We start from the raw sequence: 140,894 nt of genomic DNA on the forward strand, positions 1-140,894 counted from the left end.
TTATATCTCTTTCTATTTATTTTTTTCACATTTTATTTCTGTTTTTTACACTTATCTCCCACCCCTGTGCGTGCGAAAAAAATCGTTATTCTTTGCGAATATTATAGCCGCAATTGAATGATTTGGGTAGAAAGGACAAACGACGCGTTTTTGTTGATCAGAAATTTTGAAGCAAAGCGTGAGAGAGATACGGTACAGTACATAAAAGCAATGCGCCCGGAAAGGAGGGAATTTTTTTTTTTTTACTTCATAGTTAGCATCTTGTAGTCTTTTGTTGGAATCTGAAAGTATTCTTAGAAATTTAATTTTTTAAATCAATTATAAGATTAATTAATCTTTGATCTATTATTTAGTTACAGTTAAAGTTTTTAATTCCAAAAATATGTTTAAAAGTAAAATTAACTTGAAATCATATTTAATTACCCTAAAAAATATGTTTCACAGTTTGAAAGTAAATTTTGTATTGAAATCTTAACTTTAAAAAAAAAATAAGACTTTAACATACTTTTGCAAACTGTGATCTAAACATACACCAAATTTTGTTACCAAATTCTTTTGCTAATCTTTTTACTTTTTTTATAATAAATATCTAATAATTTTTATATTTTTAAGATATATATATATATATATATATATATAATTTTTTTTCTTTAATTTTTTTATAAGGTAAAAGAAATATTTGTAAGAAGATATAATATTATTCTTTCTAAAATTGTTTATGGAATTTTTATAGCATATCTAATGTAAGAACTCAATTTATGTTCTTAACTCTCTTTTAGTGAATATTTTCTTACTACATATATAATTTAAGAATATTTACTAATTTTTACTAGACGAACAAAAATAAGATTTTTAACTTTTTTTTAGTGAATTGCATCTTATCTTCATACTTACCCAAAAAACTATTTTGACTTGAAAATTTATTTTTTCAATAGTTAAGTAATATTGCTTAAAGATGCTTATACAAGCAATTTTTTTTAAAAAAAATCTATAAAAAAATTGCTTCATTGGTATTCTCAAGTTGATTAACTTTAAAAATTAACATAAAGAACTAGATTAGAGATGCTCTTGAGAATGCCTAAAAAAGAGAGAGAGAGAGAGAGTTTCTCTTAAGAATAAGTTTTTATGTGGTCTCCCTGTTGGAGCAATTGTTAATAGTACGAAACGGAATTTAATTGTTGTTAACATTTGTGAGACAATTATAAGTTTTATTTTAAGTTCTTAAAGAATATAGAGAGAATATGTAATGTTGTTTTTAAATCTTATTGACATTGTAAACAAGACCTTTTTTTAAAGGATTGTAAGTAAGATCCTTAAGAAATAAGTTAAGCAATATATTTCACAATAATTGTAGCATTCGAGATTATTTTTTTTTAATGTTACATCTTCTTCTAAACTTTCTTGCTTGCTATTTTATAAACAATATATATATATATATATATATATATATATATATATATATATATATATATATATTTAATGTCTTAAAAATATAAAATATATTTTAATTTTACAATAAAAAGTAAGAATTAATAAAAAAAATTATTGTAAGAACGTTTAAATTATTGTTTTCTCGGTTCCTTCTACTTGTGAAATAACTAGAAAGAAAAAGATAAAAATTAAAAAAATGTGATATATAATACAAAAAAATATAAAATAGAAATAAAAAATGTGAAGATTTAATAAAAGTAGATGAAAAAATTGAAATTCTTTTTGTTTACAAATGCATCATTTAATTGGTGCATACGATTTATTAAAAACATAAAATTTTAATACATATTAAAATTTTATAATAACTCCAAAAAAATCATAATAAAAAAATAAGGCAAATTTTAAATATGGGGTACAACTTATTTCATGCAAAAAAAAAAATAACGTGCTTAAACATAACCATTACTCTAGTAGGAAAAAAATACCCATTATTATTTTTGTCACTTAAGCGTTGATTCCGTTGAACGACAAACGACGGAGAAAAATTTATAGGCGCTTGGATCTTTGGATGCGTTGTTGCGCGTGCTTACCTGTAATGCTGTGTGGATTTGATAAAATGAACTGGGTCGTGTCAACGTACTCCATGCAATGGGAACGCGCGCGAATACCCAACATTGGAGTTGTCTTTCTTGGACCACATCCCAATTGCTCCTAGCAAAATTATGGATTAGTTTAGTGCCCAATTTCTATGACTAATTCATCATTCAATGCAATTTATTATTTTAAAATGGTCCATATGCTAGGCCTCCTCCTGGCTAGCTCCGGGTGTTAATTATGAGATTTTAATAGTAATTAATTAATTTTTCTATGTAGTAATTTGGCCAGTGCTGGCTGGTGGTGGGGGAAGAAAAGGGACCCCTCTTGGCAAAATGGGATCCACCAACATTATGGTCAATCCAATCTGGTGAACTCTAATTGGAAGTGAACCAAATATAGGGAAGGGTTGCTGCAGAAAAAATTAAAGTCGACACGGTTGACGACTTAATTACTTATTAGTAATTACTATGGTTATAACATATTAGGCATATTGAAAATGCATGGAGGCGTTGTTATGATGATGACAGACCTAAGGAGGGATCACGTCAGATTGCAAGCAACATTGTCAACAATAATGGAGTTGCTGGTAATAATATAGTGTGAAACTATTAATGAAAGAGAGACTCTAGCTAGCTACCAAAGGAGGGACCCTCGGCATACAGTATGTGAAGTGGAACCTTCCTAATAATTTTTTTCTACCAACACATCATTTAGACTTAAATCTCTAACATATGTGATGATGTTACAAAATACAAAATAAAACATAGGTTATTAACAAATATAAAAAATTAAAATTAAAATATACTTTAGTCATTATCATGGAATAAATATTTTATTTTATTTCTTTTAAGTTCTGACCCTCTAAATAGTATATCAGAAAAAAAATTAAAAGATGTAAGCTTAAAAACCAAATACATGTTCTATATATATATATAGACATTCTACCATCAAGAATACATTTAGTAGTTATTATCATCCATTGATAGTCATTATCACTCATTAATAATTATTATCATTCATTAATAGTCATTCAATATTTTAGCTTTTCAATTCCAAAATTAATGAAGCAATTCACCTTTCAAAAGTACACATCAATCTTAACATTGAACAAAGAACTTGAACCTTTTTCACTTAAGTAAGTGACAAATAATAAATGTTGGTAACATAATTTCTTTAAGTATCTAAAACAATTTTGAGCTTGATTTTCTTTTCAATAGCTTTAGCTTGATGTTGGAATTTATGTGAATAATAGTGCATGAATTTATTGGTTATTATCACATCATCACCTTTGTAGAGCTTTATGTATTATAATTATTTTATGGGGATGCAATTAGTGTGGAACCTTGGTTACATGAGATTGATAAGCTATTTGGAGAGAGTGTGAAACTTTAAGTGTGATTAAATTTTCGACAAAAAAATTACTCACAATTAATCCAAATTAAAATATCAAAATTTATGGAATTATAAGAATATATCTTGAGTTCTGACTAAAAAATCAAAAGTCTTAACTAAAATAATTAATATATATATATATATATATATATATATATATATATATGACTTTATTCATGTTACATCTTAATAAAATAGTCACCATAAGTATGTAACTTCAGAATTAGTAAAAAAAATGATATTATTTGAACCACAAAAACAAAAATGCCTTGTAAATCCAAACTTAGCTAAAACGTTACCATATCACTATGGTCATGCATAATGATTAAACTCCACCTGAATCATAGTAGTAGTTTATATATTTTATTTGGTTACAACGAATTACAATCACACAAGTCGAAAGCACTATACGTAGGTGATGTATACATATCCATTACACGAGTCATCATGACAAAAAAACTTAATATTTTGACTTTTCAGGTAGTGGACAATCGACATATATATAATTGTCAAGCAACACTGTGTTCTTGCAGAAATCGTATGCCTTATCGAATTATATTCGATTAGGGTCCCAATATCCACTATGGTTCACAAGCTTTGCGAGGTTACCAGATCGGATACATATGGTAGAATATCAATATGAATTGGTTTACGGCCGAAGATGTTAGTTGTGGGTTAGGCATTAATATTTATTAAAGATTCAAAGCAATATTTCTGTATAGTTTGGTCGGCGACTTAAGATTTCGGCTGTTAACGTTTCACCATGGATTCATGGTTGACGATGACTAATGTAGTAATGTTGCGCACAAGGATGAGCAATCATAGTTATGAAGCTCTCCATCATAATCTTAATAGAGTTTTTTACGACTGAATAACGTGGCTTCTGTAAAGAATTAAGTTTGAGCTTTTTTAGGTGTAATGACTTGGGCGGTGAAAATGGAGAACTTTATAGAAAACCTGTGAATGCTTTTATAAAATTGATTTAGCCTTTAATTTAATTTTTTTTATGTTAAACTATTCATATAATTGTTTCAATTTTATCTTTTCGTACGTGTAACTGACGATACTACAAAACAGTTTATAATGGTGTAAAATAACTAAAAAAAAAAAGAAAATTTTTTTGCCTCTAAAAATTACGACAAAATATATTACCATGTTTTCACCTTCGAAAAATTTTGTTGCGGTTATGGCTAGAAAGTTCTTGTGCCGGTGTTAATAGCACCCCCTCAACTATATATTTTTTTATTATTATAAAAAAGAATCAAGAAAAAAGAGCATTTCATTAAAGATATATATATATAGAGGATATCATATGGGTACAAGGGGTACCCACCCTCACAAAAGTCCTATCCTCTAACCCAGCAAACCCATCAACACAGAACACAAAATCCCAATACAACGGGTTGTGCCAAAATGCCCATCCCAAGTCTCTTTACGTACTGTAATGTCCCTTTCTATAACCCTGTCAACCATTTGACTTCAGTGCCTAACATTTTAGATCAAAATTTAACTTTATGTACATGTAAAGACTGAAAATTATGATTTTCTTAAAACTTAAAATAGAAAAATTATAAATAAGAAAAATCCAAGTGTATACTTCTTTTCTATCACTATAATAACTTTAAATTTTAATCATTTATACATGATACGTTGTATGATTGATTAGAGTTCAATTCATTATCTAACTAATACTTGACGGTAGTTTTATATTACTTTTTATGTTAATGTTGTAAGATCTAATTATCTAATTTATTAAGATTAAAAAAATTATTATTTTAATTTATAGTAATAAATTTATTTAAAATTTATAATTTTTTTAAAAAATTATTATTGTCATTAATATTTTTTTCTCTTAATAGTTTTTCAATATATTTTCTCTCCTCTTTTAATCAGCAATATTTCTAACTCAAAAATAATTGTTAAAAATATTATATAAGCTTTATAAAATAAATATTACTTTAAATTTGAATTTTATAAATAATAATGAACAGGAGAGTACTAAAGATTGGATAACGATTTGATTATTGCTAATTATAAATCGAGCCAACTAATAATTACGGCTGATTTGTAGTGTTTTTCTTTGTTGAATTAAATAAAATCTCCAGAAATTTTCTTCTCATCCACAGCGGAACTTTGATTTTGCTATAACAAAGACAACTCTATTTAATAATTGGTCAATCATTCCCGTAACGGTTAGGTTTGGAGTCAAATTCAAAAAATTTAATGCATTCCACCTCTTGTAAAATAAAAGGTAAAGGACAATTTTTATTTAATTAAATAAGATAGGTCTCTGTAAGTACGTAATATAATATATGGATATTCATCCAGTCAAAAAAATATATGGATATTCTGAAACCAACAAAAATATATAGATATTTCAAGTTCACGTCGCTTTCTCTTTTCGTTTGCTTCTTCTCTTACGTCTATCAGCTGCTATATTCAGCCAGCACTTTTTTTCTTCTGAATAAAACTAAATGTGTTAGTTATTTTAATTTATTTAAAAGTATGGATATCATGTGGTCAAATTTGTTGTTCTTATGAAGAAAATGGCTTTGGTGAAAATATTCGTTTGTGTCTATATTCCTGCGTCTAGATTATTGACTATTAAGAATACAATTTATTTTGTGATTCTGAATGTATCTCGAATGCCTTTCTAACTAGGTATAGACATAGGCATTAACACGTCATTTGTAGGTACCATTGATTAAAATAGTATACTTGTAAAAATAAAAATAAAATAGGAATCAAAGCAATTTCGAAAATAAAAAATTGATCGAGGCTAGGTACTTATAATTCTTAATTATTTTAAAACTTTCTTCCGCTATATCTGTCATATATTGTTTCGTAATTTTTCCGTTCCTTTTCTTTTATCTCTAAACCTAAACATGTCTAGTATCTAATAGATCTTCCATATTTGTAAACTCAAGTGTTCCTCTTCCTCTTGTCACAACAATATCCAACTTTACTTCATGAAAAATTCTCAACATCGTTAAATCTTAGACATGAATGGATATTGTCTGGTGAATTAACCAGCACGATTAATTACCATATCAACATTAAAATATGTGTAACAACAAATGAAATATATTGCTTTGTTTTTTTATTTATTTATTTTTGCCTAAATATATTTTGAAATCCCTCGTAAATTATTAATTTTTATTTTGGGTTCCTAATAAATTTTTGTAATGCGTTAGATCCTTAGTATATTAAATTTTTTGTTTTAATTTATATTGTCTATTAATTGATGACATGACATCATTTTAACATGATATTATATAATGAATATGAGTAAAAATATGGCTTAAAGAACAATTAAGATAGGATGGAAATAAGACTAACAACACTCGAGTGTAAGATAAGAGTTTAAAAGGATAAATATGATAGAAAAATTAAAAAAAAAAAGTGGGATGAGTGTACTTAGCAAAAATAAGACGTAAGAAACAGGTGTCTTGTGATAATCACAAGTTCATGCTTACGGCCCAAAGAGACAGAGGGACAACAAATATTATGAGTCAAACCAACCAGCTCATTGGTAATTATTTAACACACCTAAGTGTTTACTTTGGTACATCTTAAGCGTATTGGGATGGATTGTTTAATTCCTAATGCACTTAAGGTGCATCAAAACAAAAAATGAAATACGTTAAATAATATCCGCTACGATGATCACAATTCACAACCATTGCAAATCCAATAAGATAATCTTCCCTCAATGTAGATGTAGATTTTTTTTTTCGCTGACGTTGCTGTTGATGCAGAATATGTTTGTGAGATTCAGTTTTCAATTTTTTTATATGTTTATGACTTTTTATTTTATTTTGTTAGACTATATAATTTTATGTAAAAAAATTTAATGCAACAAGTTTTATCAATTGAATCAGTTAAAAAAAATTAAAATCGTAACACAAAACTTATTGATTTTTATAATAATTATTTTAAAATTATACAATAAATATGTTTTAATTAAACAATAACATAAAAGCTTTTATAATGTTAGTAGCTGTGTGTTAAACTCCTCTGATAAGATAGGAATATCTTTTTCTTTTTTCTTTTAAATAGAAGATAGGAATATCTTATAGTTAGAGTGAGAAAAAAGATAGCAATGTTGTGGTTAGTTGATAGACATTTTCAAAAGGAAAGTTATATATATTTTTTAATCTATTTTTAGCAATTTATAAAAAATATTAAATAAAAGAACAAATTTATTCAATATATTAAAAATATAAATATTTAATATTCACCAAATAAATATTAGTAGGGCGATTAGTTGATATACATTTTCAAGAGAAAAGTTATATAAATATTTAATATTTAATATTTAATATTTTTTTATCAATCTATGTAGTAATTTATAAAGAAGTCATTAAATAAAAGTTAAATGTTTAATATCTTATAAACATTAAAAATATGTAACCTTTACTATAGGAAAGTTTGTAGCGAGGTTAGTTGATAGACATTTTCTTGAAGAATGTTACTACATCTTTCTGTCAATATTTTTTAGTAATTTACAAATCTCTTTAGAAATTTATAAAGAAATCACTAATGAAAAATAAATATATTTATTATATAAGAATTGGTTGGGAAGTTAGTTATAGACATTTCTAAGAGAAAAAATATCTTTGTTTTTATCAATCCAATTAGTAATTTATAAAGAAATTATTAAATAAAAAAACATGGAAAATATTTAATATATATTATAAAAAAAAGATTAGTCAAAAAAGAATATATCATAGAAAGATTTAAAAACACTATATTATTTTGAATCGTGACTTTTTAAGTTAATATTAAATATTAGTATTTAATCCATATAAACGTTCATATCCATTTTAATAATAACGCATTTAACTCGAGTTCAATAAATTTAAACTCTTGGAAAGCAATGCCAAGATTCAGCGAAGGACATTTCGGTCATTTCGCATAGAAGTAGTGGCCAATCCTCGTCGTCTTCAAAACCAGCCAATAGAGCCATAGCAAAACAAATATCACATTGACGAAGAAGCCCATACTTGTGGGAGATAGATGGCACGCTTGTCACTGCTCATTTTCGCGTTCTGCGCCGTCGCCGTCGCCGTCGCGGGCTCCTCCTTCGATGATGCCAACCCTATCCGTTTAGCGTCGGACTTGGAGTCGCAGGTGCTGGACGTGATCGGACAGAGCCGCCACGCTCTCTCCTTCGCCCGCTTCGCTCGCCGCCACGGCAAGCGCTACCGTTCCGTCGACGAGATCCGCAACCGCTTCCGGATCTTCTCTGATAATCTTAAACTCATCAGATCCACCAACAGGAGGTCTCTCACCTACACGCTCGGCGTCAATCGTATGTGCCTCAGTCACTGAATCACTATTTCACCCTCTTCTCATCCTCACTTCGATTTTGACTTAATGTGAAATTGTGAATTCTGGACTCGCAGATTTTGCTGACTGGACTTGGGAGGAGTTCACCAGACACAAGCTCGGCGCTCCTCAGAATTGCTCTGCCACGCTCAAAGGCAACCACAGGCTCACCGATGCTGTTCTTCCTGACGAGGTAGTTTCGCCGACTCTATCTGTTACTGCTTCATTTCGTGTAATTAATGAACATCAATCGTCAACTGAATAATGCGCATTTTGGAAAATGGGAACCAGTACAAGGGAACTGTGATTGGAATAAAATGATGTGAATATCTGATCATGTAACTGAGTAGATAGAGAGTGCATTGCATAGAAGTAGAATGTGGCATTGGCTTACTTGTTGTATGAGTTAGTATTTCCTGCCATGCTACATAACTGGTTTTTCATATATGATTAAACCACCACTGCAGTGATTCCTTGATTTTATATGCATGGGTCATTTTAGCATATCCTTTCGTTCTTGTGTGCTTGCAGAAAGACTGGAGAAAAGAAGGTATAGTCAGCCAAGTTAAAGATCAAGGCAACTGCGGATCTTGCTGGACATTCAGGTTGCTTTTTGAGGCCGAGAAACTCTTTGGAATGAGTAAAATATTATAATTTATCATTCTTCTAACCGCAGCACTTGTCATGTGCAGCACAACTGGTGCATTGGAGGCAGCTTACGCACAGGCCTTTGGGAAGAATATCAGTCTTTCTGAGCAGCAGCTAGTGGACTGTGCCGGTGCTTTCAATAACTTTGGCTGTAATGGTGGTTTGCCATCCCAAGCCTTTGAATACATTAAATACAATGGTGGCCTCGACACAGAAGAAGCATATCCCTACACCGGAAAAGATGGTGTCTGCAAATTTACAGCTAAAAACGTTGCTGTTCGAGTCATTGACTCTATCAATATCACTTTGGTAATTAAACTGATCGATAGGTTTCTGCTTCTGCTTGATGTGTGTGGATAACTGTAACATTACAGTTGACCCTTGGGAGACATGGCAGAATCAGATCATTCGTACTTCAACTGCTTCTATATGTGGTTTTTCTAATGGTTTTAGTTTTGTCTTGGGTGTAGGGTGCTGAGGATGAATTGAAACAAGCGGTTGCTTTTGTTCGGCCAGTTAGTGTGGCATTTGAGGTAGCGAAGGACTTCCGATTCTACAATAATGGAGTTTACACTAGTACCATTTGTGGTAGCACGCCCATGGTGAGTATTCTGCAAGAGAATTAGCTCACCCTTCTCAATCTAGTGTTAATGCAATTTTCAGAACAAAATATTTAGCTACAAGTTCAATTCATCGGTTGTTTGTGTTGAACTTATGGTTATCTCGAATCAAAGTTGCTGTTCTCAATGCATATTTATAACTGTTGGCATCTATCATAGATATATTTTGCATGTCGATAATTCAAATTTAAGATGTAGAGGATTAAGACAGTCATTGATGGGACATTAATAAATATGAATTTGTGTGGCAGGATGTAAATCATGCTGTTCTTGCTGTTGGGTATGGAGTTGAAGATGGTGTTCCATATTGGATCATTAAAAATTCATGGGGAAGCAACTGGGGTGACAATGGTTACTTCAAGATGGAATTAGGGAAGAATATGTGCGGTAAGGATCCACAGGACCTAAATTCTTAAAAGAACAATTAAATTTGATTGGTTATTTTGTATGCATTTCGAAAGTTTTAAAGGAAAATAGTCTCGCACTAATTAAGCAAGGAGTAACTAACCCTTTTTTTTAAAAAAAAAAAAATCCTTTATGTTGTGGGAAGGGCCTTTTGATTGTGATACCGAAAGCAATTACAAAAATTTCAAATCCTTTATGTCCTGGTGATTATTTGGCCTTCCTACAGTTGTTATTAATGTTATAGTTCTGTTTTTCGGTTCTGTTTTTTGCTAACCCCTTTGATTTAATTTCAGGTGTTGCAACTTGTGCATCTTATCCTGTTGTGGCTTAAATGTATGCAGAGAGATGTGGTGCCCGATATGCCCGTGTAACTGCACCTTGCACGTCATGCTTCGTATCGTCCATCTTAAAGGGTGAAACATTGTACTGCGATAAAAATTTACAGTATATGTTGATGTTTATCTGTAAAATAAGTTTGGAATTGGGATGTTCATTCTCCTTGAGCTGAATCACATTACAAAATCGTACTGTAAATCATTTGTCACATAGAGGTATCATAGAAATTATAAACTGTGTTATGCTCCCCAATCTCTAGCAATGTAAGGATAGCGTGCTGTGTAAAATCTGCGCACACTTGAGTTATCATCAGTCCCAATGGAGTAAAGTTTATTTGGTTAGTCCATCTCAATATTACTTTTTAATTTTAATTATATTTTTAGTCCCTTAAATTTAGGAGTTTGTCCAAATTAAAATTACATTTTTAGTTCCTTGAAATTGTGAAATGTTGTTTTTAGTCTTTTTTTAATCGATTTTTTACGGTTTGGATGCCAAAATTTGTGGTGCTCTTTTACGTTAAGAAGGACTAAAAAATATTTTACAAATTTGAGAAATTAAAAATACAAGTTTTTATTTAGAGAACTAAAAATAGACTTGAGGCTAAAAACATATTTGAATCGTTTGTTATTATACAATTCTTTGGTGTTAGCGACGTGTTACTCTTCGCTTATTTCAACCCAATAAGACTATTTACAGTCCTTAGTACATCAAAGTCCAGTTTAGTCCTAATTGCAGAAATATTGAATTACTAGAAAATGAAAGAGCGGCCATGTTCTAAAGCGTTAAACTTAAACCCCATTGTAAAACTGACAACCACTGCTGAGAATGGGTTGAGTGCAGAGCCATAATCTATTTTAACAAACCATCCCACGAAGAGAAAGTTTTTAAACGATGGTGTTTTTAAATACTGGGACTAAAAAAAATTCTTTTAAATAATTAAAAGAGAAAGTTTTTGTAACTATTGAAACCAAATGAGTAATCAAATCAAGAAAAAATATAATTTTTTTTAACCTGAAGGGCCATTATACCAACAGGATATGAAATCCGCAAACTATACCAAGAAATAAAGGTAAAATAAATAAATAAAGCATACGAAACATGTAACACAGCATAGATCTACCACAACACCCCTAAAAAGGCGATTAGCAGAACACCACAAAGAAGCTTCCATTTATAATTCATGGTCCCATGATGTATCCTTGCCCATTTATGATTAATTCCAAGGATTTTACTATGCAGAACTATATCAGCACTTAACCAAATTGACCTGCCAGGATTGTCCTATTTTATGCACAATTTTGAACAACAGGGACAAGAGTCGAGGTTCTATCTCGAGTTCTTCACTGTAAGGTAGTATAAGATAGCAGACGTTGATATATTGTAAAGAAGTTCTTGTTTGCACTCACTGAACATGATAACAAAAGAGGGGTTAGAAAAACAATGCAATGCAATGAGTTTAGGAGGAAACAGACCTTTCCCATAGCCAAAGTCCTGCAAAAAAAGAGGATGATTTCATACCACATATAATATTCCTGGATCCCATTTTGAAAGAAAATTGAAGATTTTTAAAGATGTTATTTCCTGGATCACATATAATATAAGTTGCTATTTGTTTTTCAGAAAAGAAAAAAAGACCAAGGTGGATGATTACGAAAATACTTGCAAGGTATAACCAGAGAAAATGCTTCTTTACCCAAATACACTAAATATTTCTTCAAAAGTCTGAGTTAGAATAATGCTGAAGAATTCCATTAGACAATCATCTCTCTATCTTATATGCACCAACTTTCAATTCCCACTCTTATCCAAATGTTTCCATTTCTGTAAATCCTCACTAATAATCTTCCTCTATTTTTGCAACATTTTTTTTTACTATGAAATTTCGACGAGCTAACTGCCATTTCATTCAAGAACACTTCAATACAATCTTGGGTAAAGTACACTTAAAAACATAAAATGAACCGGAAAATCAACTAAAACTGTATAATAAAGAAACTCGGGAAAATGGAACCAATTTAGCATAAAACAAGTCAATAATAACTTAATCTCATTAGGTGCAGTTGGATACATAAATTACATGACGTCATTGACCTCTGCTAAAAACCAAATGCTTAGGGATATTATTTACAATGAGATCTCTTTCAATAATTTCCTCCAGTGTCCTTGATCTCCCTCTGCTCCTTTTCACAAGCCTAAAAATCATGCGATCTACCCTTCTAACCAATGTCTCTAGTGAAATTATTTGTATGCATCTAAATTACCTAAGTCAATTTTCTCTCATTTTATCCTTGCTAGGTGTCACACCAATATCTTCTTGTATACCCAATTTAACATAAGAAACAAAAATTCAACTTTAGTGGAACAGCAAAACCTTGGAGAGACCACATTACCAGATGAATGTATTCCCCAAAGCAAAACAGTGGAAGGCAGCGTTTAAGACTAACCACTGATTTGGCAGTAGACTTTAATGAACAGGAATTTTCTTATCTGCATTTATACTTTCATGATAAGATTTTTTATCATGAACAGGAATTTTCTCTCATTTTATCCTTGCTAGGTGTCACACCAATATCTTCTTGTATACCCAATTTAACATAAGAAACAAAAATTCAACTTTAGTGGAACAGCAAAACCTTGGAGAGACCGCATTGCCAGATGAATGTATTCCCCAAAGCAAAACAGTGGAAGGCAGTGTTTAAGACTAACCACTGATTTGGCAGTAGACTTTAATGAACAGGAATTTTCTTATCTGCATTTATACTTTCATGATAAGATTTTTTAAGAATGGATTCCTGGTTCTCAAATAGAGTTTCCTTAATGCGTGCAGCCTCACCAGGCATCCCAGACTTCAAAAGACAGGAACTTAAAGTTCTAATAGTGATATCATCTGGGGTACAACCAGATGCCAACATCTTGTAGAAGATACCAATTGCTTCAGGTGTTCTTCCTTTCATACAATGCCCAATAATGAGAATGGTAAATGTCAACTTATCAGGCTTGCACTTCTCCTCCATTTCTGCTACAATTGCATTAGCCTCATCAATGTTCCCAGATTTACAGTATCCATCAATTACAGGATTGTAGACAAAAGCCAGCGGAACAATGTCACTCTGCTTCAATATTCTCAAAAGGTTGCGAGCTTCTTGCAGTCTATTGCTCTTGCATAGAGCACTGATAAGAACAGAGTAGGTATACAAATTTGCAGGAATATTCCTCGCATTCATTTCACGCCATAGGTCCAAGCCATGGTTCACCCATCCAGCTCGGCAATAGCCATTAATTAATGAAGTTAAAGTAATGACATTGGGAGCACAACCATGAAAGAGTATCTTCTTGTGCATTCCTAGTGCAGAAGCCATGTCACCTGCCTTAACAAAACCATCAACAAGGGCACTAAAGGTAAACACATTAGGCTTGGTTCCGGATCTAACCATTTCATAAAAAAGAGAAGAGGCCTCATCCATCTTACTCAATCTGCAATAACCCGATATCACCGTCGTATAGCTCACAACATTAGGGGCAAACTCACATTTCAAACAAACTTCTTCCAGTAAATCCCGTGCTCTATCAACCTGGTCAATTCTACATAAACCATGTAATAGAATGTTATACGTAACTATGTCAGGGGAACAACCAAAACTTCCCATGTCACCGAGAAGCTCAAAAGCTTCATCAACGTCTCCAGCCGTGCACAAACCCCGGATTAAAATGTTGAAGGTGAAGGCATCTAGACAAGAATGTGATCTCATAAGCTCCCTAAATAGACAAATGGCATCATCTAATCTATTATGTTTTATCAATATGTTCAAAAAGTTATTATAAACAATCACATCTACTTGAACCCCACTGCACTGAGCTTCAGCAAGCAATTCCTTTGAAACATCAAACCTGTCAGCCAGTGCAAAAGAAGAAACCAAAAATCCCAAAAGCCTAGAATCAGGCAATTGCCCATCAGACCTCATAGAATCATATAGAAGTTTTGCTGAATTGTGTAAACCTGCTTGACAAAGGGACCTCAAAAGCATATTATAAGTCCAAAATGAGTGAGACATACTCAACCTCTCCCTAGTGAACCGAAAGAACTTGAAACCCAGGTTGGGATTGTTAAACCTTTTAACAACCTCCAAAACATGAGAAGGAGTTAAGTGCTCACGAAAATAACCCAAAAACCTATCATCCAAAGAGTTAGAGCATAGAAAAAGGGTAGAAACAATCTTGACAAACCAGGAATCAGGTGTTGTTATGATTAACCCTTTATCAGAAGCTGTTGCCTGAGTAAGAGTACGGTAATGGGAAGCTCGAATAGCGGTGAAGAATGAGAAAGTCATCAGCTTTTCTACGCCATAAGGAAATGCAAGCATGACCCTCTTCAGAGTTTAATGGAAGTGTTGTTCGAAATCAGGAATACATATACTATATTCCTCAAAATCAAAACACCCCTTCTCCCAACATCGAAGAAAGAATACATCTTTAACTTTATCGAACGAAATTCATAAGTAAAATAATCGTTCCCAAAGATAGGATTTTGTATTGTGTGTATAGTTGCTGCGTTTGATAGCTATACTGTAATACTGATAGGAGGAGGAAGGTTTAGGGGTTTGTTGACTTCGTTCCGGAAAGGGGGTATCCTTATCTGTCATGACTCATGCATACAAAATAGTTTATTTTATTTCAAATCAAATATTTTAAAGCTGATTTAAATGTAGTTTTTTTTTTAAAATACAAAGTATTTAAAAAAAAATTATATGAAATCCTTTTTTATCTGCATTTTTTTTATGATTTTAATTTGTGACCTTATTTAAAGAATCTGAACTCATTATTCTGATTAACCTAGTATTATTAGACTATTAGTATTTAAAAGTAGATTTGAAAGAAAGGGGAAAAATGAATGTATCACTTTGGTAGAAGCTAATTTTCTTTAGGTTTTAGGATAAATATAATAATGTATAGTTTTAAATTTTAATATTGATAAATGTGTTCTATAAATATTTTTGGAAATGTAGTTGATGTAAAATATTTTTCTAAAATGAAATTCATAAATAATTTCACATTTTAAATTTTTGATTTAATTTAAAATATCAACAATATATTTTATCATCAAAAAATATTTTTTTACTGAATTTTGTATGATTTCATAATTTCGAATACTGAAATAGAAAATATCATTGAATTCATTTTATATTGGTAATTAGTAACTTGGTGTTTGTTTAAAATTTTAGTCTTCAAAGCATAAATTGTTGTTATTATTTAACTTTTAGAAGGAGATCAAAACTCATAAATGGATTTAGTTTAGTTGATTAAGCAAGTATGTAAGGTGTTGTATCATTATATAATACTTAAATTGGATTGATTTTTTAAAAAATAAATAAAAAACTCGCTGCATTTTAGAGACAATTCTGCTGTTTATTTAATTTTATGAGTTATTTTGGTTTATTTGGCCAATTGCCACAAACATGGGTGATCGGTGACTCTCTTACGCTTGAAGTTAAAACAAAGCAACTCATTGCCATAATAAAAAGAAAATAAGTATAGAGAAGAAAAACTCTTTGTCTGCCATTTTTAATGTGGTGCACACCATATGGCAATGGATGCCATAGCCATGGGCTTATGGCTGTGCCATGTTGAATTTGCACACCATACGGGGCTTTATTGGCAATGCTGCAATAGTATGTTTCTTTTAAGGTCCAAACAATCCAAACAAAAATTTTAGGCCAAAAAAAATGATTAAAATTTCTTTTTAGTCTTAATATACCTAAAAAAGTTTTATTATAAAATTATATTTAAAAATAAATTTTAAATAAAACAATGATAATTTTAATAAATTATTTTATAAATAAATAAGACATCATACCTTTTATATCTTTCAGGTCCTTCAGCCGTCTCTATTAAATATAGACATTCTTTTAACATGACACATTTATATTCCATCTTAAACAAAATCAGATAAAGATAAAAAAAAAAGAAAAAAAAAGTAGATTAAATCCTCCCAATTTTCACTGACAATGCTGCAAGAGTGTGTTTTTTTTTATAGGTATTTTATCATGAATTTCAAGACTTTTTATCTCTCCGTCATCTCCAATGTCATTTTTTTTATCTGCAGTAGTAATATATTAACAAACAGCACCAGAGGTGCTAAAAGTAAACATTGAGTAGCAAATACACCCAACGAGTATCCTGTATACAGCCCCCAAGAGCTATAAGGATCATATTCCTCCATCACCTACCTACCGAAACCTTAGTCCCTATCCCGAATACAAACACAAAATGCCTCCAGCAAGGATTAGAAAATGAATCTTAACATATACATGTCATTATGCATAGAGGAAGATACAAATTCAGTACCCACATTATTTTTAATGTCATGTTTATCATCGCATCCTACAATTTTCATTGATAAAATCACCCCAATTCAAATCTTCTACTCCAACTTAAATTAGTAAATTGATATTTTTCCCACAATTTTTTTTAATAATGTGGTCATTTTCAAGACCCAATAAGTGTGATTTAATGTATGACTCAACAATAATAAATAATTAAATTATATTTTTTTATATATAATCAAGTGATATATAAAACTTTCTATTTAACACCCAATTAATTTTCTCTCGCCAGACTAACAAGAGAGTTTTTTTTTTTCTGCCAAGGATCCAACGCTAGTAATTGATCTCACTCTTGTGATGCCAACCATTTGGGTTTGTTCATTACAATTCAATAAAATGTTAAATATTGAATTGCAAATATTTAACAAAACAACACATTTATTATTATCATTATTTTTGTGGTTCTTTTTTTATTAGGTGAATTTATATGAATCTCATTAAATATTTTCATTTTATTTATCATTGAATATATTTTATTTTAAAACTTGTAAGACGTGTATAAACTTTAATCAATAAAAATAATTTTCAAAAAGTAATAAAAATGTTGCTAACACTCATCTTGATAAAACTCACTTATGCTTTATTTATTAAAAAAATAAAAATTGAGTAAATAAAAATAAAAGAAAGATGCCTCTAAAAAATAATAAAATAGATATTTGAATTAAAATAGTATGTTGAAAGTATGAGATACACACTAAAATTTTAATTTTTCCCTACTCTTTTCTTTATTTCTATTCTATCAAACAAATATTTAATTATCAATATGGTTAAAAATATATGTGGAAAGGTATTAATCTCTTAAATAAAATTTAATATTTAAAAAATTAATAATTGATTTTCAGACGTGGATACCGTGGCTCATTAAAAAAATAAAAGAGGTTAATTTGCCATATTTACAGAAGTGGTGGATTGACTACATTCAGGACATACATAAGCGTAAAATTATCAAACTTTAGAATTTATGCAAACGTGAGAGTTTTATAGACTCAACTGGTGACTTAACTTGTAAGAGTCTATTTCATATAAAAATAATAACAAAATATTTATAAATAACATATTAATTAAATATTTCAATAATATAATAAAATAAAATAGTAAATCATAAAGTTCAGACTATTTAATTAACCAAGTTTAGTAATAATACATCTAATAACTTGCAGAGGTTATAGTAGTAATAGATCATTCTCATCGAAAGTTTTATGTTATTAAAGAATAAAAGTTTGATATTATTAAAGGTGAAAATTTTGTATTTGAGAATAACATATTAAATGAATGTATGTTGAATGTTATCAAGAGAGAAAACAATAAAAAATGACTTCCATTTTGGTCTAATTTTTTTAACTTGCTAACTCGTTGACTTGGTGTTAAACCCGAGAGTGTATCGAGTTTACTTAAAGTTTGTCTAGAGTATACTAAAAATACTCGCAGATGACAAGTGAACTCGTAAATTTGTAAAAGTTAACGAGTTAATTCAAGAGTTTGATAATCATGGATAAGCAAAAAAGAGTCCGGCGTGACATTTATTAAAAAATTTGGTTCAACATTTCTATGCGTGATCCTGAGGAAATTAACTAGGTCTTGATTTATTTAAAGTTCAAAAACAATTTTTATATTTACTAATAATAAAACATTACTTGTATGTTTAATGCAGTGTAAATATATTTTTTTTTTATGTTTTATAAAACTTTTCCCAAACTTTTTATTATATTAATTACTTTTATAAAAAATATTGTTTGACGTGAAGATTTTTTAATTAATTAAATGAAAAAAATAATAAAATAAACTCAAATAGTTTAAAAGATAATTTTAAGAAATAAAAAATCATTTATAAATTCAATATTACAAATTTAATTAATTAATTTATTAATTTTTATAAAGTATATAAGATCAATAATACTTGAATATATATTTCAGTAATATTTAAGGATTTAAATTTAAAACTCAAGAAGCGCTGAAAAAGCCCAGACAAAAAAGGCTGAAATGTGAGACCCCAAATGATGCAATGATGTCAAACTATCCATCCAAATATGGCCCTTATTCCTTCACCAGCGACAAAGACAGAATTAGTTGCAGGCCTTATCTAGAATTACTTTGTAAGACACGTGTCACAATCCTTGTTTTTTGGAGACACGTGGCATAATCCTTATGTTTATAGTCTAGGGACAAGTTCCCGCCGGCCACTGCTCTGTCAGCAACGCGCGACCCTCCTCGTTGTTGATGTTTTCCACATTATTATTATTATTATTATTATAGAATAAATTATTCATTGCCGCCAATCACACTATTCCTAATTTATTTATTATGAATTTAACAACCTTAGAAATTACATATAATGATAAAAAAGATAAATGGAGTTTTACTATACGATTTTACCACTGACAAAAAAATAAATAAAGCATTGGTAAAATGCTTTTACTATAAGATTTACACACACATAGTAAGCGAAAAAAGAAGAAGATTACACACACATCCAGCTCGGTAAATGAAATTTGTGCAATTCAACTATATTATTAAGATTATCTAAAAACATTATTAATGATTTTAAATTAAAGACCAGATAAAATGCCTTTTGTATCTGAAAGACAAAAACTAAAGTATACCTTTTTTTATAAGCTCTTTTGCACAAGGATCTGTTTCATAAAAAATAGAGTAATTAGAAATATTAAATATATATTAAATCTATCATATTCTCTCTTTATTTTTTTTTCCTTTTTTCCCCCTCTATTCTCTCCGACCCCAACCCAACCCAAGATCGAGTGGACATTTATCATTTGCTTAAATAAATTATTAAAATTTGTTAACTTTTTTATTGACGATTGAGATGTTTTATATTTGATTAATTATTTAATTTTTCGTAAACTATTTGTTAAAAGATGTTTAGGTGTTAAAAGAAATATAACTTTTAAATTAAAGAAAAATTCTAAAGATTTATCGCAACTCATTCACACATCTTGATTAATCAACCTAACTAGATTCTCATATATAACATTTAATTATTTGAATTTACATAGAGCCATAAAGTAAAAAAAAAAAAATTATAGATAAAAGACAAATGTGTCAATTAGTAGAAAAGACTTAAATAAGGCGAAACATGTTGATTTTTATGGAAAAGCCAATTAGTAGTATAATCAGTGAGAAGGGAAAATGGCTTAAGAGAATATATTCTATAATTATTCATTATTAGTTAAATATTAAATAAAAGATAAAGCAGAAAGGAAGGAATAAACACGAAATGGTGGGTGAGAAATGTGGGATCCACTTGATCCATTTCGAAGATCATATCCAATCCCTAATCAAACGGTCCACAGTCAACCATTTCTCGATCCTCACCAGAAGCGTCCAATTAAAAAAAAAACAAAGAAAAAGAAAAATATGTGCGCTTTATTATTTTGCAAACGGATAATCTTCTATCTTTTAGGTACTAATCTTGATAGAAGAATTAAAACGTTTAGGATTATTCAATATATATTTATTATATTTAAAAGGAAATATTACTGTAAATAATATTTTCTTACAGCATATTTTAACATCTGGTTTGGTATGAAGAAGAGACTTGTTATGTTATTATTATTATTATTATTCAACTCGATGAGGATAAGATGTCACCGTCCTTCACGCTTTATTTATTCCTTATTTATTTTCTACGACAATTGTTATAAGATTAATTGAACACTTTGGATTAAAAAAATCATTGTTTTCTTTTAATGTGTGATCAACAATGGCGAGAAAAATCTGATACCCATGTGCTACACAGCCCACCCGCTATTTATACCCCACAAACTCAACCCAACCCTCTCTGCTGTTGCGTTGCGTCTTTCATTTTCACACTCAACCCTTTCTTCATCCTTTTATCTCGTCTCTGCCAAAACGATGCCGTTTGCTCTGGAGAATAACGGAGGAGTTACGATCGGACGGTCCTCCTTCGCTTACTGCGTCGCGATCTGCGATCGTGATTTTCCGGAGGATGATTCCGACTCCAGCTCCGACTCCTCCATCGGAAGGAACAGCATCTCGTCGGAAGATTCCTCCGACCGGGAAGACGCCGTCGAAGTTGAGGTTCAGAGTTCCTTCAAAGGCCCTTTGGATACCATCAATGATCTAGAGGAAGATTTACCCGTCAAGTAAGTTTTTTTCTGTGTTTTTCTTTACTGGGTGTTCCAAAAGTTTCAAACTTTTTGCGTTGGTAATATAGTATCGTTGATTTGGGGTCTTCGGGTTATGTTCTGTTACTCAGTTTCTATTTGGAGTTAGGAGCACAAAACATGTTTTTTCTTTTAGCAGCTTTAGAAAATGACTGTTTTACTCCTTAGGGGTTCGGACTATTACCAGTGATGTCAATTGGTGATGATGATTCGGTTCTCTTATTTTATCTTGATAAACCACTACGGGAAGAAGCATCTAGGTCGTGGGTTTGTGGATATTGTTTATCTTGAGAAAAATTCCACACAGTTGTATACCATTTTCTCTCACTTAAGATAAGATAATCCATTAATTAATTTAGTGATATGCTTTTGTGGTTGGGGTAAGTGGTTTACAGAATATATCTAGTTCCAGACGTTTACTTAAAGGAGTGTTGAAAATTGAAATTGATTAGCATAATGGATCTCCACCACCAAAAGATTGGTGAATTGAGATAGAGCATCTTTCTATAATATTCGCCCTTTAATGGGAAAAGGGCAAAGTTCGTGGTTAATTATTATAGGACCTCGTTATCTCTAATATAGCTGTAGGGTGAACCTCTTCCTTTACGAAGACAAATTAAGCAACATAATGGTGCATTTGTAGAGTAGATACTGAAATTTGCAACATAATATATTGACTTCTAAGTGATGGCAAATGGATGGACTTGTATGAATTTTTTTATTAAAATAAAGTTGATGGATAGAAATAAACCACTCATGCATTTAGAGTTCATTAAAGAGTTATAAAGGTCTTATTTGAATAAATTTATCCATAAACACTTGTAGAAAAGAAAACAAAAAGTTAAAATGTAGTATTGAATTTCTCCATAAATTAAATCAACTTATGCACCTTAGATACGGAAGAAGTTGAAAGAAAGGAGCTTCTATAAAAGTTAAGTGTATAATTTGATTTTAGTTCAATTGAAAAGTTCAATTTATTTTATTTTCTCATTTTTTTTTTGTAAGTACTTATAGAAACAGTTTATCTAAGGCCTAAACCATTTAACCCATGACCCATCCACGACCCAATTCGATAAAGCACTATTTCATTTATCTGAAATAGATGCATCTGGACATTTCTTCAAATACAGCTCATTCTTCACCTTAATATCACTCAAATAAATGCATCTAGACTCTTTTGGCCAAATACATTTCACTCTTTGACTTTGTACCTTGCGGATATCTAATAAATACTTTGGTTGCTTCATTAACTATCTATTGCCTAAGAGTCTAAAACCAATCTTAGTCATTGATCCACTAATATAATTGAATTTTGATATGATGTATGTACAGGGGATAGATAATGGATTAATGAATCCATAATACACTTTAACACATTCTTTTGTACACACTCTTCATTATAGCTATAATTTATTGAAAACTACAAAATTCTATGAAAAAGGTTATTAAAAATTAGCACTCCTACACAATTCAATTGTCATCCTTATTTCTAAGATGTCAAAACTTGTATGTAATGGGCTAATGTGAGTGGCATCATGTTCTAGGTGTTAGAAGTTCTTTAGCTTAAAAGGAAAATTATTGTTGAAAAAGATATAAATGTTGCTATGCAAAGTGAACATCCCTTAATTGTAAAGTGCAACCGTATTTTCTTCTTGTTTTTAGCTATTTGTTTCACATCAAGTCTAGAGTTTTTCATCAAGATTCAGGCTATTTATATGCATGGAAGAGAAGAAGAGATTATAAACAAAAAAATAGAAAACCATGCGATAGAACAGTAACCGAAAGATGACCAGATTACTGAGCACTAGATGAAGTGTAGTCTTTAGTTTTTATTAACTAATGTAATTTTGTTGTGTAATTCAGGAAAGGCATATCTAAGTTCTATAGCGGCAAATCCAAGTCCTTCACAAGCTTAGCAGATGCTGCAGCTGCAAGTTCTATGGAAGAGATAGTGAAGCCAGAGGATCCTTATGCTAAGAAACGCAAGAACTTAATAGCTCGTAACTCCTCAATTGAGAGGAGTCGCAGTTGCGCAAACATTGGTGGAATATCAAAGCGACCCAGTAACATAGGTGGAGGAGCATCTTGTCTCACTCTGAACTGTAGTGAAGAGGGTAGTAGCTCCACTTCAATATCGCCTCCATGCCCTCTTCCTCCTCTTCATCCCCGTGCTATTAATCGGTCATCGCTGCCTCAACCTTCTTCAACTGGACGAAATCCTCCTTGGAGATCATATTCATGGACTGATCTGCACTCTGTTGCTGAGGCTCATGATATATCTGGTTTGGCTATTTGTAGTGGAAGCTAAATGCACTGAATTTTTGACACCAATATAAGCTTTTAGTTGATAGCCAGTGCCCATGAGTTTGGTTCACATTCGAGTTTGTTTGTAATGGCACAGTACTTTGTGAACTTCTCAATGTCCTATGTGTACCCACCTGACTTGAGTGTTGTATATTATTATATCTCAGCTTTGGTTATTTTTTACCCGTGCTGCAACCCTACTTATCTAGTTGAGCATAATCACAGTTGCAGGTATGACATACTTATCAGGTTGAGAATAATAACAATTGGAGAAAATCTTAAGATTTCATAATTGGATTTGTTTTTTGTTGTTTGCTTCTGAAAAACATTGTCAGCAGTCGACAATTTTTTTTTAAAAAAAGGATCCCGAAGATAATACGAGGATGTTTGAAATCGATTCGTTGTATTAATGGAAGAGACATACTCAATTCTTAATTCCTGTGGTTGGATTTTCTTTGCTTGCACGTTTTTCCCCTGAAATCCCCGTGGTGTTAGATTGCTTATGCTTCTGAAGGTTCACTTCGCTGCACACCTGCTGTTTCTTTAATACTGTTGTTGGCTGAGAAAGAAGAATTTAATTAAAATGATAACATAAATATAAATATATTTATACTGCTATTTAGTTATAGACTGTAATGTATCACAATATTATTTTAAAAGTTATACTTAAAATAATTTTTAATTGATTAATAAAAAAAATTGTTTTCAACATACGAAAACTAAACTTTAGAAAGAAATATGGAAGAAATATATTTTGGAGACTAATAAAGTAAAAAAAAAATGTGTATTGTATGAATAGATAAGAAACAAAATTAGCACTCGTGTTTTAGACGGTGGAAAAGAGTAAAAAGTAGAAGAGATAAAATAAAAAAGTTAAGTAAAAAAAACATGGACTCACAAGTGACAATGTGTCATACATTCCTGCTTATTTGAAAACTGTTTGAAAATCTAATATGACGTGACAAATCATATCTTACATTAAAGTTATATTTGATAAGATTTTTTGATTAATTTTTAATTTTTTTTATTAGAAAAAGAATTATTTAACTATTCAGTAAATAATTTTTTTAATATTTTTAAAAATATTACTACCTTCTAATTTTGTATATTTTTATTTATTTTTAATTATCTTTTTTAATAAATTACGATTTTATTACTTTTATCGCATTTTATATTTTTTAATTACTAGTTAATTTTAACTTTTACCCATTAACTAATTTTTTAGTTTCCAATTTCAACAAATCTTGGTTATTGCACATGGAGAGTGATTGTGGATCCGCATTGGTTAATTTTTTCCAAACACATTGCACACGTGGTAAGAGCTAGACAAAATTTATAGTACTATAGATAAGAATGAAAGAAATAGAAAAAAAAAACAGAAAATAGATAAATTATATTTTTGGAGTAGTGAAAGTATTTTGAGTTAAGGGTCGAAAAAGTAACAGTAACCAATTACAGATAAGAAGTTGGAGAATATTGATGATCAAAGTATGACAAGTTAATCAATTTTATGTGGCATAACAAGCAATTCATGAGAAATTACAAAGATTTTAATATGCTCATCAAATATATTTTAATTCTCTCTCTATATATAGAGAATTTAAAATATATTTTTATAAACTATAACTTTAAAATATTAATTTATAAACAAAATTGTGTCATACTGTATAAGAAAAAAATATTTATTTTTATATTTGTATAAATATTATATCAATAACATTAAATTCTCTCTCTCTCTCTCTATATATATATAGATTAATATTTTTAATTCTTAACTTTATTTTTCTTATAAATATTTATCATTTTTCGTATATTAAACCCCAAGAGGTTGATTTTGTGAAGTAATTCATGGTCTTGCATGGCATCCTTTCCTCCTATACTTTTACGGTTTTTTTTTTATATTATACAAAGATGCATTTATTTTTTCATTTATTAAAATATATATTTTATAGATTAATTTTATAAAATCTTAAATAAATAAAAAATTATGCCATACTAGCTATACTATATATGAAAAATCTAATTATATATTTGTATAAATATTATACTAATAGCATTAATTCTATATTAATAATTTTTTTCAAGTTTTCTTTATTTACTATTTTCTCTGTTTTATTAATATAAATTTGAATTTTTTCTTATTTAATAGTTTTATCAACTAATATTTTAAAAACCCATATTAAGTAACAACAATGTGCCATTTGATCTATATAAGAAAAAATATTAATTTATATTTGTATAAATATTAGATTAATAATATTAAATATTTTTTCTCAAATTTATTTGACTTATATATAAATATAGATATGTTTATCAACGAGTGATTGTTCTAAGTAACACTAAAATCAAGTCCTTTAAGTATGTATAGTAAAAAGTTTTTGTATCTTTAAGTAATTTAAAATTGGTCCGATCAAATAACATTGAACTCAAGTCCTTTAATCGTGTAATTTATTAAAAAAAAAATATGGCTTCCTACATTTTCTTCCTAGATACTTTTGTAATTAACACTTTCTTTATGAAGTATTAAGAAAAGCAATTAATAGAATGATATAATAGGATTAATTTGCTAGGAGTGACTAGAGAAGTATTTGGACTTGCTGGAGAGCAAATGCAGTATTTATATTGTGACTCATGATATGATTACTATGAATTAAATTAAAAGGTTCCTTGACCAAATTAACTAGTTTTCTGCTTCCTATGATGATGACCAAAAACCGTCTGCAACTGATTCTGAGCTTGCACATCTGGACACTGACATGAACCGTTTAATTTTATTTTTTTTATTGTTTAGCACTAAAACATATATTAGTGCCACTCTGTATGCTCTTGGCACCGTCCCAGAAACTATCGGTTTCTGACTCATGCATGTGTTTTCTTTGTTCTGGCATACTTCTTCACATTCTTCTCGCTATACGTTGTTGAGGATCTGAGTTGGCCACCCTTCATACGGTCTTCTTGAAACTGATGAGAGTAAATAGCCAAAGAGTTTTTAGGTGTCATAACTCATAAAACCCACTCACAAAACATGCATGTTGACACATGCTTTATGACCAATGGTCATACCTTTTCATTTGTTCCTACACACAAATTAAAGTAATTCCAAAGTGCCTATTTCCCTCAGTATTTATATCAGTTCTACGAACTAAGACACTAAAACAAAGTATTGGCATAAACTTAATTAGGATCATAGTGTTAATTTTGATGGATTTTGGGTCTTCTTTCTTCGTGACCCAAGAGAAGTTCAACCTGTTCCACAGAATGGACAGAGAACTCTACAAGATTCTTGTGGTGAGCCTTTTCCGCGATCCAGCAGAGTCCATGCAAGTCCATGCAATGTGGCTGTGGCTGGAGAGGGTGGGGTTTCGTAACGTGGTGAAGAGGGTATTGGCCTTGCCCAACATATTGATCAACGACGTTGCAGATGAAACAGTAATGTGCCTGAACTGCATCAACAGTAACAACAATAACTTAAAGATGTCATCTTTATTCTCTTCCGAGAGCAGCGAGATTCCCCTTCTCCAGAGCCTTGTGGATAAGGAAATCTCTCTCCAATTCGTGTATGAAAACCGAAGCAGCGCGCTTCAAGGAGTGGCCAAAGTGATGCAAGAGGTGTGTGTGAGGGCATTCACTGACATCATGCAGCAAGCCATGATAAGAAACTCAAACGACAGAGCAATAAGACAAAGTAGTTCATCAGAGAATAACAACCATAATCATGGGCCTGTGTGGTTTGGGTCAATTGGGCCAGCTAATTTGAGGGGTGAAGAAGTGCCAGCGGATGATAGGACTTTGTTCGTGACGTTCTCGAAGGGGTATCGCGTGGAAGAGTGGGAAGTGAGAGAGTTCTTTGCCATGGCGTATGGGGATTGCATGGAGGCATTGTTCATGCAGGAAGTGCAGCCGAATGAACAAGCACTCTTCGCTCGCATTGTTTTTCGTAATGTTTCCACCATTGACATGATACTCAGAGGAGCTAACAAAGCCAAATTCACCATCAATGGGAAGCATGTGTGGGCTCGAAAGTTTGTGCCTAAACGAAACGCCACAAGGAGTTTGCTTGCAACATCATTCAACAACTTTCCCGGGGAATCCTCCAGCTCTAGCTCTAGCTCTAGACCGTAGAGTAGACAACAAGTTGTTTTAATTACTTTTTATCAATTTGTGATGATTTGCATTTTATGATCCCATATGCCATATATGTCTGTTTGTTTAAGAAGTGTGTGTGGATTTCTATGTTGTTCGGATATGTTTTCATCAAATTTGTCTAAGCTTTTTGTCCAAGCTCTTGAAATATATGTATCTCCAGAGATTTTTAATGGCAAGAAACTCTCATGTTGTCCAAAGTTATACATTCAAATAGTGTGGAGTTGAGATTTTGAGAGAACTGAAAACAAAATACATATCTCAGGCATCTTATTCGTTTAGAGTAATAATACTTTTTATAAAAAAACTTTAAGAATACCTTTATGATTATAATGCTAATTTTGTCTCTTTATATCACAAGCATCTAATATATCTTATTACACTTTTTTTCTCTTTAACAACACTAAATTACTTATTGAGTTTCTTAAGTGAGTTTTTGGTGGATCCAATACATCACATCACACTTAAGAACTTTTACTATTTTTTTCCAACATAACGAGTTGCTTAAATTAGTCCAATTGAGAATATTTATTATCAAAAAATTGTTAACAAATGTTGCTTAAAAAAACAACTCTGCCAAAATAAACAACAACTGACTCACTTGTTCCAATTCTAAAACGAGTTAAGCACTGATGCTTAACTCTTTAACAAATTGAGATCAGGAATCCTATTGGAATTGCTCTAAAATATATTATGGGTGATAAAAGGTTGTTTATTTTAAATAATGGACACACTATAGAAGTTAATTAATTATATATTAATCATTTTAATATAATATTTGTGCTAATTAATTATATTATGATATCTATGAAAACATATGCTATTTGACTAATTAAAATATACTAATGATGTTATACTTTTTTTATTATTTTGAGTAACAGTACTCTTGACATTGAAATATACTTTTAACATTGATAAATATTTTAATTAGTTTTTAATTTTTTTATTAGTTAAAAAACTTGTTTAACTATTTCGTAAACAAATTTTTTAAAGTAATTTTTAATGTTTTTTAAGCTCTACTTGAAGTGACGTTTTTAGGAATGTCAGTTTTTAATTTTTTATTTTTTTATTGTATTTTTATCTTTAAAATATTTATTTAATTTTTTTTTTATTATTTTTAAATATATTATTTATGTTATTTTATATTTTTAATTACTTTAACAATTAATTTTATTGAATAAGTATGATTCAATAAGATAACTTGAGAGCTTTAAGCTAATTTTTCAATTTTTAACTAATTTTTCATCTTCATGCTAATAACAATAATATATAGTTTTATTAAATAGTCAACGCTAATAATATTAATAGGCAAGTTTTACTGAATCGCTACCTTCAATTTAATTGCAAATAGTTTCAGATGTGTATATATTTTCAATGTACAAAAATCCTAGTACTAATTAATGGCTTTTCTCTTTTCCCAACATTAAAAAAAATTAAGGGTAAATAATCATTTTGGTCCTTGAATGTGTAATGTGTTACAAATTTGTCTCTTAAAGATAAAATTTCAAATTTTAGTATCGGAAACTAAAAAAAATGCGACAAATCCAACCATAGATTAACTTTCGTCTGTTACCGTTGAAAGTACCTATGTGACACATTCAAGACGAACATGTGAGTGTTCTACACATCTCATGACAAAATGACTGTTTATCTTAAATATAGTTTAATCTTCATCTTGCTCATTTTAATTGCAAGCATAACATTATAACAAATACTTAAAAAAAATAAGAAAACAAACATAAAGTAAAACAAACACAATAATAAGCATGATATTGATTAATACACATAATTTGTATATTACTCTAAAATTTATAATGTGACGATAGCTAACCTAAAATATGAGATTCAAACAAAAATGTATAATCATTAAGTTAATCCTATTTTTTTAAAGTGTTTATTATAATGTTATATTTGTAATGATTAAAAGGAAAATGATAAAGATTAAATTATGTGATGAATAAATAGTTATTTTTATCCAGAATGTATAGAGGGCTCACAAATTCATTATTTAGTAATACTTTACGCCTTCGGAAAAAACTATGTAACAGACACTTTTGATTTTTTTATACTTCAACAAAATTCAATAATATTTAATTGAGATTTTTTATCACTAAAAACAAAGCATGAGGTATTCAAAATTATGCAGATTTGGATGAGTATTCTTTTGATTGATGAATTTTGTATAATTTCTTAGTTGTATCTATTAATATCACATCCACTACCTCACCTAAAACCATAAGATTTTTTTATTGTTCTATCCAATTTTTTTTTTTCCCATCACATTGTTTCTCTCTTCCTCGAAGGCACTTCTAAGTTGCTGTGAAAAGGGACTGCAATGCTTGTGCGAAATCTCAATTGCTTTAACAGAGCCCAAGATTCCCGCTTGCAACTTATGAATAAAACATGTGTCATTGTGAAATTTTAAATCTGATTCTGCTTCTCCCTTCCCCGTAATTGCACTACAATCTCATAAAATTATGCCCACCACCTGCTTGTGACAATTCTGCAACCACAGTAATCTTCCACAAACACAATATTCCCATAATAAATCATCCTCTATCATAACCATTGACCCCAACCATGTTAGTCAGACATGTTAAACACCAAGACTCCATCAAACAAAAAATATATTATCGTTATTGAACTTCAACCTTCAACAATAGAGTATTACAATACTGAATCAAATTGGTAGACACAATTTTGAATCGGTCCTGAATCAAATTATTGTTAGGACCCACTTCCTATCATACATATTTATTGTTATAATGTTTGATAATTCATGGAGTAATTTAAGATCTTATAAATCTAAAAAGTTTTTTCAAATTTTATAAATCTATTAAAATCTAGATTGTAAAATTTTAATCATGAAAGTTTTTTTTAAAAAAATTTAGAAATTATTACATTCTTATAAAATCTTTTAAAATCCACAAAATTTTTTTATATATAAAAAATATTTTAAAATCCTAATTAAATACACCCTAAGTATGAAAAAAATAAAGGTTAAGTGAACATTTACTTTTAAACAAATTTATCAAAAAAAAAACTGAAAAAATACTTCTTCTGTGCTTTTGCACCTTAAAAAGCTTCTCAACAAGTGAATGTATTTCTTAGTCCATTAAAATTTGAAGGATTAAAAAAATAAAATTTTTTATTTAAGAGGAGCAATTAAAAAGAGTATTTCCAAATTTAGATGAGTAAAAAGTACATATTTTTATTTGAGGAATAAAAAAAAAGACCTCCTAATTTAAATTCAGTATTGTTAACAAAAAATAAGGATGGAGATTAGGGTGAGTGATGCGAAACTCGCTAAAACAGAAACAAATCCAATTACGAAGAAGAAGAAGAAGAAGGGGTTTGAGCCTGAAAGAACATAACAGTGGGACTGTGGGAGTTGGGGACTCGTTTGCCAAGTTGCTTCTCTTCTATCTCCGTGCTTCTGGATGATCAAAATTACAGCATTATTATTATTATTGAAGTGATTTTTGCAGGTTTGCCCAAAAATGGAATCGGTGCCAAACCCAAACAACGGGGAGGAACCCACTTCGTGGGATGAGCTATACAACATCAATTTGATGCCTTCAGAGTTATTTCTCAAGTTCCGAAAAGAACTTCAGGGCATTCGAGTTGGTCTCAATATGGAGGTTCTTTTCTATTCTACTTCATCGCTAGCTACTAACTCTTTCTATTGGACCCATTCAAATTTAACCTTTTTTTCCTCTTTTATTAATATTCTCGCATCTAAGTTAAGGTTTCTATAATAACTTGCTTGAAATTGGTAAGCAATTAGCTAGATACATGCTGTCAAGTAATTATTATTTTTTTTTATCATGAAGGATAGTTTGAACTGAAAAACCTACTGGTGGTTATATGCTAAGGGCTAATAAAGCAAAGCTTAGGGGGAATTTGTCCTTTTAAACCACAGGGAGACAGACTCTAATTTATTCTTATTTGTGTGTATTTTGTTAGTGTAACAGTTAGTTGTTTTGCATATGAAGATATCAGGTAGGAGATCCATATTTGTTACTCTTGTCTCTTTCCTCAGAATCAATGTACTGAGAATTACCTTGTATAAGAATACCACACTTCAATTCATGCACTCTGACAACTTAAGACTTATAAGTTTGTAAAGTGGTTTGAAAACCAGCTAATTATTTCCTTTATTGGTTCATCAATATCATGCATGGTACGGGATTTAGATTATTCTTTGTTCCCTAATTTGACCAATGTTTACTATTGTTTTTAATCCTGGCAACATGGTTAAACCCATCTGTTGTGAGCATACAAGAAGTGCCTAACAGAACTCTAGAATTTGTAGTATTGATGCTCTATGAAATTTAACTATTAGAATACATATGATGACTACTGAGGTTAATGTTGTGGAGTTTTTGTTTACTAGTCAATCATTTACATGTGATGACTACTTATTCAGGTCATCCTTTTTTTTGGTGCAGTTCTATAATGCCCCAGTCAATGAATATCAAGCAAAGCTTGTATTGAAGCCTTTAACACCTGAATGGAAGTGGAAGATAATCTATGAGCCCCTTCATCAAGATGTTCGTGTTCTTTCAAAAAAGATCCCCATCACTAAATTTCTTAATCTTCAGGTTGAGTGGTGTCTATTTTTCTTTTTCATGACATTGTTGTTATGTTTATTTTTATCATTGCTGAAAATGTTTGAAATAATATTAAATGTGTCATTTTTCATGTGCTTATATATATTGATTCCCGCATTTTTATTATTGATGTCATTATAAGTTTATTTCCCACTTTCTGTAAAATTTCATTTGAAATGATTCACACTGACATAAACAGTGCAGGTTGGTGTGGGACACAATTTTCAAATGCATGCTACTGGTTGGAAATGGAAGCTCACCACATGTTTGGGTGGAGATGGTATATCCCGGATCCGAAATAAGACATCAATTGGCTTGTTTCCCGGTTTTGATTTACGGTTTGGATGGAGAGCAGACTATGTTCTTCCTGAAATTACTGGGTAAGTTTTGTAATTTTTTTATTTAGTGAAAAAATAATTAGAATAATAGCTTTGAAACTAAAATACATTTATCAGTGTTTAGAAAGTATACTCTGATCAAATATTTTTGGATGAGCTATTCTATTATTTCTAATTTCTTATTCTGTTTTAGTTTTTATTTTTGTTCTGTTTCATGGATGACTGGTTATTTGAAATTTTAATCCATAACAGGGCACTGGGTACTGATGAGCCAATGTTCAACATGCACTCAGGACGGCTACAAGCATCACTAGATAGAGTTGAGGCCATCTTAACCCACACCGATGCTCCTTGATTTGGGTAAAGAAGATAATGTTCATGAGGTGTGACCCCATTCCCTTTTGAAAGAAGTTCCAAGTAGTGGTTGCGGACAGTAACATCAGCAAACAGAATACTGGAATAAATGTATGGTGAAAGATGAAAATATCATCCCTTATTTCAATTTTATTTATCTTAATAATTTATTAAGAAACATATATTAAGATCAGAAATATCTACAATGATGATTTATGTGCACTGGATTTTAGTCATTTTATGCATATTATGATGTGGACACTGAATCTAAAACTGTACTTGAGAAAAAAAAATACATATTGTTATTGAGAAGTAAACCTCTTTTCCAAGTTTCTGCAGATTATGCTTTTGCCACATTCTATTTGTTTTTCAGATTATTTTTGTAATGAAATTAGCACAGAACACTATTTTTGTAATGAAAAATTGCACTGGTTGTCTTGGTGACAGCAAAATTAAATAGCTTCATGATAAGCTCACTACTAGTTTTTGAGATTGATAGCTTTCCTAATCTGGGTATAGTTTCCGCAGGGAGTAAGTCAAATTTTGAAGTATGTCCTACCTGCCTGAAATGCATTGCCTCAGAAGTGGAGTCAAGATGATACCGCGAAAGTTATTCGAAAATTGTGGCATGACCCGCCAGTTAAAATTATGGAGCGCCTGATGTATTCAAAGGGCTATTTGTCTTGTGCATACATTATTTCAATAGTGTCGAGTTATTAACTTGTTTTGCCAGTGCAATAATTTATTAATTTGTACATGTGGCTGTAATTAGTTTTTTCAAATCCCGAATTGAGATGTTGCAAATTATTACCCAGATATCCCTGCTTTGCCGGGGGGTGGGGAATTTGAGAGCATAAATATAATACTCTATCGTGGTTTGCTTTTCCAACCTAAACCTGGTCAAACTAGGGACACAAGGATTAATCTCTTTTCTTTGTCAATGCTATAGGATGTTTGGTTTCACAGATGTGATTATCACATTTCGGATGTAAATTTTAGAAGCTAACAATTGTAACCTTTACATCCAAAACGTGACTTCTTCCTTGCTAATGAGTTGGAATCTCATAGTACGGTGGGTATTTTTTATGATGAACGTGTTTAGATTGACATTCTTAACGAACTGTGTTCTCGATTTTTCTTATCAAATCAAAGAAAAACATGGAAGTTATTCTCTGTATCCTTTAAGCCAAAAACACATGATATTATAATACTCGAGGACGTTAAGCCAAAAACACATGATATTGATCTCCTTAACCAGCTATGCATAGTGTTTTTGTTATTATGAATATTCCTTGGTCACATGAGACTATCAGTTTTACAAGTTGGTGGTAGGGTTACTTTTCATGAAATTGATCCGCGTCACGAGCTATGCTATGCGTAATATAAACGTTATTGTCACATTCATATGCGTATTAGACTACTAGCAGTTACTGTTAGCACATAGCTACAAGTATGATTCGTAATCATCAGGAGGCAGATGTAGTGCACAGTTCTACTTATTCTGCAGAGGGAATATTGTTGCACTCTCCAATGAGTAAAGAAAGTGGGTCCTCCCTTATGCTAGCCGTTATAGCCATTCTTAACGGCACCTTTCACCTCCCTATAAATAAATTCAAATAAAAAATCAAAGCAGAACAGAAACTACACACGGAAGAAATGGCTTCTTCAAAATCAAAGGTTAGAAGGGCATGTTCTTTCACCAACCTCCTCCTTAGCTGTTTGAATTTCTCACTCTTTATCCTCTCTGCTTCCTCATTTGCACCCACTATTCTCCTCAAGATGCCCCCAACTTCATTCGGCATGGCTCTCCTTATGGTCTCTGGCATCTCACTCCTCTCATCTTTTGTGGGCTTCTACTCCCAGCTCACACACTTCTGTTACCTCACTCACATTTCACTTCTACTAGCCTCATTAATAGGACAAGTGCTGACCATATTGGCCTTGTTCACAAAAGAGAAAGCAAGCATGTCCCTTCTGAAGTCACCAAGGGACCCCAAAGAAGCCAAACTTTTGGTGAGGCTGGAGTGTGGGGCATTGATGGCAATGTTCATGCTGCAGTGTGTGGTGCTGATGCTGGGTTGTGCAGTGCATAGTTTCTGGGTGAAGGATTATGAGGAACTCGAAGCAGAGAAAGCCGCCTCTGCGAGGAAGAGGAGTAGGAGAATTGCGGAGGTGCAAGAGGAATCCATGGCTAATGCTAGCAAGATGGCAGAAATCAAAGCTAAAGAGTTGGATGAGAAAATGAAAAGCAAGTATGGGCAGTGGGTGAAGACTGATTTTGAACCTTGAGGTTTTTCAACATTTTGTTGTGTCTTCTTCTACCTTGTACCAGTGCAGATAATTTGCATCATTGTTTTTTATTGTTCCTCTTCCTTCTTCTGTAGCCTATTGTTGGTGTTGGTTGTTTGGGGTCACTGTGTGTGGCCATTGAATTTGAATGTTGTGACTTGTGAGCATTCAAGGTGATGTGAATCTTACGAGGCGGATCGCTTGATACAGGCTGTAGAGTTTTTGGTTGACGCCACTTCCAGTGAAGGAAGATAAGTCATGGTAGACGCCACTTCCCGTGAAGGAAGATAAGTCTGGGTAGACGCCACTTCCGGTTAAGGAAGATAAGTCTGGGTAGACGCCACAAGGATTACCTTGATAAGTCTGATATTGGGTCAACAAGGAACCCAGAGAGAAACTCTCACCAAATTTTATCAAAATGCCAAAAGTTTTTTTTATTCAAAACAAAAAACAATACTTATAGTGTAGCTGAACAAAAAGATAAAAATAGACATGGGCCTTCTAAACAGTTTGGGCCAAAATTGCAATAAAAATAAATTATAACTAAAAACTTATTTAACTTGGGCCTTCAAATTAATCTGGGCCTTCAGCAACAATTAATAGTCTTGCTAGTGTCTCTGCCTCTGGGCTTTCATCCTTCTCCACTTGGGCATTCATCCTTCTCCACTCGGGGGCTTTATCCTTCTCCACTTGGGCCTTTGCCCTTCTCCACTTGGGCCTTTAGCCTGTATTTGGCCAATTTCAGGATTCTCATCATTCCCTCCTTCTTGGAAAACATTTGTCCTCAAATGTCCAGGATCATCACCGGGTTCAAGTACCACTTCCTTCCTTTTCTTGTTGGCTTGCTTGGCATAGCTTTCATTCTTCTTTGCAATTTGCACCTTCACTTGGTCATACAATCTTTTCACATACTCAACTTTGTCATGTGCATCCTTACGTTGAGTCTCTTGGGGATTGCTTTTGTAAGTTGGCCTGTTAGGCAATGAAGCTCCGGGGAGGAGATCAACTTGATGTTCTATGCCTCTTGAAGGTGGCAGTCCATGAGAAATCTCCTTAGGAAAGACATTTTTAAATTCCTGCAATAATGGTTGAACACTAGGAGAAATAGAAATAGTAAACTCATTAGAATTATCAGTAGAAATTTTACTGTCTTTGCAATACTGTAGATTGAGTGGTTCATGAGCAGGTAACACTTTCCTCACTTCACTCGCCTCTGCAAAATAATTAAATTTTCTCTCATGTGTATCACTCTTTTCCTCGGGTGTATCACTCTTCTTTTTCATATTCCTTTGTGGTGCCTCACTATTTTATTTCTCTTCTTCTCTCTTTTCTCCCATTCTGATTTGGTCATCACACACTTCTCTAGGGGATAGAGGTTTAAGAGTAAATGAGGAAGATTTGGCTATTCGTCTGTAGGGCTTTTCTTTGTTACGGTTCAACAAACGTTGCATTTGTGTAGTCCACGCGTCCAGAAATAAGCGTTGAGATTCGTCCAGTTGATGATATACACCACCATTGTCACCAGCTCTTGCCATGATTAAGGAACAAAGAATTTTGCAGTAAATTAAAAAAAATTCAGGACCTCACCACACTCTACTCACGTGTTTCTCTCTTTAATGGTAGTTCACTCGTGTTTGATGCTCTCAATATAGGCTTTTGTGTGATGTTTTCACTCTTGCCTTTTACCACTCACTCCCTCTTAAGTTCCTGGATGGATCGAATTAGACACACAAGGTAATATAAAATAAAAGGAAAGACAATATAATTATCAGAGTAACAGATTTGATTTGGGATAACAACTTGGACTTGATTTGGATAGCAGATTGGATTTGATTTGGATAACAGATTAGATTTGGATAACAAATCTGATTTGGATAAAAAAATTGATTTGATTTGATTTGGATAATAGATCAGATTTGGATAACAAATTAGATTTAATTTGGATAACAGATATGATAACAAATAAGATAACAGATAGGATAACAGATAAGATAACAGATATGACAAGTAAACTTCAAATGCTCATAACTTTTGCTACGGTTGTCCGTTTGAGGCCCACTATATATCAAAACGCTCAGAATTCAGAGGAGAATCTAGATAAGGGAATTTGGTACACGATTTTCTGCCAAAAAAAAGCCTCTAACTGCCTCAATTTCGTGTTGAAAGATCAAACACCCACTTTCTCTTTTTTCTCTTTCTTCTTTTCTTCTCTTTTTTTTTTCAAAATTTCTGCAACTTTTTTTTTTACTTGAAACAGAACCCAAACAATTTTTTTTTTTTATGACACAAAGTCTGAAAGACACTAGAAACAAGAACAACAACAAGAACACAAACGTGACAAGAACAAGAACGAAACAAAGACACAAACAAGAACGCAACAAGACGCAAACAAGAAAACAAATAACAGAACAAAGACAAAACACGAACCTGGACAAATTACAAAGAAAAATAATAGGATAAGATAGAACCTGTATCAAGAGCCGAAGCTCTGATACCAGATGATGTGAACCTGAGTAGGAGTGGATCGTTTGATACAGTCTACGAAGGTTTGGATGACGCCACTTCCAGTGAAGGAAGATAAGTCATGGTAGACGCCACTTCCAGTGAAGGAAGATAAGTCTGGGTAGACGCCACTTCCGGTTAAGGAAGATAAGTCTGGGTAGACGCCACAAGGATTACCTTGATAAGTCTGATAATTGGTTCAACAAGGAACCCAGAGAGAAACTCTCACCAAATTTTATCAAAATGCCAAAAGTTTTTTTTATTCAAAACAAAAACCAATACTTATAGTGTAGCTGAACAAAAAGATAAAAATAGACATGGGCCTTCTAAACAGTTTGGGCCAAAATTGCAATAAAAATAAATTATAACTAAAAACTTATTTAACTTGGGCCTTCAAATTAATCTGGGCCTTCAGCAACAATTAATAGTCTTGCTAGTGTCTCTGCCTCTGGGCTTTCATCCTTCTCCACTTGGGCATTCATCCTTCTCCACTCGGGGGCTTTATCCTTCTCCACTTGGGCCTTTGCCCTTCTCCACTTGAGCCTTTAGCCTATATTTAGCCAATTTCAGGATTCTCATCACAAGGTACAAGTTATCTGGGAATTTCTGTTGTTTACTGAAAATCCATCGTGTTATTGAATAACAATATGCACGCCCATTTTGCCATATTTTTTACTGAATGCAGTGAGTAAATAGATCTTCCCTAACTAAATACAATAACACAGTCCGAAACACACTTTTTCTAACACTCTAACACACATTTTGAATTCGTGTTTGGGTAGCTTTTGTAAAATTGATTTTGAATCAAGTGATTTTATAAATTTGATTTTAAATAAATAGATTATAGCGCGTATATAATGATTATTAATGAGTGATTAATTTGAATGTTACACATTTAATATTTTTAAATAAGACATCAAATTCAAGTCTTGTACTTTTTCTTAAACAATATACCAAAAAATATCGAATTCGAATATTTTGTAAGAAAATAGATATTAGATTTTCATATAAGTTATTCTCTATCCATTATTTGTTTTCCTCATTTCAGTCTCCGTGTCTCTACTTTTAATTTTTTAGGCTGCAGAAGCAAGCTAAGCAAGAGTGAATCTAATTTATAGGAGGAATATTAGTAACGTATTTTTAATACACTTTTTTTTACCATTTATTTATTTGAAATAAAAATTTGTATAGGTTACCCTTCTTATTTAATAAATTTCCATTCTAATAATTTTTAATTAATAAAAAACGTGTTAAAAAAAGGTTCTTAAGATATTGTTGTCAAATTATCATCTTCAATAGAATTGCTGATCTTCATCTAAGGATTTCAATTTTACTCAACAATGCTCAAATTTCCTTTCAAAATGATATGAAATTCAGTCCAAACTCAATGCCGTCACCCACCAATTCCAACCACAAATATCCTTTTTGTCTGTACATTCTTCAATGATTTTAACGAACTATTCATCGACATGAAACAAAAACAATTAGGGGCACACTATAAATTATTCTGCTCAATAAAATGGAAAATAAAGGCACATTGTAACATAAAGACAAATGTCGTAGAATAAAATTTTATATGGTATTAATTTCATAATAATTTTAATAAAGTTTTTAAATATTATATTTCTGATATTTACATTTATTCAATTCTCATCATTTAATAAAAAATTTAGTTTCTGATATTTTAAAAAAAATCCTAATTTCAATCAGAAATAAAAATGAATTTAGAGCTGAATTTTCTTTTATTAGAAAATTGTTTACGGCGAGAAGCAAAGCAATTATTGGGATTCCATTGTAAAGTAATTACTAATTAGATAACAAAATCCTTCACAAGAATAGGTTCATTTAGGGCGGGAAAACGTGATTAGGTTTTAGTTAGTTATAAGTTTCAACACGTGCTTTTTGATTCTTCTGTGAAATTGAAAGATCATTGTGTTCTTCACTAGAAAGAAAGAATCATCGTCATCATGCCTTCCATTTCTTCCACAATTCACGCGCCACAATTCCATAGTTCATTCTTCCGCCCCTATCCCAAATGCTTGGCCATGTAAGTTTCTTTTTCTTGCGTCCTCCAAACTGTTTCAATATTGCTTGAATGTATGATCTTACTTGTTAGCTTCTTTCTGTTGTGTTGTGCCAGGACCATCGACACTGACTTCTTGAACACGAAGAAGAAACAAGTTTCGTTCCAACTTTCGAGTTTGATCACACCACCTGTCTCCACTGTGAGGTTCTGCGATCTCAACTTTGGCCGCTTGCAACCTTCCGATGAAGAATTGGGTCCTCACAAAAGATTTGAGTTTGGCAACTTCGTTGCACGAGAAGCCCTGCTTGAGGAAGAGTATTGGGTAAGTTTCCTTTCTTTTCTTCCAAGTTTTAATTATGTATATAAGTATACATTATGGTATTTTCCCGCTATTTCTACGTTTACGCATTTGTTTTTATTGATATTGTGCAGTCTGCAGCGTGCCTAAGGGCAGAAGAGTGGGCAAATCGAACAGATAAACTGTATGGCACAGTACATTAGCTTATTTCCTTTTTTCTTTAATAGAGATTATTATTTAAAATAATTTGATTCATTATAGTGATAAAGATTCAAGAAAATGAGATGGTTTAATGGTTTGTTGTGATTGGATCAACCGATCGTGTCATTTTTATTATTAAAATAATAATCACAATATATGAAAAGTTGGGCGCCACTAATTCTCATTATGTTTTATCCAGATATGTTGTTGATCGGCAGAGGAATTTTGCTGAACAGGTAGGAGTTGATGCTAATTCCTTTGTGGTACAGTGTCCTTTAATGAAAATCATAACAAGAATTTTCTATCACGTAGGAATTTAATGCGATAAAAAAGCGGTGCAAGGAGCTACAAGACGGTCACAGTAGCACATGCATCATCACGGTAAAAACATTCTTCTTAGATTCAGATATATAATATAATTCATTTCAAAGCTTTGATTATTTGATAAAACATCTCTTTAGTTACTTTCCCCTCATGGTGTCAAATTTATCAGGTTAGGAAGCCACAAAAGAATGTAAAACTCCCAATAATAGAAAGTGTTGTAGGAACTCTTGATTTGAATATCATATATTTGCGGCGAGGGGAGACCTTTCCTGGGGTATGCTATATATATCACATTGTTTTTCTTCCTCTTTGATGGTTTTAATGCTTTTCTAACTAACAATTTCTGGACGAACTCGTGGATTCTCCTCCTTTTTGTAAGATCGACCGAACAGCATCAAGCAGATATGGTTATATTGCAAACTTGTGTGTTGCCAAATCACTTTATCGCAAGGGTGTTGCAAGCAAAATGTTGTATTTTGCTGTGGAGTCTGCAAAATCTACTGGTAATGTGAGAGTAACATTTACAACTAATGTCTGATATTAGATAACATGTTAAAATAAGAAGGCCGAAAGCTTACCATATATTCTGAATTCATTGAGCAGGTGTGTCACGTGTGTATGCGCATGTGGACAGAAACAATAAACCTGCCCAAATATTATACCAAAACTTAGGGTTTGAGGTAATGCAACTGTTAATTCCTCTTAATTTCCTGTTCTCTATAATGGATTATAGTTATTCATGAAATGCATAATAATTCTCACATTTTCTTCGCTCTTGTTACTTTTTTCAGATAATTGACACTGCAAACCCCCTGTTGTTGAAAAATCAAACATCCTTGCTTTTCTTACAGATGTAGAGCTAGCACAAAAGATATTGTTGTGCTTCGATAGAATAGTTTCTGAACAGTCCTGAATTCCAAATTCCTTTACTTCTAGGAGATTTTCACAATTTTATATTTTGTTACACACTTGCATGTATTCATCACAGTTTCAACAATTGATTTTTCAATCAACAATCATAAATCTGTAGTTTACCGTGTGACATACATCTGTATACAAGATTCAAATTGGTATTATAGACTATGCAAATACATGTTCATGTCCTTGTTATACCGATGTTCCATATTTCTGTTCCCCATTTCCTTTTTCAAAGAAATATTGTCCTTTTTCCACCATTTGTCTCTCTTTTTAACGTTTAAGTAACCAATTGGTTTTAATTAACTGTGATGGAAAAACCATGAACTGAAACCATATACTATTATTTCAAATCATCCTTAGTCACAAACACTAGAGATAAAAAAAAAAAGACGGCTAATTTTATAAATCAGGCATTAAAACTAAAAAGTAGCTTCTTAGCATGAACCTGGGTTAATTAATGAAAAGAAATGCGAGACTCGAAATCATTCGGTGTTTACTTCTCTACAGCCTCTCACTAGTTTTTGACTACGGATTTCAGTCACGGGCTCACACAAATTGACTGAATCTTTTGTTGAACAATGTGGCGAACGAATCGTATAACTCTTAATCGGCTTTCACGTTCAACTGCAAACTATACAATGAACCCTTGATTTTGCAAAATTATTTTGAATTAAAACAAATTTGATTTAAAGTTTTGAATCTCAATTCAATACCAAAAATACAAATCCACAAAAAGTTGCATATTATAACTAAATCTAATACGTTTTCAAAAAAAAAAAAGTTTGATTCAAATTCAAGGTACACCATAGACTTCCAATTTTTTTTGCAAAGTCCTGATTGCTTTCAATTATATGATTAAAATGTTCCAAATAGTATTCAGAAACAAAGTTAAAATAATGAGAGGAAATTTCCAAATGACCGCACAATTTTGAACTTGCACAGAAATATGAATTTTTCTTTTTAATCTCTATTCCATAGAACAATTCACTGTAGACAGACTGAGTTGAAGTTTTCTTCCTTCTTTCAGGAAGAAACTTTATTATATGCCTCAATCAGCTTACGAATTTGCATATGCTATACATATCCACTGTACATAATGAATATGAATACTCTAATAAAAGAAAATAGTCTGTGTTTGGCTTTGAATGCTTTGCAACAACAATGGCATCACTAAAACAAAAGGTAAAACGGGCAACACAGCGGTTTCCTTACCTCTTCAGTTAGCATCATGTTAGCAGAAAGTTATGTCTGCTTTTACTACATAAGTAATGCCATTGCCATCCATATGTTTCATTATTAATCTTATTTATACCAAATCTACTGAAACTGGTGAATAACGCAAGGGACCTTGATAGGGTTCAGGCACTTTGACATTTTGCAATAAAGGGGACATCTTCAATCCAAGGATCTGAATCTCTGGGTTTGAGTGCCCGTTCAGAAAAACATCTGTCACCTACAAAAATATGTAACCTTTTAAATCTTTACCTACAAAATCATCTAATCAGATCATTTTATACATTTTTCCATGACCAAGATTCTTCATAGTTTAAATGATAGATACTTACCAGTGAGCATCCAAAAAGTTTAAGCAACCTCAGTGAGAAGCAGCTATCTACAATGAAACCCAACTCGTTGTCTGTCAAATTCCGGCACCAAGATAGATCTAGGGTATGCAAATTTTTTGCATGCCTCGCAAGTGATATGGTTGTGTGGTGGCCAACCTGGATTAAACCAAATGTGTCATCCAGTCAGAAAATGAAATATTATGAATAAGATTTCGTTGGTCATCACAACCCAAAAGTTAACTGAAAACCAAATAGAATAAAGATTAAGAACGACCTCAATTAGTTAAGTAATATTCAAGGGTCAGTTGAATTGACAATGTCTTCCTTCAGTTGGCCAATTGGGGGCAGAGCTTAGTTTCATATTATTCCATAACAGAACCAAGCAAATAACATAGAGTATCACTTCACATCAAAGAACTTTCATATTTTGTTTATAATTATCATATAAGCTTTACTTTGTTATTTATGAATTTAGTTTTTGCAGAAAATAAATTGCAGCATACAATGCATGTTGAAATCTCTGTTTGAGTAAAATTATAGAGAAGCAGATTCACTTTGAACACAATCTACTAATTTTTTTAGACTAAAATGATACTAATTAATTAATCCTTTTATGAGCACAGAGAAGACTTTCCAGCATGTCACTGTTCTAATGCGTTGAAAGTGAACGATGCTTACACAGACATACAAGCCAATGGAGAGCAAGTCCGCAAGGAAGTATAGCAACATACCTTCTTAATATTGTTAAGTGAAAGTTCTTTCAAGGACTCTCCAGTAATCTCCAAGAATGCAGCAATTGCTTCATCACTGTAGTGGAGAAAAGGTTGTGTTAGATTTACCCAATGATGAGAATTCATAAGAGGTCAAGAATAATCACCATTCCAGGACACACCAATTGTATCATGCATAAATGGTAATAATAAGAGATAAACAGAAGGATGTCCACAAATCCCCGAATATAAAGGACATATTTGACTATTGATAGTCCAAGACTTCATTCAAGAAAGGAATGTGTCAATCAGAAGAAACACTCCTGACATTCCGAAAGCTACAAAATCAATACCAATTCATGCAATACCCTAAAACTGGTTATGGTGAAATGTGATCCCCTATCCCTAGCTACAGAATCTGATGCATCTTAAGGAAGACAGGGACAACAGAAATCTAACTCAGAGTCTTGGAAGCCATCAGAGCAATGTTCAAAAAGGACTGGAAATTAATTATTAACCATTCCTACAGAGAATTCATATTGTTGCAAAAAACAAAGATAACCATCTTATATAAAAGCTATAAACTCTTGTACGCGAGTCATCTCTTGCAAAGATCAGACAGATTACGGAAAAGTGTCTACAAAAAGCAATATGCAAATGTATGATGAGACAGCGGAAATAGCAGAAAACAAGAAAACACCTGAATAGATTGCGGCAGAGCTTCAATGTACGAAGTGCTTGACAACTATTTGTAAGATATCCTAAGGATAAATCTGTCAATTTGTCCAAGTTCATAAGATCAAGTGCACACAACCCAGGACAGTGTTCAGCAATGACTTTTATCGATGCATCAGTCAATTTTCTGCACGTTAAGAAAACATAAATCAACAAGCTGAAGTGAAAAATAATTTTTAGCAATGAAAGATAATGAGGGATTCAGAGTTTCAGATTTCCTGCCAAATATCATTCCAAGTTAGGAAGAATTAACAAAGTTACAAATAATGGTTATGTCATTCTCAAAGAGTGATTAACAGTCAACCAAAGTTAGAAATAATGATTAATCCATGCTCAAAGAGTGGTCAATGGTTAACAAAACATTAATTGGATCAACCATACAGTTATTTGAGGAAAGCATCAGTTCTCAGGAAAATTACAGACATGAACAGTTCCCAGAGTAATTACTGTACTTACCTACAGTCTTTGAAAATAAGCTCCTTCATGTTGTGACCACATGCAATGATGTAATTCTTGATAAATTCATCGGAGACAGTTTGAATGCCAGCCAATGACAACACCTCTAAATGTTCAAGTTTCTTCAGTCCTGGCACAATTTGTGCAGCATCAATCATTAGGCAATCATCTAGATACAACTCTTTCAAAAGGGATCCCAATGAATCAGCCAAAATATTAATACTGGCAGATGAGAGAAGGGAGCACTGGCTTAGGTTAATGGATCTCAGTGCTGGTGCAGAAGAAACTAGCACATGCAACCCCTTATCTGACAGGCGGCACGCACCACTGAGGGACAGGGTAATTAACTTTGGCAACCACCTTGGTGACTGTCTCAAAGTACCAAGTAATGCATAATCAGGTATACACCTTCCACACTGGTCAAGCTGCAGCACCTACTTCACAAGTAAACACATAACCTGAAGTCAGATTGACAAGATTTTTTAAAATAAAACCCGAAAGAAGTTAGCTATTCATAAACAAAAACATAAACTGCCCTGCACTGTGATGCTCAATGGAATTCAACATTCAACAACAAAATATAAATCTGTCATGTCATAGTAATAGAAGTATCATTTGTCGTGTATGAAACACTAAACAGGTACCAAATTGATTTGACAACAAACACACCTCCAATCTTGTAGTGTCACACGTTTGAAAAGATTTGGCAAACTGTTCCTCCGTCAACCAAGAACAGTCTTTTATCCGAATCTCAGTGGGAGAGCCACTGAGAAGAAGCTCAAGAAATCGACTATTCATCTTTCTCGAGTCACAGAGCAGCTTGGAAAGCTTGCGTCTCAGCTCATCTGGTACACCCTCAAGCGAAACCATTGCATCAGCATTATTCGCAAGAATTTCAAGGCACAGTTCTTGAAGAGAAGGCACCAGAAAAAACCTCTTCTCCCCCCCTTGTGGATTCCTCTTGGGAACCCAGGCATCACACACCTTCTTCTTCATAGCTCGATCCTTGATCGCCTTCATGGCAATCGAAAATGGAGTTTCGGAATCGTCAATGTTTCCTTGAGGATTAAGATACAATGATGTCCCTTCATCTCCAACCTCCGAGTCGTCGAACCGAGCATAGTGAGTGGCGTTTCTCTTCGCTATCACTCGGAAACGTTCCATGTTCCTATTCCTTCTGTAAAAACTCATTGGTACATAGTGTAAATCATGATTCTCATTCTTAGGTTCCATGTCGTCGTCGTCAAAGTCGTCGGCGTTATCGTGAGAATTCAGCGCTAAACCTAATTCAGCTTCACGGAGAGCCTTAGATATAAAATCAATTTCAAACACTGGCCGTTTCCCTTGCTGATCTTCTCCTCCTCCTCCTCCGTGATTGTGATCAGCGATGGGTCCTCCAGGATCCTGGGAGAGAGGAGGAGGAGGAGAAGGGTTTTGAATTTCAAAGGTGGCGTGGTGTTGATCATCAGAGCCGTGGGTGGCGGCATTGCTAATCCTGCCGCGCTTGATGGATATGGCAGTGTCGAAATAATCAACGGAGGGGACATCAATTCCTCTCTTGAGAGTGGTGTTGGCGTTGGATCCGTAGTGAGGGAGAGAGGGCGAGGGTTGTTCGAAAAAACTGTCGATGAGGGCGTCAATGTCGGAATCGGAATCGGAATCGAAATTGGGAGGATGGGAGGGTGGGGAATTGAGATTTGGAATTGGATTAGTGGTGGCCATGATTGGATAGAAGAAGGTTGTTGTTGGAGGTGATCGATGGGGTTAGGGGTTAGGTGTTAGGGTAATTTTGTTGTGTTTGGTTGGTGGGCACGCGAGAGTGAAGAAGAGAAAGAGAGGGGTGGGGAATATAAAGGCTTGCTTGGTGGGCCTTAGCATCAATCAACTTGTGCTTATTGTGTGTGAGAGAATTCAGAAACAGATTTGGGAAACAAACAAACAGAGAATAGAAACTTCTCCCGTACACCTTCCCTGTGCTCTGCTTTTTTGTTTTTTCTTTCCACTTTCACACCACGCCTTCATCATTTCCAGACTACAGCCTTTGATATAATCTCAAGTCAAATTAATCCCCATGTTTCCTAGTTTCCTTATGCCATTATGTCTTCTTCTTCTTTTTTCTTACTTTCTACGATTTCCCTATACAACTCTTCCAAATTAAAAACAACAACTATTTATTTCAGTTTCGTAGAGCATAAACATTGACAACCACGTTTGTTTAAGGTATGATTTTAATTTAAATAAATAAACAAATATATAAATGTACATATTTATTTAATAAATCAGTAGTCCAAATCATATTAAATTCAATTTCATTCAACAATATTAACGCATAATCATTCAACTCAATGTGTAAATGAATTTTAATGAATGTGTTCTAGGTATTGATTCAAAGAATATTTAATATTATTGTTTATAATATTCATGAGACAAAAATATTCAATGATTATTTTAACAATTAAAGGTGTTTAATACAATACATGAAAAAGTATTTAATAGTTATTACTTTTCAACAATAAATTAAAAAAATTAAATCCATTGAACATTTTTTAATTAATATTCTCTAAACATTCTATTAAAAATATCAGTCAACATAATAATACATTCAACAACAAAAAGTCAACACAACAATATCCGAATATGAGTCTAATGTTTATATTTGATAATTACTTAAATACCATATATGTCCTTTTATCTCAATTTGAATTTTCAAACCTATTTTCATTTAATTATTTGTTATAAATTAGAATTTACAATATGAAAAGTTTTATTCATATCCTATGGATACTCACAATCGATAGGATGAGTACTTGCTTGGTAAGAATGGATTCAAAGCCGGGTATTTACTAGAAAAAACTTGGTAGGAATAGGTTTGTATATTTAGACTGTGTTTGATAAATTATCATAATAATTTATAAGTTATTTTGACTACTTATAAGTTGGTTTAACCAAAATAGATTTGCTTAATATATGAATTTATTTTTATAATTCTGTTGGAAAAACAAAAGTACACTGGAGTTTTGGGTTGGCTGTCACGTAATTTAATTTAATATTCTATCAAATAGGATTTGGAGGAGTTGGCTTGTAATTCTTATCTGGTTTGAGACACTTCTTGTGTTAATAGCCAATCTTATTAATAAAATTTAATTTTACCTTTTAAATAAACATACAATATTTGTTTTGGGAGACAAAATCATTGCTTATGATATATTTAAAAAATAAATTATATTATAAATAGAAAAAACTAATGAATTGAAATGTAAAAATAATATATTAAAATAAAATTATAAACATCTAAGTAAATTATATACTCCTTTCGAATTGAAATATATATATATATATATATATGTAATGGACTGTAAATTTTAAGTGATTTTATTTTATTGAATGATATTATCTCGGAAGTATTTTTTATTAATTAGAGTTTATTTTATTTTTTGTTGAAAACAATTAAATTTTTATTTCCAACAATTTTTTTCATATGCAATTAAATGTTGTGTGATGTTCATATGAACGAAACGAAGAATATCGATCACGATGAACAATGTTCATCATTTCATGTTTTTTTAGAACAATTCCGAGGTTCTACATTAATTAGAACAGTTTAGAACAATTATGAGATTCTGCATAAATTCTTCAAATTTTCTTAATCATGGTTCAATTTTTTTTAAAACAGACTTAAATATAGTTCAGTTGATATGCTAAATTGTTAGCCTGTTAGAATAATTTTATTTCATTTATTTTCATCTATTTAATTATATTTTGAATCCATGATCTTTATTTTATCCATTTATCATTAAATCAATCTTATAACCTCTATCAATAAAGTTAAGTTTGTTAGAAGATAAGAAAATTTAGTTACTCATAGGCTAGCTAGGACATTTATTTCGTATGTTGGTCCTTGTTTCTTTGATCAAGTTTCCTTGTATTGTTTAATAGATCATGAATGAAATACAATAAATCTATTATTTTTAAAAAACGTGACTCATACTAAACTGGGACTAAGAACTTACAGTAATTTGTATAAAAATATATGTTTAACTTCCTTTATCATTCTTATGCCGCAAAATGGTACTACTATTAACGAAAAGACTTTTATGTATATTACTGAGTGTGCGAATTAACTTGTATGTGTTGATTGTTTTAATTTAATTAATAATTTTGAATTTGAGTTTTAAGTATATAATTATGTTATCATACCTTTCTTTCTATAAAAAATATACTTCAATGTTAAATATTTTAATTTTAATTACTTAAAAATTAAAACATTTATAATTGTATTTTATTTTTAATCGAATGAATAGTATTTATTAAATATTGCATTTTCCCCTTATTCAATATTTTAATATATTATAAAAATTTGAAAAAAAAAACATATTGAGTGTTGTCGAGTTTTCTGAAACCATTAATTATAAAATATTCACGACCTAAATTAAAATTTGTATTAAAACATTGTATATTATATAATTATATTATTTACAAACTAATAAGAATCCCATTTTTTTATATATATAACTCTTGAGAATACAATATATAATTAAGGATTTACTATTTTTCTCTAAATTTTTAAGATTTTTATCTTTAAGAACATATTATAGGAGAAAAATATATTTTATATGAAAGTGAAAAGATTAAAATTAAACCGTATTTTCTTTAATTCGTATAATCAAATTAAATTTTAATTCTTCATGTATAATTTATATAATTCAGATTTAATCATCATACTCTCATATAAAATATTTTATCTCAAAATATGTCCTGTTTTATGTTTAATCTATAATTTAAATTTTGGTCCGTCAAAGCCATTGAATTTCTTCCATTGCTACTTCTAGGGCCCATTTATTTGTGGTTAGTAAAAAAACAAACATGTTTAATAAATAAGCAGTTTTTACGTGTTTTTAAATATATTTTTTTTTTTACTTTTTTCTTCTAAAAACCAAATTTTATCTACTGTTAGTTTAAAACCACTTTTTATAAGTTTAAACAGGGCTGACCTTAAGATATGTTTATTTTAATTTTACAAAAGTTGTAAATTATAATATAAAATTATGTGTTAAAATGCATAAAATAAAATAAATTATTACTTTAAAAGTTATAAATATCATGTGTGTATTTCAATACAAATTCAACAAATAAAATGAGATAAAAGTAAAAATAAGACTTTTGATCCTTTGATAATTTTTCCCCCTCAAAAAATCCTTTTTTTTTACCTACAATTCAAACATGCTTTTAATCTTTCCAAAGTGTTTGGTCGGAAAAGACTTTGATATGACATTTTTTATTTATCGTATGTGAATTGAGATAAACTAATGTTGTTTATTAAGAAGGTTTGAAAAAAATTTGTCAACTTTATTTATCAAATAGGCTTAGGAATAAGTCGACTCATTCTGTTTTGACCTATCCTTTTTATGAGTGGGTTGGTGGGTTGACGAGTTGATCTATCATTTTTTTTTAAATATATTGAAGCATATGTATAATATTAATATTTCTCGACAAATACAAAAATACTTGTTTTTATCAACAAAAACAATAATATTATTAAAAATGATTTTTGGCACAATGAGTGAAGTTGAAAATTAAAATCACGAAAAATAGTTGACTACATATCATTATCTCAACCCTTGCGCATTCCAATCAAGAACAAACAATAATTCCCTTTGTATAAAAGTAATTCTTATAACTCATTTGTAGGAGGAATTGATATAAGTTACTCCATGTAATCTTCATATTCACTCATATGTGTTTGGGCTATGTGGTTAAGAGTCGTTTGTGGATTCATCGAAGTTAATGCATTGTTAAATATGCATGCTTTCATTATGGTAGGGGCATGAATTGTAGGATACAATATAGCTTTTACATATAAACACTATAGTATTTTTTTGGTGATTTTGTTATTTAAAAAAATAAATAAAAGCAAGGTATATATACATAATTAAAAAAAAAAAACCAGACTAATGGACCAATCCGCCCCCAACTCGCTTCGCTAGGTTGACAGGCTAAACAGATTAGGCCGAAGCGGATTGATGTCTCCACCCCACCCGGCCAAATTTATGTGGGGCTCACATTACTATCCTAAATGGGTTTGGTAAGTATATACCTAATATTTTATTGCCATCAATATAAAAGTGTTACGGTGGATTCAATATGCTACTAGTATTTTATTACAAGTAAATATAAAGTCACATATGCTATTCCAATATTAAAAGCACATAATGTTATGTATATCCTTTTATAGTTTTAACTATTTAAATAAGATATAATATATATTCATTATTCTTTTTTTAGAATAGTTAGATATTTTTTCCTAAATTACTCTCTCAAGTGTATGCAAAATTCATTTTCGAATCTGGATCATTACACATTACACTCTTTTGTGGTGCGTTCATCTTGAAAGGAAAGAAAAAAATATATACCGGAAAAAATAAAAAATAAAATCAAAGAAGCACAAAATAACTATACAAATTGGGTGTAAAAATTTCAAAATTGCTTTTAACTCGATAGCTTAAAGTCAATATCTGTTCTGCAGTCAAAATACATGTCCATTATTCCACGCTCACCAATCCTTTTTGTATGCGTGAAAGCTTTATCCAGCTAACAACGCGATACTATAATTTCAGAATCAGATTAACAATCCATCAATGGTTGTCAATAACAGGTACTAGTAGCAATTATAGGTTGGTAGTTTCAAACTAGGCTTTCCGGTTCCAAAATCTTAATTTCTCAGATTTTTTTTTATATTCTTCAATATTCATTCATCCACCGACATTATCAACCACTTGTTTTTTAGAAAAATATATCAAAGATTAGAAAACTATGTCAATAATATTAATAAAACAGTTTAATTAGTGAAATTGTGCGTCATTCTATTATTTCCTCTTTCCTTTCACATTGTAAAGCTTGTTTATGAATATCTCTTCCGTGAATGCGAATAAATAATTCTTTTCCACAAAAAAGGTTTAGCTTTGTTAAGTTTTGAGGGTTAATCAGGATCAAGGCAGATTTTACCACTTGGTTTGTTTGTGCAGAAAATGAAAGGAATAGGTAGAAGATAAATGAAAACTTTTGAAATATATTTGCTTGCTCTTGTAGTAAGAATGGAAAGAAAGTTTTTATTGTTTAGATTCCCCATAGAAAGTTTTTATTGTTTAGATTCCCCATAATTTTTATTCACTCATAATAATTGAAAAGAAAACATGGGAAATGTTCTTTTTGTAAAATGAAAATATCGTATTAGAGAATCAACAACAAATAACATAAGTGATTTTTGTTCTATAACTAGGTAATATAAAATTTGAATCCCAATTAATTATTAGATATAAAATAAATTAAATTCAGAAAAAACACTCATTTTATGTATTATTATATATGTATATATATATATATATATTTCCTTTCTATCATATTTCTTATACAATTAAATAAGAGAAAAAACAACTCTTACATTTTTTTTCCTATCAAATCATCTAACTTTCTATGCATTTTGTTTCTTTTCATTTTTTCCCCTTTCTTTACTGAATTGAAAAAACATAAAATATGTTTCACAAGAGATTTGGAAAATTTATAAATTCCTTTCACTAAGTTAGTTTTACCCTACACACCCAAACGGTACCCAAATTATGTCCTTGTAAGGTAATATTAGTATGATTCTTACCAAAAAAATATTTGGTGAAAGATGATTTTTACCAATTTAACCATGTTGATTATTTATAATATTTCTTTAAAATCAGAGTAGAAACTCGAATTTTATTAATTAGTTAATATTAGTACATCCTAAAACAGACACGCACAACTACCACCTTTCCTTAATTATAAGTAGCAGTCATGTCAATTAGTATCACAGACACGAATCATCACCATCCTCAAGTTTGAGACATTTTGTTTTTCAATTTTTCTTTTCCAAGTAGAAAAGAAAGGACCAGGAAGGAACAATCTTTGAAGCAGTGCATATGTGATATGTCCCGAATTTGAGACGCGTAATAAAGAAGAGAGAGAGAGAGAGAGAGGAAAATGAATAAATAGTACAAATATACAAGTGCAGAGAAAAAGAAGCTTCACTGTTAACTCCAAATGGCGATATTCTCTGAATCGAATCACCATCACAACACTTCCGATGGGGTCTCCCAGCGAGTCAACAGTCCGCGTTTCTCCGGTCCAATGACTCGCCGCGCCCACTCCTTCAAACGTAACAACAGCAGCAACAATAGCAACAACACCGCCACCACCACCTCCCACGGCGGCGGCGGAGGCAGTGGCGGCGTCGAGATTGAGCTTCAAATCAACTCGCCCAGATCGGAGGAAGCGTCGGAGGGTGTGCCGGTGGGGAAGCACAGCCACCATCACGTGACCCAGAGAGTGCACGTGAGAGGGTTGCTGAAGAAGCCCCTTGCGTCCATCGTTGAGGATTTGGGGTTGAGAGAAAGGAAGAAAATTGGGCACTGGATGTTCTTAGTGTTCTGTGGGGTGTGCTTGTTCATGGGTGTTCTCAAGATATGTGCCACTGGTTGGCTTGGATCTGCTATTGAAATAACTCAATCCAATAAGGTTAGCACCATAGAATTATCTTACTCTGCCAGCTGGCAAGTTTTAACTGTTAACCGACATTTATTGATGATGTTATGATTCTTAGTGTGATAGCGGTTTATCAAGTTTTTGGAAGACTGGTGCCAAAATTTTAACTTTGGCAGGAGCTGAGTTTTTTTTATGTATAAATTTGTCTGGAGTGGGGGCTTTGTCTATTTTATTATGCTTCTTGTGGATCTATTTTTGTTGCTGCAGAAAGTTTGCGATAGTTCCTTAAATTTGATTTAGTTTCATCTGATCTAGACATCCGTTGTCGAAATTTTGGTGTTATTTATAAAAAATCTTCAATTCTCATGAGCGAAAAATGTAATTTTGCAAAATGTGGGATTTCTTATTCAGCTTTTAGTTTGTGAGCTTTTTTTCTAAAACTGGGCACTTTGCCTTTTTATTCGTGTCCTTTTGTGAGTATTGGTAATTTGTTTTTGTGTTTGGAACTATCTGGTTTTATTTGAGCAACTGGGTTGTTTGGACTAGCAGCGGGAATGCCCCACTTTCTAAACTGTTGCAGAATATTATATAATTTATGTCCCACATTTTAACACAACTTAATTGAGTTTATCCATTTGGTGGAGGCGTCTTGTGCACCAGGTTGTGAATTTATTGGTGTTTAATGAAGATAGTGAGTTACTCATATTGTCCAATTGTGAAAATAAGCTATGTAGATATCCGGAAGGGAATAAGAAGTAGATATATCATGATCTGATATGAAAACTATTTGCATGTATTCTATTGTCTTACTATAATATTTTTTGGGGTGGGGTGGTGTTTGTATCTCTTGTCTTACCCAGTAAATTATTTTACCATTTTATCAGGAACTATCTGACTCCATTCCTAGTCTAACTCTAATGGACAAAAGCTCCCTTGGTTATGCATATAGGGGGGGAGCAAGTGATGTTGAACGAACATTAAAAACAGTAGCAACAGGAGTAGACGGCAGCCATACTGCCATGACTGAAGTAAGTCCTGTATCTCAAGTTTATGGACTTAATTTTGTTTGGTTCTCAAATAAAACAAGGAAATACATTGCATGAAAAGAAAATGGTTGTTTATAGGCCTATAAAGATATGTCTTTGCCTCTTTGTTTATGAAAGTTTGCTTTTTATTCAGGATTCAGGGATCTGGTCCAAACCCAACAGTGACAATTTCACCAAATGCATAGATCTTCCAAGTAATCATAAAAGTATGAAGTTTTATCATCAAGTACACTCCTTTCTCTTGTCATGCAATGGGTTGGTTGTTCCAAGATTTGTCTCTTATCACTTTCAACATTCTTTTTTGGCAGAGCTAGATGCAAAGACCAATGGCTACATTTTTGTAAATGCAAATGGTGGCCTGAATCAGATGAGATTTGGGGTCAGGCTGTGTTCATTTCTGATGGTAAATTATAGAAAGTTAGGTGGCAAGCATAACCTAATTTCTCAATATACATTTGAATGCAGATATGTGATATGGTTGCTGTTGCTAAGATTGTGAAGGCTACACTTGTTCTTCCTTCTCTTGATCACACCTCCTACTGGGCTGATGACAGGTTTTTTTCCCCTTTCCTAATATGTAATTAGATAATTGGATCTCTTAACAAATGTACAGTGTCCTTGGTTCTTACTAGCCTAAAACAATACTCCCTCCGTCCCTAAATATAAGACTCTTTTCAAGTTGTCTTTTGCATTAATTATTTTTTGACCCAAGTACCCTTTAATAATTTACAATAAATGCTATATATTTAAAATATAAATACATTATCTCTCTTATAAGGATTGGATAAGAAGATTAGCACACATTAATTAATTAGGTGTGAAAGCAATTAAGTAGAAAGAGAGATTATGAGTCCCAATAAACTTAAGGGTAATTTTGGCAAAATAATACAAATTGTTAACAAATTTAATGTTACTAACTATATTAACCAACTTTCTTAAAGGGTGTGAATTAGTTAAAAAGTATTTAGAGACGGAGAGAGTATTTAGTTTCAAGTAATGGTGATTATCTCGATGAATTGACATTGATATAAGATACAGTGTTATTCATGTTCAAATCATGGCATAGTAGAACTGCAGATGATTAACTACGTGCAAGAGATGCTGTAGAAATATAGCTTTATTCCTTTAGTACTTCTGCATCATTTTTTAGTAGCATGCCATCAATTGCAATTCTACAATCAACATCTTTTCTAGACAATTATAACAAGTTTTTCTTTAATGGAAAGGGTACTGTTGGCAGAAAGATCTGTTTGGTTTTCCTAATCTCTCATTTATGTATTCTACCTTTTGCTATCATTTTTTCAAATTATCACTGTTATCAAGTGATGGGTTTCCATTCTCCTGTTGAATACAGAACTTAATTTGTTTCAATATATTTGCAGTGGCTTCAAGGATTTGTTTGATTGGAAGCATTTTATTAATATGCTGAAGGATGATGTCCACATAGTTGAGAAATTACCTCCCGCCTATGCTGGAATTGAGCCTTTCCCAAAAACTCCAATATCTTGGTCAAAGGTCAGCGTAACCTGTCTACTCAAATTACTTCTTTTTCAAATCTGGAAAGATATGTCTGATTAATTGATGTTTTGCATTCTTATTGAAGTCAGTCATCCATCCACCTGGTCTTTTAGGTTGCCAGTTGAGATTTTAAGAACATGAAAGTATCACTATCAAATGATAGCTTTATATATGCCATCATATTTATTTTGAATTGCATTGTGTTATAATGCTTGAATTTTATGCACACCATATCATTGTATGACTTTTCATAATGTTTCTAATAACCATAATTGAATATATACATAATGCTTTTTTACAGGTTCATTATTATAAGACTGAGGTTCTTCCCCTCCTAAAGCAGCACAAAGTGATGTATTTCACTCATACCGATTCCAGGCTTGATAACAATGACATTCCACGTTCCATACAGAAACTAAGATGCCGTGTAAATTACAGAGCATTGAAATATTCAGCTCCAATTGAAGAACTTGGAAACACACTGGTATCTAGAATGCAACAGAATGGAAATCCTTATCTTGCCCTTCATCTGAGGCAAGTTCCAATTAATATTTCTGCCTCTCTCTCTCTCTCTCTCTCTTACTTTTTGTTATGCATACATATGAATTTGTCGGAGATAATCTAAGATGGAAAAGAAAGGGTTGGGAGAGGGGGATATGATCCAATTGGAAGACATGGGATTTGAGTCTCACATTGGAAGTGCGATATTTTGCTGTGGGATTTATAAGTTCCTGGGTGCTCTAGCTGCAAAGGTTAGCTTTTGTGGTATGGTTTTTCCAAGATTCTTATCAATTGGTGTTAGACCTTTTCACCATATCTCTTAGTTGCAAACGAGCATGAATGGTGATATTGACATAGCAATGTTTGCCTAGGACTAGTCAAAAGGTTAGTGGTAGAATATTTGGATCCAATTGCTATGTATGGACTTGAGCCCCACATTGGAAGAATGAAATTCTAGTGTGGGGTTTCCAAGAACTTAGAGATCACTTTTGTTGTTGGGTTTTCCCAAGCTGGATCCAGTGTTAAGAACCTATGGAATGATCTATTATTTCTTTGAAAAGTGATCTGTCACTTGAACCTACATGAATTTATAATAAGATCAAAGTAAAATAGCATGTTTCTTGGTGAAGGACCCATTGACATGGAAGTTTTCCTCATTTTGATCATGAAAATTTGGACATGGCTAGATTTTGTTTATGTTTAGAACTGCCTCCATATTGAACTTCTTTTTTTATTGAAAGTCAAAGATTTGGACCCTACAGTTCTTTTGCTGCTTATTGGCTGTTTGATTAATCATCAATGTTCATTTCAGATTGAATCAGATGTTTTGAACTGCAACTATATTTTTGCATATGATATGCACTTATAGTTTAAGTAACTGTCTGATTGAATTGGATTCCATAAGTTGTCTCATGGAATAAGAGTCCCAAGCATTACCCTAGTTTTGGACTCAATCGATGACCTCAGCTTCTCAACTTATAAAAATATTTGTATTCCTGCCAAGTTTGAATAAATATTATGCCTCTAACCTTATGTTATCGCAATTTGTTATAGATATGAGAAGGATATGCTTGCATTTACAGGCTGCAGTCACAATTTGACTGCAGAAGAAGATGAAGAAATGAGACAGATGCGATATGAAGTCAGTCACTGGAAGGAAAAGGAGATTAATGGGACCGAGAGGAGATTGCTTGGAGGTTGTCCATTAACTCCAAGGGAAACGTCCCTATTACTTAGAGCACTGGGTTTTCCATCACACACCAGGATTTTTCTGGTAGCTGGAGAAGCATATGGAAGAGGAAGTATGAAATATCTTGAGGATGATTTCCCCAACATTTTCTCTCATTCCTCTCTGTCCTCTGAAGAAGAGTTGAATCCTTTCAAGAATCATCAGAACATGTTGGCTGGTTTAGACTATGTTGTTGCCCTTAAGAGTGATGTATTTCTCTACACTTATGATGGAAATATGGCAAAGGCCGTACAAGGTCATAGGCGCTTTGAAGACTTCAAGAAAACCATCAATCCAGACAAGTAATATATTCGTAACCTTATTTCTTCTTCATTACTTCAACATTGATGATTTAGTGATATGCATTTTAGATCTGTGGCAACTGATTCTTGTTCATTCTCACTATAGTTGATTTCAATGGTTGATGCAGGATGAATTTTGTTAAACTTGTTGATCAGTTGGATGAAGGAAAAATTTCATGGAAAAAGTTCAGCTCCAAGGTAAAAAAGCTTCACACAGATCGAATTGGTGCTCCATATCCAAGGGAGCCTGGAGAATTTCCAAAACTGGAGGAAAGTTTTTATGCAAATCCTCTGCCAGGATGTATTTGTGAAACAAGATAGTAGTAGAGACTTCCCTGAAGGTTGTCTGTCTTTTGATGGAATGGCCGAGCTGTAATCAAAAGGCGATGTGGCTATGCCGTGATATTTTTTTAACCCTTCTGTCTTGAGGAGATAGCAATGTGCTGGGCTATCCGGTAAGGTGCTATTAATTGCCTGGCTGTTGGGATAAGATTACAAATGGCCAAGGTGGGGGCAAGAATCTGAGATTCCTAGCTACATTATTAAAATTAAGGATCAAGCACGGACAGGCCTGAGTATACCACTGTCAATACAATAGAAATTAAACACCTTACATTTTTAAGCAAACCTCATCTCTAACCTCACTTTTGAATGATTTCTTTCTTTCTTTCTTGATTAAATTTTATTCATTACTTGTACCAATAGCAAGGGGTGGGACTGAATAAGTTGTATTCTTATTGTACAATAAGATGAAAATAAAAATCTAGTTTTTATTGATATGAAGTTCTTTTAAACAGATTTGTTTAGAAGAGTAATACTAGCAATGTATTCTTTAAAATATTTATTTTAATAATTGTTTATTTATTGTGTGAAATTCATGTGGAGTTCATCAGATGAAGGAACGTCTTTATATAAACTTTTATCTAATAATAGTATATTGAAAATACGAGTTAGAGATATTTAATAGGTCGTATATAAATTTTACTAAATAATAGTGTAAAAAAACTACATTAGAAATCGTCTTGCTAGCAATGCTGTTATTTATAATACATCACCCCATGTGCTCAACAGTGATGTATCCATAAAAAAACATAAACAGCTCATTGAATTTCTTCTTTCCTTGTGAGTTGAAGACAGAACATGTGTTTTGTTTTAAAAATCTGGGTCAAATTCAAACATCTGCTCCATTTCATATTATGAAAATAAAATACGATAACGAAACATTCCTTATTACTGCATAAAATACTTGTAAGACCTAGTACTTAATAATAAGTGGGATTCACGGATTTTTGGAAAAAGCAAATTTAAATTTCTAAATTGTTGGATTACAACTGCAAGTGGTCTAGAAAAAATTGTTGGAACAATGAGAATAGGCCACATATTAAATTCATCTCATAGCTCAATTTTCTCAAGTACGAAATCATCTGCTTCAACTGAAACTTGATAACAATAAACATCACAACAACAATAACCAAATCAGCTTAAGTTTATTACTCAACTACAAAGCCTGCTGAAAGAAGAGTTCTACCTACACATGCATACTAAATCCAAATTGTAGACCAAGGAGATAAATAAACTTAAAGGTAATAGACAATATGCTTGCTTGACTTCAGTCTCTTTCATGGATAACTTCCCATGGTTTAGCCTGAGCCTCCAAGTACACCCTTAAGCTTCTTCACCAGAGCAGCATCAAGGAAAGTGGTTTGTACTATCAATGGTGTGGGGAAACTACTTTTGAACAAAGCGAAGTCCAGAATTTGTAGACCAGGATTGGAGCTACTGAAGCTTACAATTGCCAGGGCTGAAGATTTGCCTGCATTGATTTGGAAATGAAGCAAGCCTTGAGGGAATGCCATAACATCCCCCTTCTTAAGAGTTTTGAGGTAGACAATGTTGGCAGAAGAAATGAATCCAGCTAGGATGCTCCCTTCAATTACAACAAGTAATTCTGAAGCTCCAGGATGAGTGTGAAGTGGTATAACTCCACCTGCTGCTAAGTCCAAACGTGCTGCGGAAATGCCAAGACCGTTGAGACCAGCAAACTGAGCATCAAATGCAGGGGTCACTGCAGCTTTGATAATGTTTGAGGTGTTACCAGCAATGCCAAGGCCACTGTAAGCAAAATCATCTGCTGTGACCTTTGAAGGCTTCTTGCAGGAATATCCTGCAGGTCCAATAGGACCTGCATAATCTGCAACACAGAAATCTAGGACAGAAGCATGGGAGAAAGAGAGAAGAGAAAAAATGAGGGAGATAATGAGAATCATCGTTTATTGTAGATTGGTATGTTCTCAACTTAACTCTGAAGTAGTATTGATAAGGGGTTTGGTTACATTATATATTGTTAGAGCGGGGAGGGCATGGACCTCTTTTTTACCATTGCCATTGATTGAATTGCTTCAATATGGTTTAAAATGGATAGATTTTTCTCACCTATATCTATAAACGACAGAATTTGAGCTAGGATTGATGCATGTGAATGTCAACTTTTTCCCTAGATAACAACAAGGACCTACTTTTTGTTTGAATGCAATGGAAAACAGGCATCTTTCGAGTATCTTCTTTTACTGTAAAAGATATTATTTCTTCATGTGGTCAGTTGCTCTAATTTGCATGCGTGATTATTGGTACTGACTTAAACTCAAATCTCCTTCTGGTTAATGTGGTTCTTTTTAATTCCGGGTCAATCTGTCTTAAGTGAACATTGAACAAACATGCTCATTGTGATATTCATATTTATGCAGAACTTAGTAATGGACGAATAGAGATAACAGTAAAAGCACTGGGGGTTTAAGGGTAAAAGTGAAAATGTAATATTTGGACACAACAAAATTTAAATCCATTGACAATTTTTCGTCTAATCTTTGTAGTGTTTTGTAGCCAAATATATTTTTATTTTCCTAACCTTAACATTATCAACTACTCAACCAATAGATTGTTTTGTGGCATTATTATCTACAATCTATTTTCATCAACTAGAGTTTCCATTGAGTAGTGTTATGTTTCCTCATCTCAACTTGTGTCTAGATTAAGTGATCAAACAGATGAAATCACAAAATCAATTAGGGAAAAGGATTGCCGAGTCAATAAAGGGGGTTTGGGTAGTTATTTTGTATATCTAATCTCAGTGCCGCCATTGTACCAAAATAAAAATATAGTATTAGTAGTGAATTTGATTTTTAATTATACTTCTAGGACTAGATGGGGTGAACAATTAAACTTATCTTTACTATTTGAAACAACCGGTACACGTGCCACAATTACTTTTTACTATCCTAAATGGAATCATTTAAGGACTGAACCTGCTGATTGTTATACAAAGTTGTTTATTCCGTTACTATTAATTCGAGTTGGGGTCTACTTAAGTGAAACAGTTATTCAAATTTTACCATGTCCAAAAAACATTTTCTCTTCTCGACTACTCAATCATGATCTGTAAATGATGGGAAAATACCATGAGCCTTCTGTAACACTCAACATGTTCAACAGACAGCCTCTGAACGAAATAAATTACATTGGTATTTTCCACAGGTTCATATTTGAATGACTCTTATGGTGCCCTGAGGATCATAAGCAAATGATTAGTTAGCTAGTAGCCGGTAATCATGTCAAAATATCAACTATTCAATGATTTGGGGGGGAGGAAAGAAAATAGAAAAAAGGTGAAGTGCATTTCAGATCAGATCCTCTACACTTACTATTTATGTTATCCAAATGAGCTAACTCAAGAATGGACATTCATTTTTTTTTTTACTTTTCTACTTACCAAACCACTGAAACCAGAGTGTAAATGTAATGTTAAATGTTATCCAGATGTATAGGATATGTAGTAAAAAATGAAGAACATATGGTCCACATTGCAAAAGAAAGAAATTAAGGGCATAAAAAGACATTTTGACAGCTATCCCTTCTGTAAGTCTTGTTTACGTGGACATATATATGCGGTTGGCTTAAATTCCCCATCTTCTAGGGAACCTGGCAAAAAAGTCTACTTGTTGTTGTGTCCCGTGACTTGCAACTGAAGAATGAAAGATCTTCATATAATTTAATCATCTTTGCATCCCTTGCTCTTGGTCAATGGTCCCTCCTACAATGGCAAAGCGCTTCAAAATACTAAGGATAAGGTTCTCATTGACGAATCAATAGTGGCCATTCACTACCTACCAAATTCAACAAAAGGGTGGCTTTGATATCATTTTCATTGTCATAACGTCAATGTCCTTGTCGATTGCGTCTCTGAGATATTGCCAAGAGAAGCACTGCATGACTGCTAAAATTGTCAGAGATGATGAACCCAAAATAGATCTCTCAAGAAAAAAGGTGCAGGTTTCTCATATGTGTACAAATTATTCATGAGGCCATGCACGTTCCTTACCTTACCTATGTCTTCCATTTTTTTAAATCCGTTGAGTTAAAAAAATTCAATGATTCTACAGTCTAGCAGAAAGAAATCATCGTGCGGTAACTGACATTAGAAATTGATTGAATAGGCAAATAAAAAATCAGGACGTAGAGGATGTATGAATTATTTCTTAATTAGGGAAAAGTGGAGTGCTGAGTACATGTACCACAAGAGCATATACACTATAAACACTAATATGTCTTAGACAAGTCACAATATTTTCCACATTCAGTTTGGAGGGATATTTATTAATATAAGAAGATATGAATTATCATTTGTCGTATTTTTATGTCGGGTCACATTATTTGTGGTACAAGAAATGGAGGGATATTTATTAATATAAGGAGATATGAATGATCATTTGTCGTATTTTCGTATCGGGTCACATTATTTGTGGTACAAGAGTTGATAAATCATTAAACACAGAACCCAAAATTAAGACTACAGACATGTAAGATACATCATTGGAAATTGCTCTCTCCACCCAGCAAATAGGGGTGGATAAACGGACCCAGGTCCATGGACTAGCACGGGAGGCTCGCGGTCCGCGTGGGTAACAAACTAATTTTTTTAAACGATCCATGGTTATGTCGTATTTTTGGGTCCGCCCCGCTTAACCCACGGACTAGTGCATTTTTTGGCCTTATTACAATTAATTTTGATTTAATAATGTATTTTTTTTACATATATAAATTTTAAATAAAAATCATAGGTTTCATAAAAATTTATATATGTAAACAAATTAATTATTAGATCAAAATTAATTGGTATAAAATTTATTATATAAATTTATATGTGTATTAAATATATATTAAAAATTTTAAATGTTATATATAGTGACATTAATAATGTTATAACATAATTGATCAATTAATTTAATTAATTAGAGCGTGTGCTACATATTTGAGTCCTATATGAGATTCTGTGAAACCTTAAAGACTTCTTAATGGAACAAAGTTTGTGGCAGAAAAAACTTAGATGATTAACAAATTAGACAAGTTAGAATGTATCAAGTTACTTTTAGTTCAAAAAAATCATTTAGAACAATGTAAATATGTAGATCAAACAAGAGAGTTCTCATTATTATCATTTTTTTCAGGGCAAATAGCTTATGTTATTTTATTCTAAATGAAATACCGAATACAAATAGGAATGAAATTAAAATGTGCATACTGGCATAAGATCTAAACATCCTAACAAGTATACGAGTCACCTGATTTGCTTCTCTTAAACTCAACTAAAGAGTTTTGGATGTTATGAACATTATATAGAAAGCCAAATGGACATTAAAAATTTAAAATTAAGGGCGTACGTGCACTTAGATAGTTACTTAATTTGTTTAGGTTGTTCCGTTGAGGAAAGGATAATCCGTGTAGCCTATAACAGGATCTTGAGTGTAAAATGTGTTCCTGTTATACTTTGTGAGAGGTGCATGAAGCTTGAGCCTTAAAACCAAGTCTGGATTGGAGATGAAAAGACGACCATAGGAAACCAAGTCAGCATGGCCTTGAGCAACAGCTTCCATTCCTGAGTCCCTAGTGAAAGCACCACTACACATCAATGTTCCCTCATAAGCCTCTCTCCATTTCTCCATCAAATGAGCTTCTTCCTTTTCACTCACTGACCCGGTTTGCGCCAAGAGTGTGAACCGAGGCTGAGTAACATGAAGATAAGCGAGTTTTGTGCTCACTTGTTTCTGCAAATTGTTGAGTCTCTCAATCACTGCTAAGCCTAGCCCAAGTGGGTCAGAGTCAAAGCCATCATTGAAATCAATTGCTGGTGAAATTCTGAGACCAACTCTTTCCGCTCCAATTGCAGAGACAATAGCTTCAACCACCTGCGTTAAGAACCTGCACCGGTTTTCTAGTGATCCACCATATTCATCTGTTCTATCATTGATTGCATCCTTCAAGAATTGATCAATGAGATACCCATGTGCTCCATGAATCTCGATTCCATCAAAACCTGTATATATATGCCACATAACATTTCATCATATATGCATGCCTTGATAGTTTAATAGTAAGAATTAATATAAAAAAGTACTAGTAGATGTTATTGAAACAAATTAACTAATAATATAATGAATTACCTGCTCGAATTGCATTAATAGCTGCTTGGCGATAATGGTGCACTATTTCAGATATCTCAGAGGTGGTAAGAGCATGAGGCTCTGGGTAGAAGCCATGGGAGCCATCGGGCATCAGAATTTTCCACTTGTCTGATATGGGTTTGCTGGTGGACGAAATGGGTGCAGCCCCACCAGGCTGATACACTGTTTCACAAGTAAAGCAATCAATGAAAGTGCAAAATTCTGAGTGAACAAACACAGATAACTGAAAAACTGAATGTCATACCATATCAAAAACATAATTAAGGATGTTATGATATACGCACATATTTGTGTGCAAAATTAAGAATGGAGTTCACCACCAACCCTTTTGGTATATTAAGTGTGTGTTTAAATGAGTGTTGAGAAAATTGATTTTGAAGTAAAATTTAGTATAATTTTGTTTTCTATCAGAGAAGATACTTAAAGTTATTTAATCTCAAAATCAAATATAAATTATTTTCCATTGTAAAATTAAACATATGAAAAATTTCTTAAAATCAATTATGCAAGTGAAATCAATCACACACTAAAATTTAAGAATAAAATTTTCATACAATACAATGCAAACAAAAGCTATGAAATTATTATTATTATTATTATAACCGATTAGAATCAGTTATGTAAGAATCTAAAAAAAAAGGACACCAAATTGAGGGTTAGAATAATTAAGGGGCATGGATGAATGTTACCTGGATGTGAAGCACGGCCAACATGCCAGAGTTGACAGAAGATAATGCTGCCTTTGGCATGCACGGCGTCCACTACATTTCTCCATGCCTCTACTTGTTCATCTGAATATATCCCGGGAACATGAGGAAATCTGCATGTGATCAAATTAAAGTGTTCTTAATTACTGATCAATCACAGCTTCTATATATCTGTAAGAAAATATAGTAGTAGTAAATAAAGAAAGAAGAAATGCAATACCCAGAAGAAGTGGGAGAGATCAAGGTGCCTTCAGTGATGAGGAATCCACCTAGTGTTGATCTTTGAGTATAGTATTGAGCATGCGCTGGCAATGGAATCCCATTGAGGGCTCTGCATCTGGTCATGGGAGCCAATACCACCCTATGAGAGAGGTTGAATTTCCCCATCTTGTATGGAGAAAATAAGGTAATGGAGTTATCTGCCATTGTTCTAGTGTCGATTGATATGTTGAATTATGCAATCAATCAAGGATCAACTTTGTTATATATACTCTATACTGCATGGGATATATTATATTCATTGGGAACTCACGCGGTTTGACTTCCACGTACGTGTGGTCGATTCGCCACGTTCATATTGTTTGTTATTTATTAATGGCAAAATATTAGTAAGACTATTCTGTCATCATGCATGATGTAACTTTTCTTTTCAACCCGCCAGCCTCTTAATCAATTCCTGCGCCTACACTAATACCTACCCTAAAGATCATTTCTGTTTGAGCTGATATTAATTAATAAATGAATTAAAATAAAAATTACGTTAAATTTGTATACAAATTCAATAATAAAATTAAAATTTTAGTATAATAGTAGAATTACTTTTAAACATAGAAGATTTATTAAACTTTAAAAAGCATCTATATTTATGCTTAAAAAATTATTATAGATTACTTTTAAATGTTTTTATCCAATTTTGAAAAAGTAATATACAGTAGTATTTGACTTAACTTTTTCCTTTCTTTTATATCCTTATTTTTAAAATAAGAAATTGAGTGAAACATATTTATGTGATAATTAATTTTGATCAAATAATTAACTTTTTTTATATATATAAATTGTAAATAAAAACCATAGGTTTAATAAAAATTTATATATGTAAAAAAATACATTATTAACATAAATTTATTAATGTATTTTTTGACCTTATTATAATTAATTTTGATCTAATGTATTTATATATATGTATATATATATATTAAATAAAAATCATAAGTTTCATTTACGATTCATATATGTAAAAAAATTAATTATCAGATCAAAATTAATTATTACAAAATTTATTAGGTAAATTTATATGTGCATTAAATATACATTAAAATTTTAGTGTTATATATAACGATATTAATTATTTTATAACATAATTGATCCAATAACTCAATTGGTTAGAGTCACCGTGTATCGCAATTTCCGTCGGGATTGAGGTTCAATTTTGGTCGAGGATTGAAATAACAGGATTGCAAAAAAAAATGGGAGACTAAATTCATGAATTAAATTATAGGAAGATCAAATTTATAATTTTGTCTATCTTTTATATAATATAAAGAAAAGTGGATGAAAATGAACATAATTGATTTGATTAATATATAAATATATTAAAATGTGCCTGTAATTTTTTTTATCTTTCTTGAAGAAAAAGATATATTAACTTATAAGAGTAATCTATGAGAGACAAAGTGAACGTATAAGTAATTTTATGTTTTATTCTTCTATGCTTTCTTTTAAAAAAAACTTCACTCAAGATATTCAGGTAATATGACCAAAATATACTGACTAAAACAACATTCTTGTGTTATATTATATACATTTTTAATAAAATTATTCTTATCATAGGTTATCAGTACCTCACTTGGTTTAGATTTTTATACATGAATTAGGAACAAAAATGTTTAGATATCTAATATTATAATTTAAGGTAAATTGGAATACGATTATTTTTTATTATGTAGTCAAGTTGGGTTGAGTGACCGGATTTGAAATTCAAGAGTTCATTATGTAACCCAATTCTAATTTAGTGTACTAAAAAAAATCCAACCCAATCCGTAGAAATAAAATTGGATTGGGTTGAATTATATGGATTCGTGGATTGAATGCAACGGGCTTACACCCATACTTCAGATTTCAGAACGTTATCTTTTTTATTGAAAGAATTTCAGAACGTTATTATAAACTTATTTTACCATCAACAAAATATAAAGCATATTAAATACGTTCCACTTGTAATGGCATAGATAGCCTAAATCTACAAAAAAATTTACATGACTGAATCGAGCTTTTATTGAGACAGAAGCTATACAGTAGCATTATAATTTTCCCAGGTTTCAATGGTTACATCGTTAATCTCTTGCTGAAAAAAGAAAAAAGCAAGATAGGTCCCTATATTAAGAAAGGGACAGACAGACAGAAATTGGATTAAAATTATTATACAAAGTAATTCAACAATAAGTACAGAGATGCAGCTTGCAGGTAATATAGTTAGATGACTATACAGGGCGAAGAAATGATGTCGGGCAATTTTGGGGGGTAAAGTATATAAGATTTTCATAATGAAGACATTCACTTGAGATTGGGATACTCTAATTATACATATGACGATATCAAAACTCAAAAAGTCAAAGAACATTACAGTTAAAGGCGTGCCCTTGGTTCCTTTGTCTCACTTTCTTTGCTCAGGAAAGGATAATCTGTGTATCCTATAACAGGATCCTGGGTGTAAAATGTCTTTCTGTTATACTTGGTAAGAGGTGCATTAAGCTTAAGCCTTAAAACCAAGTCTGGATTGGAGATGAAAAGACGACCATAGGATACCAAGTCAGCATGGCCTTCAGCTACAGCTTCCATTCCTAACTTCCTAGTAAATCCACCACTACACATGAATGTTCCCTCATAAGCCTTTCTCAAGTTCTGCATCAAACGAGTTTCCTCCTCTTCACTCCCAGGTCTACCTGACTCGGTTTGGCCATATGCTGTGTATCGAGGCTGAGTAACATGAAGATAAGTGAGTTTTCTGCCCAGTTCTTTCTGGAAATTGTTGAGTCTCTCCACCACTGCTAAACCTAGCTTAAGTGGGTCAGAGTCAATGGCATCAAGGTGATCAATTGCTGGTGAAATTCTGACAGCAACTCTTTCCGCCCCAATAGCAGAAACAACAGCTTGAACCACCTGCATTAGGAACCTGCACCGGTTTGCTAGTGATCCACCATATTCATCAGTTCGATCATTGATTCCATCCTTTAAGAATTGATCAATGAGATACCCATGTGCCCCATGAATCTCGATTCCATCAAAACCTGTATATGTCACATTTCATCATATATGCCTTAATAATAATAGCCAAATAACAACTAATGATGGTGAAGTTTTGTCTTCAGCTTCTGGAAACTAAATGTTAAACAACTGGTTTGAGTTGTGTTCCATTTAACAAACCCGCAAACACAAGCTAGTAATCTAAAGAACTCCACAGCAATAGATCTATAGACTAATTAATCTACATCCAGCTGCATTGAAACTGGTGTTATGCAACATTATATGTGCCAAGAACATATCACTAAGATGCATTGCCAGGCCAACCTTAACCCAGTAGAGTAAACTAGTGGAGGAAATTTTGGATAATTTATTGCCACCATTGTACAAAAAGAAAAATGGATAGGCCAACTTTACTTTTCTTGCACTTAGAATTGGAATCTACTATAAAGTCCTTAACAAAAGAGACGAAAATTAAAAACGCAGCATATCACCACCATCATGTCTATTCCTTAAATTTTCTTAGAAGTTACAAGAAAAATAGATCAGGTAATGGAAGCAGATCATGTACACATTTTACATAATGTCATGATGACAATCTAAAGACACTTGCATTTCAACATCATTAACATAATCTTAATTCAGAATATTTAGTAAGAATTCAAGAAACTAACCTGCTCGAATTGCATTAATTGCTGCCTGGCGATAATTCTGCACTATTTCAGGTATCTCAGAAGTGGCAAGTGCACGAGGCTCTGGATACACACCATAGGACCCATCGGGCAGCAGAATCCTCCACCTTGCTGATATGGGCTTGCTGGTGGACGAAATGGGTGGAGCCCCACCAGGTTGATACACTGTTTCACAAGTAAAGCAATCAATGGAAGTGCAAAATGAGTGAATCACTGAACAAACAGATAACTGAAAAGCACATGTAACATCAAGAAAATAACAAATCATAACTTTCGGTGCAATTCATTAAAATCAGCTATGTCAAAATCTAAAAATGTAGTATTAACCATTTGGCTCTGTAAAGTGAGTTAAGTAAGGAACAACATTTAATTAAAATTAGAATTTCATCTCAGTAATAACTAATAACTAATAAAGTAATATATATTTGCATTAAAACACAAACTGTTGATTGAAATTAAAAATACTTAAAGAACTGCACCTAAATTTTATCTTTAGAAAAGTTGTCGATGGTCAACACATACATACATTATCTTTAAAAATACTTCTCTGAACATATTCTTTATTATTGGTTGAAATATATTAAAAATTATAAATTTTAATAGGTTTCATTTCTCATTTAATGAACTTTTTTATGAAATGTATGTAAAAAAAAAATGTTAGAGAATGCATTACTGAGACTCTTCTACGAAATATTAATGATTGATTTTTTTTTATCAACTATAAAAGTCACTTAGTTTACTCTTTAAAGGGAATGGTTAACTCTAGAGTCTAGAGTAGGACCAGAATGAACACAAAATTGATGGATGAAAATGAGGGGCAAGTTACCTGGATGAGAGGCACGGCCAACATGCCAAAGTTGACAGAAGATAATGCTGCCTTTGGCATGCACGGCATCCACTATGTTTCTCCACGCCTCCACTTGTTCATCTGAATATATCCCAGGCACATGTGGAAACCTGTATATCAAACCACCACTTTCATATTAATGCTCACTAAACAGTCCCACCATGACCAAACTAATCATACACATTCACACCTTAAAGAAAATACTAAATGAAGAAAATTAGTTACAAAGAAATGAGTATTACTTAAGTACAAAATGTATTCCTTCTTTTACGGTTTTGCTTATCATTATTTTTTTTTAAATGATTAGAAAATTGAAAATATTTTTTTATTAAATTTAGAGGAATTTCAAATAATGAAATTATTTATTTATTTTTAATTATTACCTAAAAATAATGACTTACGAAATCGGTTTTCATAAAAGATACAACAATTTGCATACATTCTATTTTTTTTTACTTGTTACATCTTTAACTTTTTTTTTTCTTCTGTTTCTTCGTTGGTAGTTGGTACACTTCAATCTTCATCAGTTGATCCACCCCATTGTTTAGGAGTGTACGTTCCCGTTACGCAAAGATAAAAGCCCATTAATTGCAGCAGTCAATATTTTAAACACGAGCAGCACTCACGCGGAATACACCACAGGACGCGTTGTTTGACCGTTCAATTTCATTAAAGGTTATATGGAGTTTTGAAAAAAAGAAGAAGAAGAAGAAGAAGAAGAAGAATATTTAGATTTGGTATGGTACAGTAAAAAATAGTTTTGCGTTGAAGCACAAGGAATAAATGTTTTTCTCGATTGACTAATGTTACACAGTCTTGCAATCAATAATATTTTTCATATTTAAATAAAAATGAATTATATAGTTAACATTATAAAACATCAAGTGATTTCTTTTTTTAATAATTAAAAATCATAAAAAAAAAAAATTATTCCCACCAACTAGCGCGTGTGTGGCGGTTAAAATAAATGAGATGCATCGTTATACAATAAAATATTACTACATAGAAACATGGAATTATGAATAGTGTATATGATTGTGTTCAAAAGAATAAAAATTGGAAGAGATTGGTAAAGTATACCCAGGAGCAGTGAGAGAGATCAAGGTGCCTTCGCTGATGAGAAATCCTCCTGGTGTTGATCTTTGAGCGTAGTATTCAGCAAGTGCTTCCTGGGGAATCCAGTTCAACGCTCTGCATCTTGTCATCGGAGCCAAAACCACCCTGCATAAAATCCAAGTCATAAAGAGGGGAAAAAAGAATAGATTTAAGAAAATAGTCATAAAGAGAACTAATAGGAAGTAAGGAAAAGTGTAGTGTGTGAGTGTGATGACCTATGAGAGAGGTTGAATTTAGGCATCTTGTAAGGAGAAAATAGGGTGTTGCTTCCTTGAGCAGTTGAATTATCTGCCATTGTTGTAGGCGATGCCTCTTGTGTTGAAGGATTCTTATATGCTGCTCCTGAATTGTATGGACCGCTGCTCCTTTTCTCTCTTCCAATATCCAATATAAACACTCTTCTCACTTTACTCTAATTGCCTCTCGGCTCCACTAAGTTTCCGGGTAAAGCTAAACTTAATCACCATTCATAATTAAATGTTTAATACTACTACTAGTATTAATTACGCACTCTTGTCCTTCTCCTTGTTGTTTAACACATTTTCAACACCAATAAAAATAATTAATTCGGTTAATTTTATTATTTTTTTTAACAAAATATTAGTACTAACATGATTATACGTGAACTTTTATTGTGTGAATTATTGGAAAGAAACTCTAATTTTAATTTTGATTATGGTATTAAAGTATTTAAAGAACTGCATTTTAGTTTTATCTTCTTTTTTTTTTTTAAAAAAAAAAGGTCATGTTAGAAATACATTGAGAAATACTAGTAATTAATAATAAAAGTAATTTTGAAACACATGCCTATATTTATGCTTTAAAATTATTATACATTACCTTTCAATTCAAACTATATAATTCTTTTAACACCAATGTTTTGTTTACATTTGAAGAAAATAAAATACACCAGAGGCCCAGAGCGTTGTGCCCCTTCGGATATGTTGACATCAAATGTAATAATGCGAGTTAAATCTAGCTAAGACTGCATTTTGGTTCTTTATTGGAATAGGCAAATTAATATTGAAAAGAAGTATACAGAGTTGGGCTTGAGTTACTAGTTTGGACTTTGGACTCCAGCCATCCATCTTTGAACCCAAATAATCTGAAACCAACTGTTTATTTTGGGGGACGGGTCAATATTGTTTATTTAATTGTAAAAATCATTTTAGTGTGTGTATAATTAGTAGTATAAATTTTCTGTCAGACACAATAGTTAAAATATTTTTCTCAAAAACTTTGACTGTTGATACAAAATATCTTTTTTTCCTTACAGCGATATACAAAATTTCTTTACCTCTTACACCCACAACTTTCACTATAATAACGCTTTCTTCTGATCAAAAGTATTTTTTTACGGTTCTTTTTTTTTTTTTTTTTGTAACATAAGGGAAAAGCCAGAAATAACTTGTTCTTGTTTCTTGACAATTCTAATCATAAGTATTCACAATCCACTTTCAAAATATTTCAGTTAACTTTATAATTTTTTTTAATAACTAAAAAACTTGTTTAATTATTTAATAAATATATTTTTTAATAATTTATAATATTTTTTAGACGCTACTTGTTCCATCATAACACTTAACACCTGTATACACAACATCAATGCTCCTTAATAGTGTTATCCTAATTAAAATCAAAGCGTGCGTTGTCCAAATTAAACTAAAAGTCCCACACAATACCAATACATTCAAACCATGAAATACTCTATTCTAAAAATCCACCATAATAACATATAAACAGTACGTCCAGACCATAGCTATTTTAGAACACCATGTTAGTTCATATCAGTTCACACATTGAACTCCAAATGTTAGAGTAAGATACAAAAGTGATATTGTAAAACTGTATCATACGGAAATAATTGCTTTGCTTCCAACAACATAAGCCACTTATCAAATCTCGTATCTCGTGTCTGTGTATATGTGATTACTCTTTTTTAAAATTTCGGTTGCTAATGCTAATAACACCATCAATATTGTTTTTTAAAATTATTAACCTATTAGATATAACACCTTACATATAACTTTTAAAGTATATATATCATAAGAGTCAATAATTTTTAATGACATGGCAACTTATGGTTTGTTGAAAGTGTATTTTTTATATTTTAATAAAATTCTCATTGAAAACTTAGATTTGTATAATAATTTAGATTTTTTCTAGTTAAAATTTATAACGTAAGAAAACAAAATGTGAAAACGAATTTTGTTTACATTTAGGTAAAGTCTCTCTCTCAAAAAAAAAAAATCAATTTAGAAAACCATATATATTGGTGTAGTTTTTAACTGATCTTTGCAATATTTGTATGGACGGGGTTGCTTGCCGCTTTTTACAATTTTACAATGATGACGAGGCTAAACTAAAATGATATTTTAAAACATTTTATTGATAGAATAGAACGAAAGAGCATATGTTAATTGGCTTTCACTTTCCATTTGGCTAAAATAGCAATGTTCTCAACCTTTAATTTGCTACATGCCTCGACTAATGCTTTAATTAAATATGTCATTTTTCCGATGATGCTAATAATGAATATCGAAACATGCTTTTCTCTGAAGTTTTTATGATCATACATATCACTAACGCTCCCATCAACATGTGTAGTTAGCACATTCCGAAGCTAGCATACTAGTCAAAATCCAACTTGAGTGTAACTAACTTGGTTTACAGAAGTTCTCTCTCATTCTAACTTTGTAAGTTGAAACCATATATATTTATAGACCGGGGGAATTAAGCTAGAGTTGAATGTAACTAATAGGTCTAATAATTTGTACGGTATATGTAGTTTCTATTTGGAAAAATCATCCAATATAATAAAAAGAGAATGTTAAGTGTACACTTTTAAAATGGGGTGTAAAATTGAAAGGAAAAGAGAGATAGATAGATAGAAAAAATAAAAAGAAGGAAGAAAAACTAGTAAATATGACAAATGATGTAATGAAAAACGAAAAAAGAGATGAAAAAAATGGGCGAGAGTGAATTGGAAGTAAATATAAGTCTTTAATACCAAGGGGATTGGATAGAAATAACTGGTATTTCTCATTGCGACCAATCAAGGTTTTAAGTATTTATTAAAAAAATATTCATATTTAATGTTTAATCGTATGTTGAACAAGGTTATACACAAAAAAAATATTTGTCAAAAAAAAAAGTTAAATATAATGAAATACTTTTGTAAAACTATATTGCAAATGTAAAAATGAATAGTCTTTTTCAATGTAACCAATCAAGATTTTAAATCTTTTGTTAGAAAAAATATCCGTTTTTAGTGTTTGATTGTGTGTTGAATAAGGTTATATATAAAAAAATATTTGTGAAAAAAAAATTAAATATATAATAATAAGGATCCATAATGACATACTTTTGTAGAACTATCTCTGGAAATGTATAGTTGATTTTCTCAATTTTTTTATGTGAGAATTAAAAATGGTATTAGTTACTAGAAAATTTTACTTAAGGTAAAGAATAGAAAATAAATAATAAAAAAAATAATATAAAAGAAATACATTATTATTTAATTATAAACTTTGTGTATGATAACTGTAAATTAAATTGAAAGATTGTTTTTTTGATACAATTGAAAGATCATTTTGATAACAAGTATTTTGGTAAACCCAGGATAGTTGAAATAATACAGAATTTTGATCATTGAAAAATAGAAAAGAGAAAAAAAATGCTTTTTAAATGATTTAATAACAGATATAATTTTTAAAATAACTTTTAGAATTAGAAGTTGATATGAGAATGGAAAAATAATTTTGAAGGATTTTAGTATAATGATTCATATTCTCTCTTTAAAAGATTAAAAAGAAAACATTTTTTAAATGTTTGAAGGATTACAAAAAAAAAAATGACTTACTTTAAATTTCGGAATCATATAACATGATATTTCCTTTCACCTTTTAACCATTACTTTGTCTCCTCCGATCAAATTAGTGAATAATTTTATTTCCTTTATTCAACAAATCACTGAAGCGAAGAGGTATAAATAAAAACTCTGCAAGCTGAAGCGGCACAGTACAAGTACAAATGAAAGCAGGGTTTTCCCAACAGTTGTTTGTCAGATTGTGCAATGATGTTTGCCATCAGTGGAAGAAGATAATCCCCATGGGGCCCCACCAACATCACCACTGCAAAGAAAGTCCACATAGTTTGCTCACTTTCATCATATTCAAGCCATTCATCTTTTTATTCACTAATCCTAACTAATTTGGACTTTGCTTTTCGGCAATTTCGATTATAATAACCATATAAGCTTGCAATGGAAAAGTAAGAGAAGAAAATAATGCTCGCCCTTGTTAATTAATACTCCTAGTCACCTATTATGGTTTTTTATTAATAATGGAATTCAAAAACATCTTTTACTAAAATTGAATAAGGAGAAAGAAAACGAGACAATTTAATTGTTGAATCCTCCACGTTTGACCAAAGATTATTTGGTATGGTTGGGGAGAACAAAGTCTGCGCATTTAACATTACTCATTGAATTACAACTACCTTTAATTTCCCAGTTGTTTTTCAAGGTTTCAGAATTAGGATTAAAAAAAATTGTTTTTCAATTCGATGAAAACAACATTATCATCCCCATCCACCTTCCATACTGTGCATGCATTTTCAGTTTTTCTCGCAAATGACAATCCTTTTTGCCACTCGAGAAACGGCCTCGTGACCTCGTCACCATAAGTTGATAATGAGTAAATTATGGTGAATTTTCTTGAGATTTAAGAGCATATTGCTTCAAGTTTAAGGAAAATTTTATTATAAAAATATTTAATTTTAGAGATTGTATAAAAAAACAGAAATGTCATTTTTTTGGTAATAATCATAAAAAGATATTTTTGTTTTAGAAATTAAACAAACACATCACAAATTAAAGTGTTTTTTATACATAAAAAATGAAACAAAGAGGCTTTTAATAATCTAATTCTAGAACATTTATTAGACGTGTCCCATAAATTACCTCACATTATTGGGCCCACTTTCTCTCATCACATGAAACACTAGTCAAGATGGTATTGCTTAATTTCTTTACTAGGTCACACAACTCTGCTGGTAGTACTTTTTACGTGGAAATGTTGCTTAAGTTGAAAGATGTTTTACGAAATTCTTATTAGAGTTTTTTTAAAGATAATTGTTGTAAAATTTAATCAATGTTTATAATAATTATGATTAAGTAATAATGTAAAAATTCTTTAATCTAAGAATATGTGCATTATTTAATTTATTTAAAATTACCAATACTTATTTCAATTAAAAAAATCTAAATTTCCTTCGATAATTTATTTCTGGACCAATAAAGGAATAAAGGAATGCTAATGATAATTTATCTGAACTTTCTTATTTATAGAAAGATACTCACTAAATAGTTTAATAAAGTAAAACAGGCAAAGATAAACGTTATGACATTTTCTTCGGTTTTGATTATAAAAAAATTAAACAAAAGACATATTTCCTTAAATTGTGTGATTTTTAATTAAAAAATAAATATTTTTTAAAAAATTATTATTTATTGGAACTTAATTTTAAACATAAAAAGATTTTTAATCTCATTGAAAAATATTTGAATAGAACTTTACTAAATAGATCATATATAATTAAAATTGACTTATATTAAAAAAAAAAAAGGAATTTATTGCTGCTAATTGGAGACCGGAAATAATATCCTTAGAAAAGGGAAGAGGATGGAAACCAGAGAGAATCTTAGAAGTGAATATAGCAACGAGTGAAGGCAGTAAGCAGCAGCAGCGGCTAATACAAAACAAAGAAAGGCGTGCAAAATAAGAAACTGAGCTTCTTCTCTTCTCTTCCTCTTTGCGTTCCATCACTTTCTCAACTTGTCTGTCCTTTCGTTCCACCCTTCAACCACTTCTCAGTTTTCCCTTATTATTATTATTGTATTTTCCTTTTTCTTCTATCTTTCTGTTCCATCGATCACCTCCAAATCCAATTATATATTTATATTTTTCACTCCGCAACCCAACACTACCTGAACCAACTTCTTCATCAATTTATTCTCCCTAAAGCTTCGCCAACGGCCACCCCAACTCTCTGCTTTCCAGCTTCTTCCTTTCTTTTGCTATTTCGAGGTCAATTTTCCTTTTCTCTGTCATTTTTTTACCGCTTCAATTCGTATCGTATTGGGGGAGGGGGTTCTGTTACTGACTAGTATGTTGTGCTTCCATTCAATTACATCTTTTTTTTTCCTGTGATCATTGTTTTGTTTCGTTCAATTGGCGCGTGTTTTCTTCCTCTATGTTTCTCAGTTAGCGTAACAGACTGAGCAGAGCATGGAAATTGAAAATGGAAGATATTCACTTCCTCTTTGGGCTTTTTTGTTTAATTAATTTTATTTTATAAGTAATCCAAGTTATTTTTTAGTTATGTGGAAGCTTTTGCTTGTATGGGAGACATAGGAAAAATGGGATATGGCATGATTAGTTGTGGACCCAGTGTAGACTACGTTCATTGTTCATTTGGTATCGTATGTTCAGTTGGTGCAGTTACTAGCAATAAAATAGGCTGCTAACATCACCTTTAATCACTTAAGTAAAGTCTTTTAAGAGTTGTTGGCTTTATTTGGTGAGTGTCACCTCCTCCCCCCCCCCCCCCCCCCCCCCCCCCCCCCCCCCACTATTTGATGGACTTCACATCCCAACCTATGACACCAATAATGGGGGCAGCACTTTAAACTGGATGCAGCTCTGAGAATTCTTAAGCAAATAAAGTTGCACTCTTGCCATTAGCTATAGCTTCTCACCTAGTGGTAATCACTTGATCGGTTGATACAACAAGAGTAGTAATTGATAAGAATAGCAAATAAATTTGAAGTTTTTACTTTTACCACACAATGCCTTGTGAGTTAGCATACTATAATCCGTGCTCAAGAGTTTCAGCTTTTGGTGGCTCATCACTATAATTGTTCTTAGCTGTAATTATGCTCCTGAATTTTCATCTTTTAGAATGGATTTTAGATTTAATGTAGCTCTACTTTGGAAAGATACTTTATTTGAGTTCATGTTGCTTACATGAAATTCTTGTTTATTTGCGTCATTGAATGTCATGTCACTGAAGGCACAGATGACTGGAATTTCAAAGGAAGAAGGGTCAGCTAGTCCAAGTTGGGGTGCTTCATTTTTTATGCAGACAAGAGAGGAAGTGGCTAGAGCTGTTGCAGCTGCTGTTAACCCTCCAATGTCGTCAAAAGATGATAATAGTGGTAGCCAACTTCAAAGGCTGCAGTATCAAGTTGCAAAAATGTTAAAAGGCTTTTCTCACCCTCCTGATGTTGAAACAACAAATTACAATCCTGAAATCCTGACTAGTCTGAAGCGTCAATGGGCTGCAAACTTTCAGTTGCAGTACATGGTATGGCACAATGTACCAGATTTACATGTTCCTTCTAGTCCTTTGGGTATGAACTATAAAGAAAGTTTAAGTTGATTGTTATTGTAGTATCTTGAAACACTTGGTTTTGAATGCTCCTCTTCCTTGGAAGTTCAGCCCTTGCATCTATTACTTATTTGAACTTTCAGCTCTTCACTCTCAATGTCATTATAAGCTTTTACGATTTATATGTTTTTGTTAGCAATAACAACTGGAATTCTAAAGGGGATGGGATAAATCATACGCACACACGCAAATACAAGAGATTTAATGAGGTTTGGCAAGTGCGCCTATGTCCTCGGAACTATTGTCCCTCGAATGTTCTCATATACTCTATTTTATCTGAGTTCACAGGACCATAGGTCTTGGAAGGAACCTTCACGACTGTTTGAAAGCATGGTGGTTGTTGGACTTCCTCCTAATTGTGATGTTCAGGCACTGCAAAGGAAATATGTTGATAGAAAGTTTGAAGGCTCTGGTAAATTGAGAAGTGCACTCGGTTATCAGAATCAATCTCGTGTAGAACCCAATATTGAACCTCAGGTTGTGATCTTTGGTGGCAGATACTGAACTTTTATAATTGTTATATTTATTGCCAAATGGTACTAGAACTAATGTTAATTGTATTACCATTCAAGTTTTTCTACAACGATTACTAGAACTTCATTGACTGCTGTCTTTAGTATTAGTTGTCTTCAAATATATATATGGATCAAGAACAATATTCAATTTTTTCAGGTCTTATTTGTTTACCCTCCAGAAAAACAGCTGCCTCTTAAGTGCAAGGATCTTCTTTCTTTCTGCTTCCCTGGAGGCTTAGAGGTTAGATGTATGCTTGATGAACGTCAATCTTTTCTTCCTTCATTTTCTATGTCAAAATATTATCATTATTAATATAATGAAAGCTATATGTAGATGAAAACAGAAATGACTTAAAGCATTGAGCTTTTTCCCCCTGAAATTGAGAATAAAAATAGATGTCAACGAGCTTGTAGCTTCATTGGCACTGGCCCCATCTGTAAGATTGGGGTGTTTTTTGACGATGTTGGAGGTTCCATCTTCTACTCACCTCGGGTGTAGCATAAGACATAAGTGGCAGTGGGTAGGGTGGGGGTAGGGTGAGTAAGAGAACATCATTTGTGTTTGTGTAATATATTAAATATTAAATTATGTCCATTTACCTAGAGTGGGTATCCACTGTTATTAAAGCATAGTAACTGACAAATTGGAGTGATCAATAGTGACAATATTGCCTGTATTTAAATTATTTGCATTAATAGTAGTTTATGTATTTATACAGTGAATAATCTATGGAGTCAGGCATCTATTTGTCTGTCTTGTCTTACATTTATTTATTTTCATATGTGAATAATTTATGTGGTGCTTCTGATTAGTTTTAATTTTGTTTGATGTAATTTTAGGTCCGTGCTGTTGAGAGAACCCCTTCCATGAGTGAGTTGAATGAAATTCTTTATGGGCAGGTATTTTTTTTCCTTGCAATGTTAAGCTTTGAACTATATTAATTTATGCAGATTATTTTCTTAATTTAGTATTTGATTAATGCATGATTATATTCTTCCTTGTATTCTTGAGTGATTGACTAATTATTAACTGAGTCCAATATGTCAAAGCATTTTTAGACACACAGGCCATTCAAGTTAAACCCACTAGTACACACTCTCCTTCACTCTTGGACAAGGGTCTTCTGCAAATTCTAATATGGTATTGAAGCCTGTATCCAACAGAAAATTTGAAGACTAAAGAAAAGAGACTGGCCCAGAAAAATTGAAAAGCCCAAAGTAAAAAAGGGGGTCGGACCAAAATAGACTCAGGCCTCTAAAACTCAAGGAGCATCCAAATTCTTTATAATCAGATTTTGTTTACTCTGAAGTGTTGTCAACCTTTGTATTTGACACAGTTGAAGGATATCTGATAGAATCAGATAGATCCTGGTTTTTACACTGGGATTAAAGAGAAATGTATACTTGTGTAGAGCAGTTTTCTTTTTACCATAACAGAAACAATATTAATAACTGATAGAATAGAAAAAATAATTTAGAGATAACTCAGAGAAGCAAGAATGCTACTCTGCCCGTAGTCAAAAGCCTACAAGAAATTCTCTACAGCTTTGATGCCTCCTTTGGTCCCCCATTTCATCCCTTATATTCTTTCCACTCTGCATGCTCCCCTCACTCCCTTCACCACTAATCTGCTGCCACCTGTCCATTCTATTAGGATCCTCTCCAACAGACTCCTCCACCTCAATCCCCATCCTGTCCTTGTTGTTTCTGTCCCTCTTTGGGACACCTGAACTGGGGGTCCATCAGGACCAACTATGAGGTGCTCATCAATATCTATGTTGTTAAATATTGGTAACTAACGGTCTGTTTGTGTATTGCAGGAACACCTTAAACAAAGGGATCTGTCATTTGTATTCAGGTTACAGGTATAATCTTATTGTTACTTTGTTGCCACTGTTACATTTTCCTCTTTTGGTCATTGTGTGAGCTTTTGCTATTTTTCTTAATATCAAAATATTCTAGGGATGGTATTTGGAATACATGCAACCTTTTCAAATTGTATTCTAAAACTATATGTGGGAATGTACTCTTCTCATATATTTCTGTCTCTCTTTCTTCTGGATGGATCTTTCCTTATTACTATATTATATAGCCTTAAGAGTAGTTTGAGCACTAGTTGATAACAAGCCATCAGTAGAGATTTTTTGCGGGAGCAGTTTTAGGGATTCTTTCATAGTAGGTTTGGATCCGCTGGAGCTACGTACGAATGATGGTTATGATGTCTACCTCCTTATATGATGCAAAAATAACCTCACATTTGCTAGTGCTAATTGTGTTTTCATCACGTCATCCTAGATATAAACCCTCAAATTGCTACCGGTGTAACTTATTTGTTGGTTTTTAGAGTGCTAGCAAGTAGCAACACACTCTATTATTGGTTAGAATTAATCGAAAACTACAAAATCAAGAGAGACTCATTAAATAACAAGTGGTCCCCACAAAAAAATGTGATTTCCTATAAATTTCAGCTAATTAGGAGTGTGTTCAAAAGAGTGTGTTAGAGAGAGTGTTGCTAACATTTCTCTTAAAATAATGCATGCACTGTTTGGTGGAGTGGATTTGGAAAGAAAAGAAAGGATATAGTTGATGTGTTTGGAGTATAGCCTTTTTTCTTGATGTGCATTGGGGGTCTAAACCTAGTGTGGGGAGGGGTATGTATGCTGTAGTGCAGGCCAAAAAGTAACCCTGGATAATTCCTAGGAGGCTTGGATCAAGTAGTTCCCGAAGGCACTTGTTGTTAATTGAGCCAGAGTGTACTTTATATATATGCATAAACCATTTATATTGTTTTCTTTGCAAACCTACCCTGCCAAACAATGCCTTGTTCATTTTTTTATGTTGAAACTGTACTGGTTACCTCACAATGTTACTTTCTTTTTTTGTTTGTTATTTTACCTTCGAAGGGTGCTGACAACTCAACACTTTATGGGTGTTGTGTCTTAGTTGAAGAACTAGTGCAAAAGCCCTCTGGATTGCTTTCTCTGATTTCTGATAAGCAGCCTTCTTACTCGTCTTTGAGACGGCATATATTAACCACTCAGAGATGTTACTGCATACTTTCAAGGCTCCCAGCTTTTGATTTGCTCTTTGGTGTATTGAATAGGTAGGTATATGTGATGTATTAAATTTTTAAAGGATGGTCAGTAAACAGTAGGTCTGTTTTGCACTCCTTGTATGCATCAAAACATTAAAAAAGTATTAAGTATTAATCTGTAGTACTTTTGAAACATTATATGTATGGTAGTATTTTGCGAAATTGAATTGTCAGTGTGCTCAACTAAGCATATTGATGTGAAGATAAACTCATAAGAGAAGGAATATTTGCACTTCATCAAATTAATGCATTATAAAACTAGTTGAGGGTTTAATGAACTCATAATAAGATATTTAAAAGACGGCCAACATATGTACTTGCCTACTTGGGCAGAATATGCACACACATGTGCGCACACCCTCACATACACATCTTACCACAGTTTTCTGCAGGAAATAAAGAAATACTAACTGTGTTTAAATTGGTTGATCATAATATATGCTCACACGTTGTTTACTTATGCACGAGACTTAAAATTGTTTACTTTCTAGCATGATTGGAATTTGTGGTTTTATGATTTTTGCTTATTTCATTGTGCTAATATCTCTGTAGCATCTTCACACAAGAAAGGCTAGAGCGTTTGACAAAAGGTGTTGGAGATTTAAATTTAGAATTTGATGAAGGTAACCATAAGGAAGAAAACCTAGAGGGCTACTCAGACAGTGTTTTGGTGAGTGATGAACCAATAGAAGACAGACTTGGTGGAAATATGGTAATTTCTCAATCAAGAGTAGGAAAGTCTACACCTGAAAATATTGTGGATGATGGTCAACCAGAGCATCTAATGGTTGATGGGGAGCTGCAGCCTTATAAGGAGAGAATCAATTATGATGATGTCTTGCTTACTGATCCTGTAAATGATAGGACAACAGCCAAAGAAGATTCTGGCCCTGCAAATTCTGAAAATAGTGATCACTATGGAGATGCTTTTGGAACCAACAAACAATCAGAAGACAAACATTTACCTAATGCTATTTTGCCCCTCCTGCGCTATTGCCAGTATGAAAGCTCTGAATCTTCCTGCAGGTTCATGTCTCTGGAGCTTAATTGTTTTATTAAGAAATAAGTTTTGTTTTACTTCTGGTGTGTTTATTCTCTTTCTCTAGTATATATAGTGTGTTTGATCTTTTGTTGGAATGAAATGGTCTCTCTCTCTCTTAAGGAAAATGTTTGAATCCAAAGCTTGCTTTCATCCCTCCATTTTTGTTTATCCGTTTCTAAGTAGAACCTCCTTGACAGACATGCACAGGGATTGGAGTTCTCTCTTTTTATTAATGTCCTTGCTTTGTATGTGTTGTTCTTGTGATTCTTCTTTTGCCTTTATCATTTGATTTCTTTTTCTTCAGAGAATAACTTATTCGCCTTTTTCGTTATATTTCTTATTTATTTTGTTCCAATAATTTTCAAAATTTATTAAAAAAATATTATGGTGATTTTGCAGTTATCTTATATAGGACAATTGTCCTGAATGAAATAATTGGCCCTTTCTACTTGGTGATTCATCTTAAACACATGTTCTGCCTTATTATGTAGTTTTCAAGGCTCGCCTTGTGAAGACCGAAATTTTAGGAGTGATGTTGATGATAATGAGACAGAAGAAGCATCTTTCTCCGGCCAAGAGGATTTAAACGACTTAAATGATATTCTTGAATGGGCCAAGGTTTGTAGTTTGACAAGCACATATAGCTGTTTTTGCCTTGTCAGTTGTCATTCATGAGGATATTTTGTAGCTGACGGTAATTTATCAATTCTCAGGAAAATAACCACGGACCACTACAAATTGTAAGCGAGTTTTACCGTTTAAGTTGCCCTGCCAGGGGCTCATCACTTACATTTCATCCTTTGGAGCACTTGCATCCCTTGGAATATCACAGATCAGCTGAGACAGTTCTACGTCTTGCTGGTTCAACAGTTGATTTGAAAACGTCAAGTACTGGTCTGGGATTAGCTGATGTATGTTGTCATAATAAATTTTTAGTGGATAAGTTTGCTTCCATTTCTCTTTAGATTTGAAATTTCAGTATTCTAGGAAGCATTTTGTTTGATAGTCACATGTTTATGGTAAATACAGTACTTCATTGTTGTTTGTTAATCTCAGGCACACATTGCTCTTCTGGTGGAAGAGGCAAATGCATTATCTGTATGGGCTGTAGCTTGCTTGTGCGGTACATTGAGACTTGAAAATGTATGTTTTATTTTATGCTTATGTCCAAGACTTTATGAAATCTGTTTTGTTTCCATATATTGTTAACATCATCATGCTTAGATTTGGCAGCATCATTTCAAGGTTGAGCTTATATGCAGGTAGAGGGTTTTTTGTTGGGAGGGGGGGGATGGAGGAGAGGAGGAGGACTTCTGCTCTAGCTGTAACATGAGTGCTAACTTTATCATGATTTCAGCATTTAAGGAATTTGTGGATACATCTTTTACAAGTAAAATCTGTTATCTGTGGAGTTACTTCTTTATTAATAGCTATGGCTTCTATATTCAAGATGAAGATCTTGTAGGAATCGTTAACTTAATCACCTCTACTGTAAGCTAAATTAGAGACACAATAATGCATTTCCTAAAGTTGAAATGCAGTTAATAGTGATTGAAGTGTCATAGTTTCATAATGCCTGTATACGATTTGGTTTAATTGATTGTGTGGTCCTTCTGCACTCTGCAGGTGTTAACATTCTTTGCAGGAGTTCTACTAGAGAAGCAGATAGTTGTTGTCTGTTCTAATTTGGTATGTCTTGTACCTAAAATTAAGTTTATAATGATCTTGTGACAGTGATTAATGTATCCTATTCTTTTTATAATCACCATCATCTTTTGTAAAGTTATATGATCATTGGTTATATATGTTCCCCTGTTGTTAGGTCCCTGCATTATTAGGAACATTAGTAGTTATATTTTTATTTATATTTCTTCTCATTGTTTTCCTTGCCTGGTACAAATTCTTGTGCATATGTTATTTTGCAGCTTATTTTTAATGTTAAAGTCATGTCCATGATTTGATTATCTTGCAACAGTGTTCTTATTCTCTAGTTTTACAAATTAGTCATTCTCACAATGAAATATGCATATATATAATTATCTGGATTAATATGGATAATTTTGCTTCACACTCAATCTTTAGGGAGATAATTTGGTAAATTTAACTGCAAAAATCATTTATATTTTTCCTTGGTACATATTAGAAATAATTTTGCTGGCTTTATTTATACTTTTTAAAATTTTCTTTCATGATCAGGGAATCCTATCTGCTTCAATTTTATCAGTTATTCCACTAATCCAGCCTTACCGGTGGCAAAGCCTGCTAATGCCAGTTTGGTTTCTTTCTCTTTTCTCTATTAAAGTGAATGTGAATTTTACGTGTTAATATGTTATTAATTTGTATATTTCACCTTATGGTATTTGATGAGAACATGTTCTTCCAGGTTTTACCAAATGACATGCTTGAGTTTTTAGATGCACCTGTCCCTTATGTAGTGAGTATTCAGTTCTTTGCTTTAACTTATAAGAATATTATCTGCTTGAAGCAGGGCTCTGAGGTTGCTTTTGCATTTTAAATTATTTTGTTCTTTTAAATACGTTCTCAGTGCTTTGCCCTTGCATTTGTCAATTTATTACTTGGTTATTGATATTGGATATAGAGGAGTTCTAGGAACACACTCTTACTAACACTCTCATTGGTTAAAATATATTGAAAATTACAAAATCAGGAGAGACTCATTAAATAGGATGTGCAACCCATAATTTTTTGTGATTTTCAATAAACTTCAACCAATAAGAGAGTGTGTTAGAGAGTGTATTCTTAGCATTTTTCATTGGATATATTACTTTGAAGCTGGTCAAACTTTTAGCATACATTGGAAAAAAAACATTAGATTTGCTACTAGAGTGAGCAGTTTTAAATTTGGTTTCAAGTTCAACTGTTTTTTAACTTAATCTTTCAATTGATAATACCATTTGAGATGTCTCTGACTGCCTACAAAATTAATTTATAGGTCGGTATTAAGAACAAGACCAGTGAACTTCAGTCAAAGTTTACCAATGTTATTCTGGTTGATGCTGATAGAAACCAGGTAAAAATCAAATCCTTTTTATCTCAACAATTTTTCTAACACTGGTATGCATAAACTTTTCTTTCTTATAATTCTAAAGTCATTGCTTTAAATGAAGGAAAGCATTACTCTGCCTATTGTTAATTTTTGTGCTACTGTATGGTAATGCTTTTTTATGTTTGCTTGTGAAATACATTCAATTTTTATGTTTTTGGTTCCTTTTTTTTACATTCAAGTTTTATAAATCTGTTGGCAAATTAACATTTTGGGCAATAACATAAAGAGGAAAGAATTATATGTTAATCAGAGAACAGTATATTTCTGTAATTATGTGTAATTATCCTTGTATTTATGACACCTAATATGAATATATGCTGTCATGTAATTCATCAAGTGTCTGTTGTTTTCTCTCTCTTTACAAGTTGATTAGAGAAATAGATGGGGTAGGACTTCTGTTGAAAAGATGGTAAGAACTCACCTTAGTTGGTTTGGGCATGTGTAGAGAAGATTTGTAGAAGCTCAAGTAAGGAGAGTAAATAAGATGGAGGTAGCTTAATTGCTAGATGGAAAGGAGGGAGATCGAGAAAAACTATAGGTGAAACCATTGAAAAGGATTTAGAGAACCTGTGTTTGCTTAGACCGTGTAGTGTGGCCATTCAATTTTAGTAATTTGATAATTTAATTTGCAAGTTTGATTAATTAGTCAAATGATACTTCATTTGCTGACCGTGTAACCCATGGGAGAAAGAGAATTAAGAATTTGGAGGCTAGAGTTGAAGCTTAGGATTGATTAGGTAAAGTGGTTAGATGGGTTGAATATTTTATATCCTAAGTTCCTAATGATTTGTTGTGGGTTTGAAGATCACAGAAAGAGCTGCCTTCTAATTGCTGTTTTGTGTTTCTATGATTCCAAGACTGCTAGCCCTTTATTTTCACATACAACACAATTAATTGCTTTTCATGTGCTTATCTGCTAACATTAGTGTAGACACACAAGGTTTCTTTAATTTCTTATCACATTGCTATTATGTTGCAATAGGTGAAGTCACCAACAATACCCCAACTGCCAAGACAGAAAGAGCTAGTCTCTTCTTTACGTCCTTATCATGCAACTCTTGTAGGAGAAAGTTACTTGGGTAGGAGAAGACCAGTATATGAATGCACAGAAGTGCAGGTGAGCTCATTTTAATGAAATCATTATTATCCATTATTACTGTTCCTGATTTCCTCTTTATTGCTCTCTGTCTCTCTCATTCTTTACTTTTGGACTCCTTTGGTATCTTGATTAATTAGACTAGACACTAGTCATGCTTACATGTATTTTGTCAAAGCGACTTAATATCCATTTTGCAAGAAACATTTATCCAGTTTCTTAGTAGTTCATTTTGTGATGCATCCTCAGATATTTCTTATTTTTCAGTTGTTTCTGTCACACTTGGCAATGTCAAATTGTCTCAACATTTAAGTGTGTTCTCATGTGTGTTAGTTTCCCTACAGATTGAAGCTGCGAAGGGGTTCCTTTCAGTGTTAAGATCTTACTTGGATTCTCTTTGCTATAACATCCGTTCTCACACAATCACCAATGTACAATCCAATGATGATAAGGTCTGTGTTTTAGTCTCATCAACAAATCAAGTTAGACATTTTGATATTTATCTCAATTGTTTAAACCTCTCTGAAAAATGAAAATAAGGATTTGACTGAGAATTGTAATTTATAACCAACTTGGACTTGGTCTTATATTTACCCCTAAAAAAGGATCAATTATGGATGGCTAATTTATACATGCCATATTCAAGTCAGTTCTTCATACTTATAATTTTTCCTTTGATCAAATAAAGCAGAGTGAAATTGTTTCCAATAACCACCTTAATTTGCTGATAATACTTTGTTGGTGATAATTTCAAGTTCAGTGATATGAGTGACCCAAGTCCTAGACCGTCTAGAGACAGCTAGATAAGCTTAGGTGTGCTATTTACATAATCCATCTAATTCTCAACTTTTATCTGTCACCTTTAGCCTCTTCTATCAAAATAATGATGTCTGGCTTTGCCTTCTGCTCAAGTTAATTGAAACAAGATTATGTATAATTTTAAAATTTGTAACTGAAAGGCATGCGTTAAAGTTCCATCATTTATAAACAATTCTTTGCATCGAATATAACATATTCTAGTCAGTATGAGGAAGATCTGAGATGATGGTTTGTACCTTCAGGTATCATTGCTTCTGAAGGAGAGTTTCATTGAGTCGTTCCCATATCGTGATCAGCCTTTTATGAAGGTTTGTTTCTTCTTGAGCTTACACCATACCTTGTGCTAAACTATATATGCAAAATTTAGTCAAATTTTCTTTTAAAATTCAAAATGGTCATAATTGACTTGCAAATTATCTCTGATTTCCTGCAGTTGAGTGCTACTCTAAAATCTGCACTTGGTTTGTAAATATTATTCAAACTTCCTGATTATTAATTTCTCAGATTGCAACTATTGCACAAAGCTGTATTTTCACAACTATTGCACTGTCTAAGCTGTATTTTGCTAAACTTGTCTTTTTAAAAATAAGCGGACACTACCTTTCAGGCTGAGAACATGAAGAATTTGTTAAGTGAGTTTAACTGGAATAATCACATTGTAGGGACTAAGCTAGGTCTCCCTAATCAGCTGCAGTATTGCAGAGGGTTGGGAGTGGTTGTATTGCACTCAGGGTTTGACTTTATATTCAACTGTTGACCTTGTAAGTTGGTTCAATCATTTGTTTTTTCGGTGCTTCATAGTCATTGTGCATCGGCAAGCTTCATGTACTGCATCAAGTTGAGTTGGACAACCTTGAGTACAAATCTAGAGTGTTTTTTGTACACCTGGACGGTTGGACCATTTGGCTAGCATCTCAAGTGCACTCACTTAGGGAGTTGGCTTGTGCTAGTCTCCAGCAATGACAAACCTGATTTTATTGTTATTAGATGCACCAACCCATAAGTATGTGTGAGAACACGAGTGTGTTTAATGAGAAGCAAATTTTTCAAAGTCAATTGAACATATGCATATTATGGTTGCATTCTCAAATCAATTTAAGCTTGTTTTGTCTAATTTGCGTTATTTAGATGATAAAAAATTTCTATATTAACTGAGATCTTTCTGTTTTGGTATTTGTATTCAGACTACTAATTCTGTTTTCTGTATTTTTTTATCCCTTTGTTGCCTTGTGATAAACAGCTTTTCGTGGATACACAGCTTTTTTCTGTACATACAGACCTTGTTCTTTCTTTCTTACAAAAGGAATAGGGTTGCCATGCAAAACATTATGGTAATATATATTGTTTTGCTTCAAGCTTGAACGCAAGTTCAGTGTTGTATAATTTTCCTAAATTGGGTTTAAAATTTTCTCCCTTTATCCAATCCAGTCTCTGCCCCCAAAACGATCCCCGGGCACCTTTTTCTTAGGCTTTGTGCGTCTGCGGTACCTGTAAATACATATTTGAATGTTGTATTCAAGCCTAGCTAAAAGAGTTACAAGGGTTTCATTCTATGTAATTTTTTTCTTCCATGCAACAAAACTAAGAGATGATTAATCTTATGCTCCTAAGACTGTTATCCGGATTTGATAGCTGTTTGTTTCCGTGAGTTCATTCCAGATAGTCCGTGTTTGTGCACTTCATAGCAGAGATGGGAATTTATTTATCCCCTTTTATAAAAAATTAGTCCCCTCGCCCTTCCCCTAAATTTGCTTCAGTTTCACGCGATTTAAATATAGTCAAGGCAGAGGGCTCTGTTAGCAAGAATTATACAAAAAATAGTGAATAGTATTCAAATTTTCAATATATTATATAACTTTAAAATTATTAAAATTTATTTTCTTAATTTCTTTTTACCTAACATTTTCATTTAAGAAAAATAAGGAATGACTTTTTAGCTAATGATCTCTTATTCTAATGTGAGAGTGGGTTTAAGAAATCGATTTATTATATTCATTATTTTTTATATCAGGAGAAATTATTAAACAATTAAGGATATTTTTGTAAAAAGAAATTAATACAACAAACAATTGAAAGAAAACCTAAAAAATGAACTAAAGTAAACTTCTCAAAATATTTCTATAAAATGAACCAGATTTAATATATTGCTCTGAGAAGAAATCTCAATAATAACTGTTACCAACGCCTTTAACTAATCATAGTAATAGTAATTGATGAGGAAAAAAAAGTTATGTTTGAAAAGTAAATGGGTAGTAGATAGAACCTCTTTTGAACTTGTTCCCTTTCATAAATTGCTTTATATGAACATAATTTTCAAATTAAATACTCAGAGATCGCAAGATTATTGAAAATAAGTTTAAAAGCGAGTCGCATACAATGTGAAACTCTATAATACTTTTTCACTCTTGATTATACTAAACTTTAAAAGGATGAGAAGAAGAGAAGGCCAATAGCTAATTTCTCGAACTTAAGTTTTGTATCCAAATTTAACGTCTTGAATTTGCACTAGTGCGGAGATTTTGCCCCCAGTTGGCATTACACAAAGATACAAGTTGCAATTGCAAGTTGGAGACATAATCAGTATTGAGTATTCACAAAGCGTGGGTTGTGTCATGTGTGGACGCAAGACAGAGGTCCAATTGCAAGTCCAAGATGTGGAAGTTCTGTTTGATTCAAAACCAGAATGCTACAGCAAAGATGCCGGGATTTGCCCTTCTGGTTGTTACATTAATGGAAACATTTGATGTGTCCCTGCTAGGGACCTTTTACTTCTTAAATGTGTCACCGTTTTAAGTAACTTGGTAGTTTTGTGGAGCTTTGATTAAGCATTTGTACTTTAATGAGTGCAAAATATAAAGTACATGGCATGCTTATAGACCCCAGGCTCTGTGTTTTCATAAAGTGAAACAAATAATGGAACCGGTACAGGTGTTGCTAGCTAGCAGCACTTTTTCTGGTTTATAAAAGATTTTAACAGAAATTAATTAAAATTGAAACATTTTTGTAAATCTATTGCTTCCCCTTTATTTGAAACATAGATAATATACGTCATACTGGAATAATATACTAGAAAGAACGAAAATCATATATATAAGGATACAAGTAATAATTAAAATCATAAAAAAAAGGCTGAATTAGAATCTATCCTTATGTTCTGTAATTAAACTTACATTTAAGAATCAGATTTGAATCTGATTTGTAGTACTTATATACTGTCAGGAGCTCATGCAAATAAGAATTAATCTAATACTTAAATATTGTGGGGGGAAAAACATAGTAAAAGAGATTTAAAAACAAAAATCACATATATATATATTTTTGAATTTTGCAGTTTGTATTTTTATTATATTAAAAATGACGTTTTTTGCAAGAAAAAAAAAACACTATAGCAATAAAATTTTCTGAAGTTCTCTCTCTTATCAAATTAATTAGTATTTTCCATTGGTTATCGATCACCTGTCACAAATAACTAACAAACAAAGAAAAGTTTCACTTGACGTTTACCAGGTTGGTAGATAGAGTCAAACATTCAACAACCTAATAAATTTTGGCTTGCATATATATTTTTTCTGATGCATGATTTACGCATGTATTGTTGATTAGTTGAAGTGGGGCTAGGGTTTACTTTCTTTTTCTTGTTTATTTTGACAAAATAAAAAATATTTCCAACCAAAAGGGAAGCATCTTACATTAATATTTGCTAATAAATATTGTTATGATCGAATCATCTAGCTGACATCATCAATTTCAAATTTCAATATTAATCCGTTCTTCAACTGTTGGTGAAGATAATGAATGTTGTTGCTAACATATGATGCTATTATCAAAGGATATTCTACCTTTTTACTACATTAATGGTATAAATAATACAGTATATATCAGAAGGGATATATTTTTTTTTACGTGAAATGACCTCACAATTTTCACTTTGCAAGTTACAATAATGCACATAAAATACAATAATCTTATTTTGAGAGGGTGTGTTTATGTCAACAAAATTATATATGGCGCTTAATGTTGAGAGGGTGTGCTATGTCAGTTAACCAGTGAGGTACTTAAATTTGTGAGCATTCACGTTGACAAAAAGTTGAGTACCTAATAACCTAAACGAATTAAATATAAAGGTAAAAGGGTTAGATGTTATATTAAGGTATGGTGTAAAATTGATTATTAATAAACGTCCAAGAAAGATAAAAGTAGATACACACAAATATTAATGCAGATATTTTTTTCTTTTGGCTTGTTGAAGTTGAGTGTTGTTCAAAGGTAGAGACAATGTGTTTAGGTAATTGTGTTTACTAGGGGGATAAAAACCGTGCTGAAGAAGAGTGAAGACCGAACACTTGTACTGCAAAACTTACAACACAAGAATAGCTCCAAAGGTTTTAATGCAACCAAACAACATAAATGGTAATGCCAATCCATGTCTATCGTTTTACTTGCGTAGTTATGTGTCCCCTTTTTGGTTGAATTGGTTTTGCTCCGTCAAACCTTCTGACTTGGACCATATTTGTTTGGCTACCCCAACACTATTGACCTGCTTTTCGTTGCAATCTATATATTCATATTGTAGTGTTGTGTTCTGCTATTGTTAAGAAGTTATCATCAGGACACAGTGGTACTTAAGTTAACACGTGTTTTCTACAATTTCCCATTGATTAAATTATTTATACTATTGGTTATGAAACTCAAACGATCCTCCTTTCTGCCCTTTTCTTCTGTCTTGCATAAAACAGAAAAAAAAAAAAAAAGGGTGGCATATCGCATATTTAAGCATGTGAGGGCCGTTTCATTTTGAGTACGGATCTATATAAAGTTTGGTGTTTTGTTTTCTGTGTAAAAAATTTCTAAGGGAATGATCTTCAACTTCCAGGGTAAACGGAGGGATCAAGTTCTAATACCAAGTCATTGAATAAAGTTCACAGTATCTGAGCACTAACCACTATAAGTACAAATAAATATATTTGAAACTTGGATTACCTTAGTACCCTTGCTTTAACAGAACGTCCAACTTGTTTCAACGGAACTAGCAAAAGGACAATACTAAAAAAAAATAACCCTGGCCAGTTAAATAATATCCATACATGCACCTGTAAACTTAGTAAGAATTTCATTATCTATAACATTTCTTTCTCGAAAGGAAAAAGGTCAAATATCGTAAGTGGGAGGGCGTCTGAGTCTGAGGTAAAGGAACAGAAAAAGTAAATGAGTTAGTAGCAGTAAAAGCTCCAACCGTACAATCTTCTCAGACAGGCATTGGCTTCAGACACCAACTCTTAAATAGTTTCATATACAATAATACCAATAATAACTATTTCCTCTTTTGTCTTTAGGAGCTTTTCTTTCTCTCTCCTTTAGTTTATGGATTTCCGTAAAGATGTCAGAGACAAGGGCTGCCAGAGAGGCAGCTTAGTCGCAGAAGCAGTAGCAACAGAGAGGTGCAGTCATAATAGTAGGAGCTGAGATAGAGAGAGAAAGAGAGTGTGCATTGGCATGCAGCTTTGTAATCAGAACCATTAGTTTATTACTGTAACACAATGGTCCCTGAAATAAATATACCTACTCTACTCCAAAGTAACAAACAAGAAGCAATAACACTCAAAAACTCCTCTCTTTTCCTCTCCTCACATTTCTCCCTGAACCTCTCCCCACATTACTGCACTGTGAGGTGTCTGAAATAGAATAGCTTCTTCTGTTTCATTTGTTACTATATCACCCACCAGCACCAGCCTTTGTGCTAGCTCTTTGATTCCTTTTTACTCTTTTTTCGTTTTTTTTTTCCTGTTCTTTCCCTTTCCCCTCTGCTCGATGATGAATGGAAGGAACGTTGACACAAACAGGTTCCCCTTCACTCCTTCCCAGTGGCAAGAGCTTGAACACCAAGCCCTCATCTACAAATACATGGCTTCAGGTATTTCCATCCCCCCTGACCTTCTCTTCACCATCAAAAGAACAACCCACTTGGACTCCTCAAGACTCTTGCCTCAACACTGTAAGCCCATCTTATTCTTATCTGCATCAATATCATTCTTTTTTTAGTATGCAATATTATTTTTTTATCGAAAAATGTTACTTATTTTTTTGTTACATGAGGACTCCAACCCGTAATTTCTCCCTTCTTTTCCTTCTCTCTTCCGTATTAGACCAACCATATATCTACGTGATTCAATGATACAATATTATAGTGTACATAAGATTTTAAGAAAATGGTCTTGGTCTACACATCAAAGTTGAGTTTTTTTGGTATTGGTGTGCATGCAGTTGGGTGGAATTATTTGCCAATGGGATTGGGGAGAAAAATAGACCCAGAGCCAGGGAGGTGTAGAAGAACAGATGGGAAAAAATGGAGGTGCTCAAAGGAGGCGTATCCAGATTCAAAGTACTGTGAGAGGCACATGCACAGAGGGAAAAACCGTTCAAGAAAGCCTGTGGAAGTTTTGAAAACAACACCAATGACAGCAGCAACAAACACAGATGCCTCAACCCCAACAACAATCTTATCAATCACCAAAAACAGTCCTGTACTCTTCCCAACCACTCATTCTCTGTCTCATGACACTTACCATCATCATCACCATCATCACTCTCACCCTCAGCAACATTCCTCCCACTCCTTCCTCTATCATTCTTCGAGGCCCTCTTCCGGTGGTGTTTCTTTGTCATTTCAAGACAACAGTGCCCCCTTGTTTCTCGACACTGCTTCATGCTCTCAGAATAACAACAACACTGACTGCAGGTTCTTTTTTCTCTGATAACAAAAAGCTGTACTCTACACATACATACTATCACTTACATAACATAGGTCTTCTTTACATAGCTGCTTCTCAACAAGTACTTGAAGCAGAACATAAAATGCAAAATAAATCAATCATCTATCTAGCATGTTTGGTTACACGTTTTCTACTTGATTTTCCAAGTTTAATAAAAAAAAAACTTATAGTCATAACTTTCACATTTTTTGAGCCAAACTAACATGATTCTTTGTTTTCTAATGAGTTTCAAACATTTTTTTTTCTTTCATAAATTAAAACTAACTTATTTACTTCAATTTTTGAAGAAGTTAAGTAAGATGGTTTTTTAAAAGTTGAAAAATATAAGTACTTATTGAGAGTTTTATATTAACAAAGCCCGCTTGGCTTGAAATTGTTGAGTGTTTTGTGAGTGATTCTGTTTTTGTTCTTCTTGGAAAATGAACAGGTATGTGTATGGACTAAAAGAGGAGGTGGATGAGCATGCCTTTTTCACAGAACCTTCTGGAACTATGAGAAGCTTCTCTGCTTCCTCAATGGAAGATTCATGGCAACTCACACCACTGACTATAAGCTCCTCTTCCTCTTCAAAACAGAGGAGTTGCTCTGGTTTATCCAATGACAGCAATGAGTACTCCTACTTGCAACTTCAGAGCCTCAGTGGCAACAACTCAAAGCATCCACAGCAAGATCAAGGTTGCTACATATCAGGCAGTGATATCAAGTGCGAAACATTCATGAAACTTGGGAAAGAAGAACCTCAGAAAACCGTTCATCGCTTCTTCGATGAATGGCCTCCCAAAAGCAGAGGATCATGGCTTGATTTGGATGATAAATCATCCACAACCCAGCTTTCAATTTCCATTCCCACTTCTACTCATGATTTTGCAACTTTCAGTTCAACAACCCAACGAGGTAATGAAGTAATGAACTATAACTATGAGAGTCTTTTTGTGCCTTCTTTTTTCTTTTTCTTTTTCATTATGGGGGTCATCAGTGGCTGGGGAATTGTTTATGACTAGCATTTTTATTTTGCAGATGGTTGAGTTTAGCTTTCAATAGTGGGGTCCTTCAGTCCTTGTACTTGAATCAAAGGCCAATAATGTACTTACATGGTGGGGTTCACATTATGTTGTGATTTGTGAGATCTCTCTTTAATTGCTCCCCCTTTTTCCATCTGTTTTCTAAGTGTTGTTGAAGCTGATTTGTGTTTCCATGGAGGGATCCAATGTGTTTGTGTGCTAGTATTTGCTTTCAATGTTGTGTTCTTTCTACTCTCTCATTTTGTGTTCTTTGTGGTTTGAGCTAACACTCAAAGACACGTCCTTTTTTGCTTGTTCATCATTCTCAGCTGAGTACAATATTATTATTTTGGATGCTTTTTTTATGGTCCCAGGGCAGGGATTTGCTTGTTTGTCACTTCTGAAACTCTTTGAATATGGTTGGTAGCATTATTGAAGGTTAAACAAAAACTAATGAGGGGAGACACACATGATTAAGAAACAAGGTTTGACTGTACTAACAAAAAGAAAAGGGTCTTGCTATTGCCCAAAGTGATTTTGTTATCGTCGTTTTATTGAATTTTGGTTGGTGTTTTGATGCTTCAGCAGCGTCCAGCAGAAGTGGCCTTCAATGATTAAGGTTGGGTGCATGTGCCTCAGTTCTCTGGACAAACATCCAAATGAGAAATAGTAAGATCAGAGATGATGTTCACACAAAGATTTTCTGTTACGTAAAAAACTACATTGGGGAAATCGTGTCCCCTCATGCTTACCATAAATGCTCAGTCAATAAAACCACATGTTTTGGTCCCCTCGAAAATACCATGTTATAAGTAGGAGTTAATTCTAATCAGGATAAAAAAGATTTTAATATATTTTTTTACTTATAATATATATATATATATATATATATATATATATATATATTTATTACATAAAAAATATTTTAAAGATGATTTAATGTAAAAAAAATTACTGGACATAATTAAGATCAAGCTAACCGCTAGAGTCGGCTTAATTTAAGATCTATCCCTATATTGCTACCATTCAACATCTAAAAAAACCAAGATTACTAAATTATTTTTATAATAGTCTATTTAAATGTTTAGATTTATTTTTGTATGTTAAATTATACTACTTAAAGGTTGGGTTAAACTTTTAAATGAGATTGAAGTTTGAAAAAAATAGTAAATAAATAAATTAAATTTCAACATTTTTTTTTTAAAAAAAAGTCAAGCTCATTAAAAATAAGGCTTAAGGTAATCTCTATCCTTAATCGTAAAGCAGTTTATCGTAATTTGTGAGAAAATTTATAATAAAAGTGCCACTTGAAAAAATAGTTATTTTGAATATTGAATAAAGAAAACCCTTATGTTGAAATGTTTCAAATTATTTTAAATGTTATTTTGATTTTTTAAACTTTAAAAATGTAATTATAGATTTATAAACAAATAATATAAATATTGAAATTAAAAAAAGCTTCCAGAGCTTAGTTTCTCAAATTATTCCCAGGTTTATTTTAAATTAGATGAAAATTAAATAACTTTGAAATATTGAATAATTCACACACGTATTTGCTTAAAATGTAATACTATGTTGTGTAAAGAGTAATACAGAAGAAGTATTATACACTAAAGTTTTATATAATCGTTTAATCTCGATTAAATTTTAAAATAATTATCTTAAAGTAAAAATAATTTTTTCTTCATTTTGATAAAATAATTTTCTTTATGGAAGTGTAAAAAAAATGAGAAAAAGATTCATATTGTTGGAGTTTTGGAGATGCTGGTCATGAAGAAGGGCATAATCATATTGTATTGTACACGAAATGATTTAGTTTAATAATGAAAGTGAATTTGAGTGTCAAGATATATAAAAATACAAATAAAAATGAGATGACCATAATCCAATTATTTGGATATATCAGTGAAGTTATTGTCAGTTTTATTAAAAGGATAAACAGAAAATAAAACACAAACAGTCATGTCTTACCTTTCTTTTTAAGGGAAAGATGCCCTAGTATACCGAAAATTTCAACAAAGCACATCTACACCCCACCCCTTCCCCTCCCAAATGAACAAAACACGAAGGATAAATGCTACTGTATTAGTTTGTTTGTTTAAGAAATAAAAAAGTTAATTAAATATGAATGGAACAGAATAATGACATGTATAATTAATCATTCACTCCATAATTGAAGAAAAAATAAAGATAAACATAAAAGTATAAGCAAGTAGTCACTAGACGTGTAAATAAAAACTAGTACGAAATTGTTGTAAATTAATAATAATCTTAAATTTGAGTATTGAATATATAATTACATAAAATACTCTATAGAGTTTTATCATTCATAATGGTTATATTTAATTCAAATAAAATTATTTCCACTATAATCTTAAAAAAAAGTATTACTAAGTAATAGTTTTAACTTTTAAATTAAAACATTTTTATCTTAACAATAAATCTCGGGTTAATTTCAAATATGGGAACGTGTGTATTGCGTAAAGTGTAATGTAAATATTCTTATTCTATTTTCCATTTCTGGTACACATAGATAAATAAGAGAAAAGAGGAGATTATTCTACTTTCCCCCTTTCCAAACCCTATAAATCTTTTTTTTTTTTTTTAGTATTCAAGAAAGTCCTACCACATGGGTAGGGTCAGGCGAAGAGGTGAGGAAGAAATGGAGGCACTTGGTTGGAGGGTTGGACAGTGCCTGCTCTTTACAAATATTCACCTGCCTAACCAAAAGGGCTAACTCTATAAGACTTATGTTGTCACTTTTTCTTTTAACGTGATTAGACAAAACCAAGTTTTCTTTTTTTCGAAATAAACTGGATGTATATCCTTTAAGGAAGTGAAAAAAAAAAATCTCCTTTACAAAAGATAATCGTGTTTGAACTATGTAAAAATTATCATGAAGGGTAAAAATTTTCAGTCCAAATATTTAATACACATACATATCTAAAGTTTAAACTCAAAACTTATAATTAAATTAAAATAATTCCATTTCAATCGATGTACTACCAAATTCTTATTATAAACCTTTGAAGTAAGGTAAAACTCAAATTTACCTCCTAAGCCATACATTTAGGATGTATAAACCATAATGCATGACATTTCCTTCCACGCGGTTCTGAGGACTATATTCTCAGCAAGTACACATTCATCTATTAATAATGCAGTGGAGAGAGGTGGGGAAGGATACCGTTCTCTTCACTCTGAAGAAAAAGAAAGAAAAATGGAATAGTACTCCTTCCCACGACAAATTATTCCATAGTTTGAGTATGAGTTTATGTGTCTATAATTTCAGTCAATTTTGACATATGATATGCATGCAAGCTTTTTAATTTACCAAAAGAATTTGATAAAACTAAATTATCAGTCCCATAAAACTTAATCAAGATCATAATATAGTCTCAGATTTTTTTATATTTATAATTAAGATGTATCTTAATTTTATATTTAACATCCAACTAATGTATCTAACATTAGGTGAATCCATTTTAAAATAAAACAATACGTCTGATTGTGTGACTCTGTAATTAAATTAGAGATCAAATCTCATATTTTAGTTAAAATTTCTAAATACTAAACAAACCACTTATACTAAAAAACACATTTTGGTAATAGTCTACAAATTTTTGGAGAATGTAATAATTTCTATAGTCTTAGCCTAGGATGATGAAAATAAATTGGGACCAGACCAGGTAATTGTAAAATAAAGAAGCATGACTACTGGGTCAGAAAAATGAAAGCAAGTATGAAGCCACTGATGGTGGGGGGGTGGTGAGTGAGTGAGTGGGACTGTTGTTGTATTGGTCCAAAAAAAAGGGTAAGTAGTGCCTTGCAGGGTTCAGGCCTGGAAGGACTTCAGCACCAATATAAAATCAGTAGGGACAGAACTAAGCGTACACTTATTATCCTTTCCTTTGCATTGAACCATCTGATCTGACTCCCTCAGTTACCAGTCACTACCCCACATTCAAACAATCTCTCTCCAAATTATAGTTACATTGAATATTGATTCCTCACGCTTGCTGTAAACACTTGTTTTTACTTATGCTTTCTCATTTTCTTAACTAACCATTGTACTACTCAAAATCAATCAATAATTCTCTCTCTCTTTTTTTTTTTACATTCGTAATTGTGGGATTTATTTGAGAGTTTAATTATTTCATGCAACATTGTATTACCATCATATATTTTACCGATAATATCATACATCACATCATGTTTAACTAATAAGTTAAATCCTCTTAAATTTACTTAATCAATCAAGTTAAATTTCTTTAAATTGAGTATTTATTCTTTGAGTGAATTTCTTCCTTATTTTTTTCTTAATAAATAACATCTATCTAATCCATTGAACTAGACTCTTTAATATTTTTTTTCTTATTCTTTTCATCTATTGTAACATATTTGACCTTGATATCAAAGCCAATTTAGAAGAGCATCTCTTAATTATTTTTGTAGTGGAAAAATGTTGGGTAAATGTTTTGATATTTATAATTCTATATTGTTTTTTGAAATATTATTATAACTATACTCAAAGTTCTTTTTTTATTTTTCAACTACCGAACAAGTATAATTAAAATAATCGTTTAACTAATCATATTTTATTCAATTTTTAACCTAAATTCAATAACGATCTAATTCAAAAGTAATGTCCACACTATCTAATTAAATTAATAGAGTCATAAGGTCTCCTTTAAGTTAATGTCTGGAAGTAATTTTAATTGATACTATTCAAATTTCTATTCTCAATCTCACGTACCACTAAAATCAAGTTCACTTAAAATTTAATGTGACAACTCTAATCAAACACACGTCTTAGCCTTGGCAAATATTGAATTCAGGTCTTGCACGTGAGGAATGAATATATGAGGTTCTTTTTTTTGCCACTGGGCCATCATGAAATCTGTTCTTGAAAAAATTCTCAAGATGGTCCCTACAAATTAACGACACCCTCTCCCCAACGGGACCAAACTTTTTTTTTAACAAGCAAAAACCCCAGGGGTAAAAAATTTATGATGAAGCAGCCTTGCACTATATGCCATTACATACTAAGGCCCAAACTTATATAAATTATATGGCTCTCCTCTCTCTTTTGTACGCACAGTTCATGCACTCCCTTTCTCTGTGGTAGAAATTCATACGAAGAAGATGAAGACCACTATTCTGAATCTAGCAACTGGATAAGAAAATGGGAATGGGTTACAAACACTCTCCTCCTTTCCATTTTATTTGTTGTTTAAGATAATGCACCTATTTATAAAAAAAATTGATTGTATCAATTTTTATGATAAAATAACCCTATTAATTACTGCTACATTGTACAGTTACAATATATCTGTACTACTTTATTTATTTTCCAATGCTACATGAGTAGGTGGGGTAATTGCCTCATTACTAAAAAAAAGCAGAGCAATGAAAATAAAACCTTGCCAAACAAAGAGACAGATGATAGTGAGTCTTACTAGGATTTTTTTTGGGTGTAAAATCTAACTAGGAATCTAAGATTGTTCATATAACTTGAAACGGCAACATCATGTCATGTCATGCGTACCCTTTGTCACTCCTTGATTTAATCAAATGATTTATACTTCGTGACCTTTACTATCATGATGTTAAAATAAATTGATTTGACCAACTAATAACTAGATGAATGATAATACAATAGTAGACACTTATTAAACATCCAACGTACTATGTTTTAACAACCAGTTTTGTTCAAAGTTGGCAAAAGATATATGCCAACCAGAGGATAGTATTTGGATAACAAAAATGAAAAGAGTTTCTAAAAGTCAAAATTCCAATTCGAAAAGAAAACTACCTTCTCACCATTTGCATCATGAATCTTTGAGTACGTACGTGCAACAGCTGCAAGAACTCCTCTGAACATTCTCCTTAGTCATTAACATCTTCATGTATCTTATCCTCTATTTTTGTTCATCCATCCTATGAGTTTCTTCTTCTCCTGCTAATTCATACCAATTACCAAGTGTTGTGTTTAGTGTGTACCCAAAAACAAAGTGTTTACACATACACACGTACGTGTGAGAAAAGACAAATAAAGTAAACAAAAAATATGAACTCCATCCTTTCCTATATAAATAAATAGATATTTACATTCACTTCAAACATTAAATACTAAGTGATTAGATAACTATTTTGTTTGATTGTTAAGAGTTCAAACGAAATTCCCCGATGCAAAATTTTTTTTGTCTCTGTTGTCCAACATGTGTTACATGCCTTACAAGTTATAATTACAACTCATGCAGGAGGCAATCTCAATCGTATATCATGTCTCTAAAAATGTGCGCAATGAGAGGGAGGTGAAACAAATGGAGCCATAGTACTATAGTAGTAACCTGTTTAGCTGTTTGCTTAACTGCTGGCGCTGCATACAACAAACAAAACTCTAACTTGATATCAAGGTGAGAGGAGCCGCATTCAATACAATCACTTTTTCCATACATTCAAGCATGATTTTCACTATCTTATAGTTCTGAAGTATTGAATGGATGAAAAAGTAATGTGTGAATAATTTTAAATGTGATTAAAAAATTAATCTTAAAAATAAGAACCATATACTAGTTATCATAAGGATGATAATTAACTATATATTTAATCTTAAGTCATGACTGACTTGAGTGTCGGATTCCATACAGGCACCTCAATGTGGCCATGCAAGCTCCTTGTTGCCGACGTGCTCCGCCCTTGAAATCGTCATGGCGGTTAGTTTCTAAATCGGATCACCATCACCTGAAGCCAAAAAGTTTTTATTTGAATTTTGTTATGTTTTCAGTGTTTTAAAAATAATGGCTTTATCTTTTAATGAGGGATAAAAATATATAATGTAAAAATAAAGAGTCCCGTTGGTTTATAAAATTGAAAGGAAGAGGAAGGAGAATGTGAGTCTGTCTCTTCCGGCGAGCATGCCCATCAGATGGTACGAGCAAAATCAAACCCATAATTGTTTGTTAATAATTCTTTTTTATTTTTCAAAAGTGATGATTTATAGCGTTTGATTTGTTAGTATTCTGCATTGGCAACCGAACCAAGGAAGCGTTGTGAACAGCCAAGTCCTGAATGAGATCTCGCAGTGCGTCGAAAGCCTCAACGGCGTCAAAGAAGGAAGATGCAAAGCCTCCCTCACTTTCTACAGACCCAATTTACGAGGTTACTCTTCTCTTTGCTTTCGGTTTTTGGGTTTTTTAGTTTTCTCTGAAACCCTTTCTTTCGTTCTGTTTTTCGCAGACCAGTCGGTGACCATCGATTTCCCGCGCGATTTTCTGGGGATATCGATGCTGGAGCAGCCGAACAAATACTACTTCATCATTCGCGGCCAGAAGATTGTTCTGGAGGCCGATTCTTCTATCTTGCTTATCATGGAGAAACTCCAGTCCTACAAGTCCAAAGTCGCCCTTCATTTCGAGGTTCGTTTTGTTTTGCGAATGCCGCGGTTTTTATTCTTGTGTTTTTGCTCGCTTAATCTGTTATGATGGTGCTGCAGGGAGTGCTGTATAAATTGGGTGACTTTCAGATGAGAGTCATTAAAGTTGTTCCCAGTCAAGCAGAAAGTCTCAGAGGAATTATGATTGAGGTGTGTCAACTCTGAATTCTAGTTGCTGATAATAATACATGTTTGTTACTTCTTCTTGGTGTGTTTATGGTATGCTGATCCAATGTTATCAATAGCAGATTGTGGAAAATGGTGGATAGAGTTGCGGGGAAATATTGAAAGTTGCATAGTGGTTGAAATAAATCAATTATATGTGGAGAATAAGTTAAGCTGTAGGCAGATTAAAAATAAACTATATAACAATTGGCATAACATTAACTCAAAAGTTCAGTTGTTCAATACAAAATACTGATGAAGACATTAAAAAGAATGGGGGTGTGGGAAATTGTGACTGCGGGGAAAAAGTCACTTGTCCTGCATCCCGGTCACGAAACTGTCATGTCTGTTGCAGCTGCAATAGCAGTTTTTGCCGGAGCCTCACTGCAATGGAGTCGCAATAGCGGATTGGAGGATTTCGTTATGCTATAGCGCTATAGTGGCTATTTAAACACGCTGGTAAACAGAAATGTGAGGTCTAAATAAATGTCATCTTTGAATTGGTTTGGGTAATCCTGCATCAAACTTTGGAAAGGAAATGTACAGAATCCATTGCTAGTGTTGTTTTTTCCATCATGTCTGTTATACAAACAGCAATTTGTCATGATTGTTGTCTCATGTCTAGCTAGTCTCTTTAGTATCTCCTGAATATTGAGATAGCTTATCGTGTTTTTTATGTACGTGATTCAAGAATTGATTGCATGAATGGTCTAGTACTCATGTATGTAACAGATGGGTTCACAGTAAATTAGTAACTAACAGGCTGACACTCTAGGTGTGGCTTTTGTAAGGTGTTAGCTCTTGTTTTTTTTTTTAACTTAATGAATGATTAAAAACAAAAAAAGTAACTAACACAGTGTAAATGAAGAATGAAAAAGATACCCAATTGTATCTCAATGTGATGTGGTTATTCTTTACTTTGTGCCTTTTAGTTAAGAATGTTTTGATAAATGTAACTTGTACTTTTGATTCAATGAGAATTTAATTATAATATATGAATTACTAAGTTTAAAAGATTATTCATATATATGAATACTAAATTTTGATTCAAAACAATTTAACTCTCTGGCTTGATGACTTCTTCGCTTAAAGACGAAGACCCCATATTTGATCTAGTTAGTATTTCCTTACAAATTTGACCATCGTCACTCTCTTTTCTCCTTTAGAATAATCTTGCTTAGTTTTACTTTCCTTCTAAATTTAAATATTCAATGTTCATTTTCTGCAGATTGAGTATCTCCCTATTTCGTCAGTTGAAAAATCCAAGCAAATTTTGGAAGAGTTCATTGATATATGGAAAGAAGTCGTGTCTAAAAAATCATTAGCTGGTCAGTTCATGCATACAGAACCAAATTATGCAGAATATGGGCTTTCTGACAATTATACCTCTCAGCATACAGCTGTTCAGTATGCTGCTGCGTTGGCCCAACTGATTCAATCTGCACAGTTACGGAATTAGGACCTTTGTGGAGGTGAACAACCAACCGTCTGGGTTCAATAATTGTGTGATTGCAGGTATCTAACTCAATTGTGTTTAGCTGTTTGAAGTTTGAAGCCGAATTATCAAGTTGTGAGGGGAATGGCAGGTTCATACAAGGTGTGGAGTGGTGGTAGATTGCGTTGATGCTCTATATTCTGTTGTATAATATATTCATCAAAGGCAACATATATGTTTTGTTTCTCTTGGTAGTTGGTATCAGAATGTAAAATGTAATTGTTAAAGTAATCTTTTCGGGTCTCGTTTTGTTTCCTAAATGATCTGGAGAAATGATCAGTAGACAATTATAAGAAATATTCGGCATATTACTTGAGTGACTGAATGAAATTGGCTTTTTAAATTTTAGTCCAGAAATTACTTTTGATTTGGTGCATTTGCCTCTATCTATTAAAGTCTTATTTATAATTGGAGAAAAATAACAAAAAAAAAATATATATATATGTGATAAAGGTTTCAAGGAAGTGTAAAAAAATTTACTTTACAAAATAAATTGATATATACTATATAATATTGTTCATGTTTGTTATTTGCAATAAGATTAGTGGTAAGTAAAAATTGAACCTTACCGATTAACCAACAATTAAAATAGAAGAATAAATGTAATTATTTATGATAGTTGTAACAGTCAAATCAAATTAAAAATTGAGTAAAAATTAATAGACCTTTTTTTTTTACTGCAAAAGCTCATAGACCTACTAATGTATTATCTCATTTAATAATTATAATTTTTTGTTATAAAAATATTTATGTTGTGCATTACAAAAATTAAAAATATTTGTCATTATTAAACTATAAAGTTTCTTGTCACTCGAGAGTCCACCGAGTTTATTTAAAGTTTGTCCAAAGTCTAAAAAAAAGAGTTTGCTCAACATATTCGAAGAAGACAAGTGAACTTGTAAACTTATAAGGAAGTTAACTCTAACCATATTTATAATTAATATTTTAGTTTATTGTACAAGACAAATATTTATAAAATTTATATACACATAAAATCTAAAATTTATAGCAATCACAATCCTTAATTTTTTTAAATGAATGGTTATTAATGTAATTTATTTTCTAAAGCGCTCTCTCCTCGCTTTAGAAGAACCAAATCCAAAAAAATTTAATTATAAGAGAAAAATATTTTATTCGATGAGAATAAATGAAAGCAAATACAATCATCTGAATAATATACTTCATCAAGTATTATATTAAATATTTTTTCATTATTTTTTTATTTATGTAAATTTTAAGTTATGAAAATTATAATTAAAAGAGAAAAATATTTTATTCAATGAGAATAAATTGAAACAAACACATCATCATGATAAAAAAAAAGTTGAAGTCCAAGTTACGATAATTAAGATAAGATATGCCAAAAAAAATATTGATAAAGTACATTTTACAAAGATAAATAAAAAAAACATCTACAAGCAGGGAATTAGTTTTTTTTTGTTTTTGTTACAATCACAGAATATAATTATAACACTTTTTCTCATATTACTATTAACCAAAATAAGAAAAAGTTTCTATCATTAAAAAAGAAAAAAAATCCCTATTTCTCCAAAAAAAAAATTCAGTTTCATCGGGAACCTAAACAATTCAGAAAAAAAAAAAAATGGGGAACCTAAACCTTAGGTAGGTTTTAGCAGCAGTGCAAAAGACTATAAAGTGTTTGAGTAGTGGGGCGAAGCAACGAGCGGCTTATTAGTTCGTAATGCATTTTCTTCTTTCTTTGTTTTCACAACTGCCCTCTGCTTTCAAACATAGATACACTCATTCTGCTTCTTCCTCTCTCCATCAAACATCAAACATCAAACATCAAACATGTATGCTCTCTGTCTCACGTTTCTGTTTCATGTTGTGTTCTGTATCTATTTATCCGAGGATCCTGTTTAACGTGTCTTCCCAAAGTCTACGAACTAGATAACTTACTCTGCCGCCCTTGACCGACCTTATTTAGTCATCGGAATAATGAATAACCGAGCAACATTCTCTGTTTTTATGTTAGCAATATCTTATTCAGAATTTGTTTTCTTTCTCAGTTTGGGATCAACATTAGACTCTCATGGCTTCAGGGTCTGGAAAGGACGGTCCTGGCGTCCCAAGGAAGGTTTGCTTTCATCTCTTCAATATATATTACTTATCATTATCAATACAATTTTTTTTCCATCACAAAGTAAGATGATTTAATCTACCGTTGTTCTCTTGGCAAATAATCTGTGCCATTGCAGCCTAAATTTAAACCAAGAGCCCCACCTCGTCGAGTGATAAAGCAAGAAGTTAAAGCGTATGGATTATTTGGATTGACAACAGTTTGTGTAATGCAAGATTAATTTAATGATCCTCTGCTTCTTAGCTCTTACTTTTTTTTCTGTTTCTGCAGTGAAGTGGTTGATGATGCTGATGCAGAACAGGCTGCTAAGGAGAATCTGCTGAAGCGTTTCAATGTATATATGGTTTTCACTTTTTAATTTGATTGGTATCCCTTATTCAACTTTTCTCTGACTTTGTATTCCCTTGTTGAAATGTTCTTTTATTTATTTAATTGTGTGTAGGAGAGGGAGAGTGCCATGAAGGCAAAGTACAAGGTTGAGAAAAAAGGTTTAATATGTTACTTGCTGAAATTCTCTGATCCATTTTTCTTTGACTTTTTATATCTTCAGCCTTGGTTTTCTGATTTCACCATCTTAAGCGGTGTTTTATCTTTTTGTTCTTGGTAACTGAATCATGAAAACAGATCTTACTCCTCAAAATGAATGTGCACACAAATGTGTAAAGTTTATGTGACTGTGTCAAATAGAGAAGCAGAATGAGGGAATTGTTAAGAATACTAGTGAAGGTAACTTTTGCAACAATATTTAGATTGTCAAGCATAGGAATACTTATAGATATTCAATATCACAGTTTGATATTCAATATCACGGTTTTTTAACTTTGTTTAGATTTCAAAAGCAATAAAGTGGGAGCTGACTAAGTCTGTTATTTGGCTTATCTATTTTTTACTTTTAGGAGATTTACTAGCTTCTTTAGTTATGTACAAGATTTTTAAAAAAATGGTCTGCACACGATCATGATATCAACAAATATGAGAAAACCCCACAGCGACCAATATTTAAAACCTTGGACTTACGTATTTTGTATAGATCATGGTAACAATTAAGTTTGAGCGTCAGTTTTTCCACACTCCTCTGTTCACCCTACAATAAGTGTTTAAAAAAATTTGTTCCTTTTCCTCTCTTATTATTATACACTCTACATCGCCTACTCTCACATTTGTTGAACTCCTTAAATATATGTCATATGTTGTGTGCACCTATTGTCAATTGCTTTCATTATTATTGTTGGTTAAGCAAGTTGCTACAAATAACTGCTCGGATACCAATAGGAATGTTTACTGAGAATATGTTTAATGCAATGCCAATTTACTGAAAATCAATGAGTTATCATTGACTCAAATGTCTGTTCCCTTCCTTTTGAATGCCTGTGCAAGTTCTTTGCACTTCATTGATTAAAATTAATGCTGAAGTAACGTAATTTGGATACGTAGTATCTCGTCTGTCTATGTAGAGATCTCAAAATGAAGCTTGACATTTCTCCCTTTTTACTAAAGCAAGACTAGCACCATTCTTTCTGTTTTCTAAAATGGCATAGTTTATTTTATGGCAGTGTTAGCTTCACAAATTGCTTTTGGTTATGGTGGTGAATCAACTTCTATGAAATCATACGGTATTCCCAGGGGTGGGAGCAGTATCAACATCAATCTGAGTTCAGCATCTAGTGGTATGCCACCATCAATACAGTTTCATTTTATAGAATGCTATAAGATGTTGTGCTCTTTGCTGCACGATCCTTCCTCCAATTAACAATACTTTGTTGATGCTTTCATTGCAGGGGGAAAAGAGAAAGAATACCAAGAACCATGGGTGAGTATACTGAATGAAACGAATATGGTGTCTAATTTATGTAATGTTTTTATCTTTTTTTGTTTGTCTTTAATTGGAGATGTAATTGTTCATGCTTATTTTATTCTGAAGTATTTGGCTGTTGGATTTTGCTATAGGACTATTACAGTAATTATCCAGTAACTCTTCCCTTGAGGAGGCCTTATTCCGGAAACCCAGGTATATTCCAAGAACTATCTTGGAGAAAAGAAAAGAAGAAAAATAAGAAAGTAAAATTGGTGGAATTTTAATATCAGATTAAGTGTGATTTCAACTATTTTATTGAGTAACAAAACTTGTTATGCTCCTTTGCAGAATTGTCATGAATTCAGTTACATTCATTGAGCCTAAGCTGTTCACTTCTTTTTTTTTCCACTGGAATTAAGAATTTTAGTTCATTGGTACACTATGTAATACACTATGTATACTGTGCAATATCTAGTGGGATAGTGACTTTAACTTGACATGTTTTTTTTCTGATAGCTCTCCTTGATGACGAAGAATTTGCGGAGGCTGCACAGTCCAGAACTTATGAAGAAAACGCATCAAATTCAACAATGGATCTTGGCCTTTTGGTGAGTAAACTGACATTTAAGAAATTAAACTTATCAATTCAACTTCTTTGAATTATTATAACTGTTTTGAACAAATTGTTGGTAGGAGGAAAACCCAGAGGCAAGTATGTTCTTGATTAATTTGCCTACAAAATTGCCTATGATTAAACAATCAGCTACTGCTGGAGACAAAGATGTTAATGAGAAATCTATACCTCATGGGGGTTCAAAAAACGTGGAGGAGCTCTGTGAGCTGAACGAGTTATCATCTGGCTTCATGGGTAAAATGCTTGTATACAAAAGTGGTGCAATCAAGCTTAAGCTTGGCAATACCCTTTATGATGTAAGTATTGCATTCACAAGATAAATTACAGGATGCAGATCTGAGCGTTATGCTATCATTTTTTTTTAAAATACCCAATACCCATGTTTTATCATGAAAATAAAATTTAAAAATCTTCAAAAGTCATACTGCAAGAGTGATCTTATGTGAGATTGATTCTCAGTGACATAGAAAATCATTGAAAATCAATCTTTTGTATGTTAAATGAGTTAATAAAAGGTTGATTATTGTAATGTTGGTTTCTCTATATGCTAAACTTGTACGTTTCTGATTTAAATTTTTTTTTGCAGGTTTCCTCGGGTATGAATTGTGCATGTGCCCAAGATTTGGTTGCTGTCAATACTGCTCAAAAACATTGTTGCACGATTGGGGAGATCAGCAAGCACGTTACTATAACCCCGGATGTAGACGCCATAATTGACAATTTGTCTGATTTGTGATACAATTCAAAGCATTTTGTTTTCGGATAGTTTACATACATTATATTTACGAAATTTGTTAAAATTTTGTCTTATTAAACATTGAAAAAAGTGAAGAAATAAAAAAAATAAGTATGAAGTTTTTTATTTTTTTTCCTTACTCGAGGAAAGGATAATAGAAATAAGTCTTTCCGTATTTTCTTCAGGAGTCAGGTTCCTATAAAACTGTGTGTTTAACGTGGTGTCACGTTAAGTGGGGAAACAGATATTTAAGAATCTGGCTATTTTTATATTTTATTTTTAAGAGAATCTGGCTGTCATTTTCCCATAGATATAACTCATTCTGTAATTGTGCTAGGCTGACGTTTGTTTTGAGTGGGGAAGCATATATATAGTATTTGAGAATCTGGTATTCCACGTCCTATGTATGTAGAGAATAGGGACGTGGTGCCTGTTGGGTTATTGTCGCAATGTATCAGACAAAAACGATACAGCAGTAGCAGCAGTAACGTGATCTTCATCGTATTTTTAGTTGTTTTTTTTATTGATAAATATTAGTCCGATAATTTTGTTATAATCAAATTAAATCACTGGAGAAATTTGAGCATGTGACCTCTAATCCTCCCATTTACCAAGAACATTATCTTATCTGCAAATAATTAATAATAATCATTCAACTAAGATTAAAAATAATCAATAATTAAGATTATAATATTTAATTTTTTAAACTAAAATTTAATATATATATATATATATATATATATATATATATATATATAATACGACTCATATGAAAACATTTTCTTATTAAAAAATTAAAATATAATATAATCATTAAATTTTAAAAAGATTCACCAAATAAATCACATTTTAAAATATCTCAATCATAATTAACTCATCATTATCTATAAAAAAAATTACCAAACAAATTAAATTACGTCATACTATATATACCGTGTGAACTTGAGATCTAGTGTATAGTGTCCTATAATAGCACATTAATCTAATGGTTTTTAATTATGATTCAATATGAATATCTATCGAAGTGGTCCACCGTAGCTCGTGTCTTAAAAAAAAGTGATATTTGAAAAATGATTTATTTTTAAGAGATTTTATTGTAGCAAAAGTTAAATTGCATTTGGTTATAATTATAAAAAAATTAAGTAAAGGTCTTAAACTGGCCCAGTGCTTATTTTGCAGAGTCATAATCTAAAAATATGTGTGCATGCTTTACAAAATTCAAAATAAAAGATCTTAAAAGCACTTTAATTGAAAACAGTATCACTTCAAAGAATAGATATATTCATATATACGTGAAGATTATGATTCGATTAAACTGGCCAGGTGCTTATTTTTGTAGAGTTTTTCAACATCCAGCTACCGTGAAATAGAAAACTTGTTTTCCCCCGCAAACGCAATGATATCTACCACATTTCTTTGTGAGGGGAAAGTAGGGAGGGTAGTACAAACTATACCTGTTTAAGCTAAAAATGAGGAAAAGTGGCAGAGTTGTTTGTCTAGTTTAATGCATTTAGTGAAAATGATTTGGATTGAATGAGTTAAGGTAAGACATGAAAAAGGGATAGTCGAAAATAAAGTTTAACAAAAAAATTATTATATTTTCATTTTAATGTTCAAATAAATAAAAATAACAATAATTAGTTTACAAATTAATCTTATATTACCATTAATTTATTTATAAATTTTATTGTCTGTCATATATATTATAAATAATATAAAAAAATAATTAATATTACATCAAAAAATTAAAATAACAAATATTTTTGGATAATTTTTTTTCTTACATAATAATTATAATGGAATGAAGAGTATGTCTCTAATTTGTTATCAAGCAACCAGTTAGTTAGCTCAATTAATTTATGTGAATTCTCACATTTTCACTCCTTTAATTAACTTTGAATGTTATCAAGTACGCCAAATGTGCATTTCGAATATTAACTTCTACGAGTACACAAACAGATAAAAGTGTTATGCATAACAATATGTACATCTACTTAGGCGATGATAAGTTGAAATCTATGTAGAGTTTCCTGTTAACTATATACGTGAACATGATCTAGTATTTGATATGATGAACCCAAATTAGAAATAACAAGTATTTGTGGAAAGAAAAACCTGAAGGCCAGGTCAATGGCCTACCTTGTGGTAAACATCAGATTCTATATGAAGAGCATCCATCACGTGTTCTTTTTCCATCCCCACAATTCCGTATCTCAGTAGTCATTAATGTTGCATGATGTTAATTAAAGAACCTTGGCCCATGCAACAGATTCCATACGACAAAAGGCCCTATGGTTGCATTTGAAAACGAGACCCACGGATTTGCTTCTACTTTGCAGTTTGCGCTGATTTTGATTATATTTTCATTTGTTAATTAATTGGTATACAGTGGAATTATACCCGGACATGAGTTATTAAGTATATATGTTCGATTAGTAATTAAAAATATTGTGATTCGTGTTCTAATAATACAAATCTAATGGATAAAAATAAAATAAATATAAAAGTAAGAGTTTTAATTTGTTGATAAAATTATTTTCCTCTTAAATATTTTATAAAGGATAATTAAACAGGAAATAAAAGAACTAAAATATAATATAAGATTTGGACTTATGCATTTTCAGTTCAGGAAAATAAAATGATAAAGAAGAAATGTAAAATAAAAAGTGAGATCCTTTTTTAAATTATTTAATTAAAAAAATTATAAAAAAAAGACACATTACTGGCTAAGGAAAAAAAGTAGAGAAAGCAAGTGATCAGCTACAAGTGATCTTTAGCTTTCTTAAAATTCGGTATCTCCTTCTCAATTCACTCCCTCATTATATATATTTCAATTATTCCTAAACCATCATAATTCATAAACAAACAAAATGCATATGTTCATAATGTCTTAAATATAATAAAAGAAGTGTTAGCAACCAAATGTATCAATTGGTGTGAACGAAACTGATATCGAATCTCTTGAGTAATGTCTAGTATTTGAGTTTTATGAGAAGAAGAAAAAATACAGTTGGAAAGAAAACTCCATAGTGAAGGCGATCAAGCAAAACCAAGGACACAGTGCTAGCAATGCATTCTAAGAAAGCTAAAGACTTTCGGGGCCACAGTGTTTTTTTTATTTTTATTTTTTTATGTTGTTTCGCAGCCATAATGCTATTTAACTTTACGTATACGTCAAAGACGTTAAAGCACAGAAAGAAATACTCCTATTTTGTAACCTGAGGAGTACAAAAAATTAAGAAGATCGATCGAATTGGTGAATTTTATTGGTGAACGCATATTAGTACGTACAAAAGTACAATATTTGTTGCCATTATCATTCTCCTAATCTTTCCTCAGTGGACTCAAGGAACGAAATGAAAGAACGAAGATTGTTGGAAGCATTCGCTTCGTCTGCAAAATTGTTGTGTGTCCAGTCCTTGAGAACTTCATCAGAGAACATAGGATCAGGTTGGTCCGAACAAGGCGATAACTGCTCGTGGTTGTTAACATTATTAATATTGCAGCTGAAATTGTACGAGTTTGAGAAATCTGAGTTGAGAAGATCAGACAAGCAGAAATCCCCCACGTTGAAATCTATGAGCAAATCTGTTGAGAGTTCTTTTTCTTCATCCGGAAACGACAGGAACCCGTTGTCGTATGTAGTGTGTTCCATTTGGTTTCTAATTACACCATTCACAAGCCTTGCTTCTTCTTCTTCTTCTTCTGCCTCAGTCTTGAACTTGTTCTGCATTGATGGGTGAGGGGGTGGGTTTAGGAATAACAACTTGGAGCACTTGGTAGCCTTTGTACGGACAACATGGGAATCTAGTTTAGGAGGAGATAGGGAGGGTGATGGGTTGGGCATTGGATTCTGTGTGTTGTTTCCAGTGGTTGTTTGGTGACCATCTTTCACCTTTTTCCCTAAATTGGTGTTCCAATAATTCTTTATTTCGTTGTCTGTTCGTCCTGGAAGCCTCCCAGCTATTAAAGACCATCTACACATAACAGAAAATGACACATTTCATTATCACCCGTTACCATCTAACTATTTATATCACACACCCTGCCCTTCTCGTGACTCCATCTCATAACTTATACGTACGTACAAGTATAAGAAGAGTAACAATGTTATATTCTCCTACCAATTTTCTTACAAATTTTAGGGGTTGTACTTGTATTAATTGTATAGCTTAGACTAAGTAAAAGTGAAGTTAAACAATTCTAATATTGCACCTGATTGATGCAATTAATACATGCAACCAATCATCTTGAAGTACATAAGAAAATTGCATCAATCAAGTGCTATCGAATCATGTTTAACCTCATTTTTATCAGAGATAAGTTAGACATCCTGGTTATTTAATTTATAAATATATTAATGTCTTTGGAATATAAAATAAATGCAGTATTAATAGGAAGATGTGCTGAAGGATTTAGAATTATTATAAGAAAAAAGAAATTTTAATAAAGATGGGAAAATGGATGGAGACCTGTTTCCGAGGAGCTTGTGGAGCCTGATGATGAGCTCTTCTTCATCTGGGGATATATTGCCTCTCTTAATATCTGGTCTGAGATAATTCAACCATCGAAGTCTACAACTTTTCCCGCATCTTTTCAAACCTGCATGCATGGGAAGCCATGTAATAATTAAAAATTAGCATTAGATACATACACATTTATCTTGTAGCAGAACGAGTACCTGCTCTTTTGGGAAGGTTTCTCCATCTTCCTTCACCATGGACTCTAATATATTCTCTCAGGATTTTGTCTTCATGAGCTGTCCAAGCACCTCTATTCAAACCCTCCTTTGAACAACAAGGGCTTCTCCCCATCTCTCTCTCTCTCTCTCTCTCCTTTTGTGTTGTGCTAATTAACTGCTAAGGTTGTTGTTGGATTCCACCTCACTGGCTCTCCGCTAGCTGTGGATACTTATATATATAGCAATTACGTACGTACTTTATTATAGTATATTTTTGGTGTGGTCCACACTTATATGGTCGCAACTCTTACTGTTACAATGACGTGACACTAAGTGATACGAGATTCAAATAATTTTAAAAAGATTATGCGTCATTCAGGTTGGAGTATGTTTGGACGAGGCTTTCGGTTGCAAATGCAACTGGACTCATTTAATTTGTCCCGGCGCGGAGCAATATTAGAATTGGACCCCAAGGATTTCCTTATATCATTAATCACTAATTACGTGTGTTGAAAACTTCGAGAGTATGCTACCGACTCTTTTGTGAAAATGATCATAGCGAAATGAAAATATTATTTACTAATTTCATGATCTATCATTGATTTTAGTTTAAGTATATTGTATATTTAGCTAACAAAAACTAACATGCACAGCACTTTGGCTAGCTTACATCATTTCCAAAACCATCCGTGGATCACAGATATGAACTTCGAGTTTTGCTATGATTGAATTTCTCGAAAAATCTGCACTTCTCACTGTTTTTAACTTTCTAACCGACTTTAAATTTTATCGTCACAAAAATGAGGAATCCAACTAATTAATCTGCATGATTAACAGAAAAGCCAAATTGGAACCACCACCATTATGATAATTTTCTTCTCACCCTCTACCCAATTATAGGTATTTTAAATTGACACTCAAACTGACTTTCCCACCGAGCTTTTGGTGTTGGAAAGTTTGTTGCAGCAGTCTCCTCGAATCTGTGAAGCATGACGGCAGGCGTCTCAAAATGAGGGTAGTACATGGTGCACCACATTTCAGATTTTCAACAGTCTTATTTTTGGTCGAGACCAGGATGGCCCAGAAAATGTTTCAACCACTCAGGTTCCTCACATTTATTTTCAGTCACATTTTCTTTCCATTTCTGTAGCACGTCACACTGCATTTCATTGTCCACTTTCAACATTTATTCCACGGTTTGTCATATGAGTTTGTTAAGCAAATAGCAGTCAAATGTAAATTAATTTTTAGAGTACTTATATTTAGACATCCACAAATTTTAAACATATTTTTTTTTTATTTTTCTTCTTATTAAATTATATTATCTATCATATTTGTATTTTTTTTCTTTTTTTCTCTCTCAAGATACCACATAAAATGTGGATGTCTGTGCATATTTATTGTAATTTTTAATATATTTATTTTGTATTCACTATAAAAAATTACAATATCAATAAATTAAAAATTTCCTAAAATATGATAAATTTTAAAATAATATTTTATAAGTTAAAAAAATTCCTAATTATATATGATTTGATGACACCGGAAAAACACTTACATTATCAATCCATTTTAACTAAATTATTTTTAATGACTAAAAAATATATTTGATTAAATATAATAATATTAAACAGAAAAAAATATTAATATAATACACATTAAATACTATTTCTACTTATAATTTATTATCTTTAAATTTTATCATTTTAAATCACAAAATTAATAATATATTTCAACTATACTATTTATACTAGCGGCACGGTGGGCGTTAAAATTTGATTAATATGTACTAACCTTGACATTAATCATTGAATTAATTATAAAATACCTTGAGTTATGTATACGGATGATTAATTAACCATTAAACTAAGCAACTCAAGTCTCGTTAGGGGTTCAATGTTAGTCATTGTTTGTTTTAATATAATACAGTATAATGTGACCCATATGAGTATATATGGATAAAAATCGCAATATATTGTTACACGAGGAGGACATAAATGATAAAAGCGGGAAAAGAAACAAAAATAAATAAAGTTACATATACAACACGTGCATGAAAAAAGAGGCGTATAATTTGAGTTTGAGTGAGCAGTGTCGTATATTTTCATCAGTGAGCAGAAGGGACGAAGGAAGAATGGTGAGGAAAACTTACTACGTTAAAGAGGGTCCCCGAGATGGAGTAGGTACATTACTATTAGCAGTTCCTAGAAAGAAAGCCTTAACTTAATTGGTGCGTACGGTTGCTTTCAAACTGTAAAACAGCAGGCTCCTCTGCTCCTAATTCTAACTGGTAAATCAACTGCCATTCATTAAGAATTTGAGATTGAAAGTTAGATATGGCCCCCTCCCGTGTTGCATGCAATTCCTGCTGGAGGTTATTGATTTTCCTCGGAATGGAACCATTCTGTAGGTTTTCTCAGGGTTTATTATTGATTTAAAGGATAGATCACAAAATGATTATTACATAATGGCTGATTAACAATTAACTACTTTTTTTACTGTACTCCTATTATGTATGAAGTATATATATATATATATAGGGCTGTGTACAGCGTGAGGCCAGTTAGGCCTAAGATTTCCGTTCTTTTTTTAATATACTAGTTACTTTGTTATTAACATTGATAGTGATTATAATTGAAATAGCATATATCATTGTATAATTGATATTTTGTATACATAAATTAATTTAAATCTTTAATTGAGTCAATTTGAAATTTGAATAATATTTAAAATAGCAACTCGCAATTTTTTTTAAAAAAACTAACAAAGTGTATTAAATTAAAATTTGAAGTAAATTTTATTTTAGGTCTTATAATTTCTATATACGACTCTGACTAGAACATATATGTGAATGTATGTATACATGATTTTGATGATGCCAAAGAAGAATCAAATAAAGTTTCTTCAAAAGATAAGCATGGCTTCAAGATTAATACAAGATTGCTTCAATAAACAAAGACTTGCTTCAAGATTAACTCAAGATCAAGCCTTGTCTTAAAACAAAGTCCTTTCAAGACATTCAAGGCTCTGGTAATCAATTACAAGAGAACTTCATTGTCAAATGCTCTCTCAAGAACTCTTGGGCAAACACTTACAAATCCATTAAGAGTTCATCCATGGATCTTCATTGTAATATCCTTCTCTTCAAAAGAGAATTCTTCTTTCTTTCTTCTCATTCAATAAGATTGATTAAGGGACTGAAGGTCTCTTGAGTTGTAAGGATTCTTGAACACAAGGGATGGGTTGTCCCTGTGTGATTCAGAAGTTGTAAAGGATTTTACAAAGATAGTGAAAATCTTAAGTGAGTTGCTTGAATACTGGACGTAGGCACGGAATTTGCCGAATCAGTTTGCATTCTCTCTTCCTTTATCTCACTCATTTATGTTATTACAATCAATTTTGTCTTGCATGTTTAAAGAACATTGTTAAATTGATTGTTGTTGTTTCTCCTGCATTCTAAGCCTATCCTTCTTAAGATTATTGAGGCCACAAGGTCCAACAATATATAGGCCAATGACTCTTCTAAACTATTTTAAAAAAATATTATTTTTTACTTCATATTTTTACTAATATTTGTAAAGAATAATGAGAATCCCTTGAAAGTGAAGTGTTAGAATTGCTTGATTATAAAACTCTGACAAATAATTTTGCAACTAAAAAAGTTAGAAGATTAATATAAAAATTGATATTTTATATAATATACTAAGTCTCTTTAAAATTCTTGTAAAAAAAGATTCCTTTAACATTTTCGTCTTTTATATATATATATATATATATATATATATATATATATATATATATATATATATATATATATATAATTGAAATAAGTTGTCATATTTTAGGATTGAAAAGCACTTGAGATAATATCATGTCACTTTCACCAAAAGTTAAAATAAAGATTAGCTAATTATTTAATTAAAATAACAATATATATATTAGTAGAAAGTTAAATAATTATTTCTTAAAAAATGATATACTAACCTCATCAAATATAGACACTTATATAAGCTTAAATTTAGCTTACTTGATTGAGTAATGTTAGTTATTATAAATTTTTTAATTCTTAAGTTCAATTTTGTATACATAAAATACATATATAACTTTGCATAAATGGTAAAAATTTACGCTTATTTTTATTGACTAGACACTAGAACTTGTACATATAGAGACAAAAAGAAACCGATCATCCAAGTAGATCACCTATGTTTTAACAAAAAAATAACAAAAGTCTATATAGAGAGAGGAGAGTGGGTAATAATTTCTCATAGGGAGAGGGATAAGATTGTTCTAAGAATAATTTTTTTAACGTTTATTCTCCTTAATATTTTTATTTATAAAAACATGAAATTTACAAATACAACCTTTAAAACATGTAATATCATTTGACGATAATGCATGTAAAATTTTAGCTAAATATTTGTTAAATGATATTTAATCTTTGAATTCAACTTTACATTTCGTCAAATTAAACAAATAAAGTGAGCATCAAAGCCTTTTAGGTAGGGCAATATTCAGGCACAAATAAAGTCTTTTTCAACTAGAGATAAAACAAGGGGAAAAAGACGTAGCCAGGGGAGGGACAGGAGAAAAAATAAAAGAAAAAACCAGAAAGAACAAGGTCCCGCACAGATAAATAAATCGAAACCGAATGATCTACATTATATTTGCTAACACAGCAGTTATTGGGCTCACCTATTACCCCTACTCTTAGCCAAACATTTGCTTTCAAATAAAAGCAACACTAATAACATAAAGGTGAAGATTATGAGATACAGACTAATCAATGTTTGCTCAAGAGGAAAGAAAGTGAGATCAATATGGCATTTGAGTAATACAATTTTTTTTAAGTGTGTGGTAAGGAATTTAATCTTTACGTTTGTATATGAAAAATATTTATTAAAAAATATTAAAAACCCTTAACTCTTACTTGAGGGATACCCTTGGATTATCTCAAAAAAAAAAAAGTGACATAAGAAAAACACAAACAAAAAGATTTGATGAAGGGTTCATTTGATAGGATGGAAAGAAATAGGTGAAATATCAAATGTATAAAAATAGAAAAAAGTAAATGGAAATAAAAGCAATACCCCATAATGGCAGAGTTTTGGTATCTACATAGAGGGTGCTACATGTGAAGATGTGGGAAACTCTATTCACGATTACGACGAACTATGTCACTATTGATGGCAATGACTAGGAGTGGTCATAATAACCAAGTCATAAAAAATTAATTATAACCATAATTAACCCGATTTTATAATAACCACATATGACAAGTAAGTGGTTGTAATAAGTTTTACCTTTTAAAATCAAATTTAATTAAACATAACATCGTTATTAATGCATAAAATTGGTTATAAAAGTGTATTAAATATTTATAAAAAATATTTTCAAAAACCAGTTATATATCCATAATCAATTATGAGTGAACTTGTTTAAACTTAAAAAAGCAAATTTAAAATAAACACTTTTACTTAATACTCACCTGTCATGTGTGGTTATTAAATGATTATAGCTAGGTTATTATTAACTTAGCCATGAGCAGCTCTAGCAATGATGAGAGCAAGACAACAATTAGCAGAAGCCACCTTGAGATGTCAAGATTGGCAGTGGTTTTCTAGTGATGGGACAATGAAGCTACAAAATGAGGGTAGATTAATTTTTGTTTTTCTGATTAAGGAAATATATGAGACCATGGTAATGGATGGTTTTATGTGAAGGAATTTTTTGGAATGGCCTTAGGAGCATGCATGTGAGTGTGTACGAATATAGCTGGATGATGCCAAAATTGTTGCATGAGATGTGGTGGAAGCAAAGGAAATTTGTCTCCTGCTGCTTGGTTCGCTGTAGAAAGGCAGAGTGTACAGATGATATATTGTGTAGCGTGTTTGATGCTGAGATAGTGTGGCAAAACACGCACCATGTGCTGGGAAGGCAAAGTAAAACTTTTCCACCTTTTAGAGAGGGTGGCACTGGCAAAATTGCTATATGCATGTGACCAAGCCTAGCTGTGTAGCATGTGCAAATAAATGGACAAAATAAGAGAAAAGAGAGAGAGAGTGAAATGAAATTGGTTAATATTCAAGATGGGTAAAATGAGTCTAACCAATTTGAACAATGCTACTGTTGGAGCAGAGAAAAATAAAATAAATAGACAAACCTATTGTTCTTTTTAGCAGGAATTAGAAGACGAGATAAATGATACAACTATACAAGAACTGCATAAAGAAGCTTTTTTATTTTGGACTAGATTACATTTTCGATCTCCCTATAATGATTTGAAAAATGATAAAAGCGTTCATTCTGGGTAATTATAACTCTTTGTTTGATAAGTATATATTTTCGTACTTATTATTATTTGAATGTTTCTATTTTTCTTGGTCTAAAAGCTAAAGATATGGAATTATTTATGCTTTAATAGATGTTTGAGTGATGTAATAAAATTTTCTTTTAGATTTTATTATTTCATTAATTCATACATATTTTCTTATGCTTTTTATCACTGTTTTTATGATAGACATTTTTCAATTTTATTTTTTCTTAGTTTTCCAGTTTTTTGAATTTTTTTAAGTTTTTTTAAAAAATATTTTTTTATTATTCAGCTTGCGTACTAGTTCATTAATCTGCAGGATAAACACGGACCAAACAAAAATGAAGTAAATTTAATTAACGGGCTAGCTCGATCTAATTCATGTAAATGTGAATCAAGATAAATTAATCAAGCTTGTTTGCGTAGTGACCTCTAAAATGATAATTTTTTATTTTAATATTTTTCTTCAATATCTTTCATAATTTTCCTGTCCTCTAAAATTGATCAACCATGCAATTTACTCTCCTTTAGGTCTAAAGTAGCTTTATTTGCAAATGTTTAAACCATCTTAATCAATTTTTTTTTATTTTTTCTTCAGTAAATGTCACACCAATATCTTTTCTCATCCAATCATTTTATATCTTATTACTTATATGATTATACATTCCTCTTAACATTCTAATTTTTACTTCTCTTTTTTGTGTTATTCATTTAAAGTCAAACATTCACTTTGTAATTACTTTGTAGTCATCACTAACTCTATTTATTTTTCTATTTTCTCCATCCATTTTGTATACCATGTGTGACTTTTGTTAATTTCTCCATACTTTTTGTAATGTTGATCCCAAATACTTAGAAGCCCATGATATGATCTCCTATTTATACCTCCAAATTATTTTCCTATTGTTTCTTGCTAAAGTGCAATGCATGCACTCTATCTTACTTCTGCTCAAGCAAAAATCCTTTGATTCCAAAATTGATCTTCAAAGCTCAAATTTAAAATTACCCTCTTCCCTTAATTTTTCAATCAAAACTATATCATCCACGCAACATGCATCTAGAAATAATCTTTTTTATATCACTAGTAAGCACATCCAAGCTTATAGATTAAAAAAGTAAAGAATGAAGGCTAGGCCTTAATATAAACTTATCACTACATAGAAATCTTTAGTCTCATCTCTAGGAATTTATACACTACTTACCCCATCATATATGTCTTGCATTGTTATGTGTCTCACATTGCATAGAATAAGATGATTAATATGATAGTTAAGTCGTGAAATTCTCTTACTTAATGGAAAATATATGATGGGGAATGTGTGACTATATAGTATATAGTATATACTACTAAGTGCACATTTACTACACTTAAAGTAAGAGAAATAATCGTTTGTTTTTTGAAAGTTTTCTCAAAAAAGTTAGAAAAAACAAACAATTTTTCCTTCAAAATAAGTTAAACCAAATATGCATTAAATCTTCACCTAGACAATTTTTGAAAGTTTTCTCAAAAAAGTTGGAAAAAACAAACAATTTTTCCTTCAAAATAAGTTAAACCAAATATGCACTAAATCTTCACCTAGACAACAGACAGGTTGACAAGGGTCTAGCTGGATACTAAGTTACCGTGAATGCTCCCCTAGGAGACATGGTCGAGCCTTTAGTAGGCGATAGAGAGAAAAAACAAAGTAGGCTCCCCTATGGAGGGGCACTTCTAAGATATCATAAATCTTATTCTTTTCTTTTCTTAAAAGTGTTTCTAAACAAGTTTTACCCAAATAGGTCCAAAGCTCCCAAACTATGGTGTGGGCATGACAGCTTCTATGAGCTAATGCCACACGTCCAAGGAAAATAGAGACCTCCAAATGGAATGCTTGGTGTGGACTTGTTAGGATTCCTCTTGTGGAGGAGTTAATGAGATTGAGCTTCTTTAGGCCATGCGTGTTTAAAGTACTCGTGGAGAGTGAATATGCCCGGTGAATGAAGAACAAGAGAAGGGGTGCCAATGATAGCCGTGTGAAAAGGTCCAGGGAGGGTTAAATGTGTAACTGTGTATGAAGTTGCTCTTGCTCTCTTACACCATTTGCAAGTAATTGTTTGAACTAATAGTCTTACAGCTAGTCATTATACCATTATGATATTTTCCACATGATATCAACTTACAAGTTACAACCCAGGCAATAGATTAAAATTAATAGTTATTAGACATTATTAATCTTGGTGCTGTTTAATTCGATATCTAAGATGCCTAGCCCCTTCCACTTTCTTTCATACAACCATAGGATTCTGGGTATAATCTACTAGTCACTAAAACCAGCTGCAGTGCAGAGCAACAAAAGACTGTTCTAAAACAATCTCACAAATTGAGTGAATCATTACCATCATAGCAACACTCAAGAGACATTATTCTGGTAAAATCGCATAACAAACTATGAAGCATGGACACCGACACGAACACCGGACACGACACAGACACGTGGACACTTGTAATGTTCAAAATATAGAACGTAGTACAGATAACACGGACGCACGAGACACGGCAAGGAGCTGAGGTGTCCGTGCTTGCATAGATAACGAAACAGTTTACATATACAAAGCATAGGCCAGGGAGATATAAGATTGGTTGGGTAGTTAAGAAGAAGAAAAGGGGTTTCATCCATCCTGCTAACAAAATAAACTAATAATAACAATTAAGCTTATCAAAAGAAGAAGAAGAAAGCATAGCGTAGCAATAACCCCATCAAAGGCTCGCACTCTGAGCAGGAGGAGGCGCTGGCACCACATAATCAACCACGACCACACTCTCGATTTGATCCCTAACCTTATCCTTCTGGTAATTCACCAACTCCTCGTTCGAATCCACTGCCTCTAACTCCCTCGGCCCCGGGAAAACCGCGAGCGAAGCAATCGAGAAACCCTTGGCTCTCCCCGGCGAAAAATTCTCCCCAAGACTGAACTCACTAATCTGCTTAAAACTCTCTGGAATTCCTCTCACCACGCCCAACACCGTGTCCTTATCCGCGTCCTCCTTCAATTTCAAGAAGCTGACTCGAACCGCGGACCCCGGCGGCGGAACGAGACTGGCGGTGGCGAGGTCATCGGCGACCCAATCGACGGACATGATGTCGTCGATGATGGGGAGCACGTATCCCTTGACGACGCTGACGTGGCTAGGGTGTGCTGAGTACGCTTCGAGATCCTCCTTGGACTTGTAGCGGCTGTGGAGCATGTGAGTGAAGGTTAGGGCGGAGGATCGGTTGCGGAGGAGTGGGCCCACGCTGAGGTGGAGAACCGGGTCCAGCGACACCAGAGAGCCGAGTCCGTTCACCATGTCACTCACCTTTGACGGCTCCGTTTCCTCCTTCACCTTGAACAGGACAATGTGCTCCACCGTTTTAGTTGACGCCATCTTGATGCAAGATCTGGACGGCCGCGCCTGTAATTGACGGAGGTGTTTGGTGGCAGAGAAACTCAGACAAAACGGCGTTCTCAGACACAGCATCGTAAGCACCAATAATGCACGATGCCTGTGCCTTGAATCAATCTCGCTGACGCTGACGCTTAGGGCTCAGAGTTCAGACTTGAATCTTTTTTTTTTTTTTCTAACTTAATTTGTGTGGGGTGCCGTTCATAGGACCTGAGGCCCGTTTAATGTACATGGACCCAATGACCCAAGATTCCTATAGTAGTAAGGCTTTGTTATTCTTACATCTCTTTTTATGATTTCTTTTTTTACAACATGGGTAGTCTCGAAGAAAATATGTTTTTGTTGTGATTTGTGAATAATACTTGAAAGAAATGTATTTCAATTTTTTTTCTAATCATTGAGTCATAGGTGACTAGGTGGTGTGATTTCGTAATATAAGGAAACATATAAAAAAAAGTTTATACATAAGAAACACATTTGTGTTGCATTTATCAATATAGACAAAAATATGGGTACGTCAAGAATATGAATCATCGAAAAAATATGCATTAAAAAATCATATTTTGAAAAAGAAATTATTGATCATTCTTTTTCTTTCCTTCTTCGTATTGATCATATGAATATGAGCAACTCACAACTTTCCTTCTTCTTCCTATTGATTATATGAATATGGTAGAATCATTCACAACATTATTATGATTTTATCCTGTAAAACTAAATTCATATTAATAATTATAATGTTAGGTGACTTATTTTATATTTTTATCATTTAAAAATGAGATATATAGTCTATAAAAAATATTTACATGGTGATAAAATGCATGAAAATTGAAAAACTCAATTGTAAAATTTGTAAAGAAATAAAATTTAATGGTAAAATTGCAAAAAAAAATGATACAATTTACATTATGATAGTTATGATAGTTAAGTGATAAAATATGTAATTAAGTCTAATAAATTATAAAAAAAATATTCTGATTGACATGAAAGTCTAATAAAATTCATGCAACTAAGTCACTGGGGTCACAAGTAGTTGTGTGGAGAAAGGAAACCAAATTATTTTTTTATAAGTGCTATAAACTTAACGATAACCAAGTTGGTTTCTACTTGAATGGTATATCATTCATTGGTTGGTTTTCCAACACAACAGAATGTAAAAGAAAGGAGTTTCTCATAAGTACGTGTAGGCCTTTGTTTATTCACAACTAGAAAGCATACCAAAGAAGCATAGGTAGAGATGAAACTACTATTTTTGGAATCCAACTTCTCTTTTTTAACTAATAAAGATTGAAGTCCCTCTTATTCATTTAAAATGTTTCTAATTTATAATATATAAAAAAAAGAAAGGGGACTGCTACCGCAACCAAGCAACTGTGTCAGACACTTTGTAATGCAATCATATGGCTTTTTTGTGTGTGATTTATTTTAAGAAGTAGGTGTGCAATAAGCTTGTTACGTTGATAATTGTGTGTTTACTTCAGAATGCACACACACCATTTGCATGAAGCACAGAAACTCACATTACACTCTTTTCTCTTTTGAACGGAGGATGATATATCTGTAGTTTCAAACTGAACTGTAATGTGCAGTTCTAAATCTCATCTTTAGAATTTATTAAACTAAAATTCTAAATATATATTTATCATTTAATAAATTAAATTAAAGGACCAAATTGATGTAGTGACTGAATTAGGCTGTTATCGCATTCCTTGACAGCATTAGATTTGGCTGTTAGCACTGCACAAACACAAGTTTGCATTTCACCTTAGCAGAAAAGGAAAAGTGTGCAACTAGCCCTGCACAAAATAGATATTCATTATTGTGGATGGCCTTTAATTTTAACATTTTTATCCGAATCATTAATCTTGAATTGAAAGCATTAGTTAGCTTTTCCATTTTTGTCACCCTTAATTATTTGCATATAATGATAAAATTGGAGTAATTAGCACAGCCGAGTATGTCATGAGTATGTGCTGAGTATGTACGTTTTAAAAGTTTTAATTTGGACTATTTCAGACAGAAAGCAATATTGAAGTATGGCTAATTCAAGATGCTATTGATAGTGTTGTTCACATAAGTGTCTAGATGAGTATCACGTATATGTGGGTGAAGACAGAAAAAAATGCCTTGAGGAAACTTGAAGGTCCATAGCTCTACAACAGTGAAGTTGTAAATTCTTTCTATGCTGAGTTACCTACTCATTGAAATCATATCACCAAGGAAAGGTTGGTTGATTCATTCATTGAAAGATTGTAAATATGAAAGATTTCTCAACAGATCTTAAATGCATTAAGAGCAAATACAATAGTTTTGGGTTCAGGAACTTCTCCATGTTTGAAAGATCATAGCAAAGGTTCCTCAGATTTCTTTTTCTGTTGTCAGGATTGAAATTAAGAACATACCCATGCATTACTTCAAGATTGAAATCACCCTAGATATCAAGATACCAGTTTCTCATGATCTATTTGCAGCATATATAAATGTCTTTCTTCACATTATCAAATTTCTTAATTAAAATATCAAATCATCAACTAAGAAACGGTTAAAGGTGTTTATACAACAGACTTTTTGTTTAAAAAATGGTTAACTATCTAGTGGCCACTTGTAGGGAGGGAATACTGCATATTGATATATATAACTGTGTACCAAAACTTGAACAAACGACTTATATGTGTCTGTCCATGGTACTTTTATATTTCTTTCCCACATTATTATAACAAGCAATAGTAGTTCAATGGTTTAAGACAATGATTATATCCAGGTAATGGGGAGAGGTTGCGCATTTATATGTTCCACAGATTTCTTAATCCGGGTGTAACGTTGTTTGGTTTCTTGGAGGAGTATACAAGAATAGTGAAATTAAACTCAGGAAGCTATTCAATTTAAGTTAAACGTATGTATGTGGCCAGCGAAAGTAGCTATATAACACAAAATGAATAATGGCCGCAAAATGAATTTAATAAAAATTGAACAAAACAATTAATTACTATGTAAAGCCAAACATGAAATATAACAAATTTTGCAGTCCATTATTATTTTGTTAAGTAGTGTCATTCCATAGCATGCGGTCCCATACAAAATATATAGTAAAGCGAATGACACGGGTTTTCATACCGGAACTGATTATTACAGCATGATAATAACCTCAGTATTTAAGATGCTGAGTGCGTTTTGGATGATGATGGTACCACATAATGAAGTACCATCACACTCTCGAGATGCTCCTTGATCTTCTCATTCCTCAGATAGTTCCCTAGCTCCTCATGGTTCATTTAATCCAGGAAAAACTTCAAGGGAAGCTATGAAGAACCCTTTGGCTCTGGCGGGAGAGAAATTTCCCCCGCAAGTGAACTGAAACTTACGTTGAATTCCTCTTATAGCCCCTAGAACCTCATCTTTAACGTGTTCTCCAACACCCTCCTTCAACTTGAAGAACGTGACTCGCAACCAAGGATATATGGATCTTCCTTTTAATCTTTCTTCATTCCTTCCATGTGGTTGGCTATGTAAGCAATAACCTTGGATCTTTTCTTGCATTTAATAATAAGTAAAGTATAAATATCTGGCCGGCCACCCGGAAGAGAGGTGGAATGTTTAGCTGGTTTGGTTTTCTAACAGCCTCGCCAGAGAATGGAAAAAGGATCGTTTTTAACAGCAACCTGAAGGTCCTCAACAACAACAACAACGTCTTATCCCACTAGGTGAAGGTCCCCAAGTTATAATATAAATTTTGAAAAACTATCTTAACAAATAAAGAAACATCTTTAAGGATTAAGATTGGTACAGTTAAAACTTTAAGAGCAAAGAATCTTGATCCGGACTATATGGATTGCTAGAACATTTCATTTTTTTCTTTTTAGTACCGTAGACATCAAGAATCTCGCTTGGTTCTGTCAAAAAAAAAAAAAAATCTCGCTCGGTTAATCAAGATACGTGGATTTAGTTGAATGTTCAGGTTCCTTGGTTTAAACATCCATACTTTTTGCTAATTCAAAAAAAATTAACAAAAAAAATGTAGCAACAATTACCAAAAATGAATTTTGTTTTAATAATATATTAATTTACATTTCTTTATGTATTTTAAAAATTGTTATTGATTTTAATCTGCATTATTTTTAATGCATGTTGAATTTGAAAGTGTATTTTATTTAATTAAAATGTAGCATATATTTATTTACTATTTAACACTTAACATAGAAATAGAAATATACCAAATTAAAATCAAGACGAATAATAGTAAAATACAAAAATGTGAGGTACATTGTGGGATCCATTAAGAAACTTTGATGAGCTTCTTGGTTGGAAAAAAATAATAATTAAGAAAGATAATATCACATAGTGGAAATTAAGTGTAAAAATTAAATTAGAAAATACTGGTATTAAATTAAGAAACTTCGGTGATTTTTTCACGTTAGAGATGCTCTTCATTAGTCGATATCATTGACCTACTCCAACACCAAGTTTTTGCATCCCATTTTTGTTAATGATATCTCATTTGTAAGTCATGTGGGGGTATATTAGAATACATGTATCGAAAAGTAAATCTTTCACCCTCTTTCCTTTCTCAATTGGACATTTTCAATATTTTTTTTCTATTTCTTTAATTGTATTTTTCACACATTACCTTTGTAATTAGCTAAAGAAAATCTCTTTCAACTATATCAAATTCTTCTTCTTTTATCATTTTCTTTCTATTTAATGTTTCTAACTGTTTCAATCTACCATGTTTTTATTTAAATCTATAAATTAAAATTTAATATTTTTTAAAATATTAATAATTTAAAATAACTCTATATCATAATTTAATTCATTATAAATCTAAAATATAATCTATATATTTAAAAATATTTATTTATTATAAATTTTAATTATACAAAATAAACATTTATCTCGTTGAAGGTAAAAACTAATATTTTAGTGGGATGACATTGAAAAATCCATATCTTCGTAGTATAATATTTGGCTTTGAAAAACAGTGCTGTAGCGTATGTCACACTTCTATATAAACTTCAATCCAAAAGAAAATCCCTAAACTTGATTCATTTGACTAATTGAAAGCGACAATCCAATTTCTAATTAAACTAACCAATGTAAAAAGGTTTTTTTATTAATTAACAAATTACAAAGGACAAACAATGTCAAGAGTAAAATGGTTGCCCATTTTCTTCCCCGCTAAATTCGCACGATCATTACTTACACAACATTCACGTTATCGATATCATTTTCTGGGTTACATTTAACCTAACATCAAACATCGACAGATGACGAAATTTCTTGTTCCATCATATTAGTGACCACAATAAGTCAATGTAGTATTCAAATCTTGCAACCGCTGCTTTTATCTGTTTTTACGGAGATTATTAAAAAAAAAAAAAAAAAAAAAAACTCCTCGAATTAAATGATGTATAATTATTAACCACGGCTAATCAGAAGAAAAAAAATATATACACCCTATAGTAAGAAGCTCTACCACATTGGCTAAAACTTTCTCTAAACTTCAGTTTAGAGGCATATATAAAGTTGGCCCAAAAAACATCTGTGCTTCAACAGTTCAACTAGACTAGCTCCAGAGGAAATGAAAAAAGGTTGGGAATCAGCTTGCGAACTTGGAGGCAATTAAATCATTTCAATAAGATGATATTAAGTCATTTTGTAAGATTTTCATTTTTCACTAATAACCTATTTTAACAAAATATTTATTTTTAATAATTGAATTGCTACAGATTCTTATTAAATTCATATAAATATAACATTAAAATAAATTATATTTTTTGACAACCAATAATAATTATATTTATAAATTCATTTCTTCATCTTATTTTCTTTCTAAGGCTCTATTCTCTTCTTATTATATTATTACCTCTGTTTTTATACGTAATACACTTTTTTGAAGAAGAAAAAATTGTGTGTTTTTATAAGTCTCTTTCTAAATGATCTCTTGTATTAATCTTTTTATATATTAAAATTTTCCTTAATTACTTTATAATAAATGTAGTATAAAATACTAATTACTAATAAGAAAATATTTTCTATGAAGATTGAAAAATATGGCCAGCATATATTAGATAAAACGAATAAATTTGAAGTTTTGAAGTAAAAAAAAAAAAAGTGAAACAAAGAGTTCAAATAATTCTAAGAATTTTTTTAAAAAAATAATAATACATATTATTAATAAAATGAGTACTATCAATTAAATTAATTAATTTTTACATAATTATGAATAAGTTAAAAGAGATGAAAATATAATTTATTAATTTATTTTCCTTTTTTTAGGGGTGGAGGAAAATGGAGGGCAAAAGTAGCGTGAAGGGGCAGTGGCATGAGTGTGTCCAGTCCCGTTATTAGCAGCGTGGTTGTGAGCGTGACACACTTCTCCGACTGAGATGGGACCCAGCTTCTTGGCAGCCAATGGTCATCACTCTACGTGTTCCTTTATCATTCGCCCAAAACAGTTGCCCCAGATTTCCTTGTACCTCTTCATTTCTCTTTTTTTATTAACTACACCCAAACAAAACTCTTTTTTTTATTAAGAAAATTCTCATTTGCCAGACGTCGCCGTTCCCTAGTGAAAATCACGTTCGTGTTGACCCCGTTTGGATTTCCACCATCCTCATCCACTTCGCAGGCCTTCCCCTCGTACAATTATAGTATACGGTATCCATCCAACTATTCAACACAACGTTTTTTTATGGGAATTATTACAGACAACTTAACCATTAAATATCTTATTATCACCATCACTACGCCCACCGCACCAATCAATGAAAATAGACGAATGTCAAGCCCAACTCTCTTTCAATTACTCTCTAGAATTTAATAAAAATTATGATTAATTTTATTTCTCATTTAACATAAATCACCACATAAATCATTAAACCACAAATAAAATCTACTAAAAATTATGACTTTTAATACATTTTAATCAATTATATAAATTCTTTTTTTAAAAAAAAAGTATAACAGAAAGTGTTGTGTGAACCCAAGAGCAGTTTAGGCGGGCAACCCTTTAAGTTCTCATTTTTAGAGGGACACTAAATTTTTTTATATAGTTTATACAGATATCAAAAGAATTTTTATACACAAATTTAAAATTATATAAAAACACATTTTTCAATAGATTTCTTTTAGAGAAAAAATACAAGTAATTAGTTAATTAATAGTGATGTTTTCACTTCTCAATCAAATTTACTCTCAACTTTGAGAAAAAGAATCGACAATATAAGTATAATGTTAAATGCAAGAGAGTAGAATATGAGATTCTTTTCATTGCTTTCAGTGTTAACATAATTACGTAAACAAAGTTTTTAACTAAAAATTATAATGGTTATGATTCAAACTTCAACAATGAATCAAAATCAAACTTTATGATATTGATTTATTTGAAAATATTTAATTGCTTTTCTAATTCATATACAACTTATAAAATAATATTAATTATTGTTGCTATTACTGTATATACTAGAAGAAGCTAATTTTTCAAATTTAAAATTGTTAAAATTCTATTTGAAATTATGACACAAGATAGATTAAATAAACTTGTTTTGATTTCTATTAAATATGATCATTTATGAATATTGATTATAAACAAATTATTAATGATTTTAGCACACAAAATGCATGCAAGAAGGATAAAATTCAAATGGTTATCAGGATATATTTTTTTCAGTTTGCTCAGTGCACACAAAATCTTACAATCAGTTACGTGTTTGTCAAGATTTAAATTCCGTATTATTCATTAAATAAATTAATTAATAAAAAAATACCTTTAATTGAAAACATTAAATTATTAATCAATTTATGTCTTTCTAATATAATAGGTTAACTAATTTCAAATGTCTCTACTTCCTTTCGCAATAGGTTGACAGAGTAAAAAGTAAAAAAATAAATAAATAGAAAGTATTACAAATTATTAATCAATTAATGTCTTTCTAATAAAATATTTTACTATTCTTTAATTAATCTTTAGATGTCCAAATGAATACTACTTATTTTCCTACAAGTATTATTTAAAGTATTTATTTTAAATGTAAAATATAAATTTTGTATTCAAAATATTTTTTCATGTAAAATATAATTTTTAATTATAATATAATTGATATAGTTAAAAAATTATTGATTATAGATTATAATTATATAGAAATAACTAATTATTCTATGCAATTCACGAACGGAAATACTAGTCAAACTTTGACCAAAAAGCGAAATAATGAATATTTTAAATGTGCAATCAATTAATATTTAATGCTAAAAAATTGAAACAATAAATATTTCAAACTTTGATTATTTAAATGTTTATCTTATTAAATGTTATTTTTTTATTACAGTTAAACTTTATCAAAATAGTAAGGAAAAATCCAATCACTATTTAATCACTCTTTCAAACTAAATACTGCACACAAATACTCACATTGTCTTTGATTTAGTAGGTTTTTATTTTTAATTTTCAACATATTTTCCTTTATTTCACTTTGAAATATTGTGATGATCAAAATGGAAGGACAACATTTTCATTGTCACACTCTCTTTCTATTACCACATAAGATTTCTAGATTCCAATTTATGAGGTAATGTTACTTATTCTCACGTTCCTATCAAGATATATACCAATTTTATGAGATAATGTTGCAAATGCTACCAATTTATGAGGTAATGTTGTAAATGCTACCAATTTTATGATTTTTTAAAAAATCATAAAATTTTGTTACGTGAGTTCATTTTATTCGGTTTTCACATTTTAGGGTGAGTTTGTGCAAGATGGCTTTGCGGACAATGTTTCAACACCCAAAGTTTTTTCTATGTTTGGTAAAATTAGTTAGAAACTTACAAGCCATAAACTGAAAACTTATAAACTAATTGATTTTATTGAAAGTATTTGATAAAAATAATTGATAAATGTCAAATGACATAAAAAATATATTTAATATTTTTTATATATGAATTTTATGATAGAAATAACTTGAATGCATTAATCTCTCACTTATACAACTAAGAAACATAATACATATCAAATATTTTTTTATTGAAAACTAATCATATATATTTAAAATTTTGTTTAAATTAAGTCATATAATTTTAAAAAATTTAAAAATAATTCAATAAATAATTATAAAATTGATATGATTCAAATTATTTATAACCTTAAACAACGTCATAATAATAATGGATGAGTTTATTATTGTGTGCATATAAAAATGATAAATTAGATCAGAGAAAGAGTTTTTCAAACAATAAAAGATAGGATTTTTAAATTAAATAAAATGATAAAATAAAATTTTAAATTAGATAATAATGATAAAATTGAAAAGAAAAAAACTAATAATTTTTAAGCTAACTTATTTTTCATAAATTATTTTAAATAACTTATCAAAATAAACTTTTTGAGGGAGTTTATGAAAAATAAACTCATACTAATTTTTTTTTTTAATCATGATAGTTTATAAGCCAGTAAAAAAACTTATACCTGTTCGAGAGCCGTATTAAATCTAGCCATAATTAGGGAGGAGAGAATGCTACTCGTAAGAATTAATGGTGGTTAGCATTCACATTAAAAATAAAAATAAAAACGGCCGACACAATATTTTGAACTCCTGTCATCCGCCATCATAATATGTTTGATTATCAATATTAACGAAAGAATTGGTACATGGTTTGCTGGCAAAAGTAGGGTCTTTCATCATGGAAATCTTGACATTATGAACTAGCCACGTGTCGTGAAAAAAAATATCGTTTGAGTGTTTCTTCCGAAGGACAAAGACTTTTTCCCGACACTTCTCAATTAAAAAAACAAATGAAATGAATTTTTTTTAAGTGTGTTTGGATGAGAAAATTTTAAATTTTAAGATTTTCAAATATTTTTATTGAAATTTTTTTGTTTTCAAAATTTTATGTTTGGATAAAAGAAATTAAAATTGTGAGGGTAAAATAAAATGAATGCAAAGAGAAGAAAAAATATGTTTGGTGTGCTCTTAAAGAGAATGATATTGATGTGACGTGGAAAGTCGCAGGAAAACCAGGACACAACGATATACATCATCACATCCGACTACAACATTCAATGAACGGCATAAGGCATCACCCAAGTCTTCCGTGCCGGCAAACACCTCCGTCGCGTGATGAATAGCTATGGTTGTTTCTCCTAACTGACGAGTGCAGTTTTACGTGTCCCCCTATGCACACACGATCGATGTTTCATGAGCTCAAACGATATTTCTTGAAGAAGAGGATCATCGGCGTGAGAGAAGAGTCGCAAGTTCGAGAATAAGAATTTCGAAAACTTTCAGGTGAAATAGAGAATGAAGGTTATAAAGTAAATACGCAAATTTTTAAGAAAATTCTTCAAGAAGATTTCAATTTCTCACATTTTAAAGGAAACTAAAATTCCACATTTTTAATTGCTTAAAATTTTATTTTAAAATTTCAAAAATTTAAATTCTTCGTAAAAGAAATCCAAATAATAAATTTTAGATTACAGGAAAATTTAAGTTTTCTGATAAATTATTTTTCTCAGTTAAATTTTTTTATCTAAATGCACTATTATTTTGTAATCTGAAAAGAGTTTAATTTTGATTTTGATATATGTAAAAACTTTTACATAATAAATTAATTACTATTGATAGTATTTTTTAAATCATATATTTTTTAGTTGAGATAATTTTATGTAAATCAAATAAAATTACTGTATGATTAATGGTATTAGTATGATTTATAATATAATTATTACAAAAAGTAAATCAACTTTTGATACGTTAAAGTTATGATTGGATAATAATTTTTTTATATTATAACCGTAGATATTATTTTCTCTTCCGGTTATCATTTTTTACTCATATAAATTCAACTCATTAAAAAAAATTATAATAACTTGTATACATTATTCAACTAAATAAGTTTTTTTTAAAAAAAATTCAACTAAATAAGTTAAACCTTCCTATTAAAGCAACTCTCTTTCTGATTGTCCAAAATATTCCCCAATTTTTATAGATTATTTTTTTAAAACGATAAACAGAGTAATTTGTTTTTCGTTGCTCAGGGTATCTTTTTTATCAAACAGCAACAACTAATTTTCCGAAGGACACAAATTTATTTAAGAAGTTGTATTTTTTCAATAGATACTCCTTCATATATACGGACATGTAAATAAAATATCTTTAAGTGTTAGTTTATTTCACTAAAATTAAATACAAGGAGAACTTAAACTAATTTAAAATATTAAAAAATGAAACTTAAGAACCCAACTATTGGTCAAAAAAGAATCCTGGCTATTAAATGTAATATCATATGATACATGATGTGATTATATATAAAAATTTACATATTTTTATAATATTATATGTTATTAACTAAAATTAATGATTATTGAGAATCATAAATTCTGAAAAATCATAATTTTAGAAATTACTAAAATCTATTTGATTGATCATGAATATTTATATAAGATTTTTGAAAATCAAATATTAACATGTTATTTTATTAAAACTTATGTGTGTTTACTAAATTAAATAATATAATGACTAACATGAAATTTTTTATTTGTTTTTATCACAATAAAACTACTTTTTAACACAAAAATGTTATGTTTTCACCCTTTTCATGAGAATGTTAGTGGAAAACTCAATAAAGATAAATAAAAAACAATGATAGAAATGTTTGATTTTTGAGAATAATATTTTAAAATATGTATACTGAACATGGGAGTTTAAGATTTTTAACCTAAAAGGATCCCCTACCAAACACCCCTTAGCATATCATAATTATTGTTTGCAATATACTTTATAACAAATTATTCTTAATACACACTTTTTATTAGTTAATATTAATTAGAAACTAAAAAATCATAAAAAAAAGGCAATCAAATAAATTGTTAGATTCTAAAAAAAATATAGACTAGACAAGTAGTGAATCTTCCTCTTGATTTGATTGGGCTCTGCGACAAGGTGGGAGAGCTCGACCCTGGGGAGGCTGAGATCCAAATGCACTCGACGCTGCGAAGACCCGCAATCACATTATTCACCAAAAAATAGTGAGGCTTACATTTTTAAAAAAATCTTTAAGAAATTTCCATCAATAAAAAAGAGTATATTAAAAAAATATGTCAGATATTTTGTCATTAACGTTTTTCTTGATTATAAATTATATATGTGGATTAATAAAATAAAATTTAAAATATTTAATGAAGGGTCCTTAGTAAACTGCGTATCGAAATTAATACTCCTATACCTTATAAAAAAAAGAGAGAGAGTGAGAAAAGAGGTGGATATTCATCATAGAATAGTGCTAAATATTAAGACACAAAGGGGTCCGAGCGTGACTGTCAAATCTACATATTCTCTGTTCTCTCTTTTCTCTCTCTCTCTCTCTCTCTGAATTCACAGGACAGCCCCTTTGCTCCGCAGATTCGATTCAATCGCCGATCTTTATCACTCACTGCTCCTCGGGAATCCCTCGTCTCCCCCCTTTCAATCTCTGTCTCTTCTCCCTCAATATAATGTTCCAGATTTTCAAGGTACGATTTTCCATTCATTCCAATTATTATATTATTAATTATCAAAAACAACACCTTTTGAATCATTTATTTTATTTTAACTTTTTATATGAATTTGGCAAAGCAAATAAATAAATAACTAACATCCATGCTTTCATAAAATGTGAATTTTGTTCTCTAGTCTTTGTTTCTATCTGACAACGTTTCCTCCACTGTTTCATGATGAGTTTCTTGATCTCCGTTTCACCGAGACATTGGTTTTATCAGCTCTTTTTCTCTCTTTCTTTCTTCTTCTTCTTAGCGGTTTACTAATATATTCACAGGGGATCTCAGATATTGTAATTTAGTTGGTTTTGAGATGCCTTGGGCTTCAAATGGATTCTTTTGTTTTTATTCGACCAATTTCTGTTTCCTACTCAAAGGAATTTATGCTATGCTGCTGCAAGTTTTCCGAGTTCGGTTGTAACATTTTAATTCCTGAGATATTAACACGTTAATTCGGATTTTGCTGAGTTTTAACTAATGCCAATCTGAGATTATTAAATGGGATTTTGTTTTTCTTCAACATTTGGACGGTTACTTCTTTAATTTTTTTTGTTTTTTTTTTCGTAATTTTGCTTGAAAAGGGTTAATGATACTGTCTCTGCTATAGTACTTCATAATATAACCTCCTCTGCATCATTGACTGTTTTTTCTTTTGGGTGGGGGTGGCTTTTAGATTCTTCTTTGGAACTCTGTGCTAAGTAGGTATTTTCTGAGTACATTAAAAAAAAGGTTCCTTTTATGGAAATGGGATCTGCTTTTTCCCATCTCATCATTTTTTTTAAAATTACCCTCATCAATATAAATAATAATAACAGCAACAGTACAAATAATAATAATAATAATAATAATAATAATTGATGTTTATAATCTGATTCCTCTGGAAAATGAACTCATGGTGGTCATGATTTCTACTACAGAGCTTGTCTCATCTGCCCAATGCCTTAAACAATTCCAAAACTGCTTATGTTTTGTCTCTCTGTTTAGGTTAGTGCAGGCAGGTACACATAGGAGGGATATGATTATGGATAAATTAAAAAATATCTCCAAATGCTTTCAATATATTCCACATCTGTTTTTGTTCTTTCTTTCTTTCTTTCTTTCTTTCTTTCTTCTCATCATCTTCTTTTCGACCATGATGCAGGGCTGGTTCTGACTCGATCAAGCTTTTGACTCCTTAAAAAAGAAAAAAAAAATATGGAGGGTGACACATTCTCTGGTCTTGGCAACGGTACCCAGATTGATAGCAAGATCTTGCAGACATTTAAGAAAAGCTTTGTTCAAGTCCAGAACATCTTGGATCAGAACCGGGTACTCATCAATGAGATAAACCAGAATCATGAGTCCAAGGTCCCTGACAACCTCAGCAGAAACGTTGGACTTATTAGGGAGCTCAACAACAACATCAGAAGAGTGGTTGACCTTTATGCGGATCTTTCAAGTTCTTTCACCAAATCCATGGAAGTTTCTTCCGAAGGGGATTCAAGTGGTGCTGTAAAATCTGATGGCAAAGCTGGCCACAAGCGACACAGGCCTCTTTAGGGAGCTCTTTTTTTTTTTATTTCTTCTTTTTTCTTTTTTGTTTGGTGGAGATGCACGACATAACAATTGTGTTGAGGGGTAGAACAAGATTAAGTTCTGTAGCAAAAGCCCTCTTGTATTACAGAACTTTCTTTAGCTCGTCACTTACTGCTTACTACATCTCAAATAAAAAGAAATGATTTTCCGGAATTAATTGCTCTCAATATTATTATTATTATAACCTTGTGACTGTGGATCTAATAGTAATGTAACATGTTTGTGTGCTAACTTAATCATGCTGCTGTCTTTCTAAAGGTAAATGAGAACCACCCCTTTTCTTTCCTATTCAACATGATTGCTTTTCCCTTTGGATTTGAACATGTGATGGATTATAATGAGATGGACCTTTTATTGTTTATATGTTTTTTTTTCCCATGATATGATGAGGTTTTGCAAGAGAATAAGAGCTTTTAGTTTTGTTAAACTTTTCTTGAGTTTCTGCTTGTCAAAAAGGGGCTAAAGGCCAAAGGGTCTTCATAATTTTTTGTCCCTCGTTCTTTTTTCATGAGGACCATCTCTTATCTAGTTTTGATGGAAACTCGTGATATAATACCTTTATTCTCTTTATATCTTGAAACAAAATGTTGCTCCCAGCTCTTACTTTAGCCAAGAACTGAAAGTTAGAAGGGGTTGCAGATACTGTTTTTAGCCTATGCGCATGTAGCCAGAGTTTCCTTAGCAAAAAAACTACACCTGGTGGTTTTCCTGTTCATGTGTTTCCCTGTGGGAGTGACAACTGAGAACTGAAAACTGCATACATATGTGTTAAGATGCTCTGAAGCAGATGGAAGAAAGCAGCTTTAGAATATAAGATAAAATCTTTTTTAGTTCCCTATCACACACCACCACAAGAACAGAATCTCAGATAAGCGATGAGAGGAGCTTTTGACTAATTTTTTAATTTTATTTTCTTATGCCCAGTGGCTGATATTGGCTGGCAAATTAAAAGTGTTCTACTATTCTATATCTCAGCTTAAAACAAAACACTACAGTCCTTAGAAGCAGATATGTGTAAATAGTGACCCCCAACAACATGACAAGGGACCCAAAGGTTCTCTTTTTGGGATGGAACTGAACTTCTCCATGCTTATCCCTTCCTACTCAGGTTCGTTCCTTTTTACTTTCCAATTTCCCCTCCCTACTTTTTATTCTCTTATTATAGATAGATGTCCTATATGACATACTTCTAATTGATACTTGATAATTCCATGGTTGTTTTTCTCTTTCACTCTCTCTGATTGTGCAGATGTCTTTATTGGTGGACCCATTTTGTTTGTGGCAGCCTAATTTCCTGATCTTAGAAGAGGAGGCCCACATGAGTGATTGCTGACGATGGCCTGTTTCTTTCTGGTTTAGATTTTGCATTTTGAAGGAGTGGACCTTTTCCTCCTCCTGGCTGGTTAGATTCATGCCTTTGTCAATACTCTCTCTATTCATAATTAACTCACTCAGACCTAGCTATAACTGTTAGACCATCATTTCTTGGGTGATAATTGTTAGACTATCATTTGTCCATGACCTCATGGCCTTTTTTGGACCGTCACATATAAACTCTTTTACTATTAGATATACAATTATAAAGCTTTCGTGTACAAGACAAGATGCTGTAGTTACTCTCAACTCCCAAGAGTGTAAAATACAATGTGACATTTTTAGCTTAATTTTTATTTAGAAACAACATCTTAGTAGAAAATATGTCTGCTAGAGTTACTTTATTACATAGTCCATCAAAATGTCCACTTATATACCGAAGATGCTAATGGGTTTTCATGAAGTCATGAACTAATGGGTTTTTATGTAATTCATTACTTATATACCAAAGATGCTATAGTAACGTTATTTTATATATATATATATATATATATATATATATATAT

The 140,894-nt window shown here is 31.8% G+C and overlaps 19 protein-coding genes across 30 annotated transcripts; 12 read left to right on the plus strand and 7 right to left on the minus strand.

Annotated features, from left to right (window-relative positions):
- The first annotated feature begins 8,382 nt into the window (after positions 1 to 8,382).
- On the plus strand, positions 8,383 to 11,112 carry LOC114393883 (thiol protease aleurain-like). Its single transcript, XM_028355361.1, has 7 exons — positions 8,383 to 8,734; positions 8,829 to 8,944; positions 9,283 to 9,356; positions 9,444 to 9,708; positions 9,870 to 10,001; positions 10,271 to 10,406; positions 10,718 to 11,112. The coding sequence occupies exons 1-7, from the start codon at positions 8,440 to 8,442 to the stop codon at positions 10,753 to 10,755; spliced, it is 1,056 nt and encodes a 351-aa protein (XP_028211162.1). The 5' UTR covers positions 8,383 to 8,439; the 3' UTR covers positions 10,756 to 11,112.
- Positions 11,113 to 12,774: 1,662 nt separating this feature from the next.
- LOC114392769 (pentatricopeptide repeat-containing protein At2g06000-like) lies at positions 12,775 to 15,362 on the minus strand. The gene has a single exon (XM_028353994.1). It carries the CDS (start codon positions 15,119 to 15,121, stop codon positions 13,487 to 13,489), a length of 1,635 nt encoding a protein of 544 aa, XP_028209795.1. The 5' UTR covers positions 15,122 to 15,362; the 3' UTR covers positions 12,775 to 13,486.
- A 5,468-nt stretch (positions 15,363 to 20,830) lies between these two features.
- On the plus strand, positions 20,831 to 23,790 carry LOC114393821. The gene is made up of 2 exons (XM_028355281.1): positions 20,831 to 21,261; positions 23,146 to 23,790. The coding sequence occupies exons 1-2, from the start codon at positions 20,882 to 20,884 to the stop codon at positions 23,588 to 23,590; spliced, it is 825 nt and encodes a 274-aa protein (XP_028211082.1). The 5' UTR covers positions 20,831 to 20,881; the 3' UTR covers positions 23,591 to 23,790.
- Positions 23,791 to 26,681: 2,891 nt separating this feature from the next.
- On the plus strand, positions 26,682 to 27,935 carry LOC114391950. The gene has a single exon (XM_028352973.1). The coding sequence runs from the start codon at positions 26,788 to 26,790 to the stop codon at positions 27,706 to 27,708; it is 921 nt and encodes a 306-aa protein (XP_028208774.1). The 5' UTR covers positions 26,682 to 26,787; the 3' UTR covers positions 27,709 to 27,935.
- A 3,061-nt stretch (positions 27,936 to 30,996) lies between these two features.
- Positions 30,997 to 34,084, plus strand: LOC114392545. Of its 7 annotated transcripts, XR_003662338.1 has the most exons (6): positions 30,998 to 31,139; positions 31,218 to 31,370; positions 32,181 to 32,333; positions 32,547 to 32,722; positions 32,933 to 33,145; positions 33,563 to 34,084. XR_003662338.1 is itself a non-coding variant. In XM_028353717.1 (5 exons), exons 1-4 carry the CDS (start codon positions 31,230 to 31,232, stop codon positions 33,033 to 33,035), a joined length of 573 nt encoding a protein of 190 aa, XP_028209518.1. In that variant the 5' UTR covers positions 30,998 to 31,229; the 3' UTR covers positions 33,036 to 33,063; positions 33,563 to 34,084. The 7 variants fall into 7 exon arrangements, 1 of the variants encoding a protein (XP_028209518.1); XR_003662340.1 differs by having other exon boundaries at positions 30,997 to 31,370; positions 32,542 to 32,722; positions 33,554 to 34,084; XR_003662341.1 differs by having other exon boundaries at positions 30,997 to 31,370; positions 32,542 to 32,722.
- A 570-nt stretch (positions 34,085 to 34,654) lies between these two features.
- On the plus strand, positions 34,655 to 38,500 carry LOC114393015. The gene is made up of 2 exons (XM_028354274.1): positions 34,655 to 35,496; positions 38,411 to 38,500. Exon 1 carries the CDS (start codon positions 34,691 to 34,693, stop codon positions 35,321 to 35,323), a length of 633 nt encoding a protein of 210 aa, XP_028210075.1. The 5' UTR covers positions 34,655 to 34,690; the 3' UTR covers positions 35,324 to 35,496; positions 38,411 to 38,500.
- A 1,157-nt stretch (positions 38,501 to 39,657) lies between these two features.
- LOC114391989 lies at positions 39,658 to 41,804 on the plus strand. The gene is made up of 9 exons (XM_028353022.1): positions 39,658 to 39,872; positions 39,966 to 40,173; positions 40,284 to 40,333; positions 40,550 to 40,586; positions 40,663 to 40,731; positions 40,844 to 40,948; positions 41,054 to 41,177; positions 41,278 to 41,354; positions 41,466 to 41,804. Exons 1-9 carry the CDS (start codon positions 39,793 to 39,795, stop codon positions 41,529 to 41,531), a joined length of 816 nt encoding a protein of 271 aa, XP_028208823.1. The 5' UTR covers positions 39,658 to 39,792; the 3' UTR covers positions 41,532 to 41,804.
- A 722-nt stretch (positions 41,805 to 42,526) lies between these two features.
- LOC114393777 (F-box/LRR-repeat protein 3-like) lies at positions 42,527 to 47,056 on the minus strand. Its single transcript, XM_028355217.1, has 6 exons — positions 45,728 to 47,056; positions 45,059 to 45,492; positions 44,568 to 44,729; positions 43,889 to 43,964; positions 43,158 to 43,313; positions 42,527 to 43,045 (listed from the first exon to the last, which is right to left on the minus strand). Exons 1-6 carry the CDS (start codon positions 46,778 to 46,780, stop codon positions 42,899 to 42,901), a joined length of 2,028 nt encoding a protein of 675 aa, XP_028211018.1. The 5' UTR covers positions 46,781 to 47,056; the 3' UTR covers positions 42,527 to 42,898.
- A 5,804-nt stretch (positions 47,057 to 52,860) lies between these two features.
- Positions 52,861 to 58,937, plus strand: LOC114393964 (O-fucosyltransferase 35-like). The gene is made up of 9 exons (XM_028355486.1): positions 52,861 to 53,596; positions 54,448 to 54,591; positions 54,743 to 54,815; positions 54,918 to 54,988; positions 55,075 to 55,163; positions 55,992 to 56,124; positions 56,429 to 56,661; positions 57,682 to 58,158; positions 58,287 to 58,937. Exons 1-9 carry the CDS (start codon positions 53,123 to 53,125, stop codon positions 58,477 to 58,479), a joined length of 1,887 nt encoding a protein of 628 aa, XP_028211287.1. The 5' UTR covers positions 52,861 to 53,122; the 3' UTR covers positions 58,480 to 58,937.
- Positions 58,938 to 59,528: 591 nt separating this feature from the next.
- Positions 59,529 to 60,564, minus strand: LOC114392323 (auxin-binding protein ABP19a-like). Its single transcript, XM_028353402.1, has one exon. It carries the CDS (start codon positions 60,423 to 60,425, stop codon positions 59,799 to 59,801), a length of 627 nt encoding a protein of 208 aa, XP_028209203.1. The 5' UTR covers positions 60,426 to 60,564; the 3' UTR covers positions 59,529 to 59,798.
- A 3,051-nt stretch (positions 60,565 to 63,615) lies between these two features.
- On the minus strand, positions 63,616 to 65,844 carry LOC114392837 (12-oxophytodienoate reductase 3-like). The gene is made up of 4 exons (XM_028354068.1): positions 65,601 to 65,844; positions 65,363 to 65,493; positions 64,653 to 64,835; positions 63,616 to 64,525 (listed from the first exon to the last, which is right to left on the minus strand). The coding sequence occupies exons 1-4, from the start codon at positions 65,804 to 65,806 to the stop codon at positions 63,900 to 63,902; spliced, it is 1,146 nt and encodes a 381-aa protein (XP_028209869.1). The 5' UTR covers positions 65,807 to 65,844; the 3' UTR covers positions 63,616 to 63,899.
- Positions 65,845 to 67,772: 1,928 nt separating this feature from the next.
- On the minus strand, positions 67,773 to 71,728 carry LOC114393929 (12-oxophytodienoate reductase 3-like). The gene is made up of 5 exons (XM_028355435.1): positions 71,491 to 71,728; positions 71,240 to 71,380; positions 70,139 to 70,269; positions 69,295 to 69,477; positions 67,773 to 68,667 (listed from the first exon to the last, which is right to left on the minus strand). The coding sequence occupies exons 1-5, from the start codon at positions 71,568 to 71,570 to the stop codon at positions 68,006 to 68,008; spliced, it is 1,197 nt and encodes a 398-aa protein (XP_028211236.1). The 5' UTR covers positions 71,571 to 71,728; the 3' UTR covers positions 67,773 to 68,005.
- A 5,238-nt stretch (positions 71,729 to 76,966) lies between these two features.
- LOC114393383 lies at positions 76,967 to 90,037 on the plus strand. 4 transcript variants are annotated; one of them, XM_028354697.1, is made up of 20 exons: positions 76,967 to 77,364; positions 78,350 to 78,643; positions 79,016 to 79,204; positions 79,400 to 79,483; positions 80,083 to 80,142; positions 81,063 to 81,107; positions 82,146 to 82,345; positions 82,889 to 83,362; positions 83,870 to 83,996; positions 84,092 to 84,289; positions 84,435 to 84,521; positions 85,005 to 85,067; positions 85,575 to 85,649; positions 85,762 to 85,812; positions 86,332 to 86,409; positions 87,428 to 87,562; positions 87,886 to 87,993; positions 88,603 to 88,668; positions 89,601 to 89,691; positions 89,789 to 90,037. In XM_028354697.1, exons 2-19 carry the CDS (start codon positions 78,356 to 78,358, stop codon positions 89,667 to 89,669), a joined length of 2,397 nt encoding a protein of 798 aa, XP_028210498.1. In that variant the 5' UTR covers positions 76,967 to 77,364; positions 78,350 to 78,355; the 3' UTR covers positions 89,670 to 89,691; positions 89,789 to 90,037. The 4 variants fall into 4 exon arrangements, with proteins under 4 accessions (XP_028210498.1, XP_028210494.1, XP_028210496.1 ...); XM_028354693.1 differs by having other exon boundaries at positions 76,968 to 77,364; positions 89,601 to 90,037; XM_028354695.1 differs by having other exon boundaries at positions 76,968 to 77,364; positions 78,356 to 78,643; positions 89,601 to 90,037.
- Positions 90,038 to 93,882: 3,845 nt separating this feature from the next.
- LOC114392963 (growth-regulating factor 1-like) lies at positions 93,883 to 96,528 on the plus strand. The gene is made up of 4 exons (XM_028354221.1): positions 93,883 to 94,352; positions 94,622 to 95,096; positions 95,558 to 96,024; positions 96,148 to 96,528. The coding sequence occupies exons 1-4, from the start codon at positions 94,169 to 94,171 to the stop codon at positions 96,153 to 96,155; spliced, it is 1,134 nt and encodes a 377-aa protein (XP_028210022.1). The 5' UTR covers positions 93,883 to 94,168; the 3' UTR covers positions 96,156 to 96,528.
- A 6,276-nt stretch (positions 96,529 to 102,804) lies between these two features.
- On the plus strand, positions 102,805 to 105,586 carry LOC114392425 (mediator of RNA polymerase II transcription subunit 20a-like). The gene is made up of 6 exons (XM_028353557.1): positions 102,805 to 102,850; positions 103,012 to 103,065; positions 103,153 to 103,295; positions 103,374 to 103,552; positions 103,630 to 103,719; positions 104,963 to 105,586. The coding sequence occupies exons 2-6, from the start codon at positions 103,052 to 103,054 to the stop codon at positions 105,191 to 105,193; spliced, it is 657 nt and encodes a 218-aa protein (XP_028209358.1). The 5' UTR covers positions 102,805 to 102,850; positions 103,012 to 103,051; the 3' UTR covers positions 105,194 to 105,586.
- A 1,324-nt stretch (positions 105,587 to 106,910) lies between these two features.
- On the plus strand, positions 106,911 to 110,621 carry LOC114393017. Its single transcript, XM_028354275.1, has 11 exons — positions 106,911 to 107,043; positions 107,260 to 107,327; positions 107,449 to 107,504; positions 107,601 to 107,664; positions 107,773 to 107,818; positions 108,884 to 108,997; positions 109,109 to 109,140; positions 109,278 to 109,338; positions 109,642 to 109,733; positions 109,819 to 110,055; positions 110,346 to 110,621. Exons 2-11 carry the CDS (start codon positions 107,283 to 107,285, stop codon positions 110,493 to 110,495), a joined length of 897 nt encoding a protein of 298 aa, XP_028210076.1. The 5' UTR covers positions 106,911 to 107,043; positions 107,260 to 107,282; the 3' UTR covers positions 110,496 to 110,621.
- Positions 110,622 to 113,721: 3,100 nt separating this feature from the next.
- LOC114393119 (transcription factor TT2-like) lies at positions 113,722 to 115,383 on the minus strand. Its single transcript, XM_028354382.1, has 3 exons — positions 115,177 to 115,383; positions 114,968 to 115,097; positions 113,722 to 114,472 (listed from the first exon to the last, which is right to left on the minus strand). The coding sequence occupies exons 1-3, from the start codon at positions 115,307 to 115,309 to the stop codon at positions 113,812 to 113,814; spliced, it is 924 nt and encodes a 307-aa protein (XP_028210183.1). The 5' UTR covers positions 115,310 to 115,383; the 3' UTR covers positions 113,722 to 113,811.
- An 8,638-nt stretch (positions 115,384 to 124,021) lies between these two features.
- LOC114392831 (stress-response A/B barrel domain-containing protein UP3) lies at positions 124,022 to 125,107 on the minus strand. The gene has a single exon (XM_028354061.1). The coding sequence runs from the start codon at positions 124,986 to 124,988 to the stop codon at positions 124,227 to 124,229; it is 762 nt and encodes a 253-aa protein (XP_028209862.1). The 5' UTR covers positions 124,989 to 125,107; the 3' UTR covers positions 124,022 to 124,226.
- Positions 125,108 to 137,172: 12,065 nt separating this feature from the next.
- Positions 137,173 to 139,171, plus strand: LOC114391957 (protein ELF4-LIKE 3-like). 3 transcript variants are annotated; one of them, XM_028352980.1, is made up of 2 exons: positions 137,173 to 137,415; positions 138,581 to 139,171. In XM_028352980.1, exon 2 carries the CDS (start codon positions 138,634 to 138,636, stop codon positions 138,976 to 138,978), a length of 345 nt encoding a protein of 114 aa, XP_028208781.1. In that variant the 5' UTR covers positions 137,173 to 137,415; positions 138,581 to 138,633; the 3' UTR covers positions 138,979 to 139,171. The 3 variants fall into 3 exon arrangements, with proteins under 3 accessions (XP_028208781.1, XP_028208782.1, XP_028208783.1); XM_028352981.1 differs by lacking the exon at positions 137,173 to 137,415 and adding an exon at positions 138,297 to 138,423; XM_028352982.1 differs by lacking the exon at positions 137,173 to 137,415 and adding an exon at positions 138,311 to 138,437.
- Positions 139,172 to 140,894: the final 1,723 nt, after the last annotated feature.

The sequence above is a fragment of the Glycine soja genome, chromosome 17, assembly GCF_004193775.1.
Source record: "Glycine soja cultivar W05 chromosome 17, ASM419377v2, whole genome shotgun sequence".
Classification (NCBI taxonomy): domain Eukaryota; kingdom Viridiplantae; phylum Streptophyta; class Magnoliopsida; order Fabales; family Fabaceae; genus Glycine; species Glycine soja.

Excerpts from the sequence above, each read along its gene's own strand:
- LOC114393883 (XM_028355361.1), top strand. The coding sequence starts at position 8,440 with ATGGCACGCTTGTCACTGCTCATTTTCGCGTTCTGCGCCGTCGCCGTC. Across the intron at positions 10,002-10,270 it reads TTTGTGGTAGCACGCCCATG|GATGTAAATCATGCTGTTCT; the intron begins GTGAGTATTCTG and ends TTTGTGTGGCAG. Across the intron at positions 10,407-10,717 it reads ATTAGGGAAGAATATGTGCG|GTGTTGCAACTTGTGCATCT; the intron begins GTAAGGATCCAC and ends ATTTAATTTCAG.
- LOC114392769 (XM_028353994.1), bottom strand. The coding sequence starts at position 15,121 with ATGCTTGCATTTCCTTATGGCGTAGAAAAGCTGATGACTTTCTCATTC.
- LOC114393821 (XM_028355281.1), top strand. The coding sequence starts at position 20,882 with ATGTGCTACACAGCCCACCCGCTATTTATACCCCACAAACTCAACCCA. Across the intron at positions 21,262-23,145 it reads GAGGAAGATTTACCCGTCAA|GAAAGGCATATCTAAGTTCT; the intron begins GTAAGTTTTTTT and ends TGTGTAATTCAG.
- LOC114391950 (XM_028352973.1), top strand. The coding sequence starts at position 26,788 with ATGGATTTTGGGTCTTCTTTCTTCGTGACCCAAGAGAAGTTCAACCTG.
- LOC114392545 (XM_028353717.1), top strand. The coding sequence starts at position 31,230 with ATGGAATCGGTGCCAAACCCAAACAACGGGGAGGAACCCACTTCGTGG. Across the intron at positions 32,334-32,546 it reads CTAAATTTCTTAATCTTCAG|GTTGGTGTGGGACACAATTT; the intron begins GTTGAGTGGTGT and ends TAAACAGTGCAG. Across the intron at positions 32,723-32,932 it reads GTTCTTCCTGAAATTACTGG|GGCACTGGGTACTGATGAGC; the intron begins GTAAGTTTTGTA and ends AATCCATAACAG.
- LOC114393015 (XM_028354274.1), top strand. The coding sequence starts at position 34,691 with ATGGCTTCTTCAAAATCAAAGGTTAGAAGGGCATGTTCTTTCACCAAC.
- LOC114391989 (XM_028353022.1), top strand. The coding sequence starts at position 39,793 with ATGCCTTCCATTTCTTCCACAATTCACGCGCCACAATTCCATAGTTCA. Across the intron at positions 39,873-39,965 it reads TATCCCAAATGCTTGGCCAT|GACCATCGACACTGACTTCT; the intron begins GTAAGTTTCTTT and ends GTGTTGTGCCAG. Across the intron at positions 40,174-40,283 it reads TGCTTGAGGAAGAGTATTGG|TCTGCAGCGTGCCTAAGGGC; the intron begins GTAAGTTTCCTT and ends GATATTGTGCAG.
- LOC114393777 (XM_028355217.1), bottom strand. The coding sequence starts at position 46,780 with ATGGCCACCACTAATCCAATTCCAAATCTCAATTCCCCACCCTCCCAT. Across the intron at positions 45,493-45,727 it reads GTGACACTACAAGATTGGAG|GTGCTGCAGCTTGACCAGTG; the intron begins GTGTGTTTGTTG and ends CTTGTGAAGTAG. Across the intron at positions 43,965-44,567 it reads CTCTGCCGCAATCTATTCAG|TGATGAAGCAATTGCTGCAT; the intron begins GTGTTTTCTTGT and ends TCTCCACTACAG.
- LOC114393964 (XM_028355486.1), top strand. The coding sequence starts at position 53,123 with ATGGCGATATTCTCTGAATCGAATCACCATCACAACACTTCCGATGGG. Across the intron at positions 53,597-54,447 it reads AAATAACTCAATCCAATAAG|GAACTATCTGACTCCATTCC; the intron begins GTTAGCACCATA and ends CCATTTTATCAG. Across the intron at positions 58,159-58,286 it reads AAAACCATCAATCCAGACAA|GATGAATTTTGTTAAACTTG; the intron begins GTAATATATTCG and ends TGGTTGATGCAG.
- LOC114392323 (XM_028353402.1), bottom strand. The coding sequence starts at position 60,425 with ATGATTCTCATTATCTCCCTCATTTTTTCTCTTCTCTCTTTCTCCCAT.
- LOC114392837 (XM_028354068.1), bottom strand. The coding sequence starts at position 65,806 with ATGGCAGATAACTCCATTACCTTATTTTCTCCATACAAGATGGGGAAA. Across the intron at positions 65,494-65,600 it reads ATCTCTCCCACTTCTTCTGG|ATTTCCTCATGTTCCCGGGA; the intron begins GTATTGCATTTC and ends GATCACATGCAG. Across the intron at positions 64,836-65,362 it reads TGGCCGTGCTTCACATCCAG|TGTATCAGCCTGGTGGGGCT; the intron begins GTAACATTCATC and ends CTTGTGAAACAG.
- LOC114393929 (XM_028355435.1), bottom strand. The coding sequence starts at position 71,570 with ATGGCAGATAATTCAACTGCTCAAGGAAGCAACACCCTATTTTCTCCT. Across the intron at positions 69,478-70,138 it reads TGGCCGTGCCTCTCATCCAG|TGTATCAACCTGGTGGGGCT; the intron begins GTAACTTGCCCC and ends CTTGTGAAACAG. Across the intron at positions 68,668-69,294 it reads AATTAATGCAATTCGAGCAG|GTTTTGATGGAATCGAGATT; the intron begins GTTAGTTTCTTG and ends TGACATATACAG.
- LOC114393383 (XM_028354697.1), top strand. The coding sequence starts at position 78,356 with ATGACTGGAATTTCAAAGGAAGAAGGGTCAGCTAGTCCAAGTTGGGGT. Across the intron at positions 81,108-82,145 it reads CATTTGTATTCAGGTTACAG|GGTGCTGACAACTCAACACT; the intron begins GTATAATCTTAT and ends TTACCTTCGAAG. Across the intron at positions 82,346-82,888 it reads CTCTTTGGTGTATTGAATAG|CATCTTCACACAAGAAAGGC; the intron begins GTAGGTATATGT and ends ATATCTCTGTAG.
- LOC114392963 (XM_028354221.1), top strand. The coding sequence starts at position 94,169 with ATGATGAATGGAAGGAACGTTGACACAAACAGGTTCCCCTTCACTCCT. Across the intron at positions 94,353-94,621 it reads AAGACTCTTGCCTCAACACT|TTGGGTGGAATTATTTGCCA; the intron begins GTAAGCCCATCT and ends GTGTGCATGCAG. Across the intron at positions 95,097-95,557 it reads AACAACAACACTGACTGCAG|GTATGTGTATGGACTAAAAG; the intron begins GTTCTTTTTTCT and ends GAAAATGAACAG.
- LOC114392425 (XM_028353557.1), top strand. Across the intron at positions 103,296-103,373 it reads CTACAGACCCAATTTACGAG|ACCAGTCGGTGACCATCGAT; the intron begins GTTACTCTTCTC and ends TGTTTTTCGCAG. Across the intron at positions 103,720-104,962 it reads TCAGAGGAATTATGATTGAG|ATTGAGTATCTCCCTATTTC; the intron begins GTGTGTCAACTC and ends CATTTTCTGCAG.
- LOC114393017 (XM_028354275.1), top strand. The coding sequence starts at position 107,283 with ATGGCTTCAGGGTCTGGAAAGGACGGTCCTGGCGTCCCAAGGAAG. Across the intron at positions 109,339-109,641 it reads GCCTTATTCCGGAAACCCAG|CTCTCCTTGATGACGAAGAA; the intron begins GTATATTCCAAG and ends TTTTTCTGATAG. Across the intron at positions 110,056-110,345 it reads TTGGCAATACCCTTTATGAT|GTTTCCTCGGGTATGAATTG; the intron begins GTAAGTATTGCA and ends TTTTTTTTGCAG.
- LOC114393119 (XM_028354382.1), bottom strand. The coding sequence starts at position 115,309 with ATGGGGAGAAGCCCTTGTTGTTCAAAGGAGGGTTTGAATAGAGGTGCT. Across the intron at positions 115,098-115,176 it reads AAACCTTCCCAAAAGAGCAG|GTTTGAAAAGATGCGGGAAA; the intron begins GTACTCGTTCTG and ends CCATGCATGCAG. Across the intron at positions 114,473-114,967 it reads CACAAGCTCCTCGGAAACAG|ATGGTCTTTAATAGCTGGGA; the intron begins GTCTCCATCCAT and ends TGTTATGTGTAG.
- LOC114392831 (XM_028354061.1), bottom strand. The coding sequence starts at position 124,988 with ATGCTGTGTCTGAGAACGCCGTTTTGTCTGAGTTTCTCTGCCACCAAA.
- LOC114391957 (XM_028352980.1), top strand. The coding sequence starts at position 138,634 with ATGGAGGGTGACACATTCTCTGGTCTTGGCAACGGTACCCAGATTGAT.